Source organism: Drosophila takahashii, chromosome 3L (assembly GCF_030179915.1).
Source record: "Drosophila takahashii strain IR98-3 E-12201 chromosome 3L, DtakHiC1v2, whole genome shotgun sequence".
In the NCBI taxonomy this organism is placed as follows: Eukaryota; Metazoa; Arthropoda; class Insecta; order Diptera; family Drosophilidae; genus Drosophila; species Drosophila takahashii.
This window is the reverse complement of record NC_091680.1, coordinates 26,839,533-26,945,360: the sequence shown is the minus strand read 5'-3', so window position 1 is coordinate 26,945,360 and position 105,828 is coordinate 26,839,533. Positions and strand designations below refer to the sequence as shown.

The 105,828-nt window shown below is 39.2% G+C and overlaps 13 protein-coding genes and 1 long non-coding RNA gene across 28 annotated transcripts; 7 read left to right on the top strand and 7 right to left on the bottom strand.

Moving 5' to 3' along the window:
- Window positions 1-10,828: 10,828 nt before the first annotated feature.
- Mkrn1 (Makorin 1) lies at window positions 10,829-15,218 on the bottom strand. Of its 3 annotated transcripts, XM_017146409.3 has the most exons (6): window positions 15,049-15,218; window positions 14,790-14,921; window positions 14,699-14,725; window positions 13,411-14,300; window positions 12,775-13,048; window positions 10,829-12,582 (listed from the first exon to the last, which is right to left on the bottom strand). In XM_017146409.3, the coding sequence occupies exons 4-6, from the start codon at window positions 14,235-14,237 to the stop codon at window positions 12,484-12,486; spliced, it is 1,200 nt and encodes a 399-aa protein (XP_017001898.1). In that variant the 5' UTR covers window positions 14,238-14,300; window positions 14,699-14,725; window positions 14,790-14,921; window positions 15,049-15,218; the 3' UTR covers window positions 10,829-12,483. The 3 variants fall into 3 exon arrangements, with proteins under 3 accessions (XP_017001898.1, XP_017001897.1, XP_070071479.1); XM_017146408.3 differs by lacking the exon at window positions 14,699-14,725 and having other exon boundaries at window positions 14,763-14,921; XM_070215378.1 differs by lacking the exons at window positions 14,699-14,725; window positions 14,790-14,921.
- Window positions 15,219-15,331: 113 nt separating this feature from the next.
- On the top strand, window positions 15,332-27,688 carry ppk5 (pickpocket 5). Of its 12 annotated transcripts, none has more exons than XM_070215374.1 (16): window positions 23,509-23,592; window positions 23,653-23,798; window positions 23,896-24,020; window positions 24,115-24,475; window positions 24,589-24,682; window positions 24,746-24,880; window positions 25,033-25,259; window positions 25,337-25,498; window positions 25,577-25,831; window positions 25,888-26,142; window positions 26,208-26,221; window positions 26,297-26,412; window positions 26,470-26,579; window positions 26,637-26,847; window positions 26,900-27,485; window positions 27,549-27,688. In XM_070215374.1, the coding sequence occupies exons 12-16, from the start codon at window positions 26,374-26,376 to the stop codon at window positions 27,659-27,661; spliced, it is 1,059 nt and encodes a 352-aa protein (XP_070071475.1). In that variant the 5' UTR covers window positions 23,509-23,592; window positions 23,653-23,798; window positions 23,896-24,020; window positions 24,115-24,475; window positions 24,589-24,682; window positions 24,746-24,880; window positions 25,033-25,259; window positions 25,337-25,498; window positions 25,577-25,831; window positions 25,888-26,142; window positions 26,208-26,221; window positions 26,297-26,373; the 3' UTR covers window positions 27,662-27,688. The 12 variants fall into 12 exon arrangements, with proteins under 12 accessions (XP_070071467.1, XP_044248528.2, XP_070071475.1 ...); XM_070215372.1 differs by having other exon boundaries at window positions 23,510-23,592; window positions 26,466-26,579; XM_070215375.1 differs by having other exon boundaries at window positions 23,510-23,592; window positions 26,208-26,389.
- On the bottom strand, window positions 20,170-22,363 carry LOC138913070 (uncharacterized). Its single transcript, XM_070215377.1, has 2 exons — window positions 21,816-22,363; window positions 20,170-21,752 (listed from the first exon to the last, which is right to left on the bottom strand). Exons 1-2 carry the CDS (start codon window positions 22,135-22,137, stop codon window positions 20,581-20,583), a joined length of 1,494 nt encoding a protein of 497 aa, XP_070071478.1. The 5' UTR covers window positions 22,138-22,363; the 3' UTR covers window positions 20,170-20,580.
- Window positions 27,689-29,588: 1,900 nt separating the features above from the next.
- Window positions 29,589-31,168, top strand: Rpn10 (regulatory particle non-ATPase 10). The gene is made up of 3 exons (XM_017146423.3): window positions 29,589-29,723; window positions 29,825-29,965; window positions 30,028-31,168. Exons 1-3 carry the CDS (start codon window positions 29,698-29,700, stop codon window positions 31,049-31,051), a joined length of 1,191 nt encoding a protein of 396 aa, XP_017001912.2. The 5' UTR covers window positions 29,589-29,697; the 3' UTR covers window positions 31,052-31,168.
- A 394-nt stretch (window positions 31,169-31,562) lies between these two features.
- On the bottom strand, window positions 31,563-32,048 carry COX8 (Cytochrome c oxidase subunit 8). The gene is made up of 2 exons (XM_017146424.3): window positions 31,849-32,048; window positions 31,563-31,767 (listed from the first exon to the last, which is right to left on the bottom strand). Exons 1-2 carry the CDS (start codon window positions 31,957-31,959, stop codon window positions 31,672-31,674), a joined length of 207 nt encoding a protein of 68 aa, XP_017001913.1. The 5' UTR covers window positions 31,960-32,048; the 3' UTR covers window positions 31,563-31,671.
- A 2,557-nt stretch (window positions 32,049-34,605) lies between these two features.
- On the top strand, window positions 34,606-35,445 carry VhaM9.7-b (Vacuolar H[+] ATPase M9.7 subunit b). Its single transcript, XM_017146379.3, has 3 exons — window positions 34,606-34,827; window positions 34,881-34,928; window positions 35,031-35,445. The coding sequence occupies exons 1-3, from the start codon at window positions 34,733-34,735 to the stop codon at window positions 35,155-35,157; spliced, it is 270 nt and encodes an 89-aa protein (XP_017001868.1). The 5' UTR covers window positions 34,606-34,732; the 3' UTR covers window positions 35,158-35,445.
- Window positions 35,446-39,105: 3,660 nt separating this feature from the next.
- On the bottom strand, window positions 39,106-49,645 carry Wnk (Wnk kinase). The gene is made up of 10 exons (XM_017146398.3): window positions 48,256-49,645; window positions 47,621-47,793; window positions 44,755-47,566; window positions 44,567-44,698; window positions 42,583-43,437; window positions 41,226-41,645; window positions 40,115-41,147; window positions 39,981-40,045; window positions 39,750-39,921; window positions 39,106-39,693 (listed from the first exon to the last, which is right to left on the bottom strand). Exons 1-10 carry the CDS (start codon window positions 49,168-49,170, stop codon window positions 39,563-39,565), a joined length of 6,708 nt encoding a protein of 2,235 aa, XP_017001887.2. The 5' UTR covers window positions 49,171-49,645; the 3' UTR covers window positions 39,106-39,562.
- A 4,922-nt stretch (window positions 49,646-54,567) lies between these two features.
- On the bottom strand, window positions 54,568-57,486 carry LOC108060636 (ataxin-2 homolog). Its single transcript, XM_017146418.3, has 3 exons — window positions 55,777-57,486; window positions 55,016-55,205; window positions 54,568-54,957 (listed from the first exon to the last, which is right to left on the bottom strand). The coding sequence occupies exons 1-3, from the start codon at window positions 57,241-57,243 to the stop codon at window positions 54,923-54,925; spliced, it is 1,692 nt and encodes a 563-aa protein (XP_017001907.2). The 5' UTR covers window positions 57,244-57,486; the 3' UTR covers window positions 54,568-54,922.
- A 980-nt stretch (window positions 57,487-58,466) lies between these two features.
- On the bottom strand, window positions 58,467-61,691 carry CapaR (Capability receptor). 2 transcript variants are annotated; one of them, XM_017146420.3, is made up of 10 exons: window positions 61,283-61,691; window positions 60,726-60,876; window positions 60,545-60,635; window positions 60,287-60,486; window positions 60,044-60,214; window positions 59,913-59,987; window positions 59,705-59,849; window positions 59,469-59,652; window positions 59,298-59,402; window positions 58,467-58,829 (listed from the first exon to the last, which is right to left on the bottom strand). In XM_017146420.3, exons 1-10 carry the CDS (start codon window positions 61,490-61,492, stop codon window positions 58,704-58,706), a joined length of 1,458 nt encoding a protein of 485 aa, XP_017001909.2. In that variant the 5' UTR covers window positions 61,493-61,691; the 3' UTR covers window positions 58,467-58,703. The 2 variants fall into 2 exon arrangements, with proteins under 2 accessions (XP_017001909.2, XP_044248493.1); XM_044392558.2 differs by lacking the exons at window positions 58,467-58,829; window positions 59,298-59,402; window positions 59,469-59,652 and having other exon boundaries at window positions 59,719-59,854.
- Window positions 61,692-64,756: 3,065 nt separating this feature from the next.
- LOC108060612 (outer dynein arm-docking complex subunit 4) lies at window positions 64,757-67,279 on the top strand. Its single transcript, XM_017146384.3, has 9 exons — window positions 64,757-65,097; window positions 65,155-65,318; window positions 65,378-65,557; window positions 65,613-65,728; window positions 65,788-65,881; window positions 65,929-66,105; window positions 66,375-66,661; window positions 66,719-66,864; window positions 66,923-67,279. Exons 1-9 carry the CDS (start codon window positions 64,809-64,811, stop codon window positions 67,207-67,209), a joined length of 1,740 nt encoding a protein of 579 aa, XP_017001873.2. The 5' UTR covers window positions 64,757-64,808; the 3' UTR covers window positions 67,210-67,279.
- Window positions 67,280-67,995: 716 nt separating this feature from the next.
- CRIF (growth arrest and DNA damage-inducible proteins-interacting protein CRIF) lies at window positions 67,996-68,886 on the bottom strand. The gene has a single exon (XM_017146380.3). The coding sequence runs from the start codon at window positions 68,807-68,809 to the stop codon at window positions 68,111-68,113; it is 699 nt and encodes a 232-aa protein (XP_017001869.1). The 5' UTR covers window positions 68,810-68,886; the 3' UTR covers window positions 67,996-68,110.
- A 713-nt stretch (window positions 68,887-69,599) lies between these two features.
- Window positions 69,600-74,694, top strand: SMC5 (structural maintenance of chromosomes 5). Its single transcript, XM_017146410.3, has 16 exons — window positions 69,600-69,791; window positions 69,862-70,234; window positions 70,299-70,477; window positions 70,781-71,027; window positions 71,091-71,189; window positions 71,645-71,932; window positions 72,006-72,107; window positions 72,167-72,375; window positions 72,431-72,594; window positions 72,736-73,065; window positions 73,119-73,336; window positions 73,391-73,615; window positions 73,751-73,975; window positions 74,048-74,205; window positions 74,263-74,380; window positions 74,437-74,694. Exons 1-16 carry the CDS (start codon window positions 69,718-69,720, stop codon window positions 74,530-74,532), a joined length of 3,105 nt encoding a protein of 1,034 aa, XP_017001899.2. The 5' UTR covers window positions 69,600-69,717; the 3' UTR covers window positions 74,533-74,694.
- Window positions 74,695-75,717: 1,023 nt separating this feature from the next.
- On the top strand, window positions 75,718-78,143 carry EMC10 (ER membrane protein complex subunit 10). Its single transcript, XM_017146411.3, has 4 exons — window positions 75,718-75,873; window positions 75,930-76,094; window positions 77,479-77,862; window positions 77,923-78,143. Exons 1-4 carry the CDS (start codon window positions 75,814-75,816, stop codon window positions 77,992-77,994), a joined length of 681 nt encoding a protein of 226 aa, XP_017001900.2. The 5' UTR covers window positions 75,718-75,813; the 3' UTR covers window positions 77,995-78,143.
- A 6,237-nt stretch (window positions 78,144-84,380) lies between these two features.
- On the top strand, window positions 84,381-87,821 carry LOC138913029 (uncharacterized). The gene is made up of 3 exons (XR_011418601.1): window positions 84,381-85,340; window positions 86,393-86,478; window positions 86,557-87,821. It is a non-coding gene; the product is annotated as an uncharacterized lncRNA (long non-coding RNA).
- Window positions 87,822-105,828: the final 18,007 nt, after the last annotated feature.

Below are 105,828 nucleotides of genomic sequence, written 5' to 3'. Positions count from 1 at the left end.
AATCGTATTGATCTGTATGGCAAAGTTAAGCTCTGATCTATTGACTTTAAAATAAAACTCAAACTGGCCCAACCGAGTGGATATCTGCCGAGATATAAGAAGAAATTCGAAAAAAGTCCGAAATTTAACATTTCAAACTTTAAAAAATCTTAAAAAAAAAACTGTGCCATCGAAAAAAAATTTAGTGCTATTTTCGTGATCTAGGGATCCAAATCTAACAGAATTTGCCATCAATTGCTGGGGAGCATTTCGGCTGTAAACTAGTGTAATTTATTCATAAAAGAAAATTCGTCTTGTATGTCTCCGCTTAGACGTCAAAATTTTTATAATGTGTTCGTTTATATTCATAGAGTCTAGTATAAGCATCTGCTCCCAAAAAAATAATTTTGAATATTAATATGGGACGTAAAGCCTATAACTTACCGCGAAACTATTTCGATTTTGATGCAATAAAAAATCAATCAATTTGTGAAATATGCAAAAAGAGTTTTGCAGGTTCCTACTTATCGAATTTAAAGCGTCATCTTTCGGACCACCACAAAAACGTTTTCGATAAAGACTTGCACGATAGAAAAACCATTATAGAAAAAGACTCGAAAATCAAGTTTTCTGTCAGCATGACTAAAAGTGAATTCACGGAGGCTTGTATAGACTTGGTAACATCCGAAAAAATGCCGTTTTCGGTGATGGATTCAGAAGCTTTTACCACTTTAACCGGCCAAATCTTCGATGGTCTCAATATGAGAAGATACCCTTTTGGAAAATCATATCGTTATTTGTGCAGTCTATTTGGATCCTCGTATTCGTCGAGTTTTGAATAAAAACCCTCAAGACATAATCAGAGCAAGAAGTCAGCTGAAGCAATTGTATTTACAGATACATGCTGTTTATAACAAAGTAAGTAAAAAGCTTCGGCTTATACATTAATTAATAATTTGGTATGACTTAATATATGTTTTAATTTGATTTGTTTAGAGCGATTCTCGTCAAAATATACCTGAAGATGAACCAACATCATGTTCTAATCAATCGAATTCTCTCCTCAAAGAGTTTCTTAACTCTTTTGAAGATATTCAGAGTGTAGAGAACTCCGACGCTTATGATGAGGACATTAAAAAAGCCTACAGCGAAATCGACAATTTTTGGCCCAAGCCTATCGATGTAAATACGGATGTTATGAGTTATTGGGAGGAGAAAAAATTCGTATATCCATACCTCTACCAAATGGCAAAAGTGGTCCATGCCGTGCCAGCTACCCAAGTGAGCGTTGAGAGGTCCTTTTCTGCTCTCAAGTTAATTCTAACGGACCTTAGATCCAAGCTATCATCAGAATCCATAAAACAACTTTTATTTGTGAAGCTAAATAAAAAGTTTAAATAAATTCCAGCTTAAACCTTACACCACTGGCATTTTTAAACATTGTATATATATGCGTTTTTTAGGATAAAACTCATAATAGTTACGATTACTGTTTGCAGTCTTATGTTATAATTTTTCGTGACAAATGCTGCAAAATATAGACAAAGCTTTATAATCTGAAAAAAGGTTTTACCCTCAGCTGGAAGTTAACCTCTGTTGTTGTGGAGCTGATACTTATCACTGAGCCAGTATATACAATGGATTTTCTTACCAAATGTACTCACTTCAGTCGCAAACTCACTCTCATAGAGATCAGTCGTGCCTTTCTATCATCGTCTCAAATCCAAAGCTTATCTTACAAGCCACAACAACAATTCGTAAACCCAACGGTAACTGCAAGTGCAAGAAGTGCAAGTGCCAAACATAACCTACGCGCCATACGTAGCATGATGGGAGACCCACCCGACCGGGGTCCACCTCCTAGCCATAGCAATAACTTGGAACTCTTAGAAACTATCGGCCCTAAATACATGACCATAGCTAGATCAGATCAAAATCTCGATCTAAGCAACATCTCACCATTCTTGATCAAGAAGCAAATTGATTTTACCTGCAGTGGTGAAGTTGATGAATGTAAAAAACTCAGAAACGGAACCCTATTAATTAAAACAAAAACAAACATTCAAGCAAAGAGACTACTCCAACTCAAAGCTTTTGCCGATATAGCCGTAAACGTACAAATCCACAACTCTCTTAATTTTTCCAAGGGAGTCATATACAGTAATGACATTAGAGGTATCGACGTTGACATAATAAAAAGAGAACTAGCTTCTCAGCGAGTCCACGATGTTAAGAAAATACTTAGGAGACAAAACGGTATTCTCACAGAAACCGGCCTCGTAATTCTCACCTTTAACACTCTTACTCTCCCGGAATATATTATGATCGGTTACCAGAAAACAAATGTTAGGGAATACATTCCCTTACCCCTCAGATGCAATAAGTGCTTTAAGTATAACCACATCAGCAATGCATGCAGAAACAACAAACTTTGTTACAACTGCGGTGAAGAATATCACTTAGACCCAAACACTAACGACAAATGCACAAGACCAGCACATTGCGTAAACTGCAAAGAGGACCAAACCGCCGAACCACACAACTCTGTTAACCGTAGATGCCCCATATTTAGAACACAACAGGAACTCACAGCAATTAAAACTACAAAAAAATGCGACAATAAAACTGCTCTCTCTATCCTACGATCCCGTAACACCGCCACCACACCACACTCATACGCATCAATAACTAAAACTACCCAGCAACAACCAACTACGCTCACAAACCATACAACGCTCACAAACCATACAACACAACAAAACTCTGGACCTCAACATCTCAAAGGACCCGATCTTACTCAACAACGACTAACTAGATCCAGGACTACGCCAACATCTTATGCAGACCTCACAACCACACATAGTAACTTAGATAATCTAAAACCAACCCAACCCCCTAAACCAACCCCCAGCACTGTACAAATCCTACCGCTTACCACATCCAAACGCACGATCGCAAACCTCAAGGCAGCAGCCAAAGCCACCACAAAAAAAACCAAAAAAAACCCAACTACGCCTGAGAATGCTTCTAGCGACTCATGCGATATGGAAATTAATTAAACACCAATCACCCTTACTAATCTAGATTAATGCTAAAAATAATTCAATGGAACATAAAAGGATACAAGAATAACTACCAAGAACTTCAAATACTCCTCAAACAATTTAACCCACATATAATTGCCCTACAAGAAACCCATATATCTCTCACAGAATCTCTACCTACCCCTGTAAACTTTTCTCTTTTCTGCAGCCAAAACACTAATGCATTCGGTGGCACAGCGCTTCTGGTGCATAATTCTATCTCTCACACCCAACACCAACTGACCCCAGAGTTTGAAGCTATCGCCATTCAGATAGATTCCAAAACTAAATTTACACTAATTTCCACATACATCTCTCCCAACAAACAATTTCGCTCAAACAACTTACTAAACGTCTTTTCTCCTACAAACCTACCCACTATAGTCCTAGGTGACTTCAACAGCTGGCACCCATATTGGGGTTCCCCCAGAGCCAACTCTAGAGGCAACATTGTTGCCAAATTTATAGACCGTTCAGACTACATACTCCTTAACGACAAATCTCCAACACACTATTCCACACACAACACATTTACACACATAGACCTCTCTCTTGCCACTGCCGACATAGCGCCTGAAATAACGTGGAAAGTGATCGATGATCTTCACGGAAGCGATCATTTTCCCATCCTTATAACTATGTTCCCAAACACTTCCTCTCCATCCTTTGTCGCCAAACCATCCTTTAACCTGAACAAAGCAGACTGGACTCTATATGCAAACACCATTACGCAACTATGTTCCTCTACACAACCTTGCAACAGCAACGTTAATAAAGAAGCCGCACTTATTAAAAAAACACTTATACAATCTGCTCACATAGCTATTCCACAAAACACAACCTTTTCCCTCAAACACACTGTTCCCTGGTGGAATCAGGAACTTACAAAGCTAAAAAATACAAAAAACAATAAATTTAAACTTCTTAAAAGGAACATAAATACGATAAACATGCTAGAATTCAAAAAAGCAAACGCAAAATTTAGAAGAGCTATTAAAGAAGCTAAAAAAACATCATTATACAACTTCACTTCTGAAATTAACCCTAACTCTGACCCATCGAAAATGTGGGCCAACATTAAACGATTATGCGGCCTCTACCCTTCTAAACATATCCATGCCATACATAGCCCCCTAACGCAAACCACTTCTACATGTCCCTCAGAAATAGCCAACACCTTCGGCGACCTATGGTCAAAAGAAGCTGATGACTCAAACTTCTCCGACACATTTAGAACGAACAAAAACCTCACAAACAATTATATTTATCACGAACCTTGTGATTCAGCCACTCAAATAGAAGGCAACATTTCCTTTATAGAATTTCTATCCGCACTCAACTCCCTAAAAGGCTCCACACCTGGCATGGACCGGATATCCTATTCCATGATCCAGAATGCGCCTCCCTCCTTTAAAATCAGAATTCTTAACCATTTTAACTATATTCTAGATTCCCACATCCCTCAAGCCTACAAAGTCAGCCTCATACTTCCCATCCTCAAGCCACAAAAACCACAAATCGAACCAAATTCATATAGACCAATTTCCCTAAACCCATGTCTTGCTAAAGTCTTAGACAAAATCATTGCTAAAAGGTTGTGGTGGTTTGTTATCACTAACAAACTCATTCACAACAACCAGTTTGGGTTTAAAAGAGGAAAATCTGTTCTAGACAGTCTACTATACGTAGACCACCTAGCAACAAGATCCCTTTCCTTAAAACGCCACCTATCGATTGTTTCCCTGGACTTTTCCAAGGCGTTCGACAAAATTGGTATCCACACTATCATCCAACAACTTCAAGAATGGAAGCTAGGCCCCCGAATCATCAAATACGTAGCTAATTTCATGACAAACCGGAAAATTATTGTCAAAAACGGTCGAAATATGTCCAACAGTTTTCCTCTCAGCAACGGCATCCCACAAGGTTCTCCCATCTCAGTCATTCTATTTCTAATATCTTACAACTCCCTAACAAATATTATCGCCCGCCCGAGGCAAATCCAATTCACGGCTTACGCCGACGATTTCCACCTTATCATCCAACACAAAAGAACGAAAAATCCCACCGTAGTTCTCACTTCCCTCTTCCAGGCAATTAAAAACTGGTGCTCCTACTCAGGAGCCTCCTTATCGGTTGATAAATGTCAAAGTCTTCATATCTGCCGCAAACACAATTGCAAATCAAAAATTCGAACCGGCTCCATTAACATTCCGGATTCCAACAATACCACAATTCTTGGCCTCACTCTAAACAATAGATACAATTGGACAACCCACATAAATAAATTAAAAACCAAACTCAGCAAGCCCTTAAACATTATCAAACACCTTTCCAGTCCCAAACACAACACCAACACATCCACGCTTATCCAAATAACTAAATCCATCCTCATCTCCAAACTGGACTACTGCCTTCCCATATACGGGAACGCCCCTACCCACCTTATAAACAAATTAAAAACAACAATACACTGCGCAATCAGAGCAGCACTAGGTGCTTTCAGGACTACTCCAACGAGCAACTTGCTAGTAGAAGCCAATATAGGCTCTTTCGACCACCGTATAAATCTCCTAACAGGCAAACTATCGAAGAAACTCATACACTCATTTGACACCCCCCTTAAAACCCTGACTAAAACCTCAAAAAAGAAATTTAAATACCCTAGCACAATAGACCGAATAATTAACATATGTAAGGAACTTCACCTTCCCTTCAGTCCAATTAAAAACTATCATAACAAAAAGTACGACATGGAAATTATAAATAAAGCCACCAACACAACACTATCCAACTATAATAAAGCAAACACGCCCCCCTCAATCTATAAACAACTTTTCGAGTCCTTAAAAAACACCATCCCCTTTCACAACATATTCTACACCGACGGCTCTATGGCCAATGGTATAATTAGTTACAGTGTAACCAAAGAAACCTATCCCATCAAAGCTGGACTCCTTCCCCACTATTCATCCGTTCTCTCAAGTGAACTTATAGCCATCCACGAAGCCGTAAAACTTGCATTGAAAACCCCAGGCAAACATGCTATCTGTTCTGACTCCCTCTCTGCTCTAAAGTCAATCATTAACTCCAACAACCACTCCTATTATCCCTCATCTATAAGAAACCTTATCATAAACCACTTCCCAAAAATCATACTAATTTGGATCCCCAGCCACATCGGCATAGTAGGTAATGAGAATGCTGATAATACAGCTAAAGAGGCCCAACAATTTCCGCTCATCTACACCCCAAACAACAACTCCAACGACATCTCTCACTTCCTAAAAAACCACAACAAATCTAAACTATCGGACATACTAAACAACGTTTCCCCTTGGTACAAAAAAATTCTTCATTCTTCCCCTCAAACCATCGTTAACATATCCCCCAACCAATCTAGGAAAGCTCAAATCCTCATTAACCGACTCAGGTTAGGACACACCAAGCTCACAAATGCTCACTACATAGATAGGTCACTTTCAAATACGTGCCCGTTCTGCAACAACTCGACAATTAGCCTAAACCACATAATAATCAGCTGTCCCTCACTATCCCAACACAGAAGAGATATCTTTAACTCCGAAAACCCCATTCACTTCATTGCAAACCCTACTAACGTCAACATCAACAAAATCATCTCGTTCCTCCGTATAACTAATTTAGCACATACTATCTAAGAAAACTGTCCCTTAATAAAATATTCAGTCGAGCCGAAAGCCTTAGTTGCTAGCGCTCTAAAAATCCCCAGTTAGCTCATAGTTTTAACTGTAAGTTAGCTTTATATAAATAAATAAATAAATAAATGTACTCACTTATGTACAGTGGTTCGGATATGTAGTGCAGTGGCGGATCTAGGATTTTGTTGTAGGGTGTGATATCAAGACAAATGCTGCAAAATATAGACAAAGCTTTATAATCTGAAAAAAGGTTTTACCCTCAGCTGGAAGTTAACCTCTGTTGTTGTGGAGCTGATACTTATCACTGAGCCAGTATATACAATGGATTTTCTTACCAAATGTACTCACTTATGTACAGTGGTTCGGATATGTAGTGCAGTGGCGGATCTAGGATTTTGTTGTAGGGTGTGATATCAAAACAATTTTCCTTTTATTTTTCACTCGAGGGGGGGGTGTTCTATAACCCATATCACATTCCGTTGATCCGCGCATAATGAATTAAAACTTGGATTTCTCCTTTGCGCGACGTAAATTAATTAATTAATCATACTTATGGTGGTTATTTTCAGTTGGTAAAAATCTTTAAATAAACCCAATAGATCAAATACCATACCTTATTTTTTAAAACATTTTTATCGCCTACACAGCCGCCACTAAACGATTTTGAGTTTTATTTTTGATCGAAAAAATAAAACTCAGAGAATAAGTTTTATTTTTTGATTTTTATATAAAACTCAAGGAATAACTGTTATTTTCCAAGCGGAAAATAAAACTCAGAGAATAAGTTTTATTTGTCAAGTTTTATATAAAACTCACAGAGTAACAATTATTCTTTGAGTTTTACTTAAAACTCATGACATAATGATTAAAAAGCGATTTTTAAAATAAAACTCATAACAGTTACGATCCCTGATTTTTTTGGTAAGAAAAATTTACAATAACAGTTATTTTCGGTCCCTGGTCTGGGCTTTAAAAAAATATTCTATAAAGAGGAAAAAATTTCCTAATCTTCAGAAAAATTCTCTATTGAACGAGCTTTTTAGAAAATGTTTTCTCAAATACAGAAAAATCAATTTTTTTTTCTAAATTATAAGGTTTATTTTTCTAATGTTCCTTTCTTAATTTAAGGGTTAAAATCGCCATTAAAAAATGTTAACCACTCCGGTTCGAAGTGGTTCAGCTCCGGAGTGGTTCACAGCCCTGTATCAAACTATATGCAGTTTTGAAGGTATACATAAGCGCATAAAATGTTGCATTTCAAAAGTAAAACAAGAGAGAACGCTATAGTCGGGTGCCCCGACTGTCAGATACCCGTTATGTAGCTAAGGGGCTGTCCATATATAACGTTATCACGTTTTTGGTGATTTTTGACCCCCTCCCCCCCTGGTGATCAAACGTAATCTTTCAATAAACAAGCCAAAATGATTACGTAATCCCAAGAATAAAATTTTTTTTGCTTTAATCTGAGGATTCAAACGGAGATGCAACCCAATCTTTAATATTGTTTATAAATGGAGTTTGGTATGACACATTCGGTTTGTCTACGCTGAAATTTTCTCTAACATACTCTTCGTCAAGCCATTCCAGGTCTTCGCATCCTTCTTGTGATTGAACCACTAAACATTCTGTTTTTCGCCGCCCAGCCACTAAAAAAATTTTTCCTATGCTTTTCTATCTAAGTTTCTAGATGTAGATGATATGGACAGCCCCTAAAGGGAGTGCGAAGGAGATGGAAATAAAAACTTTAATCCGCCGTAACTTTTTAACGAATGGTCCGATTCAAAAAATTTCTTCTCGCTTATATACGACTTTAAAAATTTCAATATTTCGGAAAAGTAAAAATGCAGTTTTATTGTGTTTATCAATACCTATCGAAATGTAGAAAAAATTTTTTAAATCGGGCCATTCGTTATAAAGTTACGGCGGATCAAAGTTTTTATCTCCATCTCCTTCGCACTCCCTTTAGCTGAGTAACGGGTATCTGATAGTCGGGGCACCCGACATATATACACTACTGGTCAAAAGAATAAGTACACACGTTACACCCTCACTTGCTAAGAGATATCTCTATAGTTATTGAGGCCAGACCTCCCAAACCTTTTTATTTGGAAAGGTTATTCTGTTCTGCAATATTTAAATAAACAATGGATACAGTAAAACCTGTCTAATCCATGTTAGCCCTACATTTGTGCGATAGGTCGGTTTTGGTGTGGTCAAAATAATAAGTACACTTGTGTTACTTATAAATTTTAAAATATTAAATCTAGAATGGGGCTACGGTTAGTATTTTATCTTAAGTTAGGATCATGTTTATAAGAAGTCTGGGCCAATTGGACGATCCAAAAAGTTTATTAGATTATTTAATTTGCGATCCTTTCGGTACCATCGTTATTCTAAAAAGCAAGATAGTAATTTGAAAGCTTTAATATGCGGAGTACGATAACAATTTGTTAACAAATTCGCGCAATAACAACGGTGCCGAAATCTCGCATATCCTCTTTGGACCGCGATTTCTTTAGAATCACATAAATAAAGTATTTGTTGGTCATCCATGCTCAAAGGATTTCTTATGAAATCTCTGTCCAGGGAGGATATGAAATTCGAAGCTGTGGGGACTACACTGGGACTGGGTCCCTATTAAATCAATTACAAGCAAATACATGCCAAACATTTTATACGGCCCTGTTCTAGTTTTCACTTCCGAAAGATTCACACGGAATCGAATTTCTCAGACCTGTTCCAGGACTCACTTCCGAAAGAATTGCAAGGATTTAAATATCCCTCGTTGTTACTCTGTTAACTTCCGAAATATTCACATGAAAACTTTCTGCCAAGCATTTGACAGGCGGACTTAAATCCGCTAGCATGAAATCAAATTCACTTCCGAGTGAAAACTGGAACAGGCCGGATAATTCCGACCACTTTTCACCCATAATATTAAAAACTTTACTCTTTGATAATAATTCTGGTCTAAGAACTAACTATTTACAAGCCAAATATATTTTATTGACTCCATTCCTACCCTTCCAGAAATAAATTCTTCAGTTTTTTGTTTGTTTAACACTGTTGCACCACTCGAAAAATTATGAATATTTTATATGAAGTAGATGGTTATAGGACACACAAACTGTAAAAAACTGGCGGTGTTGTCAGACCTGGAAAGTCTTGAACCAATTTTTTGAAAATTTGAATCGCGATTTTTGGTAGCTTATAAGAATGGTAAAAATCCAAAGATTGGCTGACATTCTTGAAGGTTAACACAAAAATTATTGGCATCAAAAAAGTTTTCTCAAGGACAACCGAAGGGAAAATACATCAAGTGATATGTTCTTTAGTTGCGGCAGATTACTCGTAAACCAGCGGATCAAAATATTTGAAAATTGAAATTCTTATCGATTAGGTTCCTATCTACCAATCCTCATCTAAAATTTTGCAATATCGCCTGGGGCAGTTTTCCCAGGCTTGTTCCCCTATGCCCTTTGTTAGGTCCCATACAAATCGCCCTGACCTATTGTAGTAAAATACATCATTAGAAAAATATAAAAAAAATGCCCATTAGTTAAGATGTTTCTTAAGGTAATCAGGTCGATTTTTTTTTTTTTTTGAGGATTTTTAATAACACTTTGAAGTCAAAAACGTGATTTTAGCCAAAAAAAATTGGATATATTAGTTAATATAAAATAAAAAAAAAAATATAAAAAAAACTCGACCTGATTACCTGCGGATTTAGGTACAGAAATTATGTGCAAAATTTCAAACCGATCGATACATTAGATTTCGATGGACAATGTTCACCGAATTAAAAAAACATACTTTTCATGAGAACGATTTAAAGTTTTGAATAGGTATAGGGGACGGCTGGGACCGCCCCTCGTTCAAATGGTCATATTTTTTGTAATTTTCATCCGATTGACATGAAATTTTAACACAACATTCTTAAAGTGTTGTACATTAATAAAAAAAATTTTAAAAAAAATAGAAAAAAACAAATTAAACACCATACCCCCCCTTAAATAATGTGATGGGAACGCACCATTATATTCTTGAGGGAAGTCTGAGTTCAGCTTACTTTTCAGTTTAAAATCATTTTATGTATCTATTTGCTCCAGGTCAGGTTTTTTTTATTTATTTCATTCCTGCGTTTTATTATCAACATAATGTTACAAATTTTATTTTTAATCTAATCTAGGTACAACTTCAGCCAGATTGGTTATTTTTTGTTTTGAACAATTTTAAAAATGGGAAATGGCACAATTAGTATTCGATTCAAGGCTTGTGTTATAAATCCGTTTTAAAAGATATTTATAATTTGGAACGGTCCCCGAATATTTTCTTACAATTATTAGTTAGTAACTTCAAAAAGTGTTTTTATGTACGAGTTTATTCCGTTTAATAATTTATTTTGCAATCCAGTTCAAAAATTAAAGAAAAATATCACTTCTGGATAGGTTCAGCTATTTTGGAAATCTTATTGGACAAACTCATAACACAGAAAATTATAATTATTACATATAACTAAAATTACGTTTTCTCATTATTATGCGACGAGGCTAACCTTTTCACCAGCTATTTCCTACTAGGGTCCTTAATAGTGTTTCCTTGTGGTGGTAAATGACATTAATAGAAAAGAACAAAGGCATTGCGATGCAGCTTTTACGATAGCATGTATTTGTTGAACTGAATGGTTCAATCTATATCATATTTTAACGACCATTTTCATGTTTTTAAAACTATGTACTTATTACCAATTATTCATAAGATATTTTTTGTTTGTCAACTATGAATCACATACAAATGGGTTTGAATCGTTGAACCCGATTTTATGCAATTATTGAGATTTTTCAAGTAATTGTTACATTGATTTTAGGTTTTAGATTTTGAACATGTTGGGTTTATATGTAAATTCCCTTAGTTTATTTAATTGTTGTTTTTCTAATGGACAACACATTACATTCGTATCAGTAAAAACAAAACATTTTAAAGAGGTACATTTCGAAAGTATAAACTTAAAATCAATATACAATATAGATGTCGTACATATAATATTTGTAGTGGTTTGGGTAGTACGCTTGTGGCCAACGATTACAAATATACTGAATTATAGGTATGCAACAGTAATACTCTAACACAAAGGCTCATAACAATAACAAAAATTTTATTTATCGACGAAAGGGAATAGTTTCTGCTCGGTTATGATACACTGACTCATTTGAGATTAATTGTTTGCAATTATCCTGATAGACGTGCATATGTGGTTTGCTATGTGCGTTTCACTTAGTTGTAGTTGTTGAACTTCAAAAATGAGTAGAAAACCGATTTAAGAATGTATGTATTTTTATCTTTACAATTCAGTCTGAAAGGCATAGTTTACACATTTTATATCACCTATTTTCAAAATGTACGGTTTACTGCTTGTTTATCTCTAAACTTGTGTATCCATATTTAATGATATATCAATCTTCCATTAGGTTTAAGTTGAACCACTTGTTATGGTATTAAATATAATTTAATTTAATACAAGTACGGAAAAGTTGCTGTAAATTTCGTTGCATTAAGTGGAGAATAAATATTATGTAACCTAAATTTGGTACCCAAATACATTTTTTTGTTTAATTTCGCATTCGATATTTGGTTCAGTATCATTTATATATCGTTTGAATATTGATTACGTTTTTCTGGGACTGTATGTATATCCAAATTTGTATGCTTTTGGGCTGTTTGATTCCGCCTGCTCCAGAAGCTTAGTCTTCATCCGAGAAATCGGAACTTTCGCTCAAATCACTTGAAAATATCTCCAGCCAATGATAATCACGACGATCTACATAGTCCCATAGATAAATCTATAAAATATAGAATATAACTTGTAGTGACATCCTAGTTTAATGATTTATTATGACAGTCCAAGACAAAGAACAAATATTTCGGACTTAACTACCTAAATGAACAATCTTGGTAGAAACACCAATTTGGTTTTGTATATGGTTTGAAAGAAACTAATAAATTGTTTTAAAATTAGTGGATTTGGTACTCACATCCAGCAAGTCGATTATTTCATTCTGGCTTTGTAACTTTCGAGTGCGCTTTGGCAATCCCACATCGACGATATCTCCATTGGGCAGGGCGTGCTTGTAGAAGCACTTGTTACCAAAGGGACACTTCCCTTCTCCTTTTTTGAAGTATTTGCAGTCCTTTGCTCCCAAAGCGGCGCGGTAATCATTGAGCAATTTGTCCTTCTCTTCCTTGGTCTCCACCCAAAATGCACTGGGGCAGACAAAGTCTGAGCACACGCGACATTCGGGACAAGCACTGCAGATGTAAAACAAATAATGGTCAAATTAAAGGCAAACTCGAATCCTAAACTATCTTTAATCATAATGTTAGATTCTGGTGTCAAATAGTTACGTTAAAGCCATACATTTTCTTTGTTAAGTCAATAAAAGAACAACGCCATATTTTAATTTTCTTGCGCCGAGTACTTACTATAAAAACATTTGTGTTCATGCTTTTATTTTATGATGTGCATTATTGTATGAATATTGTGAATGAGATAATTGGTTTGGTTTCAAAATAGGGTAGGTATAGTGAAATTAAAAGAAAGTGTAATTCGGTTTGGGATTGCCAAGAACGTTGATCTAACAAATTTTTTATGCTGTGGGAATCTCACTTACCGCGTTATTTTATGCTCAAACTGCTTGGCCTGGCGCCATGTGCGAATGCACTCCAAGCAGAAAATGTGGTTGCAGTTAGGGAGGATGCCGAATCGCTTTTCCCTGCCCGCCTTCTCCATGATCGTGTCGAAGCAGATGCCGCACGTCTTGTCCTTGGATCTGGCAATGGCGAAGGATAGCTCCATGGCCTGCTCGTGCTGCTGCAGGCACTCGCGATTGTGCTTCTTGCGCTGTGTTTGGTCCGTCGGGTGCAGGCAATACTGGTCGCACATTTCGCACAGCTCCATGTGGATGCGGTAGGGGCAGAGTTCGCCCCAGGCGCAAGGGCTCTCGTACGGGCAGACCTCCTCCAGCGAGGCTGGATTTATGGGGCCATATTCCCCTTTGTTGTTCAGAGATGAGGGACCGCCCACCACTTCGGCCCAAGAGACGCCTGGCACGAAGACGGCTGGCGTTAAGACGACGAAGCCCGCTCCAGCTCCAGCTTCCGCCTCCGTCTGCGCCTCTGAGCCCATGGTGGCCTCCACCTCGCTCTGTTCCCTGGCAGGATTTCGTTTCTGGCTGGGCACAAACACCGGCGCGTTGGCCCAGTTCCTCTGCTGAGTGGAGGTGCTGGCGATGTGGCTGCTGCTGCTTGTACTGGGTTTCGGCAGCACCTCGGTGGCCACCTGCTGCTCGCATTCCGGGCGACCGCGACTTAGGTCGTGGGAGAAGCGGCAGAGCTCCCCGAAGCGACAGATTCCGCGCACGTAGTAGCGGCAGATGGTCTGGCTCCGGCCAAGGGCCATGCCACTAATGGCTGGATCGCTGCTGGCGACGGCACTCATTTTGCTTTGACGATTGCAAAGGGCTTTTCGGTTTTCGAATCACTGACAAGTCTGGACGATGACCTGAAAGGAAAAGCCAGGCGTTAGTAGTTGACACTAGGGTTAGTCAAGGAAATGTGTCCTCCAGTCTCGAGCGTTCGCGTTCTTACCCCCAAATGCACACATACCCACAGACACAACTGCGTACATACGCGGACATGATCAGACACAGCCTGCGCAGGCCAAAAGCCAAGTTATTTGTGATTTGTTGCTAATTTTGGTGAAAAAGCACATGAAATGCAGGCGTGAACACTCTTGCATTCAAATTATTGCCGTAGCATCGCATCAGAGAAATATGCAATGTAGGAATGTACATATGTATGCGTGAGGATTCCTATAGAAGTACATTTGTAGGTATGGAAGTGTGTTCTGGGATATCGAATCAAACGCGTCTATCGCCGCTAAATGCTATTTTATATTACCTGCTGGCTCAACGACGCTGCGATTACCTGAAATCCAAGCAGAATTAATGCTTAGAGAACTTACAATTTTTTACTTTGTCGTTTTATGCACCTTGGATTTTTTTTATGAATTTTCCGCAGTGTGGCCAAAGTCAGCGACAGTTGAAATCGCACGCAAAACAAACCGTTAAAACGAAAAAATGGTCCGAAATTTATTTTTTAAGGGAACCAAATGGAATGAAACCTAAAAAATCAAAAAAGAGCGCCATAGAAATTAGTTTTATTTTTAATTAAGTTCCTGAATAAACATAAGCTTTTTACGTGATTAGCAAAGCTATCAAAGCAATTTAATTATAGAAGGAGTTAATTACCACCCAGCAGTTTATTTTAATTAGTTGGTCCGGGGGAGTAATTATGGTCTCTCACTAATGACGCAACTTTAGGAACAACATTAGTGACTAGACTTCTGGCGACTAGGTATCACAAAATTATTTTCGGAAGGACAATAAATAAATCATTAGTAAAATATTGAATTTTTTTATTTTATGTTATTTTAAATAAAAGTATTTAGATTTTACAAGATAATGACACTTTAAAAGCGGCACGCTTCGTTAACGAAACGTGGAGTTTCACAGTTATCGGAGGTGTCACACAAATATTTTCCAACTAAAATCTGTTTTTTACTACGTACATAAAAGGACTAAACCAACCGATTTGCTTCAAAGATTTGTACAGTTTTCAAGGACTCAAAACAGTAAAAATGAGCTTGAGGAAAAAAATCAATAGAAAAATATTGAGCTTGGGAGAAAAAAGGCAGAAAAGGTTCCTACGAAATACATCAATGGAAGTGCTTAAATACGTTATTAGCGATAATTCCTTACCGTGGAAGTTTTACTTCATCATAATTTTCGCATTGGTAGTTTTTGTGGCCGTAAATTTGGCAGTGGGAATTTATAATAAATGGGACAGCACGCCAGTGATTATTGGAAGTATATATTGAAACTCCTTAACTTTTGGTATCCTAAAACATTGATTACTTCTCTTTTCAGTTAGTTCTACAATGACTCCCATTGATAAAATACCGTTTCCGGCAATAACGGTTTGCAATATGAACCAGGCTAAAAAGTCGAAAGTAGAGCATTTGGTGCCGTAAGTTTCGTTTTAATCCATTAAATACATTCCCACTCATTTTATAAACGTAATCAGGGGATCCCTTGGATACGCCATGCTCCAAAAGACCTGCTTTAAGGAAACTAACTACTCGCAATATACGGATATTCGGCATAGAAATGAAACCTTTCCAAATTTTATATTAGACGTTTCTGAGAAGTGCTCAGATCTAATAGTGTCCTGCACATTCCATCAACAACAAATTCCTTGCACTGACATTTTCAGAGAAATTTTTGTGGATGAAGGTTGTTATGTCTCGACTTATTTTGGTGATCCAACCATCGGATTCCGGCTAGCAATCGGATTTCTCAAGTGTGAGTATGACCTCGATAGTTGGATTTGTCGGCACACAGTAATAATTTATTTTCTTCAGACTTGATGACACTTTAAAAATGAAAGGAAACAATGACTGCGGACCTGCTGTTGATGGCCGCGGAATATGCCCTCCCATCCTTGAGCTGCTGCCTCTTTTAAGCAACTCCCCGACACTGGATACTGGGTCTGTTTTGCGTCACCTCACCCCATTTTAACACTCTACTCGCTCATTTTCTTTTCCCTTTTAATTCACAAAATTCATATAAATAACATTCATTTAACTTCACAATTCCCTAACCTGGGTACCACAGGGACGATTACATCACACATGAATAAATAGTTATACGTATAAATAAATGAATAAATAATATATATATATATAGGGTTACATTAGTATTTTAATTTAGTAGAAGTAGGTTCGTAGTTTGTAGTTTGTAGTTTGTAGTTGGTGGTTATAGTTGATTAATCGTGGTTTTATTAACTTTAAAACTAAACTTAAAATAAAAAAACCTGGCACCACCCAGATGTGGGCGGCGATACTCAAATTTCCACTCGTTTTCTCTCAGTTTTCTTCCTTTCCTCGCAGACTCCCAGATTTCGAATTTGGCGCCGGAAGTTTGGAAATTTTTCCCAGAGACACGACTACTCTTTCTCAGCTTCTAGATGGTTCTCATTTGCCCTTTAGTTGCCCTTCTTGTAAGTCGGCTCAATTGCATTTTCGAGAGAGAGTTTTCCGAAATTTAAACCTAGCTTAAGCCCACTATTCTACTAGTTCCGCCACGAACCAGCACGACTCCGGAACCAGTTCTCCATTCCCAGGCCATCCCTAGTATCGGCATCTGTTGCTCCTCTCTAACCCAGGTACGCGGTCGTTTGGTATGTTTTGATTTTGTATAGGTTTATTTTCTTTATTTTTGGCAGACCATAACACCACACTACGGTTTCGTTTACTTGTCAATGGAACAGGAGTGCAATTGAGGCTGCCAGTAGCCCAACGCAGGCCACGCCCACGCCCTGAGATATATTCGTCCTGCCGCTTTGAAAGGGTTAGCCGGGCCATTAATTGGGTACGTATTTGCACGTGTGTATGTACCTATGCTGCAATTATTGTTTCAAATCTTTCGCATGAAATACTCCCAATCGTTTCCCTTGTAATGTTTCCAGCTCATATAGGTTATTCCCTACGGGTCTTACTATGCGGCACTTAGAGTATTTGCGACAAAACTTGGCATTTATGTTGTTCTTGAAATCGCTGAGGATGAAGTTTCGCTTAAAGATTTCTTGGCCAGGTAGGTACTTGATTTCTTTAGCTCTTCTATTATATTGTTTGGCTGATCTCTCATATGTTTCATTAATGCGTTCTGTTACCTTTTCTCTTATTAGTTGAAGCCGATCCGTTCGAGATAGACTCTGTATCTGGGCGTCGTTTACGGCGTCTAGTTTTCGGGCTATCCTATAATCCTGCCCGCTCAGGAACATGTGTTGGCCAAACATGGCAAAGTATGGGGAGACACCAGTGCTATTGTGGACGGCACTTCGCAGAGAACCTTGAATCTCGACTATCTTGTCATCCCAACGTGTGTGGTCTTCCCCTACATGGATCCTAATAGCCGCAAGTACGGATTGGTTCACGCGCTCTGAGGCATTCGACTGTGGAGCATACCTGCCGGTCCTCTTATGACGAATTTGATACTTCTCCAGGAAACTTTGAAACCGGCTTGCTACAAATTGGACTCCGTTGTCGGTGAGTATAATCTCTGGAACACCAAACTCATGCCATATTTCCGACTCCAGATATCTGACGACTGCGTCTGCTGTCGCTTTTGGCATTGCTTTTAACCAAACAAACTTCGTCAGATGATCCAGCACTACCAATATGTAGCAGTTGCCCCTTTTCGACCGTGGATATTTTCCCAGGAAATCCATATACAGCTGCTGCATGGGTCGTGAGGTGATTGTTTGTTTGCCCATTTTCGGCCTAGTCATCTGGGTTGTGTGTTTGGTTTCCTTGCAGATGTTGCAGTCTTTTACATAGTTTTTCACCTGGATTGCCATCTTGGGCCAGTAGTAGAACTGCCTAAGCCTGTTAAGCGTGCGACCTATGCCTCCGTGCATCGCGGTATCGCTGTCGTGTGCTTGCTGGATTAAGGTATTCGTTAATGCTTCCGGAATCCACAGCTTCCACGGAAATTCCTGTGTGTCCCCGGTCACAAATTCTACTCGCTTGAGCAAGAGGCCGTCTTCCACCACTAAATCTGGAAATTGCTCCGAATTTTCCTTCACCGTTTGGATTCTTTCCAGATACTCGGGACTTTCGAATTCAATGGTTTCAAAATCGAACACCTCAATGGCTTCTACCTCCGGGATACGGGACAACATGTCTGCCACCACGTTATCTTTCCCCTTCCGGTGCTCTATTTGGAAATCATATGCCTGTAACGCCAACGACCACCGCGCCAATCGTCCGTTTAGGTCTTTTAGCGTCATGAGCCATTGAAGACTGGAATGATCGGTGATGACTGTGAAGGGTAAGAGTTCTATATATGGGCGAAATCTATTCACAGCTTTCACTGCGGCTAAGCACTCTTTTTCTGTCACCGTATAGTTCAATTGAGCTCCTCGCAGCTTCTGAGAGTAAAACGCTATCGGTCTCTCATTTCCATCCACATCCTTTTGAAAGAGAACCGCACCAATACCCACATGGCTCGCGTCGCATTGGACGAAGAATCTGCTCTGAAAATCTGGATGTATCAGCACTGGAGCTGAGGTGAGTGCTGTTTTTAGTTTGTTAAATCCCTCTTCTGCTGCAGGTGTCCACTTGAACTTCGTCTTTGACTTCAAACAGTCCGTTAGAGGCGCCGATACATCTGAAAAACCTCGAATGAACCGCCTGTACCATCCAGCTGTTCCTAGGAAACTCCTCAACTGTCTCACATTCTTTGGCACTGGGATCTTGGCTATTGCCTGAATCTTCCCCGGATCTGTCCTCAAGGAGCCCTCTCCGATTACAAAACCCAGATACTTAAGGAATCGGAAGCAGAACTTGGATTTGTGTAGCCCGATCGTGAGGTTGGCGTTCTGTAAGCTCTTGGCAACCTCGGTAAGTATCCGCATATGATCCTTGAACGTTTTCGAAATAATCAACAGATCGTCTAGGTACACAAAGACGTTGCTCCTGAGCTTCTGAGGGATGACCCGGTCCATGAGTCGACATAGCCGTTGAGCAGCGTTACATAAACCAAACGGCATCCTCCGAAATTGATACAACGGCCTTCCCGGGATGGTGAATGCAGTGTACTCCCTACTTTTTTGGTCCAGCTCAATTTGCCAGAACGCATGCTTTAAATCCACACTGCTAATGTAAATGGTTTCATCCACTCGGCTCAGAATCGACTCTATATTCTGCAATGGGTAAGCATCCTTGATCGTTACCTTATTGAGTTTCCTCGCATCTAAGCATAACCGGTTTTTCCCAGGTTTTTGGACCAGAGTAACTCTATTGTTCCAAGGGCTTTCACTAGTCTCGATTACACCTAATCGCAACATTTCGTCTACTTCCGCATAGAGCAATTCCTGGACTTTTGGTGACACCGGATAGAACCTTTCCTTTACTGGGACTGTTCCTGCCTCCAGTTGTATGGAATGCGTTTCCAATTCCGTCAGTCCCATGCCGTGTCTTTCGTAAGTTAGAAACTTATCCTGCACTAACTCCAACTGTGTTTTCTCTTCCTCAGACAGGATGTGTGGTTCTACCGGTTCGCTCGTAACATGGAACTCATTCTCAATCGACGACAATTCACCTACCCCTACGACGTCCGGAGCTAATGAAAATTTCCGCCAAAAGTCTATTCCCAAGTATAGTTTTTGCCGCAGTGAGGGACATAAGAGCAATGATATGCGGTGAGTTTCCTGTTTATAGCAAACGTCCACCTCTATGCGACCCTCTATCCGGTGTGTTGCCCCGCCTGCTGTCTGTACTGTAGATCTCACTTTCAATACTTCTAGTTCCAGCCGCTTTACCAGGTCCATACACCCGTCTCCTAGGATGCTCTTCGATGCTCCCGTGTCAAGTAGCCCCTGCATTGGATGATTTGCAACCAATACCTCGGCGAACGCTCGGTTTTCCGTCGTAGCTGCTGATATTATAGCTGTGCAGACCTCTCTTCGTTCCTGTTTTCGTTGCTGGTAACGCCTCCGGGCTCGGATTATCCTCGCCGACTTGCGGGAATGGCTATCTCCCCTTGGTTCTCCAAATATCCTTTCCCTTGCCTGCTGATAGTCGCGTTCCCTTTCTTCAATCGGTCTGGCCACGTATTTTGTTCCTATATTTACCTTGCTTTTATTTTTATTTATTAATATCTTCTTACACACTGACTTATATTTATCTTTTAACATATATTTCAGATCCTCGGAGGCAGTTAATTTGTCGTCTTGGGATGGGAGCGGGACTCCTCCGGTTGCGTCAAGCTCCATCTCGCGTTTCCCGCCTGACATTTCGGACACCGAGTAAATCGTACTCCCTGTCGCCCGCATCGGTAACAGAACTTATTAAGGACCTCCGAGTCGCACGTGTAATACGTGTGTCCCGGCATAGAGCAATTGTAGCAGACCAACGTACTTTGCGCTCCGCCTTCTCTGCCCCGGGAAATGGCCTCTACAAACTCAGAGTCCTCGTCTGGCTCCTGTGATATGTATGCCTCGTGAACCTGGTGCTTCTCCCTCGGTGGTCTCTGGTGCTCTTGCATCCCGGATGTGCGCGACCAGCGATTGGCCAAAACCCTCTCGGCTTCGTGGCATTCCTCCCTCAGCTGTTCCAGGTTAGTTAACCACATCGGATATATTATCCTCGATATCCCGTCTCTGATGTTTACTTTAATTGTCCTTATTAGGTCGTGGTCGGACATGTTGATGTCCAACTGGGATCGGAGGCTCAGCATCGCCTGCAGATATTCATCCACGCTCTCTCCTGGTCGTTGCTTTCGCTCGCGTAGTTCTCGCTCACGCTCGAAGTTCGAACGCAGCGTTTGGAAACGTTGTTGCAGCGCGTTTTTTAGATTTGGCCAATCCCTCAATCCCGTTGTGCGTACGTGCATCCAAAACCACTCCTTGGCTTGACCATCTACTAGGCAGTGAAACGATCGAAGGACCTCTTCCCACGTGACTTGGTAAGCCATCTGTAGATGCTCTATCCGGAATATAAATTCACCAATTGGCATTCCCCTAGGTCCGCCATCGAAGGATATACCCCACTTCCTGGGATGGCTCATCTCGGGTTTGTAATCCCTATGCCCGCCACTTGGATTCCCATTCAAACTTCCGGCAGCTGAAACTCCTGGCCTGAACAAAGGCGGTGGTTGGCTATACTGATGCCAACCCGCCCATACCCTCTGTTGCTCTTCCCAGAGTCTGCCATCAGCTCGCTGCTGCGCTGGATTAGGCCTGGCTGCTTCCATCGATGGTCTAGGAGGAGGCTCTTGAGTGTCTGCCTGTGCCTTCCCTGTAGGGCGGACGATCTGATTGATTTCCTTCATGAAATTCATCATCTCCTGTTGCATTTGCTTCTGGAAAGCAGAGACCTCAATGGACGCCGCTTTACGGTAAGTTTCATGAGCTTGTAATAGAGCTAAATTAATGGCTGACTCTATTTCTTTACCTAAATGCACAGGACTCTTCCCTTCCTCATCGCTAGTGAGATTGTGTTGGTCGCCGCGGGGAACTCCGTCGCTAATATGTGCTTCCACGCCCCCCACTGCTCCCGTCATATCCTGCTGGTCGCTGATCTCAAAGGCTGCGCTACCATCCATCATAAACCCCTGGGGAGGAGTGATATCCTTTATGTCTCGGTTCACTTTCTGATTGGCTTGGGAACGTGTAGCTGGCGGAGTCATTATTTCGGATCCGCGGTTCAAAAAAAACTCTAAACTTCTTCTAATTTTTCTATTGAATGTCTGCCTGTTTCTTTCGCTTTCTGACATATCTTTTCTTCCCTTCTTTTTCTTAACTTTTCTGATTTTCTCTTTTGTCTGCTAGGTAGGGTGAGTGACGAATATTTTACCCAGCCCACTGTACTTTCATATTCCTAATCCTTCTTGTTTCTTTTCAGCAGCTTTCACCTTCTTTGGCCGGACTACATGTGTGTTGCTTTCCGCAACCTTTTCCACAAGGACCACGACCGCTGGATGTTGTAAGCTACCGAACCTGATCTCCTTTTGGTTGATTCTCACTTTTCGCCGTCTTTATAGGTGTTCATAGACTTCTTCTTCCGACGCCCTTGATGGGCCGCGCCGAACCAGGATATTTCTGCCTCCTGTCGGGGTCCCGGTCGTGGGCATCTCAGCGATCATCCTACGTGGCTGCGTCTCTCGCCTCTTAGTGGGACTTCTACGATTTGCTCTTGGTAGCAATTATGCAGGACCACCACCAGTTGTCGAGGACCAGCCGGAGATTCTCTTTCTTTTCTTTTTTTCTGTCTTTTTATTATGTTTTCTTTGGGCGCCACTCTGTTATGTCTCGACTTATTTTGGTGATCCAACCATCGGATTCCGGCTAGCAATCGGATTTCTCAAGTGTGAGTATGACCTCGATAGTTGGATTTGTCGGCACACAGTAATAATTTATTTTCTTCAGACTTGATGACACTTTAAAAATGAAAGGAAACAATGACTGCGGACCTGCTGTTGATGGCCGCGGAATATGCCCTCCCATCCTTGAGCTGCTGCCTCTTTTAAGCAACTCCCCGACACTGGATACTGGGTCTGTTTTGCGTCACCTCACCCCATTTTAACACTCTACTCGCTCATTTTCTTTTCCCTTTTAATTCACAAAATTCATATAAATAACATTCATTTAACTTCACAATTCCCTAACCTGGGTACCACAGGGACGATTACATCACACATGAATAAATAGTTATACGTATAAATAAATGAATAAATAATATATATATATATAGGGTTACATTAGTATTTTAATTTAGTAGAAGTAGGTTCGTAGTTTGTAGTTTGTAGTTTGTAGTTGGTGGTTATAGTTGATTAATCGTGGTTTTATTAACTTTAAAACTAAACTTAAAATAAAAAAACCTGGCACCACCCAGATGTGGGCGGCGATACTCAAATTTCCACTCGTTTTCTCTCAGTTTTCTTCCTTTCCTCGCAGACTCCCAGATTTCGAATTTGGCGCCGGAAGTTTGGAAATTTTTCCCAGAGACACGACTACTCTTTCTCAGCTTCTAGATGGTTCTCATTTGCCCTTTAGTTGCCCTTCTTGTAAGTCGGCTCAATTGCATTTTCGAGAGAGAGTTTTCCGAAATTTAAACCTAGCTTAAGCCCACTATTCTACTAGTTCCGCCACGAACCAGCACGACTCCGGAACCAGTTCTCCATTCCCAGGCCATCCCTAGTATCGGCATCTGTTGCTCCTCTCTAACCCAGGTACGCGGTCGTTTGGTATGTTTTGATTTTGTATAGGTTTATTTTCTTTATTTTTGGCAGACCATAACACCACACTACGGTTTCGTTTACTTGTCAATGGAACAGGAGTGCAATTGAGGCTGCCAGTAGCCCAACGCAGGCCACGCCCACGCCCTGAGATATATTCGTCCTGCCGCTTTGAAAGGGTTAGCCGGGCCATTAATTGGGTACGTATTTGCACGTGTGTATGTACCTATGCTGCAATTATTGTTTCAAATCTTTCGCATGAAATACTCCCAATCGTTTCCCTTGTAATGTTTCCAGCTCATATAGGTTATTCCCTACGGGTCTTACTATGCGGCACTTAGAGTATTTGCGACAAAACTTGGCATTTATGTTGTTCTTGAAATCGCTGAGGATGAAGTTTCGCTTAAAGATTTCTTGGCCAGGTAGGTACTTGATTTCTTTAGCTCTTCTATTATATTGTTTGGCTGATCTCTCATATGTTTCATTAATGCGTTCTGTTACCTTTTCTCTTATTAGTTGAAGCCGATCCGTTCGAGATAGACTCTGTATCTGGGCGTCGTTTACGGCGTCTAGTTTTCGGGCTATCCTATAATCCTGCCCGCTCAGGAACATGTGTTGGCCAAACATGGCAAAGTATGGGGAGACACCAGTGCTATTGTGGACGGCACTTCGCAGAGAACCTTGAATCTCGACTATCTTGTCATCCCAACGTGTGTGGTCTTCCCCTACATGGATCCTAATAGCCGCAAGTACGGATTGGTTCACGCGCTCTGAGGCATTCGACTGTGGAGCATACCTGCCGGTCCTCTTATGACGAATTTGATACTTCTCCAGGAAACTTTGAAACCGGCTTGCTACAAATTGGACTCCGTTGTCGGTGAGTATAATCTCTGGAACACCAAACTCATGCCATATTTCCGACTCCAGATATCTGACGACTGCGTCTGCTGTCGCTTTTGGCATTGCTTTTAACCAAACAAACTTCGTCAGATGATCCAGCACTACCAATATGTAGCAGTTGCCCCTTTTCGACCGTGGATATTTTCCCAGGAAATCCATATACAGCTGCTGCATGGGTCGTGAGGTGATTGTTTGTTTGCCCATTTTCGGCCTAGTCATCTGGGTTGTGTGTTTGGTTTCCTTGCAGATGTTGCAGTCTTTTACATAGTTTTTCACCTGGATTGCCATCTTGGGCCAGTAGTAGAACTGCCTAAGCCTGTTAAGCGTGCGACCTATGCCTCCGTGCATCGCGGTATCGCTGTCGTGTGCTTGCTGGATTAAGGTATTCGTTAATGCTTCCGGAATCCACAGCTTCCACGGAAATTCCTGTGTGTCCCCGGTCACAAATTCTACTCGCTTGAGCAAGAGGCCGTCTTCCACCACTAAATCTGGAAATTGCTCCGAATTTTCCTTCACCGTTTGGATTCTTTCCAGATACTCGGGACTTTCGAATTCAATGGTTTCAAAATCGAACACCTCAATGGCTTCTACCTCCGGGATACGGGACAACATGTCTGCCACCACGTTATCTTTCCCCTTCCGGTGCTCTATTTGGAAATCATATGCCTGTAACGCCAACGACCACCGCGCCAATCGTCCGTTTAGGTCTTTTAGCGTCATGAGCCATTGAAGACTGGAATGATCGGTGATGACTGTGAAGGGTAAGAGTTCTATATATGGGCGAAATCTATTCACAGCTTTCACTGCGGCTAAGCACTCTTTTTCTGTCACCGTATAGTTCAATTGAGCTCCTCGCAGCTTCTGAGAGTAAAACGCTATCGGTCTCTCATTTCCATCCACATCCTTTTGAAAGAGAACCGCACCAATACCCACATGGCTCGCGTCGCATTGGACGAAGAATCTGCTCTGAAAATCTGGATGTATCAGCACTGGAGCTGAGGTGAGTGCTGTTTTTAGTTTGTTAAATCCCTCTTCTGCTGCAGGTGTCCACTTGAACTTCGTCTTTGACTTCAAACAGTCCGTTAGAGGCGCCGATACATCTGAAAAACCTCGAATGAACCGCCTGTACCATCCAGCTGTTCCTAGGAAACTCCTCAACTGTCTCACATTCTTTGGCACTGGGATCTTGGCTATTGCCTGAATCTTCCCCGGATCTGTCCTCAAGGAGCCCTCTCCGATTACAAAACCCAGATACTTAAGGAATCGGAAGCAGAACTTGGATTTGTGTAGCCCGATCGTGAGGTTGGCGTTCTGTAAGCTCTTGGCAACCTCGGTAAGTATCCGCATATGATCCTTGAACGTTTTCGAAATAATCAACAGATCGTCTAGGTACACAAAGACGTTGCTCCTGAGCTTCTGAGGGATGACCCGGTCCATGAGTCGACATAGCCGTTGAGCAGCGTTACATAAACCAAACGGCATCCTCCGAAATTGATACAACGGCCTTCCCGGGATGGTGAATGCAGTGTACTCCCTACTTTTTTGGTCCAGCTCAATTTGCCAGAACGCATGCTTTAAATCCACACTGCTAATGTAAATGGTTTCATCCACTCGGCTCAGAATCGACTCTATATTCTGCAATGGGTAAGCATCCTTGATCGTTACCTTATTGAGTTTCCTCGCATCTAAGCATAACCGGTTTTTCCCAGGTTTTTGGACCAGAGTAACTCTATTGTTCCAAGGGCTTTCACTAGTCTCGATTACACCTAATCGCAACATTTCGTCTACTTCCGCATAGAGCAATTCCTGGACTTTTGGTGACACCGGATAGAACCTTTCCTTTACTGGGACTGTTCCTGCCTCCAGTTGTATGGAATGCGTTTCCAATTCCGTCAGTCCCATGCCGTGTCTTTCGTAAGTTAGAAACTTATCCTGCACTAACTCCAACTGTGTTTTCTCTTCCTCAGACAGGATGTGTGGTTCTACCGGTTCGCTCGTAACATGGAACTCATTCTCAATCGACGACAAGGTTTGTGCTGCATATTTAATTTTTTGCATCCCTATTATCTTTACAAATTCAAGTGAGTTTTTTTTAAGAAAAGCCAACAAAAATATACACACATTTATTTATTTTGAAGGTCCCCCTATATTCGGGACTACACTTCGTCGGATAGGTTCGCAGATATTGCCGTAGACTGGGATCCAATTTCTGGCTATCCACAGAGATTGCCGTCAAGTTATTATCCCCGTCCGGGAGTTGGAGTTGGTACTGCCATGGGTCTGCAAATTATTCTCAACGGTCATGTTAAGGATTACTTTTGCTCTTCTACAAATGGTCAGGGGTTTAAAGTTTGTAATTTTGTAACACATTTAGTCTGCTTACTTATAAATACTTTTCAAGGTTCTCCTGTATAATCCGATTGACCAGCCGCGCATGAAGGAGTCGGGATTACCTGTGATGATTGGGCACCAAACCAGTTTTCGCATTATAGCTAGGAGCTTCGAAGCGCTACCTACTATAAGGAATATTCACAGAACAAAGCGTCAATGTATTTTTAGCGACGAACAAGAACTACTCTTTTACCGCTATTATACGCGCCGAAACTGTGAAGCAGAGTGCGACTCCTCGTTCTTTCTGAGAGCCTGTAATTGTATTCCTTATTACTTGCCTCTAGTTAATCCAAACGCTTCAATTTGCGATGTGAATCACTTTGAATGTCTGAATGGCGCGGAGTCACAGAATTTCGACGTAAAGACCTCGCAGTGCAAGGAGCATTGCCTAACCAGCTGCCACGATTTAATTTTCTTTCCCGATGCTTTTACGACACCATTGAGCCAAAAGAAGGTTAAAGCCCAGAGCAATTATTTCAAGAACTTGTCAAGTGATTACATACGAAAAAACTTGGCCGTAGTAAACTTCTTTCACACCGACAACTATTTCAGAAGCAGCGTAAGAACATCGTACACCGGACCAACTGAATATATGGGTATAGTACATCTTGATTTAAAAATTATTTGGGTTATTTTATATTTTGACTTTTCGATTTCAGCCTTAACTGGTGGCATAATGAGCTTAATGATTGGATTTAGTGTAATTTTCATTGCCGAGATAATATACATAATAATCTATATTTTAACCCTGTTGCTTCTCTTACTGTTTTGAATAAACAGTAAACAGCAATTTTGTCATAAATAACACTAGTTTACAGCCGAAATGCTCCCCAGCAATTGATGGCAAATTCTGTTAGTTTTAGACCCCTAGATCACGAAAATAGCACTAATTTTTTTTTCGATGGCACAGTTTTTTTTTAAAGATTTTTTAAAGTTTGAAATGTTAAATTTCGGACTTTTTTCGAATTTCTTCTTATATCTCGGCAGATATCCACTTGGTTGAGCCAGTTTTAGTTTTATTTTAAAGTCAATAGATCAGAGCTTAACTTTGCTATACAGATTAATATGATTGGATGAGTAATGGCAGCGCAGAGGCTTGACAAAGATGAAAAATGTGTTTTTTGGTCGTCTGTAAGTCGGCTGTATATATCGTAAAAACTCGAAATAAATCCGTTGAAAAATCATAATGGGTACAAGCTTAAAGTTTACATCCTACCGAATAGAACAAGCTGGATATGGCCCAAATCCATGGAAAACTGGATTTATGGTGGATTTTTAAAGTTCGGATTTTTCCACTTTTTTCGGTTGACAGAGTCCAAATTTAAGATTTATCATAGGCGGCGACATGTAAACAAAAATAATTGGTGTTGGCAGCCGGGTCACTAAATAGCTAAATCAGATATTTAAAAGCTAGAAAATTATTAAAGTGAATTTAATTTTTGAAATTAAGGTTACTTTTTTCATAAGAATGAACTATCCAAATGGATAGTACTTAATTAAAAATACTCACAGTCATAACGCAAGCAATTTTATATTTTTAAAGGAATTTTCAGAAATTAAATTTATTTTATAATTTTCTAGCTTTTAAATTTAGCTTTTTTTTGATCCGGCTGCCGTCACCACTCATTTTTGTTTACATGACGCCGCCTATGATAAATCTTAAATTTGGACTCTGTCAACCGAAAAAAGTGGAAAAATCCGAACTTTAAAAATCTACCATAAATCCAGTTTTCCATGGATTTGGGCCATATCCAGCTTGTTCTATTCGATAGGATGTACACTTTAAGTTTGTACCCATTATGATTTTTCAACGGATTTATTTCGAGTTTTTACGATATATACAGCCGACTTACAGACGACCAAAAAACACATTTTTCATCTTTGTCAAGCTTCTGCGCTGCCATTACTCATCCAATCATATTGATCTGTATGGCAAAGTTAAGCTCTGATCTATTGACTTTAAAATAAAACTAAAACTGGCTCAACCAAGTGGATATCTGCCGAGATATAAGAAGAAATTCGAAAAAAGTCCGAAATTTAACATTTCGAACTTTAAAAAATCTTTAAAAAAAAACTGTGCCATCGAAAAAAAAATAATTGCTATTTTTGTGATCTAGGGGTCCAACACTAACAGAATTTGCCATCAATTGCTCGGGAGCACACCAAGAATATTATTTTGTAAACTAGTGTAAATAATGTGTGAAATATAGGTAAATTTAGAATTTCCTATTAGTTTCTGAAAGGCTATTCTTTGACTTTTGTTTTGGATTTATAAAAATGTATATTAATTAATAAATAAATAAATGTTTGGTTAAGTTGCTTTTTTTTAATTCGGTGACCAAACAGCGAGAACATATAAAAAATATCGGGGGTGTCACAGAAATTATTTCCAACCGAAATCCGTTAAAGTTCTTACGTGCATCAATGCAAAATCCAACCGTCTTCGGTTGGAAGAGATTTCTGTGACACCCCTGTATATAAAAAGTCCTCAAGTTCCAATTTCCACCGTTCCGCAAATGCACTATAATAAGATGAGAAACGTTTTGGAAACTTAAAGTTTATAAAATTTAATATATCGGAGGTGCCACAGAAATCGCTTACCGCTGAATTCGGGTATAAAATATATTTAGTTTATTTAGTTTATTTAGTTAGATTTAAATTATTTTTTTAAGTATCATGGAACGGTACAAAAATCCCTTGCAACGGTCATACAGAACTGCCATTTTAATACCGATAGCTCACGCACGACAACCTGGCAACCCTGGGAAATTACAGTTCAGTGGCAAAGTGACAAGCAAAAATACGAAAATGGTTCTGGAGAGTACTATGATATGGTAAATTATTGTTTTTTAGAGAATGCGGGTAGATTTTGCAAGTTTTTCCGCACTGGTGCGCCATCGCAACGTTCTAGCAATAATAATCCGGGTCTTTTCAGCTTTGATAACAGCGACTATCAGCGCAACGGAGACTACTTTCCAACCCGTCTGAACGTACAGAAGGATGGCATCAACCTGGTCTGCCTCACTAAGCTGCGATCGAATCCCGAGAACAATGTTGGCCTAATGACTCTATCCAAGTGAGTGTCGAGCTCCCTGTGGCGTATCCCTAATTCTCCTTGTCTCTTTGCTTGTCCTGCAGCACCGTGGAAGTCCTGGCCACCCTCACCAGCGATGTGGGCCGGATCTTTTCGAAAATGCATCTGATCCAGCCGAAGGGAGAGATAAATCTCCTGACTGGAATCCGAATTGCGCACCTGGTGCTGAAGCATCGCCAGGGAAAAAACCACAAGATGCGCATCGTCGTCTTTGTGGGATCGCCCATCAATCACGAGGAGGGTGACTTGGTGAAGCAGGCCAAGCGCCTCAAAAAGGAGAAGGTCAATGTGGACATCGTTAGTTTCGGCGATCACGGCAACAACAACGAGACGCTCACCGCGTTCATCAATGCCCTGAACGGCAAGGATGGCACTGGATCCCACCTCGTTAGTGTGCCTCGCGGATCCGCCTTGTCGGATGCACTGCTCTCGTCACCCATTATCCTGGGCGAAGACGGCTTGGGCGGTGCTGGCCTGGGCGGAAATGTGTTCGAATTCGGGGTAGATCCCAACGAGGACCCCGAACTGGCTCTCGCCTTGCGTGTGTCCATGGAGGAGCAGCGCCAGCGCCAGGAGAGCGAGCAACGTCGCGCCAACCCCGATGGAGCTGCACCGACTGGCGGAGATGCAGGCGGCGGGGGCGGTGGCTCGGGTTCTGGACCTGGCAACGTGGAGAGTGTCGGAGCAGACAACGAGGCCAACACCGAGGAGGCCATGCTGCAGCGCGCCTTGGCCCTGTCCACCGAAACACCCGAGGACAACTTGCCGGACTTCGCCAACATGACTGAGGAGGAACAGATCGCCTTTGCCATGCAGATGTCCATGCAGGATGCACCCGACGACACCGTCACCCAGCAAGCGAAGCGCCCCAAGACGGACGAGGCCAATGCCCCCATGGAGGTGGACGAGGACTACTCGGAGGTGATCGGCGACCCGGCCTTCTTGCAGAGCGTGTTGGAGAACCTTCCTGGGGTTGATCCCCAGTCGGAGGCAGTGCGCGACGCTGTGGGTTCGCTAAACAAGGACAAGGACAAAAAGGGCGACGGCAAGGACTCGCAGAAAAAGTAAATCGCATCTATGATTATATCTTATAAGGTCGTTTAAAGCATTTGTATGCCCATTAAATCATTTGTAGCCCCTTTCAAATTATGCTTCAAGTGAAAATATATAAAGAAATACACATAATATGCTGCTGACTGAATTATCTCTGAGGGTGTCTCTTTTAAATTTAATAATTCTTGGAATGGGCAGTCTTGCGGGTATAAATTCTATTGTAAATTGTTATTTTCAAAATCATTAACGTGGACGCTGTAGTCTTTGACTTTTATAATTAATTTAGTAAATTTAAAGTAGTTTTTTGATAATTAAAGGAACATTCAATTAGACAAAAACTGTAATTGAAAGAAATATATTTTTAATTTCCGCTGACGTTTCGGGCTTTTATCCTAGTAATTTTAAAAGATTGCAGTTCTATAATCTTTCAAACTTCATTATGTACAATCGATCTATGATTTATGACGATCATAATAGTCCCTTCACAATTTAATGGTCTGCCTAAGCGACGAAGAATCAAAAATCATTTCGTGGCTCAATTCATTATAGTTTATTTCCCCACTCCAGGGCCACTATTTTTGTATTGACACTCTTTACTTTACAGGGTATTAACTATGTGCGGTTACGAATCCAGATTACTTGTCGCCCTTGTAGTCCCGGATGTGGTAGAGCACCCATGCGGGAATGAACAGGGACGCAGCGCACATGCCGCCGCCAAGGATCACCTTCTCCTGTAATGCAAATCAAATTTAACAATCGGCTATTAACAACTGGGACTTCACATCCTCGTTATGCAACCAGCTGAAACTTACGGCGGTGGAGACGTGCTGGGTTGGTGGTCCAGAAACGACCGACTGGCAGCGGCTCTGCATGGCGCTACGGATAGCAGGGACCAGGAGGCGGGCAGCGCTGTTTTGGAACATTTTCACAATCTTCTTTGGAAAATACGCTGGCGAAAATCAATGCTGTAAGGTTAGAATGCTTCTTCTTCGCGATTTGTCATTCAGATGGGTCTAGAGATGAGCATTGGTCGCGATTTTCTCCGTGTCACGAACAGCTATCGCGTTATTTTGAAACAAAATAATTGGGCCATTCCTTCTGCTGTCGATGTGCATGTTTATGAATTGAATTGTTAAAGTCCCTACGTTTATTTTATTTAGGGTTGAAATTTCAGAAATTTCAGCAATTTAACAGCTTAGGGCTAGTACTCAACCCAACAAAAAGTCGTCCAAACCAAAAAAATACTTCATATGAAACAACATTTTTTTACGTTTTTTTTATACCCTTGCAGAGGGTATTATAATTTCAGTCAGATGTTTGCAACGCAGTGAAGGAGACGTTTCCGACCACATAAAGTATATATCAGCATCAATAGCCGAGTCCATCTAGCCATTAGTGTTGGATAAAAACTGCTCTTTTGTGTGAACATGTTCACTTGTTCTTTTTTTCTTAATGAGTCAACTCACTCAGTTTGCTCACTTGTTCTGTCCTTAAATTTTTCACTGGCTCTGAGAAAACAGCTCATTGTCTGTAAAACCGTATGCAAAATGCATCCTAAAAGTAAAAAAAAACTTTTTGTGCCAAAAACAGCAAGAGAGCAACTGAGCAAGTGAACAAAAAGGAGCAAGTGAGCAAAAATGAACAAGTGAACAATAAAGAACAAGTTCGAAGGAACATATTCACTCACTCAGTTTAGTGAGCAACTCTTTTTTGTTCACTCACTTATGAGCAACCCAACACTACTAGCCATGTCCGTCTGTCCGTTTCTATGCGAACTAGTCCCTCAGTTTTAAAGCTATCGCAATGAAACTTTCCCAAAAGTCTTCTTTCTATTGCAGGTAGTACATATGACGGAACGAGCCGGATCGGACCACTATATCTTATGGCTGCCATAGGAATAATTAACAAAATAATAGAAAAAACTTTATAGAAAGTAGGCTTTTTGATTTTTGTTAATGTAGGCATACCTGCAAGGGTATATAAACTTCGGCTGGCCGAAGTTAACTTCCTTTCTTGTTTCATATGAAGATCGGACAACTACATATATCTTATAGCTAGCGAAAAACTAAATGAAAATGAATAGGATAAAATTATTACTTTGTTGATTTTAATTATATTCACTTATTCTCTGTGATATAGCTTTTCTTTAACATATCAAAATTTCGAAATAAATTTAACACAATTCGGACGACTATATATATAGCTGCCATAGGAAGATAGAAAAATTAATTTAAAAATAATACGAAAGCTAACACTTTGAATTTTAATAGGAATGATCTGCAAGGGTATATAAGCTTCGACTGGCCGAGTTGATTGTTTTGAACCACTTTTTGTTAGGTTGAATACCAATCCTAAGGGAATATCCTGAATATATGCTTTGTAGTTCTTCTTAACTTGCTAACAATTTTAGACAGTAACTAGCAAACAAATATTTAACTATAGCTATTTGAAATTTCCTATCGCGGATTTGGAAGTCTTCTTCATCCTATATAATCAGCTCAACAATCCATCTCATAACCAACTTAATTTACCCGAAGAAACATTTTTGTACGTTTTCATCATTTTCAAGATATCTAATTCTTCATGCTTATTAAAAAAAACCCAATTTATATTTCGAACGACTAAAATTCTTACATTTTTAATCTGAAAGCACATATGTTAGTGTCATAAGTTTAGCACCGTTCCATCATAGAGCTGCCATAGAAATCGATGGATTTTCTTATTGTTATACCCTTGCAGAGGGTATTATGATTTCAGTCAGAAGTTTGCAACGCAGTGAAGGAGACGTTTCCGACCCCATAAAGTATATATATTCTTGATCAGCATCACTAGACGAATCGATCTAGCCATGTCCGTCTGTCCGTCCGTCCGTTTCTACGCAAACTAGTCTCTCAGTTTTGAAGCTATCGCGATGAAACTTCCCCAAAAGTCTTCTTTCTATTGCAGGTAGTATATAAGTCGGAACCAACCGGATCGGATAACTATATCTTATAGCTCCCATAGGAAGGAAACGTTAAAAAAATTCTAGCTTCGGTGTTTTTTGAAATAAAACCTTCTACTCTTGGAAATATTATTTTTTAAATATTTCAGAATTTCGAATAAAATATTTTAAAAATCGGACGACTATATCATATAGCTGTCATAGGAACGATCGGAAAATTAATGGGAAATTAATTGGAAACAAATTATAGCTCCGTTGGTTTTTATTGTATTCTCCTTTACTTTTGAATTAAATTTAACAAAAATCGGACGACTATATTATATAGCTGCAATAGGGAAGGATAAAAAAAATAATATTACAATAATACGAAATTTAAAATTTTTGCGATTTGTAAGTTAATAGGAACGATCTGCAAGGGTATATAAGCTTCGGCTGGCCGAAGCTAGCTTTCTTTCTTGTTTAAAGGGTAGGCTTTGAAAGTATTTTTTGTTTCAGAGTGTAGTTTTAATTTTTCAATTTTCATCGTTTTTTTTAAAATTATGGTGTGACTAAAACATCGATTGCCGCCAAAAAACATCGATGTTTCTACAAAATTGTAAAACATCGATGCATCGATGTTTTCATCGATGTTTCTCATGGGACTGTCCGTCATGTGATATTCGTTGCTCGAGAAAAAGTTCCGTGATCGCGTTGTCCACCTTTTTATTTTTATTTCGCCCCAAAACACTTCGCGTCGAGTCCTTTGAGCCTGCACAATGGTTTCCGAGTGGGTGGCACCGATCGTTATCACCAGCATTTGGGCCTTCATTGGCGTCATCTGCCCCTTTTTCGCTCGAGGTCCCAACAGGGGGTAAGCTGTTTACTTAACTTTTTGGAGACAGCCACTAATTTATCTTTTCCCAGGGTGACTCAATGCTGCCTTATGCTCACTGCAGCAACCTGCTGGCTGTTGTAAGTATTATACATCAACTTAATCAGCTCGATTAGCTGCGCCACTGCGTAGCCGTCCTCGTTCCACGTCGCAGGACTTATCAATGACATTTCCCATTGCAGCTGGCTGTGCTGTTATATGACGCAGCTGAACCCGCTGATCGGACCCAAGCTAAGCATGAACGAAATCATGATCATGGCCCGCGAGTGGGGCAATCAGATCAAAGACACCATGGATGTCACCGTCTAATAATGTATTCGTTTCACTTGTTTTGTTATTGTTTCTTTACCCGGATGTTCATACATTCTGTATTATTAATTTCAACTTAATGTTCGAGGCATAAAATAAATTGTATTAGCGATTACGCTTTGGACAAACCCGTTATAGAAAATCATAGATAAAGAACATATTTGTAAATCTAGTACGTGCAAAAATGTAAAGTTAGCCTGGACTTTTCGGCCAACATTCCCATTACATCGAGTGTCTTAAACTGAAGATTGAAACTTATAATAAAATAAATGTACACTTAAAGCTAAAGGTGTTCACAAGTGTTCACGATTGTTACTCATAAATGTACTTGTTGATGGTGTGATCTGACTAGGGACAATAAAATTTGAAAGACTTTAGATAAAAAAATATCTATTAATAGTTTCTGCGGAACATATACTTTAAAATTAAAAAATAGATTTCAATCGCCGTTTTCGGAAAATGGGCATTTTTTAAATTGATTAAGACTCGCCCTTGATCCTCTTTTTAAGGATTTATCGCTAATTTTTGGAAATATAGTCTATTTTCCGGCTATTGGAGATTGTTTCATAATTATACGACAACATTGATTCCAATGATCAAACTTAACCGAGTTATTTTCTGGTTAAATACAAATTAAAAGATTAAATTTTGAGACTTATCCAGCCCAAGGATCCTTCCAATCTCCCACCCATACATAAATATTGAATATTTCTCTCTATACCTTAACAATTTGTCTTAACTTGTATCTGGTCCATAGTCCTAACACTTTTCATATGAACTGACCTTTTGGAAAATACCATTATTTATTCCAAAATGCTGGATGCATTATAAGCACGATCACCAGTCTGCGCCCCTGAACGAAACCTTGCGCTTCGAACGAACGCCAAGAATCTGCATTGTGAGTCCCAACTATCTAGCTCTTACAGTTTCCGAGATCTCAGTGTTGCAGTGAGTAACATAAATATTCGTTTTTTTGCAACCTCAAAAATGAATAAAAGGTATAAAAGCCAATTGCAGATTTCACGAATAAAAATTTGACTACAATAGCAACATGAATTAATAAACAAAATATTTCATAATTCAAAAAATAAAATTTTAAAATTTGTCACCCTATTGTTCCTATGGGGACTATACTATACAGACGTCCGATCGGAACGCGCTTTTGCCCTGATCAAGGTATGCACAAAAAAATACGATTTGGAAAGATTCATGTCAATATTTTTACACTGCACGAAAAATCTTCAGTTTTTGCAAGTTATATCCAATTGTTCCTATGGGAGCTATGGAATATAGACGTCCATGTTTTAGGATGACTGTAAAAGTTTTAAGTCGCTAGCTTTTAAACTGAGTTCGCAAACGATATTGAAACAGACGGACATGGCTATATCGACTCGCCTATTGATCCTGATCAAGAATATATATACTTAATAGCAGGGACCGAAAATAACTGTTATTGTACATTTTTCTTACCAAAAAAATCATGCACTTAGAAGAGTCCTACAATTTTTTTAAATACACCATTATTTTTGTTGGCCATTGTAGTTTACAAATCCGTTATGATTTTTATTTATTTGATTTTTATAATACAACTCAAAAAATAACTGTTATTTGTTGATTTTTATGTATAACTGTTATTCTCTTGAAATTTCAAAAAAAATTAAATAATTAAAAAAAACATTTAAATAACTTACTAAAAATCTTTAAAAAAAGCCAACCGTGCATTTTTTATAACTATATTTTTTTAAAATTTGTTTTACCCACAAAATCGCCATAAATCAAGTTTGAGTTTTATTTTTGATCACGACGAATTACTGTTATTTGTCAACTTTTATTATAAAACTCAAAAAATAACAGTTTCAGTTTTACTTTACGAATCCGAAAATAACTGTTAAAATGTGATTTTTAACATAAAACTCATAAAAGTTACGGTCCCTGCTTTATAGGGTCGGAAACGTCTCCTTCTCTGCGTTACAAACTTCTCACCAAAATTATAATACCCTCTGCAGGGGTATAAAAATGTATCTAAGTATAATTTTGAAAAAATCGAAAAAATGTTTTTTCCTTTAAAAAAGTCTTTAGGGTTTGAAAAATAACATACCATAAGATAAGTCCGGCCAAAGTGTCTAAGTGTCAAAATTTTCCATTCTGCGGCGATGCCTCACAGGTATATCCTGGGCACCTGGGCACGTGTTTTTCTCAAAACCACTTTTTTTTGAGACGGCCGGACACATAACTCAAATAAATCTTAACCGATCGATCGGTTATTCGTGAAAAAGTTTTTTTTCTTTTCAATCACTCACCATTTTGCAAATAATCAATATATCAAAAAAACTACGTGTGTCGATAGCTCTTGATGTATAGAAACTAACCAAACTTGAAAATATTTGTCCTTTAGAAACCTTTTAAATTTAATATGTATGTAATAACACAGGTACACAGCCAAAAATTTCCACGCACCATTTCAAATTTTCCATGATAATTGGGTGCTACTGAGTAAAAGTCCCATACAAACATACAGTTACGATCATAAAAATAGTAGTGCACTTACGTTACGTTTTAAAAGTTTCACTTTGGCTATATTTCTAAACCAATTTTTTTAAATTATGGCATAATTCGGCAGCTCATGAAAATAGTAGTGCAAGCGTTAATGACTAAAAAAATAATAAAGCGCAAAGTTTTAAATCTGCTAATTTTTTGGAAATGAACTTTTTTTTTATTATTATTACAACATGTTTTTAGCTGGACGATCATACACTGTCGTTATCCTTTGGGAAACACATAAAACCGGTAATAACAAAAAATAATAAAATGTGGTGGTTGAAATGCAAAAACATCTACATTTTAAAATCATTTTGTACCTCTTCGGTTAATTTAACACTATTAAGAGTAAAAACTTATTTTAAAAACTAAAATTTAGCGACTAAAGCATTTATAATTCTTGACTACTTAAAAACCAAATTTAAAAATAGAAACGCTGAATCTGGAATCCCTGGAACTGCACCAAGTGAGCATTACTTTATCTGCAAGGGTATATAAGCTTCGGCTGGCCGAAGGTAGCTTCCTTTCTTGTTTTATTTTATTATCCACTCCAAAATGTTGTCAAATTTTGAATAAGTCATGGCAATCTCTAGAACTAAGAAATTAAATACGTTTACTGAACATACATAGAGAAACATAGGTACATGTTTACTCGCATTCTATAAAGACCAACAAAATATTTAGTGAGAGAAAAGCGTTGGGCATGATATTTTCCTTCAGAAAATAATTTTTTCATAAAATCTCGCGAGCAACCAATGTCCCGATCGGAATGAGACGATTTTCAGGAATTTGAAATTGACGGAAATTGGTTCGTAATTTCTTCAACTGCTAGCGCTTTAAGCTCAAATTTTTAATGCAGCCCTTTGATGTTCTAAGGAACCTTCAGTAAACACGGCGCGCTATTGATGCCCTTGGACTATTTGAGCCCCCTTCTCCCCTACTAATTTAAGAAAAAAAATATTTTAATATTTTAAGGTTCAGGTACAGTTTGTAATGTGCAGTAGTCTTACGTATTTAAAATAAATACTGAATATTAAATTCATTGCAAATCTACGAAGCTCATGACATAGAACCGGCCGGAACCAATGTCTCCGCGGAGAAGGCTGACGTGGGCATCGCGTCGGAGTCCTTTGCATTCGGCGAAAATAAGGTCTACTCGATGAATGCGCTGGCCAAGCTGGAGGAGAACATCCCGACCAACATCCGCCCAAGGAGCTTTACCGCCGAGCCGATGCACTGCGAGCGCAAATTGTATGATAAATGCGTCCCTCAGCTTCTGTTCTTCAAGCATATTTTTAAATACAAAAGCACACTTTTTTTGTCCCCACTCTGTGTGCATATTTGTCACTTAACTGGACTACCGTCAATAACTATAAATGTTTGCTTGCAAGGTAAATATTAAAAAAACAGTTCGGTAATAAGTTATTTATTTAGTAACTACGTAGTATGTATACATCACTTTGAATAAATGATGACTAATATATAATATTCCTATATGCATTGATATTATTACATTATCGAAATGTTTATTTACAGTTTTTTTTTACTAATAAAATGTACAAATTCCTTAAAAAGTTCATACAAAAATTTAATATTTATTTTAAACAAATAAACGAAAGCCAAGATCGGAAATTAGGATTTTTTTAAATTAAAAGTGAAACAGAAAGAAAAATATAAAACAATGGCATATCAACAAGAAGCGTTTGACTAATATTTACAGACAACCCCGTAACATTCGACCACTTTTTACTTAAAATCTACCTCCAGATCCACTTCCTTAAACTCGAGCCAATTATATTGCCGAGAACATAGAGTAGACCTGTTGTATGGCTTGTCAAAGGTGCATGAAGCAAAACATTTAGCGCAGTTATGTGTTTCCGGAGTTAGTGGATGTCGTATTCGATGAGGACGGAGCTGCAGGAGCTGCCAAGTTAGTTGGAAGCTGTGCGGTAGCTGCTGAATAGTAAGCTGCAGTCGCTGGAACGTTTGTGCTAATAGCTGAAAAATCATCCGAGACTTAGTATTTATTTGCTAAGATCATAAGTAAAACTTACATTGGCGTAGTGCCTTTTGAAACTTTTCGTATTCCACATAATGTTTTAGACGCAGCTCGTCCTCTTCGATGAGTTGTCTTTGACGCAACAGCAGCAGCCGTTGGTGCTGGTTAGTACCCAAGCGCGTGTTGCACAGTTGGTTAACCAATGAGTCTAAATTGTGCTTAATGTCCTGCAGAAGAAACTGTCTTTTTAGCATATCAATTGTTTATGGTTTTGGCTTGATCTTACGGATTGTATATCGCTCGGTAACAAGTGCGGATGCGTTGCCGCTAAAGACACAGGCTCTTCGGTAACTGCAAAAAATGATATAAAAATGATAATGATTGAAGAATGACATAGTTGTTTACAATAGATTTGTTTACCTTCACCAGACGTGGCATTAAAAATTGGTTGCATAACGTGTTGAATAGGCTGTGATGCCTGCTGGGATGCCATTAGAGGGGACTGTTGTAACAGATGATTTGGAACAGCACCTTGGAAACTTTGTTGAGCGGTCACATGAGCTCCTGTCTGCTGGTTGTACATTCCCGGCACACTTTGTTGCTGCATGTGCGATTGCATCTGCAACTGATGTTGTTGTTGCGAGATCATTTGCTGCTGAGCCGACATAGTCTGCATGGGTGGAAGCTGATGCGGCATTCCCTGGGCCATGCTCACCACCTGGGGGGGAAGCGAGTGAAGCTGGTTGGGCTGCGTTTGGATGAATTGATGCTGAGGATGGGTCTGTGTGCTGGGCAAGTTATATTGCTGTGATCCCTGCTGGGATCCCTGTTGCTGTTGCATCATGATTTGCTGCTGCTGTTGCGCCAGGAGAGGCATTTGATTCGGTTGCTGTTGTGGTTGAATCGGCTGCATCGGTATAGATTGCTGTTGTGGCTGCTGCTGGTGCGTGTTAACCATGGGTGGATGGCCATTAAGTGGCGTCTGTTGTGGCATATTCTGATGCACAAGCTGTTGCTGCGGCTGCAGGTTTGATATTTGTTGCATATGTGTGCCATTTTGATTAATAACTTGTGGCACCACAATGCACTGCGCCCCAGCTCCACTAGCAGAGGTGGAGGTTCCTCCAGGCAACTGGTGGATCGGCTGGGTTTGTTGGTAAATCAACTGAATTCCGTTAATGGCCAGCGGAATATTTTGAATAGGAGAGCTGATGACTTCGGTTGGAGTATTAACCACACTACCGTTCTGCACTGAATTGTTGGCCTGTATATGGCCTCCAGGGCCTGCGACCTGCAGGTCGATCTTTAGTTGGCCCTGTGCAGGTTCCTCCACACCGGTTGAAGTCTTCTGCTCCTGAACACGACTGACACTGAAACGCGAAATTTTACGCGCGCTTGGATTCACGACCTCTTCAATTTGTTTAGGAACTACCGACAAAGTGGATGATGCAGACTAAACACAAAATAAAGTTAAAAAAAGTAAACATTTTAGACATAAAAAACAAAAAAAAAGGGTATACGTGATTCTTACCTCTTCTGCGTTTTCGACATTTCGCAAAGCTGCTAATTTCTTTTCCAAATCTGCAATCGAGTTCTGATTGATTGATCCGTTGCTGGGATTTCTTTGCGGAGGATCACTGCTGTTTGTTGTAATGGATGTGGTCGATGGTTTTTCTAAGCTAGGCTGTTTGGACAGTTGCTTCTCGTGACCCGTGCCAATGGTAATGCCAACTGATGCCTCAGTTGGAGTCGGATCCGAGTTACTAACTGTCCCTTCAAGATTAGTGGAGGTTTGCAAGTGCACATCGGATCCCATGCTGTTGTCGATGGAAGTGCGCCGTGAATTGTAGACGGACGAGCCAGAACCCCTAGCGGATGTCAAAGCAGCAGTGGGAGTATTCTGACCCACTGAAGGTGCTGATGGCCCTGCTCCGTTGTTGGATTTGCTTACCTATGAGAATCATATTTAATTTATTTTAAGAAATATTTGCACAATAACATTATACATTCCGATCGGAAAAAAAAACAAAGGCGACTAAAATTATTATTAATTATTATTACTAATAAACCAAACAAAATTGTATTTACAATTTAACAAAATCTGTAAAGATGTGGGCGCTAGAAAAATTTTAAGGACGTTTAAGGCGATTGTGGGCAAGGCACCTTGATGAAACAAACTTGCGGAGGAACCCCTAGAATCCGAGATCTCAGCGTTCATACAGATAGGCAGACGGACGGACGGACATGGCTATATCGACTCGGCTAGTGACCCTGATCAAGAATATAAATACTTTATAGGGTCGGAAACGCTTCCTTCTCCCTGTTACATACTTTTGCACGAATACAATATACCCTTTTACTCTACGAGTAACGGGTATAATAAGAAGCTTACAAAAATATGAACCTCCGCGTCAAAGAGCTATAACCGCATTTTTAATAGCAGAAGAAAGGTTAGAAAAAAACCACAACAAATGTACTCCATTTTAGATCGAAGAGTCAAAATGATCTCCTTTACCCTATAACGTTAACAGCGAAAGTAAGTTTCGTACTGTTATTACCTCAGTACTGGAGCTAGACCATTTTGCAACGTTCCCTAAAATGATGTAGGAAAAAGTTATAACCAAAAGAACAGCCTCTCCGATTATACCAGTCTTATTCCAATAGCTCTTTATTTATAGCTTCTATGTCTAACCAAACTTTTCCTCTTATTAGAGCCCCCCTCTCCCCTAACTTTGTAAGAAGTAGTCGTTTTGATTTTTGACAATTTAAAAACAACATTTTAAAATTTAAATAGACATACCTGCAAGGGTGTATAAACTTCGGCTGGCCGAAGTTAACTTCCTTTCTTGTTTTTCTTTTTTTTACTGTATAATATAATTTTAAATTACCTCTTGTGTCTGTGTTGATCCAGAAGTAGCTTTCAGTGAGGACATGGCTGGGGCTGGGGAAGCCTGGTGAGGAGCCCTGTTATTGATCGACGCTACTACCGCTGAGGCAAAAGCGTGAGCATGAGTTATGTTCTCCAGTTCTATCTTTAACTGCTCCAGAGTGTTGGCTGCTCCGGTTCCCTGGTTTGCCATTGCATGGGCGGATTTATCTTTGGGCTTCTCTGCTTCCATTGCGATGGCTTGCTGAGCATTTTCCGAAGGTTCAAATGAGGCCTTGTTGGGCATATCAAAGGTTATTTTCACAGCGGTCAAATCGTCAAGGCTTCTAGTATGCTTTAAGTCTTCTTGAATCTTCAGGTGACGATTCAAGGGTAGATTCAGGCTACGGGGAGCACCACCGCCGGTCGACTCCAAAAGCTTCTGCATTCTAGCGATAGCAAGGGAGCAAGGCTTCTGGTTGACAGTCAGTGACTCCTTGATATCGTCGAGCTGTGGTTCCGGACCAGTTGGAGTAATATTGCTGTCAGGCATATAGTCAATCGACAGCGAAGTATATTCAGATGCCGTGCTTGTCTTGCGGGAAACGGATCCCGACCCAATAGTCACGTCATTGCTGCTATTGGGTGCATCCCTCGATGCGGTTGATGAGGAAGACATGGTCGACGTGGTTGTGGGTGGGGTTCCAACATTAGCCTGGGGTTCTTGCGCATTCGTTATGTTGGATACATGTGGCCTGGCATCGAAAGTTAAATTGGGGTTTGACGGTTCGGTGCCTCCTCCGCTGGAAGGCAGAGTTTCCACACCATGGATAGTGGGTTCGAACATTTTGGTAATGTCGCTGGCGGTTTCATCCCGCTAAAATAAGTTAGATAAATGTGAGTTAAAGTAGTCAAGCAAGTTCACAAGTATTTAAAAAAATGTATTGAAAGTGAAACCGAAAGGAGCAGAAGAAAATAAGTAATAGTACTCCTAAATAAAGATTTTAAAAATAAGATCACCAGTTTACCTAAAAACTATTTATTTGCTTTGGGAGCCATAAAAGGGTAGAAATTTGATTGTTTAAAAATTATTTAAATCCCCTAACCGGAGTTGTTGTAGAAAAGAAGAGAAAAAAGGTTTTACAAAAATAAAGTAATTTTATAATTTTTAGCTGGCAATAATTGGTTTAGGATGACGGACAAAATGTACGATTTCAAAATCGATGGCACTTTGTTGATAACTCTGAAAACGACTTGCAATAATATTATTAAAAATAAACATCAAATAATTTTAACAATAATTAATTTTCTGAATTAATTCTAAGAATAAAAATAAAAACCTCGTAAGTAAAGAAACATTTTAGCTAGGAAAACAATAAGTGTTTATAAGCCCAGTGCACTCAACACTTACAGATCTATGTCTTTGGTGTGACCTAAACGTGGAACGCTGTCGAGTTAGAGACGCGTGTCGGACCTGTTTTGTTATAGTAGGGATAGACAATCAAAAAACATTGATTTTGTGATATGGATAATAAAATCGCTTAGTTAAGTATTTCACGGAATCGTTTTCGCGTCATTTTCTTGACATTGAATCGCTGCTTTTCAGAAGAAAAGGAAGGAAACGGACTCATTTATCGGTGATATAACTTAAGGCTTTTTTTTATCGCCAAAAAATCATATCTATGAAGAAATATACTTATATTTGTGAAAATTAGTTGTGATGCTTAAACTCTTAACATGTATAATTTTTTTAAGATCGGACTTCTAACACTACATAAAATTTGGGTGAAGATAGGTGCCGCCATGATGCAATTTATCACCAATAGGAACGAAGGGCTTTAAATGTAATGTCATTCCTTAAAAAGATTGTTGATTCATGTAAGTGTTTGTTCATCCAACAAACAGTATCCATCTCTGCGTTTAAAGAACCCTGAGGCCTCGTAAGAACAGTCTTCATTGAATAAGAAAGAAATTTCTGTGGAAGTAATTTTGGGATATCGATGTACCTTTTCAATATTGCGGCGATAATTAGTCGGTATAGGAATTTGATTAGGATTCTGTTTGACTTGGTCAACAATTTCATTGATCATTTCCACAAAAACTGAACTTTGGCAATTAGAAAGCAAATCTTGGGCGATCTGAAAGACAAAATAGTTGATGATTGAGTGTTGCTTGTATTAAAAGTTTGTCTCACCAATTTATTGGCAATTTCAACCGGATTAACGTCTCCTATGTCGAATTTAAATGTAATCGTTTTAAGTTTGTTTTCCATGTGGCAGTTTATGACACTGCCCTCGTCCACACTGGTAACGCTTAGCTTCGGAATCCTTTCGTTGCCGCTTCGATTGGAACGTCTTGGTTTTTGGGAACGTGAAGCAGCGCCCTGTTGTTTCTGCTGCTTTTCCGCATCTACAGCTGTTTGGGGGTCTGTTTTGGAAGCACCTTCGGTGTTAGTTTGGGTACTATTAACAGACATGGTTTCTGTTGCTGTCGGTAGCTCCTGGTTGACTTGGATTTGATTCAGATTTTCCTGTTGCTTTGGGACTTGCGAAGGAATCTGTGAGCGCTGTTCCGCTTGGGGTTGTGGCTGTTGTAGTTGATGCTGTTGAGCTCCCGGTATCAGCTGAGGCTGCGGGGGCTGCTGATGCTGGGCCAACGGTGGCTGCTGTTGGATCGTAGGTTGCTGCGGCTGCTGGCTTATAGGCTGCTGTGGTTGTTGTTGCTGGGGCGGCTGGCTATGTAACAACTGCTGCAATTGCTGCTCTAAAGGCATTGACAACTGTATTGGTTGCTGAGTGGCCTGTGCCACAAATTGTGGTTGCTGCGAAGGAACGGCCGAGAAGCCTGCAATTTGCTGCTGCTGGGGATCACCGAGAGGAACTTGTGGGGGTTGCTGGTTGAACGACTGCTGTATTGCAGGAGCCACTGAAGTGGGTGGAACTTGCATCTGAACTGGAAGCTGCATAGGCTGCTGATGTTGCTGCGGTGCCATCACCTGAGATCCCGCGACTAGTTGTTGGTGTTGTTGCTGTGGCATGGTCTGAGCATACTGCTGCTGCTGCTGCTGAGCAAACTGCTGCTGTTGGAGCTGCTGTTGCTGGAGTTGCTGTTGTTGAATTTGCTGTTGCTGCTGCTGTTGGAGTTGCTGTTGCTGAAGTTGTTGCTGCTGGAGTTGCTGCAGTTGATGCTGGGCTAATTGCTGCTGTAATATCTGTTGTTGGTGCGAGACCGCCGCTTGTTGGTGCTGCTGTAGGATCTGTTGTTGAATTTGAAGGGGCTGCGTTAGCTGTTGCTGGTGGCCAGCCTGTTGCATCGCGTAAGCCTGTTGCTGCTGCGCAAGCTGATTCGGATGCAAGGGAATCGGCGCCTGTGGTTGCTGCTGCTGCTGAAAGTATTGTTGGGCCTGTTGCTGAGCCATTTGTTGCTGCTGTGCCAGGTCCGGTGCCTGCACGTTCGTGTGCATGAGCTGCTGCAGTTGCTGCTGCAACGGAATCTGTTGGCTCTTTTGTTGATCTGGCAATGTTTGTTGTTGTTGTGGCTGCTGCTCGTGTTGCTGTGGTGGTAAAACCGTTTGTGGCTGTTGTTGCTGGGCCACTTGCTGCACTTGAACTTGCTGTGGCATTTGCTGCATCATTTGTGGCTGCTGCTGTTGCTGGTTTACTTGTTGCTGCGGCAAGATCTGGTGATTAACGGTCGGTGCAGCAATAGATTGCTGCTGTTGCATCTGTTGACTGCCCGTCGGGGAGATAACCTGGTTGCCTGCCATTTCCTGCATGGTCGGATTGGAGTTCTGATATGAAGCCAGTTGCGGCGGTTGAATGTAATGCACAGTTGGCTTCTGTTGCATGGGAATGGCCGGTGAGGAAATGGCTTGCGGCTGCACCGAGATCAACTGGGGGACGCCCGCAGGACCTGCGACCTGAAGTGGCTGCTGGATGCCACTGTTCGGAATCGAAGTGTTCGAGCGTGCTGACAGTTGTTGTGGCTCGACGCTGTTCGTGGAGAGAGCTAGGCTAGTTTCTGAATCAGTGTTGAGCAGGTCGTACTTGAGCTGCAGGCGCTGATTCCACTTTACGCCGTCCTCCTCGTCCTCGGACTCCTCCTCCTCTTCCTCGTCTTCGTCGACGTTGGTCGGTAAACTCTCACGTTGTTTTTGTAATGCAAGTTTCTCCAAACGCGACTTCTCGTTTTGCAGCTTGATTTGAGTTTGACGCTGGGCACGCTCCTTGAGCAGCGATACAACTTGCACCTTCAGAAGTCGAGCTACAGCGCGAGAATCATCCTCGGATATGATATTTTCCTTCATCATTTCCTGCGCAATCTGCTCGTACTCATCGTGCTTGATGTTGTACTCGAACTGGATCGCCTCGTTCTCTTTGTGTCGCGACGAGCGCTTTTTTGGGTCCATGAAACGCAGCCGGAACTCGATTATGCTGATGCTGGGATCAGAAAGAAACTGTTCGGAGGCAGTGGGCTCCACGCGTATGCCGATGTCCTCGTCAAAGAACTCTGATTCTAGAAGTTCATTACAGCTGGGGCGATCCTCCTTTTTTAGTTCGATGCACCGCTCGATAATGTCGCGCACGTTGGGATCCTCCACCTTGGCCAGCGCTGCTGGCTTTATGCCCGAGATCACCTTCTTGTAAATCTGTGCGGGACCCTTGCACTCGCTATACGGATATTCGGAGATGGCCATCTCCAACATGCACATGCCGAAGGCATATACGTCCACCGACTCGTCGTAGTGCTCTTCGTACATTTCCGGGGCCATGAACTCCGGCGTTCCAATCACAGATTTCGCGTGGGAGCGGTTCTTCAACGTTGCCAGGCCCAAATCGCCGATTTTAACACTACCAGTGGTGCCAGTTATAAAAATATTATCACATTTCAAATCACGATGAATTATAGGAAATTGACGAGTATGCAGGAAGTTGAGGCCTTTCAGGATCTGGCGACACCATGACTTCAATACCTTTGGGTGTATTTTCTTGAATCGTTTCAAATAGCTGCAAGTAAATTAGAGTTTATATTTGTGAATCAAGTGCCACTTATACTCTTACGATTTCAAAGTTCCAGATAACATTAGTTCGGTGACTAGTACTATATTCTTCTTGCGGCCGATGGGAAACTCCCAATATGTATAGAACCGCACAATGTTTGGGTGCTGAAGTTTCTTCAGCATGTCTGCCTCCTCGCGGAATCTGGTGCGTTCACTTTTCTTCACTTGCTTGTCCTGTAAAAACAAAAACACAAATTGAAATAAAAATAAAAAAATTAATAAAAAATGATTCATTCATTTAATGAGTACTCATATTGTCAGGACCGTAATCCATTATATAACATGATTATATAATCAAAAATCTTGATAACCATTATCTTTCTGATAAGTAACTTATGCCAGCTTGAGCCAATGTTCAGTTTGACTAATTTCGCTTTGTTTATCAAGTTGATATTATCAACATAAAGACATTTTAAAAGAAAAAAACATTTTTTTTCTGATAAGTTCTTAACTTCTTCTTTTTTACCAAAAAAAAAAAATATATTCTTCAACTTAGCCACCGGACCTCTTTTTTAATACAAAATTTTCCTTGTAAAAAAATGAAATTAAGTCTGGTTTAAAGACTTCAATGAAAAACTCGCATTTGAAGTAAACTTATTGTTGTACCTTAAACATAATAACTTGGTAAAAACCTACCAGTAATTCGCACCAGGCGACGGGAACTCCAGTCAACGTGTCCAGGCCACGATAGACAGTTTTAAAGGAACCGCGTCCGACCTCCTTGTCGTACTTAAAGAAACGCCCGCACGGAGACATGGCCACCGGGTCATCGTCCTCATCGCTCTTACTCTTGGTGATCGATGTGGCCGATGAGGTGGTGGACACTGTCGACGTGGAGGGTAGCAGGGATGCGGAAGCATCCGGAGAGGACCCAGTGACAGTGGCTTCCTCAGCGCTAGCCTCGGCGCTCTCCGACTTCTTGGCTATACTATCGATACTCTTTGGCTGCTTTTCGCTATGACTTTCGGTATCATCCTTCTCCTCTACCTGAAAGCCAACGCGCTTGACGCCGCTGGAGTGCTTGGTGGAGGACCTTAATGGCACATCGTCTTCAGTCTTCTCGATTGCAAGACTCCGTGACGCTTCGGTAATAATGTTGTCGATGATGCCGGCCACCTGGTGGGAAGCGGCATCCGTAGCATTTGACCGCGTAGGCGTGCGGAACTGTTCCTCCAGGTGCTCCGCCTCGCGGGACAGCATCTCGATATTGTCATCATAGTCGCGCGGAAACTCCGTCTCGAGCTCCACGAATTGCAGTGGATTGGTGTTCCTGCCCGACTGCTCCACATTTTTTCGGACAAATCGGATGTTCTGCACGAAGTTTGCCGTCAGGGTCGTGGGCGTGGTCTTGGACGAGTGCAGTGGCGCCTGTTGCTTGATCAACGGCTCTATGACCGTGTCCGAGGAGGATTTCCTGGCCTCCATTTTCTTGGTGTCTGAGACAACCGCTTGCGACGTCCCTTTGACCGACTTGTCTTTTTTGGGATTGCCCGAAGCTAGACCAGTTTTCTGGTGGCTCTTGGCATCTGCAGGCTCTGTTTTGGCATCCATTTTGTCCTCATTGTGTTTCCTGCTCTGATTGTCCTGGGAGCAAAGCACCTCTACATCGGTCGTTTGCTGCTTGTTCAGAGCGCCGTTGTTGTTGTCGTTGACTTTCGGTGCTTCGACTTCGACTTTTGGGCTCACCGTTGTCTTTCCGGAAAGGGAGTTACTGGAAAAGCGTCGAAGTACCCGCACGAAAAGGTTACTTTTGCTGGAAGCCGGTGGTGTATGCGTGGTGTGCAGCGTGGGCAGAGAGGAAGCTGGCTCGATGAGTGACGATTGGATCGATGTGGTGCTGCTGGTGCTCGTGTGTGCAGAAAGTGCGTCCTGCTTGCGAGTGGGCTTTCTGCTCAGTGTGTCCTTTAGTTTTGATGTCGGGTTCGAGCTTTGCCTAGAGGAGGCAGACCTATTAAACGAACGGTGTCCCGACTTTTGTATATTAGCTCCCTGCACAGCTTGCTCCTCGCTAGAAATGGAGGTATTCCTAAGATGAGAAAATCAAATAACAGGGATTAGATTGTTGTAAATAAATATTTGAATGTAAATACTTAATGCAAGTGCCACATATTTCTCAGTAAATTTCCTTTATATAAACAGTTTTATAAACAATATTTATGAGAAATAAAGCGGTTTCATTTTACGAGATTGGTGAAGGTTTCAATAACTATTTCCTTATTATTAAAATCCACTAATGTGTAGGGAATAAACCAGCAATATCTGGGACGAAACGAACATTTTTCACATTAAATTCTGTTGAAATTGAACGATCTATAATAGGAAGATATTTCTGTGTGAAGTTCTTCCTTACGAGCATGGGTTTTATAAATATTATATATATTTTTTCTCAACTGCTCTTCTATACTTGTTGAAGAAAACACCTTCGCCATTTCTTAGGAGCCCAAAGACTTATCTTATTTCCTCAAAATCAAAAATATATTTTGAAAACTTCAACATTAACCAGAAATATCCCCTCCTCCTTGTAGTAATTAATCTTGCATGACTCCAGCCACCCACCTTTGAGGTTGCGTGGTGCAGGAGGTAGTACCATCTTCGCTGATGGCGCTTCCCTTCCGAGCACGGTTCGCAGGTACGACCTCTTGTTGTCGTACAAAGTCGCAGAGGGTTTGTCCAATTTTGCAAGATTTTCAGCAGCAGACCACCACGTTTAATCTGGAATGAGAGTCAAGGCGGGGGATGAGTACTGGAGGGCAGGGGCTGTGTTCAAGGTTAAATTCCGGCAGTGTTCACTGGATGGTAAGGCGGGGGCTGGGCCGGAGGGGTGACCATTCCACCCACTTTGTTCGTTGCTGGGTGCCGTCGCCTGAAATATCGCTTACAGCTGGGTGGAAGAGGCAGCGCAGCCGTCTCCTGGAGGCCGAGGTGTACGCTTTCCATGAATCACTAGTTTCGATTGCACTACGTTCGTCACTGCTCTGCCGTTCTGTTCTATCGCGGGGGATATGTGCGTATGTGCGGTACGCTGGCTATACATACATATTTATGTACATTGATTCGGGGCAGGAAGCATATGCAACGGCTATGATGTCATGGTTCAGCGCCGCTCCTTCCGGAAATCCTCCGCTCGACGGGATCAGAGTTCGGGACGGGGACTAGGGCTCGTACTGCGACTGTCCGACCGTTCGCATCGAGGTTTTCAGTTTGTGATTGTGGTGTTCAAAGGTAATTCGAGTTAGCAGGTTTTCATATTACAGCACTGCGGATTTGCCAGTCTTCCGGGGGAATCTGTCGCCACCACAAGGGGGTCAATTGCATTGGACGCGCCCGGGAGCCAACGGGAAATTAAAGAATTTCGCCTGAATTTACTTTCACAAAAAAAATGTACAAAGCAACTTATTTCGTGATATATCGATAGCGAATTATTGTTACACAAGTGTTATCGACGGAGATGCCAACCCGGCACGGTTATCATTTTGTCTAATATATGTAATAGGGTCTTCCCACAGAGCTCCGTTGAACGGATGGTCCGTAAGGTTTTGCCGTTCCGAAAATTTCCCAGTTAGTCCGCCATCCAATTTTGACGGACTTTGACGGGCTCTTTTATGCGATAGTTAGGCGATGTTTTCTCGGTGCAACTCTGAATTCTTCCTCTTGACTGTGAAATCAAATCGATGGCGGGAAAAATTAAATAATGCTTCAGCTCATTGTTTTTTGGGTTTTTTTAAATTATTTGTAGTTTGTTATGAGCGGAAAAGCGTTCGCAAGCAGGTTGCTATGTGTGGGCCAAAATGTAAGCTGTTGTGCGTACACCCAAAAAAAAATCGATATGAATCGTAGGTCAATTTGACCTTTTTTAGGATCATTTTTAACTTGATATGGGGACAGGTAAATGTGATATGGTCGAAAATGTAAGAACGAAAATTTTCATTATTCCTGACCAAAACTTATTCTAGTGCGAGCGAGAAAACATGCTTGAAGTACGTCAGTTCGAATTTCGAATACGTCTTTCTTGCTTCCACTCATGTCATTTTGCTCGCCATATTGATTCTTGCGCTCTTTTTCGAAGTTAAGCCTAGTACTCAGTTCGGCTAAGAGTTTTACTAGTCGAAAAATATTAATATTTTAGGGTGACCGAAGTTTTCGGAGTTCATCCGCAATGCATGTAGAATGGTCTTACTCTCAGCAAGCAAATTAACTGGCGCCAATTTTGAAATATTACAAAATGATAAGCCGACCTAGGTCGCAAGCTTTAAATTTGCTGTTGGAATGAGGATATATATTGCTGCAACTCCTACAGGCAGTTTTCCATTGGTTTTTGGGGTTTTCATTCTATTTATAATATGTTATTGGCACACCGCTTCTGCACAAACACAGCCAAAGATCAAATTTTTTATTCTTTGGGCCGCGGCTAAAGGCGTTCATCAGAATTCATCCGCTAAATCTAGTATTTTAGTGGTATTTTCTTACTATTTCCTTAGCTCAACTGAGTACCGAGGTGGGAAAAAGTCCCCGACTAAGGGCTTTAGCTACCTATTTGCCTCTCGCTTACTCCTATGCTTAGCTAGCAGTTTTCGTCGTACTGAGTACTAGGCTTTAGAGAATCTCCGAGAGAGAGAATTCGGCAAAATGATATTATTTAATGTAAATTTTATGAATATTTCAGGTAAAAACGATATGAGTAGGAATAACCAGAAAATTACCTGGACTTATCGATTTTACGGCGACGTGCTTTTTTTTGTGTGTACGAAAACATCAATGTTTGCAGCAAAGTGTCAAGATATGTTCTGCACTTCGTAAATATAACTAATATTAATTAGAAGTGTACTTTATACTCCTTAAAATCAGGATACCATTTCTGGTCAATTCTGGTTTTGGACCAAAGAGTCTTACGTTTTTATTAAAGCCCAGTACTCAGTTCGGCTAAGAGTTTTACTAGTCGAAAAATATTAATATTTTAGGGTGACCGAAGTTTTCGGAGTTCATCCGCAATGCATGTAGCATGGTCTTACTCTCAGCAAACAAATCAACTGGCGCCAATTTTAAAATATTACAAAACGTTGAGCCGACCTGGGTCGCAAGCTTTAATTTCCCTGTTGGAATGGCGATATGTATTGCAGCAACTCCTACAGGCAGTTTTCCAATGGTTTTTGTGGTTTTCCTTCCATTTATACATTGTTATTGGCAAACCGCTTCTGCACAAACACAGCCAAAGATCAAATTTTTTATTCTTCGGGCCGCGGCTAAAGGCGTTCATCGGAATTCATCCGCTAAATCTAGTATTTTAGTGGTATTTTCTTACTATTTCCTTAGCTCAACTGAGTACCGAGGTGGGAAAAAGTCCCCGGCTAGGGGCTTTAGCTACCTATTTGCCTCTCGCTTACTCCTATGCTTAGCTAGCAGTTTTCGTCGTACTGAGTACTAGGCTTAAGCCTAGTACTCAGTACGGCTAAGAGTTTTACTAGTCGAAAAATATTAATCTTTTGGTGTGACCGAAGTTTTCGGAGTTCATCCGCAATGCATGTAGAATGGTCTTACTCTTAGCAAGCAAATTAACTGGCGCCAATTTTGAAATATTACAAAATGATTAGCCGACCTAGGTCGCAAGCTTTAAATTTGCTGTTGGAATGAGGATATGTATTGCTACAACTCCTACAGGCAGTTTTCCATTGGTTTTTGGGGTTTTCATTCTATTTATAATATGTTATTGGCATACCGCTTCTGCACAAACACAGCCAAAGATCAAATTTTTTATTCTTTGGGCCGCGGCTAAAGGCGTTCATCAGAATTCATCCGCTAAATCTAGTATTTTAGTGGTATTTTCTTACTATTTCCTTAGCTCAACTGAGTACCGAGGTGGGAAAAAGTCCCCGACTAAGGGCTTTAGCTACCTATTTGCCTCTCGCTTACTCCTATGCTTAGCTAGCAGTTTTCGTCGTACTGAGTACTAGGCTTTAGAGAATCTCCGAGAGAGAGAATTCGGCAAAATGATATTATTTAATGTAAATTTTATGAATATTTCAGGTAAAAACGATATGAGTAGGAATAACCAGAAAATTACCTGGACTTATCGATTTTACGGCGACGTGCTTTTTTTTGTGTGTACGAAAACATCAATGTTTGCAGCAAAGTGTCAAGATATGTTCTGCACTTCGTAAATATAACTAATATTAATTAGAAGTGTACTTTATACTCCTTAAAATCAGGATACCATTTCTGGTCAATTCTGGTTTTGGACCAAAGAGTCTTACGTTTTTATTAAAGCCCAGTACTCAGTTCGGCTAAGAGTTTTACTAGTCGAAAAATATTAATATTTTAGGGTGACCGAAGTTTTCGGAGTTCATCCGCAATGCATGTAGCATGGTCTTACTCTCAGCAAACAAATCAACTGGCGCCAATTTTAAAATATTACAAAACGTTGAGCCGACCTGGGTCGCAAGCTTTAATTTCCCTGTTGGAATGGCGATATGTATTGCAGCAACTCCTACAGGCAGTTTTCCAATGGTTTTTGTGGTTTTCCTTCCATTTATACATTGTTATTGGCAAACCGCTTCTGCACAAACACAGCCAAAGATCAAATTTTTTATTCTTCGGGCCGCGGCTAAAGGCGTTCATCGGAATTCATCCGCTAAATCTAGTATTTTAGTGGTATTTTCTTACTATTTCCTTAGCTCAACTGAGTACCGAGGTGGGAAAAAGTCCCCGGCTAGGGGCTTTAGCTACCTATTTGCCTCTCGCTTACTCCTATGCTTAGCTAGCAGTTTTCGTCGTACTGAGTACTAGGCTTTAAGCTGTAAAAAGTCCCTAATAACCGAAAATTTGGTTCTTCGAATATAGTAGATGGTAGAATATAAAATAAAAATCCTATAAAGAAAAAGTCTGGACTTTGTGGAAAACAAGTTTTGTAATGAGTCCGTTAAAATGTAATATTCCCAATTCTAATTAAAAGACTTTTGATTGCAATTTAAAAAATATATTTATTATAACTTATTTCTTTTCTTTTTAAGATACCTACATAAATAAATGAATTATAAATATAATTGCACAAGCAGAGTAATAATCGATTGAAAATGATTTGATAAGATCACCTTAACATTTTAAAATTTAATTAAATAGGAAATCTATAAGGGCACGGTGCTTGTATACATTACCATACAAATTTAATCACTTTTTACAAAGACCCTACCTTTGCCAGTAACAAAATTCGTGCACAATGAATAGTTATAATTAATCGGTTTCCAAATACATTGGCATAATCGCTAGAATAAATTAAATTAAAATAAATAGTTTTTTATTTAACTCTTTTTTATGAGCATGATCCTTTACTTTTAATCGTCACACCTGAAATAAAAAAGTGATGGTTTATATTGGAATTATAAAACGTTGTACTATTTCTTACTTATATTAAGGCAGGTGGAATAACACTGCAACTGAGTTTCTCCCGTGTACATGTATCCATCGGATCCACAAATGATTTCATCATTCTCATCATATACATTAGCGCAGACCTTCTCACAGTAACTTTCGTTGTCCTTTGGGCTATCTAGAGTTGCAGAATTGGTCCCAGTTGGCACCTTCTGATCCTCTTGCTGGAATAAGAACGAACATTTATCCATAAGAATATTTTTCAAACATTGTTTTAATAATAATTATATATACATAGGTATACAATGTTATAATTTTGGCTACAGTATTTTGGACTCAATTATTTTAACCAGAATTAGCAAAATGTAACCTTTTTTTTACTTGTTCGATTTTTGAAACTAACAATGATGTCTTTTACGCGGCTCGATCTCATGACCGCAAGGTTTTAGGCCAAAATTCTAACCGCTAGACCATCTAGCCCTTTAATACGAAAGGAAAGAAAGCGGAAAATAGTTCAATAGACAGATTGACAGGTAGACAGCGCTCTATTTGAAAATCCAAAGTAGGCTACGTTGTAGTGCGAAATTCATTTAACAAAAGAGAACACATGTTTTTAAATTAAGAATTTTGTTCTTAAATGTAAATGCTCAGTGTAGCATACTTCTGAAACCCATATTTTGCATATTTCACCTGATTTTTGTATATATTAACAACTTTTCGAATCTGAATAGTTTCATATTTCGTCATATTTCATCATAATCTTCATCAACTAGTCAATTATAAAAGCCAACCCACCTGTTTTCCAGTTTCGGTATCTGAACTGTCTTCAGGATCGTCACTGTATTCCTTGATGGGCTTGCTGAGTTCCAAGATCGGGGCAGCAGACTTGACGGGTTCACGGACTGCTTGGGCCACAGTTTCGTAGTAGTACTGATTGGCCTGCGGGGATTGGGTGTACTTCATACTTCCCCTGATCGCGTCCTGTTCGGTGAACTCAAATCGGAGGGGTTCTGGTGTGAAGCTCTTGTGGCTCTTGGCGAGTTGATGGCTCTTTGGCGGGGTTTGAGTGGTAGTTTGGACCGACATGGGAGTGGAGACCACATGCTTCACCGCCTTGTTGCCATCGGACTTTACCACAAAAACATCCTGACCAGCTTGATAACTGCCGCGGACTACAGCGGAATTCGCAGGAGCGGGATCTTGCTGGTAGAACAAGTCGGAGACTTGTATGGGTTCATTGTAACTGGAGGAGACCGAGTTGTCTAGGCCAGCAGTCTTATAGGGAAGATGTTGCTTCAGCGGTTGATGCTGCTGCTGCGGTTGCTGGTGTTGCAGCATCTGATGTTGCTGCGTCGTCTGTTGTTGCTGTAGTTGCTGATTGTGTTGCTGTGGATATTGGTGAACCTGAGTCTGCTGATCACGCTGGGCATCCAACTTCTTGTAGTCGGGGTCTCTCTTGGGCAGGAAGTATTCGTTTGTGCTCATAAAGTGCAAGTAGTCCTGCGCCTCCTTCGACTCCTTTGCGGGAGGCACTGCCTGGCGATAGCTAGGCCCCTGATTAATTCCTGGTTTCGGCTGATTGTCAGACTCCTCGTAGACCGAGTAGCTATTCGGATCCTGGGGGTACTGGCTGTTTTGGAGGGCAGTCTGCTGCGAGGGCACCACACTGAAACCGGCACCCTGCTGTCCAAAGAGCTTGGGATAATGCAGATACTGGGAGGCCTGGACAGGAATCGCGTGTTGTTGGATGGGGGCATACACTGGTTTCTGGTCCTTCATTATCACATTGCCATTAAAGCGCGGCGAGGACTTGAAGTTTTGGATGTACTGCTCCGAGAGATATTGCGGTGGAAACTGGTTTTTCCCCACATCGAGAACTGGTGCATCCTTCACGTGGGCAAACCTTCCTGGCTGATTCTGGTCGAATTGGTACCGCCTGAGCTGATCGTTTGGAGGAAAGTTGCCGAACTGCTCGCGACGCATAATGTGCTGAACGGTTGCGGGCTGCTGAGATCTCAGGAACTTGTTGGGATTGAGGTTGCTCGAAAGAAGGGGCAGGCTATCCGATCGCGACCTTATCCGGGGCAGTAGTCCGGGACCTGGTGGCCGGTTGTGGTTGAAATGCGGCTGGGGCTCACTGAGAAACTGCATTATGCGCGCTTGCCGCGGATCGTTCTTATCGCACTGCACTTGTTTAACTAGGAATAATACAAGAACTAGAGCCCCCAAGAGAGGGGCTAATTTGATGGCACTTTGCGTCATTTTAAAAGTCCGATTGGCGTTAGGCGCGTCTTAATTCCACGACGGTCTATTCGTATTTGACATTTGTCAGTTCCGCGGCCAAAAGCAAAAAAGTTTCTTTCGAATTAACCACGCACACATGCGAAGCTTCTTTTTCTTTCGCCACGATCTCGCAGACTTGATCTCACTTTCTTTGTTATCCGGCCAGTCGTTTAAAATAAAAATGGAACGCCTTGCGGCAGTGCAGCCAAATACCAAATCAAATCGGACCCAGATGCAGCGATCTATTCAAAACCGAGTGGCTTTGGCTTCACATGGGTATGGGTATGGGTACATTCTTCAGAGCCTGTTGTTTAAACGCTAAAGAACCGTTAATCAGCCGAGGGTCTCGACTATCCATCCGATCACTTTCTTCTCGAAATTCGGCGGTGTCGTTGGTTGGAAAGCAACTGAGTTGCAAATGGAACGTTTCTGAGCCAGCTGTGCTGGAATTTGTCGGAATGGCCATTAAACCAGTTTTGAGACTCTGCCACGGAGGAAATGTGGATGTGGTAGCCACCAAGAGATCACCGAGAGATCACATCACACTCGACTCGAAGATGGAGATGAAGAAGCCGAGGCACTCGAACCTCGGGGCACAGTGGTATCGCTTCAGATGCGACTGATCTATTTGCCAGATTTACTTTTTAATTCGGCTATCTTAAGTGCAGGTGAAAGTAAATCGGAGCTGATCGAGAAACAAACATTTTGGAAACCCTTTGCGTAGTGGGCAGCTTCTGGCTCGAAAATCCCTCAAACCTCAAAGATTAATTGGCTTACACAGAATGCCCGATCGCTGGATAGGAGATTTTGAAATTGAGGGTTTATTTACCTCTGACTCGTTAGCATCGAGAAAAAGTGAAAATGTATTTTAATTATAGATACTGGGATAATGGGTACAACTTTCGCTTTTGTCGTCAATTTGGCATTGCTTATTCGAGAGAACAAGCCAAGAAAACGATAATTTCGATTATTGTTATGCAAATCGTTTGAAACCGTAATCGTTCGTTAATTTATTCATTCATAAAACCCCTGTTATTTCTGTTTATTTAAAAAGTTTAAGTTCATAAAGTTTCAAACATCTGTGATTCCTTTGTGCTGAGGAAATCTGTAAAGATGCAAAAGTATAGTAATTTTTTTCGCACAAATAACGACCAAAGCTTTCTAATTGTTTACCAAATAAATATAAATACAAATGCTCGATATTTAAAAAACTCATAGTACTTTTTATTAAATATGATGAGATGTGGTAGCAATAATTTAATCTTCTTTTGTGCTGAGTCATTGAAAATTAGTCAAATTCGTGGAACAGACTAACTTATTTTACATTTGGAAACAACTCTGAGTTCTTAAATTTAAACTACAAATAGCTGCGCACAGAACCTTAGGTTTTTCACTCGACGTCTTTAGTTTAAACTACAATAGGTGCATTGGCCTCCTGCTTATATACAAGTTTCCTCATTTTCGATCCAAATATCGTTCTCCACCTTGGGCTCTTCACAAACTGTGTGGCTATTTTCTAGCACTATAACAATGTCAGTTGTACTAAGAACGGTAGAGTCCGCATTCTGCAAATAAGAACAAAGTTCACGGTTAATATATAGGAAATCCAAAACGTAATTCCTCAAAAGTAACTCAAACTTATACACTCACATACGAGCTCTTTAATTCGTTCGACATGCACCTCAACGAAAAAGTTATGTTCCCATAGGTACACATGTAAACAAAGCCAAATCAAGCTAAACAAGGGTAAAACAAGAGTGCTAAGCAACTTCAGCATTGGGAATTAAAAAGTTTCGCAAATTGACACAGAGTAAAAAAACTTTTTAATTTGATTTATTCACCAAGCTATCTTTGAACTTCAAAAGTTCGACGACACGGAAGAAGTTTGGAAATAATTGTTGAATTTCCATAACAAGAGAGTCAGTGTGTTAGCACTAAAATTTGAATTACCTTTTAAAATTGATTAGTAGTAGTGTATAAGCTATGTGATACTTCGAACTCGCTCTAACAAAATATTTAATTTGTTTAATTACCTTCGGTAGCGGAAGACTGTATGTTTTCTTTATCAACACTCTGTTTGCAGATAAGGAGTCCGCTTCGTTTTTATTATTTTGATGCCGGCTGGATTTAACATGAACCTAAAGAGAAAATTCAAACTAGAGTTATTCGGTTTTAAGATACTATATCTTTGGAAAATAATTTACAGAATGAACTCGGTCATAGTTTATGTTGTTTCCCAGACTTGTGGCTGTGCTCTCCCGGAAACTGGAGTGATCCCTTGCAAATGCACTATTATAGTATGCACCCAATGCTTTTCCACAAAGAAGTTCTCTGAATGCTACCCTATAGCGACGTGACATTACGCTATACACTATTGGGTTAATGGTGCTGTCAATAAAATCAGTTAGCCTGTTAACTATGTTACCTTTTAAATACTTACCATGAAACGTAGTAGGCAAATCCGGCAATCGAAAAGAGTGCTTCATTTATATCGTAATAGTTTTCCATGTCCTTGGCATATAGAAATATAAGCCGTTGCAGGTGAAACGGAAACCAGCACACAAAAAAAGTTATCACCACAGCGGCTATACTGATTAAAATATTTATTATCAAATTCAGCTCGTTACGCCTAATTAGGAAAAACTTACCCAACATTCGTATCACTGCCTTCTTCCTCATTTGTGAGTTTCGTGTTTCTCTGTTATTGGTGCCATGTTGAACACCTAAAAGATATTCCTGATGTCGTATCTTTTGGGATCAATAGAAGCCAGGTACTTGCCCAATTTTTGATTTGTTCGAGAACGAATTTTAGCTCCCATTCGTCCGTAAAGTAATATGATGAGAATCATGGGAATGACGAAGAATATGCTAAAGGATACTTCAAACAAAGGATAGACATTAACAATCTCGGACATGGAACAGAATGCAGATTCCTCAATGCGAGAACCATCTGAAAAATTGTTTGGACTATACTAACAAATCTTGAAATGGTATTTAGTCCACGAGTAACGGATATAGTTACCTATTGGATACTTAAGATATTGAATATCCGAAAGTAATCCGAATGGTACGGCACTTATGAAACTGACAATCCAGAGACCTGTGATTATTTTTATTGCACGCTTAAAGCCCACCATTGCATACAAATGTAATGGGTGGCAAATCGCCAAAAACCGTTCCATGGAGAATGCCACAATGGTAAATACGGAAACATAAGTACATCTGAAATGTACTTTCGTTTAAAAATGGTTATATTTAAAAAAGCTGTATTTATACTAACGCCTCGGAAATAAATGCCCGAATTTTGCAAAATGGCATGCCGAAGAGATCTGGATACTGGTGCCAGTATAAAAACACTTCCGTTGGTAGTCCTAAAAGAATTTAATTTACACGGATTAAAGAAATATCAAACCGCCAAAGCAATGATATTAAATTGTTAGAGTTTAATTTAAATAACTTACCAAATAGTAAGTACAGCAGATCAGAGACAGCTAAACTGAAGAGATAGTAATTTGTCGCAGTGTGCATTGCCGAGTGTCGAATAATAACAATACACACTAAAAGGTTACCAATGACCCCGGTTATAAAAATGCCTCCAAATATAATTGTTATCTGAAAGAAAAAGCAAGATAACACGGTGTTACAACAAAAATCTTTTAAAATTTTTTAACGGAAATATAACCGAAAGAATATAAATAAAGATTTATATTTTGTAACATAGTGTAAATATAAGGCCATAACACATATTCATTATTTCAAAGCTCTTAGAGACAAAATATTAGGTGTATTTAAATCGAACAAAATTTAAAATATCGTCTTATGAAAGTCAATTCATATCCTAAAATCATTTCAATATAATTAATGGTTTTTTTTACATTAGGAAAAATTTTTTCGGAAAAAAAGGGATACTACTTTTGAAAATATAATTAATTTGTTGAAATTAATAGTTCTTATAATTATCAAAATAAAAAAATATGCATTTTATTATTTTTCTAACGACATGTTCAAAACGCCTTACCAAAATTGCCTTATAAAGTGGTAAGGTCTGCGGACCAAGCACAAAGGCAACAAACTCTTTGGGGGTGCAGTTAAAGGTTCCGCAGGCATAATAATCCTCTGCTTCTAATCCGTGGGACGGTTCCGAACTAACACTGGTTGCATATAACTCTGGGGTATTACTAAAACTTGTATTTAAATCTAAAAAAGTCGGATCCGTCGATGAATTCATTTTGACAACGAACTAATTGTTTTTGTTTATTTCGTATAAAATAATTTTTTTAACGGACGCCGCTGAAATTAGAATCGTCCATGGCACACGACGATTTCCGTTTAATTTTTTATGGATTGCGAGAAATACGCGCTGCGCTATCGTATAATACAGCCACTGTATCTTTTAGATGCCCACAGATTACTGTCCGCAGTCTAGCGCTAAAAAGATAAGAAGGCATGGTTTAGGCTAAATTGTAAATAAATACATACACACGGGCATATATAAACACCATGCACATATATTAGTTGTATGTATTCAAATTTATAGATATGGTTGTACATGCCGCAGAATGAGTAATTTTTTTGGGTTTACGTCAAAAACAACAAAATTTAATCTTAAATAGGTAGATAAGTAGATCAGATGTTAAACAAATGCAACCAACACAAAAGAAGTGAGAACTAATTGGAAATTCGAGTTACAGTTTTTATTTACTACTTCTCACAATTGTTCCATTTTCTTAAATGTAAAGATAGGATTAATGTTTCATAAAAAAATATTTAAAAACATATATATTTTTAAATTATAAGTAAATAGTATTTATGTTGGAATAAATTGTCAGTTGTTATAATTATTATTAAATAAATTATTAAAGGTAGAATTGACTTTTGGTTTTTTATTACTTTTTATACAAACAATATACCCTTGCTGTTTAAGTTCCTTGGGTGTTATAATTTGAAATTAAACTTCAAAGAATTTTTCCGACCATACCCGGATATCTTTTAATTTTACACTTAGATTAAATTGAAATGTCAACAAGCATAAATTTTTAAATCAAGAGAAGGAGGAAATTCTGCCTCCAAAGATTTCATTAGTCTGAAGAGGCAGGTGCACACGTTCATTTTTTTCTATTTAAATTATTTTAAAAAGCTCTGATATAAAACGTTTGCCTTTATTTGTATATGAGGATGCTATCTTATCAACTGGCACACATCTTGTTAGATCTCCTCTTCTATGAGTATATGTGTATAGTATAAGATATCGAGCGACATACGACTTAATTGCTGTCAGTTAATCTTATAGGCTAGATTAATAAAATAAAATATATCTATTAATACGTTCCCTTTTAAAGCCACCGACAAACTTAAAGCCTCGTGTATTATGTGTGAATAAAATTCAATTTAAATTGCACACCGGTGTTTAGTTTTATTGTGGTTACAAGTGTCGGCAGCAGCATCTTGGCCAGATTTATTAAGCCAGTTTGAATGGGGTTAACAAAGGCTTATACACAAATACGAATACTCGCAACCAGAAAAGTTTGCATGGATGTTGGCCACAGATTTTGTCATTATTATGAATATGTCGCCGAGACAAACTCGGCAGAGAACATTGAGACATTTTGGCTTAGCGAAGCGAACTATAGACTTTTACGCACTCGCAAACTTTCCAACTAAGTGTGCTCAGACGTGAATTTAATTTGACGAAATATGCAAACAGCAAGGCACACGTGTAATTAGGAAACCAACCTGAGGTACGACCGTCTCAAAAGATAATAAAATAATAAATAGCAGGGCCTCATTAGGAGCAGCCTCCCAGTAAACCAGTAAATCATTAAATCAGCCAATTTAGACTGTGGAGAGCTGGGAGCACTCTTGGGACACCTAATCCAATCCAGCATCTGGTCATTAGGGACACTTAGCCGGTGACCAACCCCATCCTCTGGTGGCCCCTCCGGACATCCAAGGCAGCAGCCAAGCCACGTGTTGCTAATTACTTGGGTGCCGAAACCCACAAGTTCGCATATATATTTATATGTGCAATAGATGTCAGGTGTCGCATAGAGTTGAATATAATTATGTATGGACATCTGGGAATTTTCATAGTACTTTGTCCCGAGGCACTTGCTTTTATTGGATTTATTGAGTGCTGATGAAGATGAATAAGTAAGGAGGCTTAGCGTACTTGTTGTATTATTCAAAGCGCGTGAAATGTGGCTCCAAAGCAAGGAAATTATAACTCCCAAATTTAATGATAGATTAAATAAAAATTTATTGTTATTATATTCTATCCTATTTATCTTGTTTTTAATCGCCTACTTAGAGTATTTATAAAAAGGTTTAGCAATAAGAACCAGAACCACATGCAAAAGTTCAGCAAACTATAAAGAAATTATATGTAACGCCTGTTTAAGAAAGCTTTTATCGGTGCATACATAAATATTTACGTGTGTAATATTCCAGAAGATATTGTGAGAATTGATATACTGCATCCCTTACATTAATATAAGGAAAGCATGTCAACAACTTATTAATAACTTACAAAATTGTAAATAATTAAATATAATCGAAAACTAATAAAAATATTAAAAATAGAAGGTATTGATGATAATAAATAAATATTTACTACGTTACTGTTAAATTTTTTTTATTATTTAATTTTTATAGAAAATGTTCGACTTTTTATAAACGCATCCACGTTTCTATTAGTAATTTACTAATTAATGCTTTTATAAAAAAATAACGTTTTTGTGGTCCCTAATTTATTATTAAATATATTTTACAATAATATTATATGATATCGCCAATTAATGTCGATACTATAATTATAACAAATGCTCATCTGACTACATATGTTAAGAAATTGTAATTTGAATTTATGTGATTGAAAATTGTGTAAATATTTTCTTTGTTTTCCACGTGCACCTGTAGAACTTCCCAAGCCACTCTTAAAAACTACGGATTCAACACTTGTTAATTGGCTTCTTTTGACACTTGGATTTTCGTAATTAGTACACTCATTCTTGTTAAAGATAGCCACGAAAATTATCCCGCAGGATGCTTGGCCAACGACAGGTGGAAAGCAACTGTTTGCATATCCAGATGTCCTGACCAATTTTGGGGAGAAGGGAGTCTCGGCAGGTGAGTGCGCAGGCGTTGAAGCCGAACTCCTCGATTCACTGGCCATGCTAATGGAACTGCATGTGGGAGCTAATTTCAGCTATGTTGTGGCTTTGGCAAACCGAACCATGTAAGCCTAATAAGGATGCAAGCTTTCCTCATTACACTATTTATAAGGCGTTTGAGTTTTTGCCAGAAGTCTGTTTATACCATTATTGGCCATGGCGAGATCCATCGAATTTAACTAGATGATTTTAACTATTTTATTATAATTCAATATTAAATGGGTGTGGATTGGTTTAAGTTTAATTATAAAAGTTTGAGAAGGATAATCGCAGAACCTTTTAAATAAAAGTCTTGACATTTTTAAATCTGATTTAACATGTGATTCAGTTTGCTTCAAATATTCGTTGGAAAAACAACAAAACAATAAAAAAAAAATGACTTCTATTATACAACCGGACGGTTTCATACCGCAAGCTCAGGGCATTGACGCAGCCGTACCAATATGGTTTAAGATAGACTGGAGCCCTGAGATAGAGCAGGGCATCTACAAGGACTGGGGAACATATTACTGCCGCCGGCGCCGGGAGAATCTTGGCATGCACTACTTTGACAAAGCCCTCAAGCTCGGCCCTGCAGATTTTACTACTCTTTATCGCCGAAGTCAGAGCAAACGGAAGATTGCCCTGGCGGAAAGTGCCCTTCAGGACAGTTTGGAAGCAAAACGTAAGCTATACTTTGTCTTCTTACCAAATTTGATGGTAAGTTTGATTTCTTGAACAGGACTTTTGAAAAATTTGCAACGTAACGATGCGCCGATTAATTTGGAGGTCTGCGATGGACTCTATGATATGAATCGGTTCGAAAACGCAAAAGCTGAGCTTCACGACAATGCCCGTCTGTTTACTGGCAATAAATCGAAAATGTTTGAGCAGCGTCTAGAAGTGGTATGACAACTTTTAATTACATTTTAGGGATTTCTTCCAGATTTTTAATGTCTACGTAGGTGGACGGAAATATTGAAGATGCCTGCGGTCCATCGATGACTCAGTTTATATCTGAAAATGAAAAACTTATAATACACTTAACTGAGCTAATAAAGAAGCATAAGGAAGATGACAGACCGCTCTGGAAAATATTAAAGGAACAAGAGAAATGCGATGTGCTCAGCATTCCGGAAATCGAAGTACAATGATACCTTTTAAATCCGTTTCTTTTTATTAATATATATCTGTTACTAGGATGAAATGCTTTCTCCCCTTGAAATTGCGAGGCGAAGTCGAGCTTTCAATGTGTGCAACCAAATGTTCATAGACAGGTCATGGCTTGATGTAATATTTTTGAAACATGTTCGAAAGTAAATCTATTTTGTCCACTTATAAATTTTCGCTTGTCAATACATTATATTTTTTTTAGGAATCCGAATCTGCTCTTAGATCAGTGTAAAAAAAGCACAGAGTATTTACAGCCCCTTACTCTAAAGAAATATGACGAGATCAAAAACTTTTTGGTGGGTAGGTGAATAATATAAACTCAGGTTTAAATTATTTTTTACAGAAAATGCTGGAGGCTCGCAGTCCAATGTACAATATCCGTTACCAGAAGTTCACAAACAAGAAATTAATGGAAAAGTTTCGTCAAGAATATCTATATCGAGTTCAGTACCAAACGAGTCGAAATATGAGAACTGCCTTGCAAAGTATTCGATATCTTCGAAAAACTAAAAATCTAACGGTAAGAATTTTAAAAGTTTTCGATTTTAAAAATTTGTTTACATGCAAAGAAGTCACATAAATTGCACTGGATTGGTTAAGAAGGGACTTTCATAATAAAAACATGAGCGGGGATTTCACATAAATCTCTTCCAACCGAAGATGGTTGGAAAAGATTTTTGTGACACCACTGCTCGACCCTAACCTTGATTGCTAATTTCAATATTAAGACACTAAAATGCTCAAAATAACACAAAGTTTTATGAAAGGTCGGTTTATTATTCTTTTCAGAAACTAACCAGTTACGTGGAGGAGGTAATGGGAGACTATGTGGTAAAAAAAACGAATAGGATTATGCCCTGGAAATTTGAATTTCTGAACGAAGTTTATAACACATTAGCGTTGGCTTACGTAGATCAGTATACAGTTCCAAAATACTTTCGATATTCGGAAAAGAACGCATTGCTCCGCCTACTTCGCTTTCCGATGGATAAGTCTATGGAGGTTAAACCTTTTGTATTTGGGGATCGGTCTACTCATCAAGGCTCATCCGTGGATCCAGCCATGTCGAAATCCCGGTAATTCATTTATTCTTATGCTGCTGGTTTATATAATAAGGTCACGTTAACTTACAGTCAAATAGTAAACCGATACGAGCACCGGATGGTTTTTGCCAAGTATCCGATCGAGAAATCCTACTTGCTTCATCAAATTGCAAGCACACATCTTCAATCACATAGATTTGACGAATGCTGCTTTAGTGCCCGAAAGGCTATTGAAGGTTTGATATTTTATTCACAGACTAATAAAGTTTTAGACCCCATACCCTTTTCTTTTAGAGGCTCACAACTGCAATAGCTTTATTTGGCAGTTTCTCAGCTACCTACTAATAATTAAGGCAAATGCTGCCCTCCACAAAGTCGAAGGAACCAGCGAAGCCCTAGCTAAGGCAGTTAATATTGCCAAAGAACTGAAAGAAAAGGATATCAACCACTTTTTAAATGCATGTATAAACTGCAACGAGGAGGAATTCATTGTCAAGAAGCAGAGTGTTTTTACGAATAGCCGGCGTGATAGTGAAAAATCAGTACGCAGTACCCTGTCCTTACGCCGAAGTGAATACTAACGTTTTGTATTATTTTTATAAAATCTAAAAATAATTAATAATAAATTCTCAGTGTATTTGGTAAAAAAAAGGATTATTTGGAATACCAGTCAAAAGTTTGCGGTGAAAGAGACGTTTCCGACCATTTAAAGTACATTCATTTTATCAGCATCCCTAGACGAGTTAATCTAGCCATCGGATCGGAAAACTATATATTTTTTTAATATGGTGATGTTTCCATAAAATCTATTAGTGATAAAATCGACCTATTTCTAAATAATGTTAGTAAGTAAGACAAAATGACTAATGTAAAAATATTGTACCCGAAGAGTGACTGGTGCCATAACTAAAAAGGCTTCATTTAGCCTGTAGCACTGGGATAAAACCAAAATAAATTAAAATTAAGTAATTGATTAAGTAGTGGTATGCAATCCTGTACAATTTTGCGATACCTTTCGATTGGTGTATCACTCTTTATAATCGGGTCATCACATCAGATTTTCAATTCTGCGACTATATAATAGTAGTCGCCTTCGCACACTCTCGTGGTGCGCTTCGTCACTACGTAGACTGCCGTCCACATGGACATATTTTTATAAGGTTCTAGGTTTTCTAAGAATTCAACAAGTGTTGACGTTTTGTTGGCTTTCATTTAATATGTATTGTTTAGAGAATTTTAAAAATCGAAGATATTCTTATATTTCTACTTTGACGGAACATTTTTATGGCTGTTGTAGTATACAGTAAAACCGTTATATGATGGAAATTTAAAATTCGAGTTCCGAATTTGTTTTTAAAATATCTGTATTAACTTTTGGTAAAACCGTTTATATAAACATTGGTCATTTGCTGCATTTTTATTAAAGACGGCAACAGACAACAGTTCCTTGCTTAAATTGATAGTTTAGAAACTATGGTAACATTACGACGATGTCTTCTCCACCAACTTGGCCATCATTTTCTCCTCCTTGGCCTTTCGCTTGGCCTCCTTCTGCTTTCGCTTGTCCTCCTTCTCCTTTTGCTCGAGCATCTCCTTGAATCTTTCGTCGCGTGTATCCACCTTGAATCCGAAGTGTCGGCGCACTTCCTCCACCAGGCGTTCCTTGCGTTGTATGGCTGCCGCCGCATCCGCCTCCCGCTTGGCCACCTTTGCATGCAAATCCGCCTTCCACTGTTTCAGCTTCTCCATCTTCTTCGCAATGTCCTCCTCGCGGGCTGTGATCTTCTCCAGCTCCTCTGCCTTCTGCGTGCGATTCTTCTCCAGCATTTTCAGTAGTGTTTCCAGTTGCATAACCTGCCTGCTGTCTTTCTCTCCGCGGGACTCGAAGCAGATCTTGGGATCCACATTGCTCTGGGCACCGTATCGCCCGAAGGCCTGTCTCTGGTACTTTTCTGTCAAATGTATCCAGGAGTGCGGCTCCTGATACGGCAATTTGTTGAGAAGCACATTTTTGTGTTGTGGTTGCAGGCCGGATCTGTCCACCGCCTGTGGATAAGCCAGTTCCTCATCCTCCTCGCCGACCAAGGATGCCGGCAGTTCCGATTTTGCAGCGCTTGAGTAGTGCAAGCACGAGCGCAGAGCAGGTAGTCTGGATACAGCTTTAATTTTGCCCAAATTCATATTTAAATGTCTGAGCAAAATCAGTTTAATAATTTGTAATAGAGATGCAACAAAGCCGATGGCGATAGCTATCGATTAGTTTAAATAATTGAATCGAAAAATGAGGTACGTTTACACTAGAATTTTTGAACATTGTGATTATATATATTTTTGTATACAACGAATATCGAACATTGCAAAACATTTAAAATTGCCGGGAATCAAAGTAAGTTCTTTTTGGCAATACCTAATAACTGGTATTTCTACATGCTCCCCTAGGCGGATATTTCATTATTAAATTAAAATTACATCCACGATTTTAAGCGGCTGTGGGCAGATGGTATAAATGCTTTTACTTTGCAGTAAATTTAAAAATTCACTACAAAAACGTAAAAAATTGATGAAATTTCGAAAAGTTGACTTTGCATGGAAGAGCTGATTAACACCAAACCGAAATTCAACAGTTCAATAGTTTAAGGAATCCCCTAAATAATTTTTATTAACGAGAAACAAACACCACTTTAAAATGTGTGGGTCTAAATTTAGGCTGGCCTTGGGGTATTTCAAATATAATAACAGAAAGAAATAATTTTACAACAATTACGCCGAGTTGAATTGAGCAACTACTGTTGAAGTCAGCTTTTATTGGATGGATATCCTAACTGTTTCCAACGAATGTACTTTGCAGTGGAGGGTATTATGAATTCTGTTTCTGAAGCGGAATTCGCTGATGCAGAAGCAGAACAGAGGAGTCCCCCCAATAATTGTATTGATATTTATGACTTCCACTCGTTATCGACACCATTACGCCGTGCACATATGCCCTAATGCAAAACTAAAATCCTGGAAGCGCGGAAACGTATTTGAAACTTTAGGTGCTCATTTAAACAAAATCTATCTTCCATTCAGGTTAAATCCTATGCCTTGTCATGGCGGGACACCGTGCTTTAAGTTACAAACAACTGACGGGGCGCATACATTCAGTTTACTGCAAAGATTTCGTGTAAGTTCATGTCCATCAATGGCGCAATTCGCCAACTCTCTGAACGGCGTATATTCCATTCCAATTGCAGTTCCTACAGCGAGATCACATTCCACCCGAAGCACTACCTGAATGTCCTGACCGGTCCCAATGGCAGTGGCAAGTCCACGATTGTGTCGGCCATTATTTTGGGTTTGGGCGGCGAGCCGGTTCTCCTGGATCGCTCCGCCAGCGTTGCCGACTACATACAGAGCAACAAAACCTCGGCCACGATTGTTGTCCAGGTTTATGGACGGGCAGCCAACACCACGGAGACCTTCCGGCGCATCATCAACTCGAATGGCTCGTCCACCTTCTCCGTGAACGGCAAGGACACCTCCAAGAAGAACTTTCTGGTGGCCGTATCTTCCTTCAACATACAAGTCAGTAATTTGTGCCAGTTCCTCCCGCAGGATCGGGTTCAGGTAAATTGCAATCCTGACATATCAAAAATCAAGCGACTACTTTAATGTAAACGGACTGTTTTAGGACTTTTCAAAGATGAATCCCCAAGAGCTTCTACTCAACACAATGTCTTCCGTGTGTGACGATGATCTTACCAACGGCTTCAACCTTTTAAAGCAGATGCGCACACAACAGGCGAATACCCATGCAAATCGGGAAAAAGAAAAAAATGATCTTGCAAAAAAGCAAAAACGATTGGAACAGTGAGTTAGCATTACCTCCCAACAAACGCCTTAGTCCCATATCGAAGTTCTGTATATTTTTAAGATACCTTTTCTGTTTGAACTGCAAATCAAATTCCTCTTCCTTGTCTTAACATTTTGCCAAATAGGGTCTATTTGAACGTCGTTACTTATTTGATTGTTGTTTAAGCTACTACATTTCCAAACTTCGGCTTTATTTCTCGTTTAACATACTTTGAAATACCTTATTTGTAATGGCTACATAAATTTGCATATATTTTAACTCGAAATATATTTACTTTCTTATATACAATAATTTCATAGGTTGCAAATGACTGTAGCACAATTTAAAGAACGCGAAGAAGTGAAGCAAAAACTGCAAATCTTCAGCGCCAAAAAATTGTGGGTTGAGACCCAGGCTGGTGAAGCAAAAGCCGCACAGTTGAAGACCCAAGTTAAAAAGGCAAAAACTCAAAGCGACAAATTAAAGGAACAACACAACCAACTTGTTCAGGCTCAAGAACAAATTCAGAGAACTAAGGTCTCATTTAGAGAAGCTTGTTTGGAAAAGGTATTGGTTTAATTGAAATGTTTACTTTCTTATTCAATTTTACAATTTTTGCAACATTTGCAGACGCGTGCATTAGACAAAGCTGTAGCGGAACGAAATGCTATAGAAAGCCAACTGGATTCTCTTAAACAAGGAATTCGCGAAAATAAATATGAATTGGAGGTTAGTAGAGGGCTGTGTGCTTTGTGGGACTGGCACATTCGGATAACAAGCTTCCTTTGAATCAGAATGTTAAATACAAATTTTTTTTAAATTAGAAATAAATTTTAAAATATTTTTAGGTATTTAACAGCTTTTGTTTTGTAACTTTTTGCCAATACATTTTAGGCACCTTATTGATTACACTAGTTTACAAAATAATATTCTTGATGTGCTTCCCAGCAATTAATGGCAAAAACACCAGTTAATTTTTTTGGGTAACGTGTATCTGATAGTCGGTGCACCCGACTATAGCGATCTCTATTGTTTTTTTTTTTTGTTATAGTTTAAAGTTAGATTTAACTTGACCCAAAGACGTTCGTAGAAGGTCGAACGGTCCTTCTTACAGAACTCTTCTCTATCTATTTCGAAAATATCTAACAATTAAAATAAAATCGTAATTCATTCATTATAAATAGCAAAATATTCAGAAGTCATTAAAACATGCTATGGAAGCGGAAAAAATGCACAAATTGGTCGAAAATAAAAATGAGGAGTTGGAAGACTTTAATAAACACAGGCCTCAGATTCTTTCGGAACTGGAAAGGGTTAAAGAATCATGCGCAGCAGCACGTCAAAAAGCCATGGAACAGTATAACAGACGAAAGCAACTTGAACAACAACTAAATGATGAAAAGATTCCTGAAATTACCGCCTACAAGCATAAAATAGATCGACTTAAAAACGTAAAAATGCAAAAAATTGAAGTAAGTATTTTAGAAAATCGTATACCATAGGGCTAGGATAAATTAAAAAAATATATTTTTTGATGTTTGACAGGAAATAAGAATGAAAAATCCGAATTTGGTTAAAGCTATGAACTGGCTGGCACAAAATAAGCAGCGGTATAAATTAAACGTGTATGACCCAATGATACTTGAGGTATGTTTTTAACTTCTTAATATGTTTAAAATAATAAAATCTATTAAAAAAATATATAGCTTAACGTGGAAAATTATGAAGACGCTAAATATCTGGAAAACGTTGTATCGCAGCGCGATTTATTTGCATTTGCGTGCGAGGACAAAGGCGATATGTCGGACTTAATAAACGAGTTATGTGTAAAGCAAAAATTGGGAGTCAATATTATATTCTGCGCTCCAGCGGATAGGGTCATGTTCAGCCCTAGTATTTCAAAAAATGACCTGCGGTATGTATTTAATTAAATGAAATCTGTTAATGATTCTTTTTTAACCACTTTACAGCCCATTAGGTTTTCGTGCATATCTTGTGGATCTTGTTAGTGGGCCAACACCATTAATAAACAAGCTGTGTGCTTCTTATTCGATTCACAACATTCCAATTGGTACAGAAGCCGTAGGCAATTATACTTCATCTATTCCAAAAAATATTCGAGTTTATTTTGGCGGTGTGTATACTACTCTCTTTTATTACAACATTCAAATTAATAGTTATTACCAACATTTTTTACCTTGTAATGCTTAATTTCAGGATTTCATCCGTGAAAATAAACTTACTCAACTTGAATTCATTTTCATTTGCATTCCAGGAAACAAGAAATTTGTGGTGACTGCGTCTCGCTATCGTTCCGACACCATTCTTACGGAGAGCACTATTCGGGGAAAAAATCAGCTCATTACAGTGGACTCACAACAATTGGCGCAAGTAATGAAACAGTGTTCCGAAGCTGTAAGAGAGAGCGACAACATTAAGAACGCTATCACAAGAACCGACAATGAGTTTGAACGTTTGCAAGCGGTTACAAAGGATGAACAAGACAAAAAACGAAAGCTGGACCAAAAACTGAGCCATTTCAGTAACCTTAAAAACGAAGTTCAAGAACTCAGGAGGAAGTTGGAAAGCCTCCAGAAAAACGATGGTAACTGTTGATCATCACATTAAGTTAACATCCATTATGACATGTATTTTTAGCACTGGACGCTCTTAAAAATCGTTTTAGTAACAGCTTGCATAAAGATCTAAGAAAAATATTCGAAATCGAGGCTAATCTGTGCAACTGTTTGCAAAAGATAGAACGTCTTATGATTGAAAAAAAGTTAGCTCAGACTAAAACATCGGTTTATATGGTGCAACATGAAAGCCAAAGTGAAGCACTTAAGGAAAGCGAACAACAGAGTGTATCGGCAACAGTAAGCAATATTTTATAAATTTAATTGTATTATTTCTAAGTTATGTACTTGTAGAGGGAATTCCAAAAATTAATGCAGTGCTTGGAAGATCAAATCAGCGATGTCAACAAGCGGAAGGGAGATATCCAGCGGCTGTGCGATGGGGAAATCCCAACCAGTTCCAAATTTCCCTTTAAAAAGGAATTTCGAGATATGGAAAGCATGGATTTGCCCGGAATACTTGAAGCTATTCACGACTTTCAGGCACGATTCGAGTGCATGAAGAGCGTCAACTCCGAGGTAAGTTTAATAAATATTTGTATTCCTTTAAGGGCCTTTAAGTATATTATAAAACTAGAAAACCGTATGCAAATTAAACCCTACTTTACCTGCATTACCTGAAAATTTGCCTGACATTCTTTCTTAAATATTCAGGCAATCGACAGCTATCAACAATTGCAAAATGAAGTCAAAAATCTGGAAGAAGGAATCCAACAGTCTGTAAACCAAGCCAAAACCATCGAGTCGGAAATGTCGAATTTATACCAAAAATGGGAGCCAAAACTAACTGCCTTGGTAGAAACAATCAGTACCAAATTCAGCGAATTTATGGAGTCTATTGAATACGTTGGAGATGTTGTTTTGTCCAAAAACGATAAAGTGAGTATCAAGGCAATAAAATATTTCGCCCAGACATCTCACATTAACTATATATTTAATGTATCTATTTAGTACGACTTTGATTCATACGGCATTCAGATAATGGTGCAGTTCAGGAGAAATGTTCAGCTGCAGCCGTTGGATAAGTTCATTCAATCTGGTGGCGAGCGCGCTGTGTCAATAGCCATTTATTCGTTGTCCCTACAACACGTTACTCACGTGCCATTCAGGTATTTATGAAACATAGCTGCAAACTGCAGATGGCTTTAATGTTCTGCCGTTCTAAGGTGCGTCGACGAAATCAATCAGGGCATGGACGCCAAAAACGAACGAAACATATTCGATTTACTCCTCAAAGAAGCCACTAAGCACGGCTCGGCACAGTATTTGTTTGTAACACCTAAGGTAAATAAAAATATTTTATTTTAAATGTTTATTAATCGTTTTGAATATTTTTATAGTTGCTTCGAGACCTGAACTACAACGAACATTTGTGTGTTTCCATTGTTCACAACTCAAAAACAGTTTGTGATGGTATGAAATTTCCGAAGATTTAAAAATTGGAATTTTCAGAGGACTTCTAATTTGAATTTGTTGTCATTTAATCCATAAATGTATTATTTTTATTACAACGTTAAAGAAAAAGGAACTTATATTTTTTGTTAATTTAAATAAATTAAACATTTTAGTTTTCACTTTCTGAGAGTGACAACCATAAATTTAGCTTATTACTCCTGTTCGACAAAACCATCGCTGGTGAGACTTCTTTTCGAACTGTTGACTTAATGAGCACAAAGTCTGTGGGGTGGTAGCTTAACATTTTTTAAACAAGTCGAAAGTCATTGAAGCTTGAAGATTTGTTTTCTCGAATTTCAATTCGGCCTCGTTTAAAACCTTACAAAAGCTACTATCCCATTTCGCTTTTTATTTGATTTTAACACTTATAGCCCAATATGTATGGACTGGGCGGTATAAAGGACGTTAAGAAAAGGTACAAAAACATTTTTTAACTTTTTAATCTGTGACAGTTAAATTTTTAACGAAATTTTACTTGGTTTAACATTTTTGATGACTGAATTTAATATATTTATAAACAACTTAAAAATACAATTTTCTTTAGAGGGTTAAATATTAATAACTAAACCGTGTCAACATATTTATGAATACTCCATTACATCATGTATTGAAAGGTATACCGTATTTTACTGATCCCTCATCGTCAACTATAAAAGATCATGTAGTTGAAGATATTTTTTCAGTTTTTTATTTACCTTAACAGGTGTCAGGGCTTAATCGTGTGTGCCCCCATTATGGTTGGGATTTTTTAGATCAGCAGTTATTGCTGTATAGCCATATTTATAAATCTTCTACTGGCCTACTAAGTCCCAACATAATGAGAGTAAAAACCACAAAGTTTATTAATGCAATAAATAAAAAATTGAAGTGAGTGCAAATAAAATATAAAAATTTAAGCCCCGGTGCTGAGATCAAGCAAACAGAAGGAAGACTTTGAGACATATTAATAGTAATAAATATCTTTGCTTGAATTTACCGTTACAGTTTTGCCTTAGAATATGAATATTTTTTCGTCAATCTAAGTACCGCGGTAAAAAAAAACTTCGAAAAGCGCCACCTATTGGCCTCTCATATCTGACGAATAGATTTGATGTGAGTAATAGGCTTTACTCAGGGAAAATGGAGTACCCCCAACTAGATGTATTTTTACCATTTAGTATATTTTCTCCAAGACTTGGTATATTTACGTTACACGGTCACACTCGTGCAACCTCCTCATAAATTGACAAATTAAAAAAAAGTTGACAATTTTTTCGGGAAACATGAATTTAAAGGCGGAATTTGCTCTGTGTTTTTTGCTGGGAGTCGTGGCCAGCAGTTGGGTAAGTAAGAATCTTTACTGTTGAACAGACCACTCAATGCTGCCTCTTATGTTTAGGGATTCTTGGAGCATGACAGCTGGATTACGGTGGAGCTCCTGCACTCGCTAGCCAACTCGGATAGTTTTTCCTTTCGTGGAAACGTGACCATTCCCAGCCTAAACTCCGGGTTGGCCAATGTCGAGCAACCAGCTTTGAGCAATGCCGAGCTGGACATGCTGAAGGTAATTGGTTTTTTGGGTAGTCCGCACACGGAAACAGCCGGTCAGAAAGGGGCCGGCCTTCTGCCCATTCCACTCTGAAACTAATTTTTTAGGGTATACCATCCTCAATATGTCATTAAGGTTGTTTGAATATATATGGGACGTTCCATAACAACCCGTCCACCCCCTTTTTATACCCTTGTAGAGGGTATTATAATTTCAGTCAGATTTGCAACGCAGTGAAAGAGACGTTTCCGACCACATAAAGAATATATATTCTTGATCAGCACCAATAGCCGAGTCAATCTAGCTATGTCCGTTTTGATTCTTGACTACTTAAAAACAAAATTTAAATAAATAGAAACGCTGTATCTGGAATCTCTGGAACTGCACCGAGTGAGCATTACTTTATAAGCTTCGGCTGGCCGAAGGTAGCTTCCTTTCTTGTTTTTATTGTATGTGGACAGTACCACATTGATAGCAAAGCCCCGTGCTTCCAATATTTTACCTCATACCTATTTTGTCAATGTTACCACTCTTTCTCCGTATATTCGGATAAAATCATTTTTATCCATTGAACGGAAGACAAAATTGGCATGGTTCAAAGGTAGAAAAATCGGACTTTCCATGGGCGATTACGAGAAAAAAATGGATTTTATTAGACCGTAGACCAAGCGATAGCGTTTTTAAAGTCTAAATAAAGTCTAATAAAATCCATTTATCCTACTATTAGGGCTGTTTTCTCGTCCGTTTGTTAAATTTAAAGTAGGGTTAAAACAATGATTACCCTTAGGATTTCAAGGTTTTAACCCTACGGAAGAGCGGCCCTAAAAGTAGAATAAATGGATTTTATTAGACCGGAGACCAAGGGATAGCGTTTTTAAAGTCTAAGGGGTGTTTTCTCGTCCGTTTCTTAAATTTAAAGTTGGGTTAAAACAATGATTTTCCTTTGGATTTCAAGGTTTTAAGCCTACTTTAAATTTAACAAACGGACGAGAAAACGACCCTAAAAGTAGGATTTCGTCCAAAGGGCCAGTCTGCAAAAATACCATTATATTTTTCTCAAAAAGTTAATATCTAATTACTCAAGAGAGATCCCACTTTGAAACCAGTGGCATAAAATCCCATACATTTTGGGGCTTTTTGCGAAAGAGTGGTAACATTGACAAAATAGGTATAGGTTAAAATATTGGAAGCAAAGGGCTTTGCAATCAATGTGGTACTGTCCACATACAAAAAAAAGGGGTGGCCGGGTTGATATGGAACGTTCCATTTATATTATGTATATATTAAAGTATGAAGATACTGGTAGTAACCTTTAAGGAAAAATATGGGTCTTACTTTTGCAAAGTAATAATTTAGTAAAATTGTAATTTGTGTTTTGGTTTATTATTTTCTGTTTAAGAAACTCGCTTTGCAAAATGAGTTTTACCGCTTAAAGGCCACGGTGGTATACTCAAATGGAGCCAAGGCGCAGTTCATCACTTCCAACAAGGCCTGTCGCCTGCTGCAAGCGCAACTCAATGACGTGCTTTGGGTGTCCCTTGATCCCTCCGGATACGTTACCGGCATCACTGTCTCCCAGGACACAGCTCCCGCCACCGTTGAGTGCACCCAGGAAGACGTAAGTAAGCTGGTTGAATCGCAATTTAGCACCGACGTTTTGATCCGCCATGCTGAATTGGCTCCCGTACCGGATACTGCTGGCTTCATTCAGAAAGTGGAGCGGGAACGCGAGGCCAGGGAGCGCGGCGAAGTTCGCGATAACCGGGGTTTCTTCGCCAAATACGTAAGTGTAAAAAGTCCACTAAAATCCCTTGTCCTAACTCCCCACTTTTTTTATTTTTAGTGGATGTACATCGTTCCTGTGGTTCTGTTGGTCTTTATTTCGGGAGCCACCAACCAGGACGGAGCCAAATAGGTTTACCTGTCTTAATTTGGTTCACATTTTTGTTTGTTAGCATATTCTAATTAAATTCCTAGAAAATTCTGGATTTACCAAGTCATCATAACTATTAAAGCGTATGTAAAATAAATAACATATTGATAAAACATATTAATTTCAATATAGACATGTGCCTTTTGGTTTCAGGTCTGTGTGTTGGTACTGCCATTTCGAAAACAAAAAAATATTCTTTTTTGAAAAGTGCTTTTTAAGGTCAATAAAACTCACACCAAAAGTACTCAAAAATTTTAGAAACTATTTTTATACCCGTTACTCGTAGAGTAAAAGGGTATATTAGATTCGGGCAAAAGTATGTAACAGGTAGAAGGAAGCGTTTCCGACCCTATAAAGTATATATATTCTTGATCAGGGTCACTAGCCGAGTCGATCTAGCCATGTCCGTCTGTCCGTCTGTATGAACGCTGAGATCTCGGGAACTACAAAAGCTAGAAGGTTGAGATTTTCCACACATATTCTTGGGCCTCCTACGCAGCGCAAGTTTATTTCAGACGAGCGCCACGCCCCCTCTAACGCCCACAATCGCCCACTAAGGGTTTTAAAATGTGTCCTGCGCTCACATCTTTAAAGATTTCCGAAAAGTATAAATGCAATTTATACCTATCGAAATGTAGAAGACATTTTTCAAATCGGACCATTCATTAAAAAGTTATACGCAATCAAAATATCTACATATATCTATCTCCTTCGCACTCCCTTTAGCTGAGCTACGCTTATAGTCGGGACACGAACCCGAGTACAGCGTTCGCACTTCCTTTAGCTGAGTGACGGGTATTAAATAGTCGGGACACCAACTCGACTATAGCGTTCTCTCTTGTTTTATGTCAATTTAATCAATTTTAGTTCGACTTAACTTATTTACCGTCCATTTTTAAAGAACTTAGACAATATAACAATTAAAACCAAAAAGATCTTTGAACATTCACATTTCCCCTATTATCAATGAAATTTACTAGGCAAAAAGCTACCTCTGTCGGGCTGAGGCTTTTATGTCTACAAAACTGGTGCACTCAACTTCCACGCCCAAAGTGTTCCAACTTTCACAACATGGGTAGTTTCGGGAAAAAATTAAAAACTTTCTCACTGTCAAACTAAGCTGATTCTGTAAACAGAAATTGCCAAGGCAATCCTCACTTTCATTTACCGTGCTATATTCAAGATCTTAGCGTTGGTGACACAAATCTTTTTGTGCGGAATTAGGTAGGTAGAAACTTGTATAGATTTTTACGTGTGTTCCACATAAATGATAATAATCAGATAATACGTATATAGCACTAGTTTACAAAATAATATTCTTGGTGTGCTCCCCAGCAATTGATAGCGTTGGACCCTAGATCACAAAAATACCACTAACTTTTTTTTCGATGGCACAGTTTTTTTTAAAGATTTTTTAAATTTCAAAATGTTATATTTCTGACTTTTTTCGAATTTCTTCTTGTATCTCGGCAGATATCCACCCGATTGGGCCAGTTTTCGTTTTAGTTGAAAGTCAATAGATAAGAGCTTAACTTTGCCATGCAGATCAATATGATTGGATTAGTAATGGCAGCGCAGAAGCTTGACAAAGATGAAAAATGTGTTTTTTGGTCGACTGTAAGTCGGCTGTATATATCGTAAAAACTCGAAATAAATCCGTTGAAAAATAATGGGTACAAACTTAAAGTTTACATCCTACCAAATAAAACAAGCCGGATATGGCCCAAATCCATGGAAAACTGGATTTATGGTGGCTATTTTTTGACCCCGTTGCCGTCACCACTCATTTATGTTTACATGTCGCGGCCTATGATAAATCTTAAATTTTAAAATTGGTCAACAGGTGAAGTTTTAATTCTTGATTTAAAGTTGATAAGCAGAGTAACGGGTATATGACGGTCGAAACACTTCACTAAAGCGTTGTCTCTTGTTTTTTAACTTTTTTTTGTAATTTATCGGGGTAGCTCTACCAGGAACTTTCATCATCCTTCTTGGTGCACTTTGACAATAAATTAGTGATGTAGCATCTGGTCTACGAAGGGCTTGTTTATTTTAACAAATCCAAAAAGACGAGCCATTCGAATCAAACTGCGAAGTGATAGAATGATTTTTGTGTTTCAGGTCGCAATGTACAGGTAATATCCTTAGTCTAAAGCTTAGAATACGTCCGGATTTTGCCGAAATCTGAAGGTTCATGGGCTGTGTACCAGGATATCTAGCATCCATTCAAAGGATGCATATATTCAAATTGTATGTTATATATGCAGTATAAAATGTTAGACTTAATTTGAACGTATTAATCCAGCTGAAAGTGTGAACCTTAATTAAATGCTTTTTATACCGCAAGTGACGGGGGATCCGTTGAGAATCGTGAATTACACGGTCGCTTAACCACGGACCACCCCGAAATTGACTTGAGTGCGATGCGTGCCGAGTGGTTGAAGTACAAATTTGTAATTACAATTCCTGGCGCCTTCCCATGGAATGGTCTGCCAGTGGAATCCCCCAACACTCGCTAAAAAACAATTTTCTCGATGTTGGCCATCCAGTGCGGTGAGGGCTACGTGACAATTTGCCGATACCCAAATTTTTCCACCGACCAGGACCGCCTCCGATGGCGCAAAAAAACCAATCGCCCGTGGGCTGGTTTTTTTCTACCCACAAGGCGAGCCAACATGTGGTAACCCATAATTTACGCCTAGGGATGTTATGATTTTGATTATATCAATAACTTCAAGAATAGTTTTTTGTAGCTATTTTAATGAGACACACGACACACTTTTAGCACATATTTGAACTTTATATATTTCTACAATAATTAAATTGCTTATGTAAATCAGGTGATTTGATTACATTATTTTTATAAAAAAATATAAAAAATATAAAAATATAAAAACGGAAGGCACGCCGTAAGCATAACCATGGGATATGCTAATATTAAACGTAGCTACAACAACAATACAAAAACAACCATCAACCAGTTCCAGTCTAAAACCAACAAAATTACAAAGTTAACATCAAATATTAAATTCCTTTTAAGATGTAGAAAAATTAGATTAATTCCCAGATTTATCCAACAAACAACAAAGTACAACAGTATATTTAATAAGGACCAAGAAATTCCATTTCATATTAAACAATCATTATTAAGAATATCCACAAACTTCCACCAAAAACTACTAGGCCTAATTATAAAAATGAAGCACCAACAATTAGCAGACGAAACAAAACAGTTAAAACGAACGAAAACAACATTACAGAGACAACTCAGTACTGATGACGCGACAACAATATTTCAGACGGTAGATGCAACAACCAAAAAGCTAACAACATTAATAAGAGGGTCACAACAAGAAAAGTTCATAAAACTGCGCTCTGACCGTAACAACATTCTCGTCAATAACAACAACACAGGATGCTTTGTCAACAAAACCGAAGCGGAATTCCCTCTCAATGTACAAGCTCTACTTTCAAAGGGATCAAAGTTCGCTTTACCGATATCCAAAGCAGAATTTCCTCTCTTTAAATGCGTTGCCGACGGAGAAGAACTGGTGCAAAGCATACCAGGCAAAGAAGAACAAGAGAGCGCAAGAACTAAATTGTCTCTCCTAATCAAAGACAGTACAACAAGAACAAAAGAGAGTGCAATTGATCGAGCAATTTTGGACACAGTGGGACAAACTAAGAAATTTCTAAATGAAAACAAGGATATAATTATTTTAAATTCAGACAAAGGAAACGTCACAGTAGCCATGAAGAAGGAAGATTACCGAATGAAAATGAAAAATATATTGGATGACCTAGCCACATACAGGATACTACGGAAGGACCCCACGTCGCGACTCCAGACGAAAAACAATTTGTTGGTGGAAAAATTATTTAATATGGAGCTGATTTCAAGGAACGAAAGAAACAGACTCAAGACGAACACAGCGCTACCACCGAGAATTTACGGACTCCCCAAAATTCACAAAGAGGACACCCCACTGAGACCAATATGTTCAATGATCAATTCACCTTCGTATCACCTTTGCAAATATGTATGTGATATATTAAAAAACTTGACCACAGATTCTAAATTTAACATAAAAAGTGCAATAGAATTTAAAAATAAGGTTAATGACGCATATATAACAGATGACGAAAAAATTGTGTCCTTCGATGTAGTTTCGTTGTTTCCCAGCATACCGACTGGCTTAGCACTAACAGTAATACAGTCCAAATGGAAAGACATACAAGAACACACAAAAATCCCAAAAACATTATTCATGGACATCTTAAGCTTCTGCATTACAGAAAACAGATATTTTAAGTGGGAAAATGATATATACACACAATTGAAAGGACTTCCCATGGGATCTCCTGCATCACCAATAATAGCAGACATTATTATGGAGGAAATTCTTAAACCAATTGAACAAACAAAATTCCTTACCAAATACGTTGATGATCTCTTCGCTATTGTAAAGGAAACGGAAATACAGAATACATTAAAAATATTAAACACATATCATAAAGACGTACAATTTACGATTGAAATAGAAAATGACAACAAACTTCCCTTCCTAGACGCATGTGCACACCGGATCAACAACCAAATAAAATTAAACTGGTACAAAAAGCCTATCGCCTCAGGACGAATAATTAGCTACTACTCAAAACACCCACGAAATGTTATAATAAACACAGCACAGAATCTAGCCAACCGGATTATTAATACAAGTGACAAAATTTTCCACGAAGATAATAAAATAGTTATAAAAAACATTTTAAGTAAGAATGATTTTCCACTGAAGGTTATTCATCAAATAATTAAAAATATTAACCAGAAACACAAACATCCAGAATTACAAGAAAACAAAACATACAAATCCTTTATATACATTCCTAGATTCTCCGAACGCCTTACCTTATCAAACATTTATGACCGTGACAAAATTCAATTAGCTTATAAACCTACAAAAACAATGGCATCAATATTTAGCAATATGAAAAGCAAAATTGAAATATTCGATAAACACAATATTATTTATAAAATTCCGTGTGCTGGTAACGGCTCAGAAAACTGCAATAAAATATATATTGGAACAACTAAAGCCAAACTAAAAACAAGAATAGCGGGCCACAAATCCGACATAAAAAACAACAATAATTCAAATATGCCAAAAACAGCACTTGCAGCCCACTGTGCGAGCGAACGACACTTGCCCAATTTCGATGAAGCGGGTGTGGTACAACAAGAACAACATTACAAGAAACGGTTCACACTAGAAATGCTGCACATCATCAACATACCGACAAACATTCGACTTAATTTCAAGACAGACACAGAAAACGTCGCACATATATACAGACACTTACTGGACAAACAAAAATACGTAGGTTAGTTACTCTCTTGACTCCGCGGCAGACGCTCGATTTTTTCGTTTTTTTGTCGCGTAACAAAAATTGTATGTATTTTTTGTAACATTAGTTTTATACGTTGTTTATAATTTGCGTGTTGTTGCTAGCCCCTGAAGACGGACTCCGATGCGGGACCGAAATATATTGGGAAAAATTGGAAACAAAAACTGTGTTTTATTACATGGATCCATGACCTTGAGCCAGCCAAACAAAACATTAAAAAAATATCTTTAGTCTTATACCTATAACATTTTCAAAACCGGACCATAATAAAATAATTAAATATAACTTTTTAATACTAATAATTTTAAAGCAGCGGTCGGCAGCGCCCTATTAAGTGAGCATAGGGTTTTGTTCTGCCGAGCCTCTGCTCGCTCAGGTATACTGTAGAACAGCGGTCTGCACACACACTCTGATGGTCTGCCCAGAGCAATTTACTCATACAAATATTAAACAAAATGTTATTGTATGCGTGTGCCGACCGCTGTTTTAAAGCAACACCTAACGTAAATTATTGTGCTCATAACTTTTTAATGAATGGTGCGAATTGAAAAGGTATTGAAAAATAAAAAAATAAAACACAAAAGAAAAAATAAAAATTAGGCCGCCAAAAACATGAGCTGTTTTAGGGAGTTAGAGTTGCTGTAAGACTTCCCTACTTTAATCCCTTACTTTTATAGCTTTACAGTTTCTGAGAACTCAGCGATCTTACGGACAACAAATTAAGATGGCTATTAATTAACGACTTGGCTAGATACCACTAATAATAATATAAGTCCCCAGTTATATATATTATCGAAAACTTGTTGTTTACTTTCTTTATACTCTACTCTAAAGGGTACAAAAACCAGACCTTAAGTTTAAATGCAATATATATTTTTTTGGAAAAGAGGTTTAATATTATTATTTTCAAAAAAATGTAAATTTCAATCTGATAACAGAAAGTTAAAAAGGTTCCACTTTTGTACACACAATCAGACTCAAATGGTCGTCATCTAGATAATCCCAAATATTGTGACAGTAATATTGACATCAACTGTATTGTAAATTGTATTCCTTTTTACGCATCTAAATCCGTCACCCCTTTTCGTTTAAATTTAAATTACCTATTTGCCAAACAAGGCGCACTGAAGGATAACAAAACACTTTTAAATTTGAGCCCACAAATTGTCAGATCAAAAAGCAGAATCGGGAAAGAGCCATCTGTCAAAATTCTCGTCATGCCATGCAATCTGTCGCTCTTCGCATTTCTCTTGCCGGGGCAACATTAACAATGTTGAAATAAAAAATCGTCCACATGCCCGATACACATAATTATATATGTCCTAATAAGTGCTATGTGCATATCCCGGTGCACTTGTCAAGTGTTGGCATACCAACTCAACCAAGCCGTTCATTAAAATATACTTTTTCGATGTTTAAATTAGCCACCCCCTCGGAACAGAGAGGGTTGCGGATGGCCTGGCACTTACAATTACTTAAATTGTCCATGTTAATGTGTTACCTTTGGCCCATATTTAAACACAAAACGACCACAGCGAGGGGTGTTGTCACTCGGAGCGGTTAATAGCTCTATTACACCCCCAATTAGTTCGAACAGATACGTATATAAATAATTTAGCTAGTTTAGGGTGCGTTCATGGTTTTAAAGGATTTTAAACTATACAATAAAGCCAGATAAGTGCTTGGTCCTTATTCATTTTAAAGTTAAATCTTTAATTCCAACTTCTTTCCCTCCTTCACATTGCAGAAAGTAGGGATATCGCTAATATTGTTTACACATTAGCTTATAAATCTTTGATAACGTATGGGGATTCAGAAATTAAAGTAGGCTACTTAAGTTTAACATACGGATCGTTTCTAGACACTTATTTTTTTAAAGAATATATTAAATGTTGCCGAGATACTCTAATTGTTTAGATACGGTAAGTCCTAGTCATGTACTCCTCATAAAAATAATGTCTTCTGTTATCCATCTCCACCTGAAATGTCCCATGGTATTATTGAGTATAAAATAAACACAAGCTGAGCGGACAATGCATAAGAAATTTATGGGATCGGAAACGTATCTTACATAAGAATACATGAGCAATACTTTTCTGTGTTTCAGAAAGAATCGGGCCTAAGATAACCTTCTTTCTTGGAGTGGGATAAAATACCAATAAGGGCCTAAAGAATGCATTTTGTTTTGATAAAACAAATAAATGCTAATACGGCAGCGAACAAACACGGGAGTTCGAGAACAGTACTTGGGCAAACATGTACATTGTACATGTACCCACGCAGATGCACTCATGGGCATTAAATTTGTAACAAGTTAGCAGCTGGCGCCAATTCACAAGCGTCGTGTCGAGTGATTAAACAATCGCATTGATACTCGGTCCATCCATATCCATGCTCATTCCAATTCACACAATCCCAATTGAATTTCGGATTGACAGGTTCATAAACGGCATTGTTCGCGCTGTTTGTATTTGAATTTCATGCCCGAATACAATTGCTCTTTTCCTGCCCACACATCCAGGAGCTCACAAAAGGCGGGAAAGAGGCTTATGCGTCGGGTAAATACGCTCTAGTTTGCTTTGGTCATGGGAAAGCCAATTGCGGACTTATTCCGGGTGCACCGTAGGGTGTGCGGTTCATTATCATCGAGATAATCCCATTAGAAAACGTTGCGGCAAGTGCTAGTTTGATATTCAAGCGAAACCTTCGGGGACGGATAATAAATACATATGTAGTTTGCACATGACAAAATATCCTGGCATAATAATGCAGGCAGGTTTTGATTAGCATTTATCAGCGTTTCACTGAAGTATATAATCCCAATTTATTTTGGGGAAAAATTATGGCAATAACAGTATTGACCATTTGTTCGCGTTCCAGGTTATCTATATCGATTTTTAAATCCAAGTAGATCCTAAGCGTTCACCTCAAAATCTTGTTTCATTTTCAAATCTCAAATATTGTTGGCCCTCAGATTGCGGAATAAATTGCCAGGATGAATTGAATTTCAATGGGATTGGAAGACTGGGCTGTGAAAATATTGAATGAATACGCAATAAGGTAAAAGTTCAAAGCATTTCCCTTGTGGGTAAATGGATAAAAAACATAAGGCTTATATTTATATTTATTTTCTTACAGCCTTTTAAATAAATAAAGTCCATTATGAGATTATATGCTACGTAAGTGAATGCGATTAAAATAAATTAACTTAAAGTGCCTTAAATTGGCAGATGTTTCTGGGCTTATCAAGACTCGTGAATACAATGTAATATGAATACCGACCACAAAACTTTGCGATGCTTTAAAAGTGAATATGCCGAAAAATATAAATTCCTTAAAAGTGCGCACATAAATCTGTAAAATTTCCAATGCCCATACAAAATTCCAAATCACTTTAACTGCTGGTAATCGGCGCATAATCTTCGAAAATTTGCATGCACTCCCCACGAAAGAAGGTATTTGAGATCCTTATCGTGCACATTATTCACGTCACGTCTGAAGTATTCGAAGCATAGTCAAAACTGCCCATCAATTTCCTTCCCCGGTCACTCCACCAGCAGCCCCGCCCCTTTTTTTACCCCCTCCCCGTAATCGAAAGAATATTAGAATACTCGGGGTCCTGCTACTAAATTACCTCGACGATTTGGCCGGCGATGACGGCTTGTTGTGGGAGTTGTGTCCCGATTGTCCTGGTCCCGGTCCCTCGGATCTTTGGGCAATTATGGCTGGTTGGGAGCCCCGATATGTCGCACCACGGACATGCCCGCCGCCCATCAAAGGCTGGTTCGTTCCCCTTCTTCTTCCCCGTTCCTTGTCGCTGGCCACTTGAGCCATTGAGGCGGCTGCAAACTCCGGTCTCTCCAGGTCGTACATGATCGCCCCGCGGCGGAATGGGGCCTTACTGCAGGAGTACAGGGCACAGGAGATGGGCCGCGGCACAGGCGTTGCGTCTGGCACGGGCTAGTGGCCATAATTCTCGGTACACGACTGCAGAAAAGGGCTGCTGCAGCGGCATCACCGGCGGCAGACGACCCGCCGATCGGATCGACAAAAAACGTTAGGAATCTCTGACGCATACCAAGAATGTTGCACTCCTATGTCGGCCATAAGCTCGACTTCTAGATTCTGTAATTTTACAGCAGGAAAATTACCATTTTGATTGATGAGTACCCGTCATTCAGCAGTATTTCAAAATACCTTTAAATGCTAAAATAAAAAATGGTTATGAACTTTTAAGATACAACAATTTGGCAAATGCACAAAAAATTTTTTGGGAGTTGGAAGTGTTAAAAATTTTAAATCCATTTAAAGCTTAGGAAATTTTAAAAGAAACTTAAATAGATCTTATGTAAATTTGGAAAAAACTAGTAATGATTATAGATAATTTTAAAGCAGCAGCAGTAATACGCAGCGTTTACCAGATTTTTGGGAGAACGTACGTCTCGTGCACTCCATAGTTTGTACACTTTGTAAAAGAACGATAATGAGCTGATCATCGACTGTTTTGATATGATAAGTACGACTTCTATCGGAGGCGGCAGACTGATCCTCTGCCGAGCAGCGCCCATAACGACGCAGATCGTCAAAAGCTGGTGCGGAAAGTGGAGGAGGGACGCACGCGGCACTACGAGATCGGAGGCGATGCCGGCTCTAAAGCCTGAGCACTGGAGAGATTGCAGATTTTGTTACGAAGGTTAATATAAAGCGGAGAACAAGGAGAGCAACCCGTGTCAAAACTGAAAGAACAAAGAAACCCTCGCTCAAATGCGATTTTTGCACACCCTTACGCATTGGTCACAGAATTGACCACAAGATTTTTAATAATATAAAATACATGCTAAAACTTTATGATTTTATTACCTATCCACAAAAGAAAAACCGAAAAAAAATGAAACCAATTTTTGCAATGATTATTTTAATTGACTATTTAATTTATAAAAATTGTTATCTTAAAACTGTATGTATTAAATTCAATACGTTTTAAGTTGAAACCATGATTTTTTAAAGACCTTCTTTAAATAACGCAATGTTCAATTTTAAGAACTAGACGGTTTTTCGTCCTCAATGTTAACACTAAATTTGGATACCTTCTCTATGGACCAAAATAAAATTCTAAGATACATTCGTTGTTATTAAAAATAAATATTTTGTTGATGTAATTTGATCAACAGGTTCCTTTTGATTTCTCTGTATCAGGTACAATATGGGCAGTTAAGCTGATTTTGTCGGGGTGTCACAAAAAGTGACTATCGCAATTAGTAAAAATAATTCCCTTATAAAGACGATGCATATTTATGAGAGCATGTGGCTTACCGTATACCCCGCCGATTGGAGGTAACATGAACTCAGCGCAAAAGTTATGAGCACAAAATGCAAAGTCAAGCAAGCAAAATCCTATAATTAAACAATTATAGCAACTCCCACTTTTGCTCGTGGTCATTCGCTGGCCCTGGACCCTTGCGCTATGTGCGCTACTCCTCCTCTTTGCGATCAGGACGGATTTCGCCCAGTGTAGCACGACGCAGGTAGTGGTGGAGGAGGAGCTGCACAAGTTGGAGGAGTTGGAGGAGTAAGGAGAGGAGTTGGAGGGCAGGCAGAGCGGTAGCACAAGTACTTCCTTCTGTGCGAGGAATGCTAGCGATTCTCGGTTCTCCTTTCTCGACTGCGCCCCAAGCTCCACCTCCGTCTGGGAGTCTGGAAGCCGTCGGAGGCCCAAGCCCCGAAAGCCGAGTTCAAATGCATTTCGATCTCTGGCATTGACACTTGCGGTTGTTAGTTGGAGGTCGGGCAGCACTGCCATAATTATAATACCCGCAAGTAAAATCCCCTACCCATAGACAGACAAAGATTGCAAACATAAACAAGAAAAAACACTATAGCTATTGAGTTTTCAGTTACATAGCAAAAGGAGTTAGATGGTGTTTTTTTTAAATATTTGGATTTCTAGGAATTGTTTATAGGTTTAATTAAAACTCGGAATAATGTATTATTTTACTCATACTCCACCGTAATCAATTACTATCTTGAAAAACTTTCAAACCATAGAAAATGTTTTGGCTTGCAACATCACGAAAAACAAGCAAGACTTTCAGTTGCCAATTTTTAAGAAAAATTCTTTCTTGAAAATTTTATCAAGAAATGTTTTCTATATTTAAAGGCGAAGTTTCTAATCAGGTGTGTCCCTATAACAATCAAAAAACAACTCAAAAGCAATTGTTGGGTTCCTTCAAAAATGTTCCGACATTTCCATAGCTAGAGGCGTTTTGAAGAACATTTCAGTAGGCTTTTTAAAATTTTTTCCTTTGTAGCCCATGTTCAAAATCTTTTTGACATAAAAAACCCGACATTTGTATTGCTAAAAACAACCCCCTGAAATGTCGGTGTCCCCGAAAAAATAGAGGTTTAAGTTTGCTTTTTGACACGCACTTGTATGAAAAACAACATAAGGGCTACTCAGTTTCATCCGATACATTTGAATTTCTTTCGATCAGCATTTAAAATTAAGCCGCTGAACACATAATCCAATGCATTTTGTTAAATCTTTTTCAAAATTAATTCGAAAAAAGGTTACCAAAGCCTTGGACATTTATGAAAATGATGCAGATATTTTCAAACTTACAAACTGAACCAAATGTAAGACGAAAAAAATTGACATTTCAAAGCATCAAATTCAGGTTTGAGGGAACCCGACAATTGTTGTTATGTTGCTTTTGATTGAGAAAACAAGGAAAACAAGGGAGTTTCTTAGTTGTTTGTTGTTTTTGAAAGCAACTCTCCGAAAAAACTCTAGTGTTTTCTGGGACACACCTGAATAACAAAATTAATTGTTAATAATATTAATAATGTTTTATTTATAATTAAAAGCTGGCCGATGTAAAGGCGAGATTTCTAAAATTTGGAAATACATTTTTTTGAGTGTGCCTATATTAGGTGTCAATTTTGTATTATACTTTTTAAAAATCGGATTACTATATTGTATAGCTGCCAAGAAAATCAGAAAATAAAATGGAAATTAATGGGAAGAAATAATATAAATGTAAAAGCTACTCAGACATATTCTTTATATTATTATTATTTAGAAATGTCTTGGATAAAGGAATGTCTGATTTCCATAAAATGCGAACTGCAAGCTTGAAATCGTATTGTTCAGCTGCAGCCACTAATGATATGTAGATGACGAAAAATAAACCTCGGCCTAAACCATGTATTTAGCCTTATGTGCGACCGTAAGATAAAATGAAACTGGACGTGCACGATAAATTATTTGGGACGAGTCGATCTCACCCCGAATCTGGATCGCAGAGTTAGAGTTCGTCTCGGGGTCTCGGAATCTCAAGAAGTCGGGGGACCACGACCTGCTCCTGCGTGGCTTCACTCGTTTATCTTGCCGGTCGCCAGCACAAGAAACCTCGGACAGTGCCAGTTGTGGTCCCCGGTCCGAGTTCCAGACCAAGTCAAGTCAAAGTCAAAGTCGCAGTCCCAGCCTCGATAATTAACACACAAGCGCGGGGCGTGATGAGCAACGGACCACAGAACCAAACAAATTATTAAAAATGAATTAGTGGAAATATAAATATATGATTTCGAAATCCCATGGACCGCTGGAGCCACGTGCTCCTAGGCATCCACATTGGGCCCTGATGACGCCCCTGGCCACGTTGCCTTGAGGCCCGCAACTCCCAGCTCCTCTGCAATTGCATTTGAATGTTTTTCGAGGCTGCGCTTTATTTTTTAAATATATAAAAGCCATTAAATACTAATCTATTCTCGATTGCTCTTCTTCAGCCGGGCAACTAATGACGCGCGGCTAACATTTAGGCCACCACCAGTCCAGTGCAAGGAGGCACTGCCTCCTCTCTCTTAAGTATGATTAATTAATAATGCAGGTAAGCATGTACCTCGGCATGCACATGTCGGTATGTGCGACGGTGGCTAACCGTATTATTATGCACATTAACCAACCGTGTCATTATTTTATTATTATTGTTATTTTGATTTTCATACTCATTTAAATGTTCATTAATAAAACCCAATAGCAAAGAATTAACCATTCGATCTTGAATTATCGAGTACTGTTTAGGACGTTGTAACGTTGTACAAACCCCAACACTGTTGATTGATTTGATCTGGTGAAATGCAACTAGACAAATATGCTTGTAAGGCAAACTAAAAAAGAAATCAAAAACAAAATTGCAAAAAATACATTTTCTGATTTTTCAACCGCTTTTAAATGCACATGTAAATCTACCCAATAAGACCATACATATTCATAAATGCGAGAGGCATATGTATAAAAGAACATTATACATCGCCTAGTTCAATTGTTGAATTATCGTATCCACATATTTGTGTAAATCTAAATTGGGTACAGTCATAGAAAAATCTTTAGAATTGCCTTGTACCTTACAATCCTGATAAAGTAATTTAATAGAAGTACCTGTTCAGAGCCTCTATTGTGTAATGCAGTTGTATACTGTGTACCTAAATCTCTAAATATTTCCTAATGTACCTGTTCGTCAAACACCTATTCAATTGATTTTAACTTAACTTGAATAAATGTTATTAAGCCTTAAGGAACATTACGTCCATGACATAGCAAGTTTAGCAAATTATAGCGAAAATTGGCCAATGTACAATTAAGTTTACAAATCTTGTTTGACGATGCACCTGCACTCAAAATAAAATTAACCCTAAAGTCAAGGAAATCGCCCTACTTTTGTCTTCAAGACAAGCTCGCCCTAAATTTTAGGGTCACAATTTTCTATATTTTTGATTTTTTTTGACGTCATATTTCTAAATTTTAGGGTAGTTTTACTAAATTTAAGGGCAAAAATTTCTAAAAAGTAGGAAATTTTCCTAAAAAATAGAAATGAAAAACAAAACAAAAAAACATGTTCAATCATGATTTTTTTTGTATATACGTATATATTATGTACTCCTTCCTATATACATATGCAGGCGTTGTCTGTCTTGTATATTGTGAATGTTAAAGGTTATGTATTTATTATTATGTATTTGTGCTTGGATTTCTTATCTAACCAAAGCCAAATGTGGTTGTGTAAGTGTGGACTACGGGACTGCGGAAGATTGGGAATGTAGAAATTATGATTAGTTAATATTTTATCTTCATGAAAAAAACTTACATTTTTACTTGTCCTTCGGTGAGATTCGAACCCGGGTCTCCCGCGCGAGGAGCGAACGGCCTACATACTGGGCCATTGTAGCACTTAAACTTGCTGTGGCAAACCGAGCATTGTATGTAAAGGGTGAAGCGGACAACACATTTGAATACTAATTGCATAATTTTGACCATTCGCGTTTTACTTATTTACATACGTATATACATATGCATATATTTATGCTATCGCAATTTATATTATGTGTAGTATATAGTAAATAGCTAAATATAAACCAAATTATTTTCGGTTTACCGCTTGCCATCAATAAAAAAAAAGGAATAATAAAAAAGATTAAAAAAAACCAATTAAAAAAAACAATAAAATAAATTAAAAAAACTAAAAAAAAAACTTAAAAAAAAGGTAAAAATAGTTTGCTCTGGGACTCGAACCAGGGTCGATTCGATTGTTAACCAAGTGCTTTAACCGTCTGCGCTACGAGTACAGCCGCCCGACAGCTGACAAGTTCTGGCATTGAACATTTTGGTATGCCAGAGCATGTGAAAACAACTATTTCTATTTTTTAGAAAAACTTTCTACTTTTTAGGAAATGTTTCTATTATTTAGGGTTAGCTTAATTTTAGGGTTAGGGCACTCATTTTTAGAAAAGGCGTTGCCAAAATATTTCATTCTTTTGTTTGCCTTTCTATTTTTCAGAAAATAATTTCTAATTTTAAGGGTATTTTTCCTAGATTTTAGGGTGATCTTAGTTCATGGTAACCATTTTCTACATTTTAGAAAAACTTCCTGGATTTAAGGAAAACTTTCTTGACTTAAGAAAAATTTCCTTAGATTTAGAAATAACTTTCTTGTATTTAGAAAAAAGAAATTTTAATGGCGATTTTCTAAAATTTAGGGTTAAATTTATTTTGAGTGTGGTTCTATTACTTTTAGGGTAAATGTTTTATGCACTACTAAACACCGCAAGCCTTGTGGCTTATTATTTTAGTTTAAAAATTGCACATAATATTCAAATCAATGACAGAAAATATTATTTTATTTTAAGGGCCAATACCTGAATAAAGAAATGTTTTGATGCAGTTTTTATTATTGATTTTTAAAGAGCGGGGGTTTGTTTTTTGTGATACTTTTGCGGGGTCCTTCTGTTTTGAAAATAATGGTGAACATGAAGGCATTACATTGCACGGCCAAGATGCAGAAGTATACCTTCATTCCCCTTTTGAGCATCTGGCAAATGTATCTGAGAAGTGCGGAAGAGAGTCGGTTGGCGAACTAAGAGAACGAAGAGAGTCGGCCAGAGGGAGATGGCACTAGGGCAGAGCAGGACGGAGCGCGAGATAAATACAATCCGGTGGGGGTGAGTCAAAGATACATACCGCCTCGAACGCGCTGCCTGGGAACTCTGCCAGCATCCCCAAAAGCGATATGTACAGCCGCAGCAGAATGTGTATTGGGGCTGTTGCCGGTGACACAGGGGATTGTAGCTCCCCCTTTTCGGGCTTATCCCAAGCAGTACCTCTACACTCTGCAAAAATCTTTTCGTACCTATGTACTAAATCTATGGATCTTTATACATTGAAATGTTTTCCAAAACCATGATTTGGAAATTATTCTGAATTTTTTTAACGAAAAGAGTATTCTACCTATTAGTAGGATATTACAATTGGCCAGCTCACTTTAATTTAATTTTTTAATTAATTACCCATGAAATCATTCTTAATTTCAGGAGAACCTACTTTAATAACCCCGAGGATATGAGCGTACTTCTTGGGTACACTTTCCAGCAATAAATTTGAAACCAAATAACATTTCCTTTTTCCCAGTGCAGTACATAGGCACACACATAATGCCCCCGGCCATGGGCAATGAAATTCGGGGAGTGGGCGAGACAAATATTAAATCAAGCAGTGTATTATGTACTGGCCATGCGGCACATAAATATTTATGTATCTGCATACCACATACCATCCATTCGGGTGTAGACACCCCAGTGTGTCGGGGTGGGAATTGGGATGGGGATGGGGCTGGGGCTATGTGTAATTATGCACTTATCACTCTACATGAGCCGTGTCCGTTGCCGACTTTGCAAAGTTCCATTTCCTCGGGAGGTATTGCCCGCATATAGAAGAAGTCCGCCCGAATCTCAGATGTACGCATGTACACGCGTCCAGGGAGTCGCAGTGCGTATGTACAGGTACCCACGAGTCCGTACATACGAGTATCCGTCCATGTACAGGAGCTGTATGTGGAGTGGAGTGGGGTGGAGGCAGAGGAGGAGGCGGAGGGCAGGAGGCAGAAGGATCACATAGAGCGCGTGTATGGCTGCGCGCTATCTTGGCAGGACTTTCGGGGGGCGATTGGGGGACCAACGGGCTGGGATCTGGGTGGCACATGACCAACAGAAGCTGCATGCATACACCCCCGGGTAGAACAGTACATAGCCGACGGCTGGGTCTTCGGTCGCACGGAACTGAACTGAGCGGAATGTAAGCTGGGCTGGGGAATCCTTTAGCCGAAAACCACAAAGGAGATACGGAAGTTGGCTCAGACGACGACGACAGCGCTCCTGCAGCTCCTCCAGTGCCGATCCGCAGCTGGAACCTCTGGCACAGGCACAAGCACAAGAGCGAGTGCAGGAAACCGGAGCGGAAATTCACTGGGCGGATGTCAAGTCCAAGTTCAGGCCGTGTTCCTTTACCGAGTTACCGCGTAACTAAATAACCGTGTTTGGCTCTCAACTTCCGGCGGCACTCGCACGTGATTCCCTAGTAATATTACAAGTTCGAGCTCGAGTCGGAGTATCTTCATCCCCCGCGCGGCGACAACGATTAACATAAATTTGCACTCGTTGGCCAACTGCGAAAGCTGTCATCATTCTGGATTTTACAAACAACTTCCGACGGAAGGTCGGACTGCTGCCACTGGGGCCAAATTGGAAAATTGCTTTAACCAACTTTTCGTCTATTTCCGTAGGAGTTGGATATGTCATTTCTGGCTACCTTGGACGCAAGTGCCTGGCAGGTATGTATTACTTGCTGCGGGTGTGAGTACCCTAATAACAAATCAGGTCAAGTTTGTGAATTTTAAAAAGTTTAACCGTGACTTATTAAATTTGTCGTCAATGGACTCTGCAAGTGTTTTCAAATGAACATATAATTTTGTAATTTAGAGATACTGCATTTTGGAGCCTAATTTAGAAACTGTATTATTAAATACATTCAGTTACTGCTGTTATCATGAAAATATTAGTAGTGAATCTACGAAGTTCCCTATGCTATCGCTTTTGTTATTTAGTGCTCCCCATTTGCTTAAAAAAGATAAATAAAGTGGTTAGAGGCTTGAAAATAAGGGTTTTTGAAGGTGGAATAAAGCTCAAATGCTCTTCGATATAGGGGATGAATTTGTTAATTTGGCTGCTTGGTAAGCCGAAATAATATTATTACTTGGAATTGAACTTCATAACTCAGACTGCAGACAATTGAGTTATCCATGGCAAATTTGACCAGAAAACTCCGCAACATCTAAATTTGTAATGAAAATTTGATCGACTAACGGCGAAAAGTGCGAGGGTTTGTTTATCCGACGGTTAAGTGCTATTTTGAATTTACTCTTTTGCACCAAACCCAAGTTTTAAAGATCAAAAATCATTTAACTGCACTCAAAAATATTTTAATCAATTTGGATTAAATTTTTTTAATTCAGAACTGTTTTATAAAGCATTCTTGTTTAAGTAAACATACTTTAATTTATAATTACACATGGAAAGACTTATGAAGGTCTTAGGTAACGAATTGGCTTACATTGCATTTGGGATCAGATTATATTTATCAGTGCTATCCCAGAAGTTTTACTTATAACGATAAACATATCAAGTTGCTCCATATCTAAAAACTAATCGAAATAATGATGCAAGAAAAAAAACTTTGCAAAACTATTCCATTCAAGTGATCTAAAGGCTTGCCTAAACAAAAGGCAGTCCCCAAGCGATTTTTAAAGATTTGTAAATATTTTCCAGTAAAACGGTTGAAATATGCATACTGATTATAAGATCAGTTCGGCTGATCTAAGCTGAACTAAGAATGACTTAGTTCTTCAATGACTAGTATGGCAAGTGAACTTTTCAAGTGCGTACATCCCAAAAATCCTTTGACAAGTTCCGCTTACCACAAATTGAATTCTAGGCTGGGGCTTTGGAACGTGTGCTTTACCGGCCAGTGGTCGTTTATTTCTGATCTGATCCTGTTTGTACGAGTAGTTCTATTTGCAGGACGACTTAGTCCCTGTCACCGGCAGTCCGCTCTTTTTGTGGTTGCTGCCAGCGCTGGCGGCGGCTCAAATGGCAGCGCGCTGTTTGCGCAGACCTGTCGACCAAATGAACCGAATAATACATCAAACGCTCTTTAATGGGGGTGACAAATCCCCGACAGTTGGTGGACCTGATTACTTTATGAGTGCGGTGGGTCGGTCTTGAATAAGCCGCTCGTCGTTTCTGGAAAAATTAATCAGGCACCGGGAAGTAACCGCCAAGCATGCAAATATGATAAAGCAATTGTGCCTTTAAAAAACATTTCTCAATGTCAGTAATGAGACATGACACACATAGCAAACATGTCAAGAAGGGGTTGCTTACTATCTTTGCCTTACATTTATAAAACATACCTTCAAAACACATACTTTATGGAAAGTTATTCTTTATCAATTTGGTTTAATTTAAAGGATAACTAAATAATTTTGTAAGCTTTTTATTTAACTAAACATTTTCAACATCGGCCATTGGTTTTGTTTCATCCCCTAAGGACGTTAATTTGTCTTTATTGAGAAAAATCAAAACGTGACAATTGTACTTTCATATCCCGTGGTTAAGTCAGTTGTCTTACGAAATAATTTTAATAACGAGAAAGAATGCTGCGTTCAAGTGCCCTGTTTTAAAAATATATTGTCCTGTACCTGAAGACGTGAGTGAAGACTTAGAATTGGCACGGACAGAAAGAAAAGAAGAACAAGCTTGAAAGCAAACTTGGCCTACATTGGGATCTTAAGTCTTTTTATTTATTTTCTACGTAACGCGATCGATTTTAAAACTTAAATGTAACAATATAAAAAGTGGTATATGGTAATACAAATATAAAAAAGGTGAAAAACCTTTTCCCTATATCTTAAAGTTCCCTCGAAATTACACTGCCGCATGCAGAATAAAACATAGATACATTTTTCAGTGAGCAATTCACTCACACAAAATTGTAGTATGTAAATTAATACTATGCTGTGCTTTTATACTAAACACAGATTTATACTTATTAACAAATAGTTTATACGGTATTTCTGCACCAGATAGAGTTTTTATGGTATTCGCGTTTACAGTTTAATTATTTTATAGGATGACCAGCACGGAAAGTATTGTATTTGGAATCTATTCTGTTAGTTGATTTAATTATTTTATTGTGTGGCTATGTTATACCATCATTTTGAGGACACATGTTTTCTCATTTGTTATGCACTAAAGAAATTAAATTTTCGATAGAATATTACAGATTTAAAATCACTTCCAGTAAAACATAACCATATGTGTGAATTTTTTTTAATAAACTAAGAAAAGTGCCAAACAGTCAATTTGGCTTGTTTGCAATTGTTTTGTAGTTACAAAAGCAACTTTTTTCATTAAATGCCATCCATTCAAATGTTATCCATTCATTTTCAGTTCCCGAAACGAATGGGATTATTCCCATTCGGTGTTTTTTTTTTAAAACTTATGTTTATCTGTTACACTAACTCAAGGTCTTATTGTCGACCCTTCTGGTTGCATCTCATTTTTAGTAATATTCAGACTGGCATTCTCATGCTTGCCGCCTCATGGCTGAGATCAAAATTTGTGAAACATCAGAATTTGTATAATCTAGCGGAAGTAATGGTATTACCAGCACAGACGTTGCCCACAGAGACTCCATTGTAGTTAAATGCCAATTATATGCATAAAGGGATTTTCGAGATAATTACGGAATAGCGGCCACGACATCCTTATCCACGTTATCCAATGTTCTGGGTAGGCTAATAATTCGATATGTTAATACTCCGCCCGTTTGTGGCTTGGGAATCGGCTTCAAGTTGCATGCTGAAAGAGAGATCTGGGGCGAGCACCGAGAATGCTCAAAATAATGGCACGTGACCATATTTATGCCATTTAATACATGAGGAAACACTGCATGGCACCAAACAACACTTCGAGGCATATCATCCCATTCGCCCACAAAAATGCACCCCCGCCCTTCGCAATGATGCTGTGTACACTCAGAACAAACTTATGAATGAAAATTACTTGTACGTATATTTGAAAGTATTAATTTGCAATGCATTTTGACTTATACACATGACCTCCTATAATACCGCTAAGGGATAAAATAGATAAGTTAATTTATTTGCGAAAAATAATGTTAGTTCTTGAATTCACATAGACTAAATCTATTTTAAAAAGCTTCTATTGACAAACAAATGTATACCGTAAAACTCAGTTTTTCCGAGTGTTCCTGGGATAATCTTTCCCGTTCCCGAACAGGGGTCTGTCTAAGTGAGAAATTGGGCCGGAGAGAGGCTGATGAGTACTTCAAGCTAAAAAGTGAAAAGCCAAGTAGTGCGAGTGGCAAGGAGCGGCGCTGCGGCGACACGCATATGTTTTTTCTGGGGCCGTGCGGCCTTGTTTGTTGCTTTGCAGGATGCGCACACCTGAGTGGTCCTTAATGAAAATCCACAACCCCCGACTTCGGAATCGATAGCTGGGGGCTCGAGTACCGGCGAAGGCTTGTCGGAAAATTGTACAGCAAACACACTACAAACAAGGCGGATATACATTACGATGCCGGGCCACGTGACCCAAAAGCCGTCATTTTAATTAAGTTTATAAAAAAACAGGGCCACGATCCGCGAGAGTCTTTTGTCAGCAAATTTCAGTTTTGATACTTTATTTGGTGCTCTTTGATATCGACAAGGATAGTGTTTACCGTAGGCATAAAATGGCATATCAATTACAGCTAACTAGCTGAAGAAGAATTTGAGCAGAGATTTTCTTTATCAGTGATACTATCCAAAATGAAATACCTTATACTTAACAAATAAATACCTTCTTATGACTGTATCAAGTCTTTAAAATTTGACGGTAAACATTTATGCAAGTTTATGGAGGCCAGCGGCACAGTTGATTTATTTTATTGTGGTTGCACAACCAAATATAGTTGTGCTCGTGGTGTTATTATTTATTTAAAACATTAGTCACTGTAGTTCAATTAAAGGAAATTACACACGAGCTTGTACAGATTTGGCTAAATAAATTAATATATTTCAATGAACTGTGTGTCGCTTTGAAGGCATTCGTACATACGTGACGGGTCCTCGCAGCACTGTACTTATCACGTGATTTATATTAATGGCGGCATATCATGTTTCACGCGTGCTCGGCGCTGGTTTTGACTGCAGAACAAATTTGTCAGTGGGGGTCGGCACGCGCTGCATTTTCGAATAAAGTCATCGCCAACGACAGGTCGGAGCAGCAATGGCACAGCACAGAAATGCATAAATGCAGAAATACCAATACCCCAACTCGCTGGGACAGGCTTGGCACCTATTGAGAGCCGGGCTTTCGCCATAAAACAAAGAAATATGGGCGAGAAGAGCCAGTTGTTTATGATGGAGATGGACAAAACGGCTATAAATCTTAATCCGCAAATGTCAGATCGACTTATTGAAGTCTACGGATAAGGAGAGGCCCCTTTTCAGTGGATCTACGAGCGCAACTTCTTAGGAAGCCAAGTATCTGAACCTTTAAGGATGTATATCATGTGTTTTAAAACTCTACTTATTGAAATATACCTAAAATATAAATATTTGGTACCAATAAACTGAGCTTTTTTATATACGTCGAGGTATCTTAAGTATCTGAAAGTATTCACATCTACAAATGAATAACTCTTCAAAATCAGCCCCTCGAACCCATGTATTTACCAATTCAAATTTATACGTCGAATATTGAAAAAATGGTTTTCGTTTTGTTGTGGTTTATATTCTTTTGCACCCAGACAAAGCACCGAAAGGCAAATTATGTTAATTGTACGAGATTCCGCTACTGTTGCTGAACATCGCGGTCGTGTCATTAGCAAACATGCTTAATTATTGCCTTGGTATTGGTTTTAGAAGATGTTGAAATATTTCATATCAACACTTCTTCGTGCTCAACAGTGATTTTGAGGTTTCCTTTTGTTTTTGGGAAAGCGAATTGCGCTAAATAGTAAGATAAATTGCCGTCTTAACTGTCTCGCGTCATGTAGGCGCTGCTTAAAAGTGTTTCTTTTTAATGCAATCTTGGTCGCCTCTCCAAAGACTACTTTACACTTGGCGAATCACTTAAGAGTGTGCAGAAAAATGAGGAAAAATGCGAATCCCTAATTATAGCTCAGGGCGAGCGTCCAACTAGTTATTCTCACACGGGGCCAGCGACACCTACTACCAGGTATAAGCCCCCAACTACCATCTACTATCTACCATTTACCAAACAACCCAGCAACGGATACCGTTCCGCGCCATCTCGGCCTCTACGCACTTTTCAGCCCATCTAGATTCAGAAACGCATCCGCAGGCACTAGTTGTCTCTGCACCAAAGATCGCAGCAGTTTAAGTGCGTATTACTAGGTATAGTCAAAGTACGAATACTTATGCAGGAGTGGAGTGCTTATATCGCGGCTCATATGCAAATAAAAAGATAACATTTAAGGGAATAAAATTTACAAGTGGTTTACTCTCAGATCTGTATCGATTTTAGTTAGAAAAGAAATACATGTTTTCAAAACCTTTCAAGACACTTTAACACTTAATAAATATTTGTAATTGATACACAAAACCAGAGAATTCAAATTTAATACAGAAATCTGGTTGGAATAATATATCAATTTCAAACAATTTTTCAAATGCATTAATTTTTGTATAGTGAAATGTACCGCTTATAAGGTTTTAGAATTGTCAATCACTTCAAAGTTTTCACAAACACTTAGAAATCACATCCTATCTATTAGCAAAAAAATGTAAATGCAACAATTTTCATAAACATTTCGTCATTTATTCGATTTTGTTGGATTTTGAATGGTTCATAAGATGAAATATTAAATATTATCTACTTCATGTTTGAAAATCGGTTTGACTTAGCAATTGCTTTTATATAAGCTATGAACTGTGCCCTAAATATCGCAAACATATTCGTTTTGCTTTATCGCTGCTTTCTTATAATTATACCATTTTGGGAGCGTAAAAACGAGCGATGAATTAAAACGAGCTAATCATTATTAAGCGCTTTAATGATTTTATAGTCCAATTTATATTCCTTAACAACCACTTGCACTCGGGCAAATGCTTACATCTCTTATTTGGATGTTTGCTTTTAATTTTCGGAGTCGGAGCCTGGAAACCAGAATTCAGAATCCAGAACCCAGAATCCGTCTCCGCAGTTATTTATCGCAAATTGGATGTGTGCATGCGCCCGAATGTATCTGAGTATCTGAAAGTCTGAGTGTCTGCACCGCTGATGCTGATGCGGTGCCACTCGGTTCTGGCGATTCGCTTGATTTAATAGTGGCAATTTCGTTCGACTCCAACGCACTGATAATTTTCTCACATAGAAATCCGTTTTTATAAGCTAAAAAAAGGCGCCGCACGCAATTCGGCATTCATGTTTTATTGCCTAATTAACTGGCGCTGACCATTTCACGACCTCTTGTGCGTGACGCGTGAACGGAGTTACGGCCAAGGAATCACTTATTCGGAGGAGCCCCAGACCTGGACTCCTGTCCGCACATCCTAACCACATCTGAAGCTGGCATTATCACTAAATTACCAGATCACCAAGGGGAAATAGTATTTTAATTGTATTTTCCTATCTGCGGGGCAGAAAAGAGTTTCAGGGCTTATTAATCTTTTTTACTGGGAATAAACACGGTTGTGGGATTTAACATTAAATTGAAAGAAAATAATTACGTTTTTTTGGCCTTAAGGACTTAGAAAATAAATATTATACACCTGAAGAATCGAAATCTAGAACTTTCGAATGATCGACATTTTGGCATAATGGCCACGGCCATCTCACAATAATCCTTTTACATGAGTGTGTGCAAACGTACGATATGTTCGCATTTATATGTACGTAATCGCAATCTACTGTGGGTAAACACAGCTGCAAATATATTTCCTTTTGACCTCGAATTTAAATGGTCCGCCCTGGTCGCTCTGATGGCTGTTCGCCGCTCTATCGGGTTGCTGTACGCCGAATTGCGAAAAAACAGAGCGGATTAAAGGTGCACATGAGCACAGCCGTAGGAAATATGCTGCAAACATCCGCCTGCTGCAACTGCATCTGAAAACGCACACACTGCCGCACAGAGAACCTCGGTCAGAGCTGGAGCACACTAAAAATAATGAATTCGTTGAAAAACAATGTCCCAGGAACAAATTAAAATCCAAATTTGTTTAGCTTTGAAATTTAAAAATGTTTATAGCTTAAATTAAAAATTGGCTTAAATGGCTTAAAAATATTAATGTCGGACATTTACTCTTATTTTTATTCTTTCTTTATAACGCCATAATTTAAAGAGGAAAGTTTTATTAGGTTTTCCTATAAAATTATATTCAACGGAATGATTTTAAACTACTACTATAAAAGTTGATCTTGAATATTAAAAACTATTATTTTATTTACTTTTGTTTTTTTAATTGACATTTTTATACCATAAACTTTTTTAAACTGTTCTTAAAATGCCGCAGGGTGAGTTGTTCAATGATCTTAGCAAATTTATTTTTCCCAAAAGGAATTAAAGCTCCTTAAATGAGATTTTTGTATTAAGTTTGTATAGTTTTGGGATGAACAATTAAATAAATGCTATAATTTCATGAAAGGTTTTTGTTATCCAGCCACATTTTCGCCGAGTGCAGGCAGGGAGAAAAGGATGAGGATGGGGATGGCAGGAGGAACTCAGAACTGCGACGAGCGCGGCGCACTCGCTCATCTTCCCCGCGGCTATTGGCGTCGTGCAACATTGCAGGAGCCTTTTCCTGGGCCTGCGCTGCTGCTGGAAGACCGGCCGAAAAGGAAGACCTGGCCAGCAAAACAAGCGAATGGGCGAGCGAGCGACCATGGGCCATGGGCCACGGCCATGTCGCTGATGATTCGTGTATCGCAGCCGCAGCCGCCACAGCGTTTGGCTTCTCCCGAAATTTGAATCTGCCTGCATCTGAGGACTTAACGAATATGAACGAAATGGCCCGCGGCGGTTTCAAAATATTACCACACTCGAGTATGGCTACGTACTACGTACATGCGTCCGAGTTTGAGTTCGAGTGAATGCGGAAAATTATGGCGAAGTAGTTGCAGATACAAACACTCAATCACAAGGGCTCCATTTGCATACGCCGCCCGCTCCGCCGGAGCCCAGTGAGAGGGCCATGAGGCCTAAGCAGTCCCATTAACCATAACCCCTAGGAAGCGAGTTTGCCGGCTCTGTTCTTGAAAGTAGATCTTCCTTTCGCTCTGAGGGATTGTGCCATTTAAAGGGTTTTCTGCTCTTACTTCTGTTAATTAGAGGTTTTTCAGTTCATCTTGCTTTTATTGGATTCCACTAGGTACCCTTACCCTATAAAACGTGCTGATTTTATATTCGTATAAAAAATTAGTTGCTTAGTTAGTTCAAGGGAAAAACTATTTTATTTACTGGCTGTTCAGTGTGAAAAGAGTCTTTTGAAAATGGACAGAATATAGTTACTACTCGATTATCTGCATAAATGGAAATGAATGTTTGGTGTTCTGGGCTGACTTATCAACCAGATATTAAAATCCTTTTAATATATTGTACTTAATAATTTCTTGCTTAATATCACGACTTTTTCGCAATGAATCTTTTAAATGAAACAATTTGTTCTTAAATGAGAAAACTAATACATAGAACAAATTCCTTACAAAATTATATTTTTTGATATATCTATCTGAGAAAATTACTTATTTTCAAGATTAAGATTTGTATCTATTTGTTCGCCACCTGAAGTATAAAAAAGTAGATGGCATTAAAAACATTACATTTTGAAATGGCAATATCCTTCTTCTCTACGCCGTCCTTTACCCCATGCTTTTGCCATTTATGCCGCATTATTTTTGGCTGCGCATCGGTATCTTATATTTTTGGAAAATCACTACTCCAGCGCTGATTGTGATTTGCATGTGGAATGCACTTGTCTGCGGCCGGCAATGCAGACCGAAAAGAGCGGCTTGCCGATAAAGGAGTCGCCACAGATCGGCAGTCCAAGTGGAGTCCAGTGAAGCCAGTGCCAGAGCCACGAAGGCAGCAAGTCGGGGCTGAAAGTCGGGGCAGTAGTCATGCAAGTCCTGCGGCATTCACGAGTTTCCCCCTCGGCGATCGCATTTAAGACGCATCTTAAATGAGGTGCTCAGGCCGAGTCCACGGCTCTTGGCCTGTTGGGCACTTCAGCTCTTGGGCTGTTGGGCTCCCCGGTTTAGAGCCAGCTTATGACTGGCTCAAAGAAAGCTGCCATTTTCGGGAGTGGACTGGTATGGGTTGGGATGTGGATGTGGATGTGGATCTGGTTGCAGAAGTGCTTGCGCTGGTGTAGGTGTGCGGCGTCGGTAGTTGGTAGTTGGAGTTGGTAGTTGCACAGAGGTGTACTTGAGTGCATTTACCATGGGCACACGGACCACTGTGCATCACGATTTATGCCTTGTGCTGCGGGGAGGATTGGAAATTAATTGGTAATGCGAGCAGTGCATCAGTATCAGTATCAGTATCGGTTTTGGTATCGCTTTTGGTATCCGAATCGGAGCTAAAAATGGCGGACCGATCATCGATCGATCGATCTCTTGTCGTGGCCGCAATCAAAAATCGTGCCGCCGCAATGAAATCGCTGAAATGGAGGTGGGTCGTCCGGCATTCCACCGCCGCAATTGGATAATGCACCTGATCACCGCTTCCACTCCACGAAATTTACTGCTCTGCTCGGCTCCTACTACCTCCATGCTACCTCCATCGTGAGTTGGGGCTGTACGTATGCATATAATGTGCATGTGCAGTCGGCGAGATCACGGTTTCATATCTTATTTGGCCCTGTTGCAAATTCGAACTTAATAACTGCGTGCTCGATATACTTTTCCCTCTGAATTTCGCCTCCTTCGCGGCGACTGAACTTCGTTGCCTTTTCCCCTGGCAACTAAACAAAGGAAGGAGCCCGAATCCATTTAAGT

Excerpts from the sequence above, each read along its gene's own strand:
- Mkrn1 (XM_017146408.3), bottom strand. The coding sequence starts at position 14,237 with ATGAGTGCCGTCGCCAGCAGCGATCCAGCCATTAGTGGCATGGCCCTT. Across the intron at positions 13,049-13,410 it reads TTTGAGCATAAAATAACGCG|TGCTTGTCCCGAATGTCGCG; the intron begins GTAAGTGAGATT and ends TTACATCTGCAG. Across the intron at positions 12,583-12,774 it reads AAATAATCGACTTGCTGGAT|ATTTATCTATGGGACTATGT; the intron begins GTGAGTACCAAA and ends TATATTTTATAG.
- ppk5 (XM_044392593.2), top strand. The coding sequence starts at position 15,438 with ATGAGCTTGAGGAAAAAAATCAATAGAAAAATATTGAGCTTGGGAGAA. Across the intron at positions 15,667-15,726 it reads CACGCCAGTGATTATTGGAA|TTAGTTCTACAATGACTCCC; the intron begins GTATATATTGAA and ends TTCTCTTTTCAG. Across the intron at positions 26,848-26,899 it reads CAAATGGTCAGGGGTTTAAA|GTTCTCCTGTATAATCCGAT; the intron begins GTTTGTAATTTT and ends ATACTTTTCAAG.
- LOC138913070 (XM_070215377.1), bottom strand. The coding sequence starts at position 22,137 with ATGTCAGAAAGCGAAAGAAACAGGCAGACATTCAATAGAAAAATTAGA. Across the intron at positions 21,753-21,815 it reads GAAGAGTCCTGTGCATTTAG|CGGCGTCCATTGAGGTCTCT; the intron begins GTAAAGAAATAG and ends CTTACCGTAAAG.
- Rpn10 (XM_017146423.3), top strand. The coding sequence starts at position 29,698 with ATGGTTCTGGAGAGTACTATGATATG. Across the intron at positions 29,724-29,824 it reads CTGGAGAGTACTATGATATG|CTTTGATAACAGCGACTATC; the intron begins GTAAATTATTGT and ends GGGTCTTTTCAG. Across the intron at positions 29,966-30,027 it reads GGCCTAATGACTCTATCCAA|CACCGTGGAAGTCCTGGCCA; the intron begins GTGAGTGTCGAG and ends CTTGTCCTGCAG.
- COX8 (XM_017146424.3), bottom strand. The coding sequence starts at position 31,959 with ATGTTCCAAAACAGCGCTGCCCGCCTCCTGGTCCCTGCTATCCGTAGC. Across the intron at positions 31,768-31,848 it reads CCCAGCACGTCTCCACCGCC|GAGAAGGTGATCCTTGGCGG; the intron begins GTAAGTTTCAGC and ends TTTGCATTACAG.
- VhaM9.7-b (XM_017146379.3), top strand. The coding sequence starts at position 34,733 with ATGGTTTCCGAGTGGGTGGCACCGATCGTTATCACCAGCATTTGGGCC. Across the intron at positions 34,828-34,880 it reads GCTCGAGGTCCCAACAGGGG|GGTGACTCAATGCTGCCTTA; the intron begins GTAAGCTGTTTA and ends ATCTTTTCCCAG. Across the intron at positions 34,929-35,030 it reads GCAGCAACCTGCTGGCTGTT|CTGGCTGTGCTGTTATATGA; the intron begins GTAAGTATTATA and ends TTCCCATTGCAG.
- Wnk (XM_017146398.3), bottom strand. The coding sequence starts at position 49,170 with ATGGATGCCAAAACAGAGCCTGCAGATGCCAAGAGCCACCAGAAAACT. Across the intron at positions 47,567-47,620 it reads TTATCTGGAACTTTGAAATC|CTATTTGAAACGATTCAAGA; the intron begins GTAAGAGTATAA and ends ATTTACTTGCAG. Across the intron at positions 39,694-39,749 it reads TCAAAAGGCACTACGCCAAT|CTATTAGCACAAACGTTCCA; the intron begins GTAAGTTTTACT and ends ATGATTTTTCAG.
- LOC108060636 (XM_017146418.3), bottom strand. The coding sequence starts at position 57,243 with ATGACGCAAAGTGCCATCAAATTAGCCCCTCTCTTGGGGGCTCTAGTT. Across the intron at positions 55,206-55,776 it reads ATACCGAAACTGGAAAACAG|CAAGAGGATCAGAAGGTGCC; the intron begins GTGGGTTGGCTT and ends TTCTTATTCCAG. Across the intron at positions 54,958-55,015 it reads TTCCACCTGCCTTAATATAA|GTGTGACGATTAAAAGTAAA; the intron begins GTAAGAAATAGT and ends TTTTTATTTCAG.
- CapaR (XM_017146420.3), bottom strand. The coding sequence starts at position 61,492 with ATGAATTCATCGACGGATCCGACTTTTTTAGATTTAAATACAAGTTTT. Across the intron at positions 60,877-61,282 it reads CACTTTATAAGGCAATTTTG|ATAACAATTATATTTGGAGG; the intron begins GTAAGGCGTTTT and ends TTTTTCTTTCAG. Across the intron at positions 60,487-60,544 it reads CGGGCATTTATTTCCGAGGC|ATGTACTTATGTTTCCGTAT; the intron begins GTTAGTATAAAT and ends AGTACATTTCAG.
- LOC108060612 (XM_017146384.3), top strand. The coding sequence starts at position 64,809 with ATGACTTCTATTATACAACCGGACGGTTTCATACCGCAAGCTCAGGGC. Across the intron at positions 65,729-65,787 it reads TTTTTGAAACATGTTCGAAA|GAATCCGAATCTGCTCTTAG; the intron begins GTAAATCTATTT and ends TATTTTTTTTAG. Across the intron at positions 65,882-65,928 it reads ACGAGATCAAAAACTTTTTG|AAAATGCTGGAGGCTCGCAG; the intron begins GTGGGTAGGTGA and ends TATTTTTTACAG.
- CRIF (XM_017146380.3), bottom strand. The coding sequence starts at position 68,809 with ATGAATTTGGGCAAAATTAAAGCTGTATCCAGACTACCTGCTCTGCGC.
- SMC5 (XM_017146410.3), top strand. The coding sequence starts at position 69,718 with ATGGCGGGACACCGTGCTTTAAGTTACAAACAACTGACGGGGCGCATA. Across the intron at positions 72,595-72,735 it reads TATTCGAGTTTATTTTGGCG|GAAACAAGAAATTTGTGGTG; the intron begins GTGTGTATACTA and ends TTTGCATTCCAG. Across the intron at positions 73,976-74,047 it reads TTTTGTCCAAAAACGATAAA|TACGACTTTGATTCATACGG; the intron begins GTGAGTATCAAG and ends GTATCTATTTAG.
- EMC10 (XM_017146411.3), top strand. The coding sequence starts at position 75,814 with ATGAATTTAAAGGCGGAATTTGCTCTGTGTTTTTTGCTGGGAGTCGTG. Across the intron at positions 76,095-77,478 it reads CCGAGCTGGACATGCTGAAG|AAACTCGCTTTGCAAAATGA; the intron begins GTAATTGGTTTT and ends TTTCTGTTTAAG. Across the intron at positions 77,863-77,922 it reads GGGGTTTCTTCGCCAAATAC|TGGATGTACATCGTTCCTGT; the intron begins GTAAGTGTAAAA and ends TTTTATTTTTAG.